At 40.2% G+C, this 144,179-nt stretch overlaps 1 protein-coding gene across 6 annotated transcripts; it reads right to left on the bottom strand.

Annotated features, from left to right (window-relative positions):
• Window positions 1-58,958: 58,958 nt before the first annotated feature.
• CYSLTR2 (cysteinyl leukotriene receptor 2) lies at window positions 58,959-124,206 on the bottom strand. Of its 6 annotated transcripts, none has more exons than XM_063650869.1 (5): window positions 124,029-124,182; window positions 89,898-90,095; window positions 84,789-84,878; window positions 73,548-73,648; window positions 58,959-63,373 (listed from the first exon to the last, which is right to left on the bottom strand). In XM_063650869.1, exon 5 carries the CDS (start codon window positions 63,370-63,372, stop codon window positions 62,329-62,331), a length of 1,044 nt encoding a protein of 347 aa, XP_063506939.1. In that variant the 5' UTR covers window position 63,373; window positions 73,548-73,648; window positions 84,789-84,878; window positions 89,898-90,095; window positions 124,029-124,182; the 3' UTR covers window positions 58,959-62,328. The 6 variants fall into 6 exon arrangements, with proteins under 6 accessions (XP_063506939.1, XP_063506938.1, XP_054302864.1 ...); XM_063650868.1 differs by having other exon boundaries at window positions 84,812-84,878; XM_054446889.1 differs by lacking the exons at window positions 84,789-84,878; window positions 89,898-90,095 and having other exon boundaries at window positions 124,118-124,206.
• Between the last annotated feature and the right edge of the window lie 19,973 nt (window positions 124,207-144,179).

Genomic DNA, 144,179 nt, shown 5'->3' with positions numbered 1-144,179 from the left:
ACCAAATGCCTCTGCAAGAAAACCAAAAGTCAATTAAAAGGTTCTTATACTGATCATGAAGCCAACCACATTGAAGCCCAGTAGAAAAACCTGTGGCATTCTCCATTCTTTCTCACCAAAACATCCCTCCCACTCCAACATGTGATTGGGAGTAAACCCTCAATTCCTGTCTTCTCCTTGAGATGAGAAAGGAGTGGAAGGGGCATCAGACCTCCTGATTTTTAGAGATGCTGCCCAAGGGACTTTTGTATGCCTAACACTGCACTGACTGGAATAGGGCACCTAAGGATTGCCAAGAACAATGATCAACTATGCACCAGAGTCAGTAGTACCAAAGATAGACACTGGGTGGAGCTCCATTACCACTATTTACTACAGCACTAGCGCTGCTGCAGTATCACAGACAAACACTAGGGAGAGCTCCTGAATAGATGTTGGGAAACCTCTTCAAACAGATTATACCCACAAGCCGAGGAAAGACTTATACCCAGAAAATGTTTGAGAAGTTTCCAGAATTTCTAGCCTGGCTGACTGGAGAAATTCCTGTATGTATAAAACCAGATCATAGGAGAGTTGGCTGATTCTTAAAATGCTGAAACCCCAACAACAAAACAACAAAACATGCAAAGACAGAGAACCATGACACTTTTAAAGGAACAAGTGAAATCTCCAGAAACTGACTTTAAAGAAACAGAGATATGTAAATTGCCAGACAATTCAAAATTGCTATCTTCAGGATGCTCAATGAATAAAAAGAGAGCACAGACTGACAACAAACAAACTTAGAAAAGAAATGCATGAACAATGTGAAAATATCAATAAAGAGAATTTAAGAAGAAGAATAAAACAGAAATCCTGGAATACAATAATTGAATTGAAAAAGTTACTAGATGGTCTCAACAGCAGGTTTGACTAGGCAGAAGAAACAATCAACAAACTTGAAGATAGAAAACTTGTAAAAGGCAGAAGAACAACAACAACAACAACAAAAGAACAATGAAGAGAGTCTAAAAGATTTCTGAGACACCATCAGGTAGAATAACATGTGCATTATGGGAGTTCCAAAAGGATAAGAAAAAGAAACAGGGGTAGAGAATCTATTTGAAAAAATAGTGGCCCCCTGTTTTCCAAATCTATGAGAGAAATGAATGTGCAAATTCAAGAAGCTCAAAGAACTCCAAACAGAATAAATCTACACTGACATGCATCACAATCAAATTTTCAAAAGTCACAGATAAAGAGAGAATTTTGAAAGCATCAGGAGAAAAGTACTCATGATGTACAAGGGAGCACCAATATTATCAGCAGATTTCCCAGCAGAAATCTTGCAAACTAAAAGAGAGTGGGGTAATATATTCAATGTACCAAAAGAAAAAAACCCTGCCAACTAAAAATACTATGTCTGGCAAAGCTGTCCTTCAAAACTGAAGAAGAAATAAAGAACTTCTCAGATAAACAAAAGCTGAGGGAATCCGTAACCACTTGCCTTGCCCTATAAAAATGCAAAAGGAAGTCCTACAAATTGATAAAAAACAGTGATAAACAGCTGCAAAAAGCCCTGTGAAAATGTTAAATTCCCTGGTAATGGTAAATATATAGAATCCCATAGTATTATTATACAGTTGAGTAAATAACTTATAAATCTGCTGTGAAAGCAAACTAAATATAGCCTGAGAAGGACTCTGTACTTTTACATTTGAGTCCTTGTGGATGAACTATAACCTAGCTTAATAGACAGACACAATTGTAAACCTAAGTTAGTAGTATGCAGTTGTAACAATAGCTAAGTCTTGGCCAATCCCAGTGGCCATACTTCAGCCATTCATATACTACTGAGTGTTCAAACTGTGTTCAAATAAGGCATACGCTGAGCTGTAACAAATCCAGTCACTCTGTACCTCACTGCTGATTTCTGTACATCATTTCCTTTTTTTTTTTTTTGTCTATAAATCTTCTTCCACCACATGGCTGCACTGGAGTCTCTGTGAACCTGCTATGATTCTGAAAGCTGCCCAATTCATGAATTGTTCATTGCTCAATTAAACTCCTTCAAATTTAATTTCGCTGAAGTTTTTATCACTGGTATAGAATAATTTTTAGCAAGCAAAAATATAGTTATAAATACGTTAATGGATACATAATATAAAAAGGTATTTTGTATCATCCACAACATAAAAGGGGATAGAAATGTAATGCAGTAATGTTTCTTTACATGATCATATATGCAAATGAGTTTATCAATGTAAAATAGATTGTTATAACTTTAAGATGTTTTATGTAATTGCATTGGTAACCACAAAGAAAATATTTATAGAGTATACACAAAAGGTAATGAGAAGGGACTCAAACATGACACTACAATGTGAAAGGAAAATAAATCTTAAGACCCCAAAAATCACTAAGCCAAGGGAAAAGTCAAGCTAGGAATTATGTCAGGCAAACCTACCTCCTATTTTATTTCTAAATAAGATAGCTACAAAGATAAGAAGCTACATACCTCTCTCACAATTTGCCCATAAGGAAATTCCTTATGGACAAAGGACAGACAGAACTCAAAGTCATCCCTCCAAGGCTCACCTGAGGCAAATGCATATCTGATTGCTTCCTCTGCCCTATTGTTTACGTAAAAATGCAGATTCACTGAGCCAGACTAAATTGGATATTCAGTGGAAGGCTGATCAAGGACTCAAAAGAATGCAACCTTTTGTCTCTTACCTACATGTGACCTAGAAGCTCCCACTTCTAGTTGTCCTGCCCTAGTGGAATGAACCAATGTACATCTTATACATATTGATTGATGTCTCATGTCTCCCTGAAATGTATAAAAGCAAGTTTTACCCTGAACGCCTTGGGCACATGTCATTAGGACCTCCTGAGGCTGTGTCACAGGCACATCCTTAACCTTGGCAACATAAACTTTCTAAATTGACTGAGACCTGTCTCAGATATTTTGGGTTAACAACAACAACAAATCAACAGAATGCAAAGGAAATAAGCAAGAGATGAAAAGAAGCACAAAAAAGCTATAAGACAGACAGAAAATGATTTAACAAAATGGTAATAGTATATCCTTCCCTATCAGTAATTACTTTAAATGTAAGCAGATTAAATGCACTGATTAAAAGACATAGACAGGCTTAATGGATAAAAAACAAGATCCCACCATATGCTGTCTACAAGAGACTCACTTTAGATCTAAGAACACACATAGGCTAAAAGAGTGGGAAAAGATATTCCATATACTGAGAACCTAGAGAGAGTAGAGGTGGCCATACTTACACTAGACAAAATAGACTTTAAGAAAAAACTCACAAGAGATGAGGAAGGACGTTATATAAAGAGTAAAGGGCCGATTCACCAGGAAGATATAACAATTATTCATGTATATCCACCTAGCAGTGGAGAACCCATATGAAGCAAACATCCACAGAAATAAAGACATAAAATTATACAAAGTATTTTTCTCTTACCACAATGAAATAAAATTAATCAATAGCAGAAGGAAAACAGAAAAATCTATAAATGTGGAAATTTGGCAATACACTCTCAAACAACCAATAGATCAAAGAAGAAATCAGAAGAGAATTTAGAAAATATCTGGAGCAAAATAAAAATGAAAATACAACATGCCAAAACTTATAGGATGCAGCAAAAGCTCTACTAAGAAGGGAGTTTATAGTGATAAATGTTTACATTAAAAAAAAGAGTTCAAGTTAATAACCTAAACTTCCACCTCATGAAACTAGAAAAAGAACAAACTAAACCTAAGTTAGAAGAAAGGAGATAATAAGATTAAAGTAGAGATAAATGAGATAGAGAATAGCAAAACAATAGAAAAACCAATGAAACTGAGTTTTTTTAAGATCAACAAAATTGACAAATGATTAGTTGACTAAGAAAAAAGAAAAGACTCAAATAGATACAACTAGAAATGAAAGAGAAGGCATTGCAATGGATATCACAAAAGTTAAAAGGATTACAAAAGACTACTATGAACAATTACACCCAGTAAGTTGTATAACCTAGCAGAAATGGATAAATTGCTAGACACAACCTACCAAGACTGAATCCTGAAGAAATAAAATACCTGGACAGGCTTATAATTAGTAAGGAGATTGAAGCACTAGTCAAAAACCTCCAAACCTCCAAACAAACAAACAAACCCAGGACCAATGGCTTCACTGAAGAATTCTACTATACATTCTTTAAAACTTATCAATCCTTCTCAAACTCTTCTAAAGAATTGAAGAGGAGGTAACACTTCCAAACTCATTATATTAGGCTAGTATTACTCTGACACCGTGGACAAAGATATTAAAAACAAGAAAAGAAAATTACAGACTAACATTCTTGATGAATATCAGTGCAAAAATCCTCAACAAAATACCGGTAAACTGAATTCAACAGCACATTAAAAGGCTCATGCACCATGACTAAGTGGCACTTATACCTGGAATGCAACGATGGTTCACCATATAAAAATCAATCAATGAAATACACCACATTAACAAATTGAAGGACAAAATCACATTATCATCTCAATCAGTTCAGAAAAAGCATTTGACAAAATTCAATGCCCTTTTATGATAATAACACTGAACAAACTAGGAAGAGAAGAAAACTACCTTCAACATATATAATAAACAATATAATAAAATCCATATATGAAAAGCCCACAGCTAACATCATACTCCCATCCAAGTACTAAACAGGCCCATCCCTTCTTAGCTTCTGAGATCAGACGAGATCGGGCGCGTTCAGGGTGGTATGGCCGTAGACCATCATACTCAATAGGAAAAGACTGAAGGCTTTTCATCTAAGATAAAGAATAAGACAAGGATACCCACTCTCACCATTATTATTCAACATAATACTGGGAGTTCTAGTCAGAGCAATTAGACAAAAATTAAATTAAACTGAAGGCATTCAAATTGGAAAGGAAGAAGTCACATGATCTCTGTTCACAGATGATATAATTTTATCTTTTATCCCAAAAGATTCCACCAAAAAACTGCTAGGGGTAACAAATGATTTCAAGAAAGTGGCAGGATACAAAGCTGTTGCACAAAAATCAGTTGCATTTCTAGATACATTTTTAAATAACTTAAATGAATTATGAAAACAATTCACTTATAATAGCGCCAAATAGATGCTTCTTTCATGGAGCTGTCTTTCAACAGGTTAGATAGAGGAGTAGCACCCTGGGGAGGATAACAGAAATGACAGAGTTCATAAAAGTTCAAGATCTTTTGCATGACTTCTTTCTCTTGTGTGCTTATACCATTGCAGTTTCAGATTACAGTTGACTTCATAGAGGAAGAAGTTATATAAAAATTCACGTGATTCACAATTCTATCATTTCCCTTTAACCTGATTTTATTTGGAAATATGGCCAAAGTATTTATTGCCTGAATTATTATTGTGTGTATTGAGAGCTCAGCATGCAGCCCAACCCTTTTCTATCATAGCAAGGGGAGGGTAGAAAGCTAAAACTGACATTTCTAGACTTCCTTGTAGTCAGGTTTCTGGATATGGGTTAGAGTCTGCCAATCAGATATGATCATGGTAGAATGAGATTTGAAACTGAACCAGGAGGAAGACAGGGAGAAAAGGAGGAAGTAAGCATTCATTTTGCATTACAAATAAGGCTCAAATTCCCTTTGTCCACTCCCTGCAATGCTGGTCCATTTCCCACCCCAACAATGAAGGTAACCACTGCTATTAGATTGGTCTGTATCCTTCCATTCTCTTTCCATCAATTTTGCGAATATACATACATGCATATATGCTAATGTTTTAAGATGTGGATTTTGTGTAGTATTTTATTGTATCATACTACCATCTGCTACCTCTACAGCAACATTATGTCTTTGAGAACTTGACAGGTATGCACTATTCCATAGCATGGATACAGTATCACTTTTTAAAGTGATTTTCATTTGGAAGGACATAAACCTAAAAATTGTTTCCAGTTTTCTGCTATCACAAACAATTTTGTACACATGTGCAAGAATTTTTCTTGGTCTAATACTAAGAAGTAGAATTTTTGAGTTGTATGGTGTGCACATTTCAATTATCATAGATGCTGACAATGTCTTTTAAAAGGGCTGTCACAGTTAACACCCCCACTATTTTTACTGTCTTTGGGTGTTAGTAGAGAAGCTTAAATTTTGGAGTCAGTCTAAGACTGCAAGAGTCATTTACAAGCAGTGGGCCTAAGAGAAGTCATTTAACCTCCCTAAACCCCTGCTTCTTTATACTCAAAATGAGGATAAGTGTCTATGTCATGGAGTTCTTACAGGGAATCAAGCTGAGGCCAGTAATACTTAGCACAGTCCCTGGCACATAGTAAGTGCTGATGAAAGGTGACTCCTACTCCTTCTCACCTTCCTTCTCTAAGATCTAAGCTTATGTATAAATGGGGCTATTCTAATATAATCTTTGCTAGGTTGAGACCACTTTGTTATTATTACTGTAGGATGTTTCTCCTTTTGAGAGGTGCTGACACATTCTGGGCTGCATTTCTAAACTGGTCCTCTGAAAGAAACTTACCGTGACATGGATTCCTATCTAATGAAACCACTTAATACTTTTAATGTAATGATGACACTGAATATGTGCATGGGCCATACTCAAATTTTTCCTGAAAGAACCACTTCCCTGTGCACTTAAGGATACTTACACTCTTCAAAAGTTTTGCATATGAGAGACTAAAATTAAGTTAATATCTTCAGAATGGCAATTTCCAAATGAAGTGATTTGTGCTCATTAGCATGTTCTATTTAAGGCAAATGAATATATTGTTCTCTTTTACAGGAAGCTTTTAAGGTAACTCAGCTTATCGTGGAGTGGAGAGAGAATGTGATTGGGAGTCAAAGAGATCCAGGTTTGACTTTCAGCCCTGTCTCTTATTACCTAAGGATCTTATTAAGATCCTTACTACTTCTGAGTCCCAATACTCATATTTATATTTACCTTGGAAGGTTGTTGAGAAGATTTAATGACATAATATGTGCAAGTGCTGGGCACATGGGGCATCCTTAAGAAATGCTGATTCCTGTCTATCCCCCCCAGTGTTATTTACATAGGCTTCTGAATTCAGCATCTATTGATTGAGTACAAGCTATGTACCATCAGGAACTTCTATAGGTTGTGAGAGAGGGACAGATAAGAGAGACAGTCTCACCCTAAGGGGTTTTTAGTCTAGTGAGAAAGCTAGGCCATGGCTAAGTGACCTCAAGAGAACAATAAACACAATAACATTATGTCCAGGGCTCACATCTCCCGATATGAGAAGTCAGAGGAACCTTCACAGAAGTATCTCTTGAGCTGGACCTTGAAGGATGAGGATGAATTCACCAGGCAGGGAAGAAGAGCAGGTGGAAAAGCAAAGATAGAAAGAGCAGGGAGTGTTCTAACACCGATGAGCATTTCTCTTTCATCTCTAAAATGTTTGGCCCGACGTGCTCACAGTCTCTCCTGTGGCTGACATCTCCTGCGGTTCAAATGGACACTGGACTCACTAAAGAAATCAAGAATTATTAATGTTCATTGCAGACTGGAACTTGGAACACTGTAAATAAGCCCAGCTCTACAAATCTGTCTGGAAAATGCTTAGTTCATGTTTGCTCTTTGTTACTTTTTCAAGGGAGGACTGAGGAAATCACAATGGTGGTTTCTGGCTGGAAATAGGTCCTATCTGTCACTATTGATCCTAAACGATTTGTCTCTCTGGAATCAGATTAAAATAGGTCCTATCTGTCACTATTGACCCTAAACGATTTGTCTCTCCGGAATCAGATTATTTAACCTCATTTCTAAAAGTTGTACGCAGGTGCTGGGTTAGGTAGATACTGCTAATAACAGCAGATGATCAATGATTCTTCCAGCAAACAGAGGAGTAAGTCACCTAGTGGGCAGAAAAGCCTGTTCCTCTGTGTCCATTTAATAAAAAAAATTATCCAGAGCACAAATCAATTTGTCATTAAAAGTGACCATTCTCAGATATAGTTCTTACATCTTTTGTACTATTTTATAAACTACAGGCATCTGCCAGCAGCTGCTGGAACAGGAAAGTTTATATCCAGGCAGAGGGAAAAAAACATGGTAGAAAATGAGCAGGCTGAAACCAATATGAAGAAATGCCAGAAGAAAAAATGCACAATCAACTTTTGTTGTGTATTTTAAAAGAAACTCTGCAGTCCAGTTGTAGCCGAGAATGACTCATCCCATCCACAGAAGCACCTAAGGGAATGGGGCAGGAAGGATGAACAGAAACAAGATTCTGTTTTACATAATTCTCATTTTCATGCAAAAAGGTATTCAAATAGCACATGAAATTGGCCAGCAATGTACCTCACTATTTACCTCACTATTTACAACGTCAGACAAAATGCAGGAGAGTTTGCTAGATAAGAATTATGACAGCTGGTCAATTAAAAGACTGTCATAGATCATATCCTACAATCCAGAACACCACAGTGTAAGGTTCTTGTATCGGTTTGAACTCCAAGAGCGCACCAAAAGATAACACGAGGTGGTGTGGAGTAACATGCTGTTTTAATGAGCGCCTGGGTGCAGGGGGGCTGACTAGGCCTCAGCCCCAAGTGAGGATGGGGCAAAGGCTTTAGAGTCTCCTGTAAACAGGAAGTGTCCTAGTCTGAAGTAACTGCTACGTTGTACCCGGATGGCCTCTTTTTCGATCTTCAGGGGTACGTGTCTTCCCGCCTGGGTAAGTGTCTTCCAGCGGCTCTTTTCCTGCTTCTGCTATCTTGCTGGGGCACACTACTGGCAAAAGTAGCCTTGCGGCTTGGGACTGGGCCTGAGAAGGGAGGAGTTATTTATCTCTTTAAGCTTTCAGGCTCCGGGGAAAATCTTACACACAGAAGTGTCAAAGTCCCTTTGGGAAGAGTGATGCATAAGGATCTACTAGTTACAACAGAGACCTGCTCAAATGACTTCCAAAAAGGGGGAAAGGACTATCAGTGATTTTCAAACTTGGTGACACATTGACCTCACCTGAGGAGTTTCTTAAAAAACTACTGAGATCCAGTTGTCACCCTAGAGATTCTGAATTAATCAGTCTGGAATGTGACTTGGAAATCAAGACTTTTGAAAACATTCTAATGCCCAGCAAAGTTTAGCCACTGACAGAGATATATAGCAATTGGAACTGGAACAGAAAGATGCCAGGAAGCAAGACGATCAGGGCTACTGCATTGCACTGCTTCAGGAGGTGCCAGTCACAGGTGTCCTATGTGAATGGCACCCCCCTGCAGCACAACTCCAGATGTGCAATCCTGTGGTGCTGTCGATGACTGCTATTTTCTCCAACTCCTTCCATTGGGGGAACTCACAGATTGTTACTTAAATTTTAAATGCTGCCTCGTACCCTTTGATTATAGCTACGTTCCTAACCATCCAAGTGTCTTGATTTCCCAAGTTCAAATTCTCGAGAGAAGAATTTAATAGATCTAGCTCATCTTTTTGAGAGATATGAAAAACATCATCTGTAGTTGATTATGAACGGGTATACCTGAGGTTGGTGGCCACTGGTGGGGGTACTGATGGTCTTGACCATGGAGGGATGAGAGCTCTCAGCATGGCATATCCCCTCAGGAAGTGTGTGTAGGAAGGTGATATGGTTTGGATTTGTGTCCCTGCCCAAATCTCATGTTGAATTTTAATCCCCAGTGTTGGGGGAAGGGCCTGGTAGAAGGTGATTGGATCATAGGGGCAGACATCCCCCTTGCTGTTCTCATGATAGTAAGTGAGTTCTCATAAGATGCGGTTGTATAAAAGTGTATGACCCCTCCCCCAACTCACTCTCTTTTCTTCCTGCTCTAGCCATGTAAGAAGTGCCTGCCTCCTCTTTGCCTTCTGCCATGATCGTAAGCTTCTGGAGTCCTCCCCAGCCATGCCTCCTGTACACCCTGCAAAACTGTCAGCCAATTAAACCTCTTTTCTTTAAAAATTATCCAGTCTCAGGTATTTCTTTATAGCAGTACAAGAACAAACTAATACAGAAGGTGATGACTGACATCTTAAACACAGTGAGTTTGGCAAGATGCTGACCAAATTCATTAACAGAAGTGACCATAGAATTAATTGTCCAAATCAGGACATTTATGATAGTGAGAAGTGGGCTATTAATAAGAGCATTAGGACAGTAGGTGCAAACTGGAACAGTCCCAGGCCAAGCGGCACATATGGCCACCCTGGTCCAGCTTGAATTTTGATAGAAAAAGAGAGAAAAGGGCCTAGGTGAATGTCAAAACCTGATGACATGAAAATTAATCACGTGTTATAGATATGGACAGAAGAACCATAGTGAAGGGGGCTTTGAAGAAATGCACTCAGGCAACTTCTCCTATGTAGGATAGAAGTCCACGGAGATGAGAGTCCCCTTGTCCTGGCAGTTCTACATATGCAAATTGCCAGCCTAAGACAAGTGTATTTGTTTCCTAGGGTTTCTATAAAAAATTACCATAAACTTAGTGGCTTAAAACAACAGAAATTTATTCTATCACAGTTCTGGAAGCTAGAAGTCCAAAAATCAAAGCGTCCTTCAGGCCACACTCTCTCCAGAGGCGCTGGTGGAGAAACTTTCCTTCCATCTCTTGCATCTTTTGGAGGCTGCAGACGTTCCTTGGGACATGGCTGCATAACTATAATATCTGCCTCCATTTTCATACAGAATTCCTCTCTTCTCATATGTGTCTTAACCTCTTCTGTCTCTTATAGGACATTCATCATTGGATTTAGGGTTCATCTGGTTAATTCCATATGATCTCATCTTAATTACTTAATTACCTCTGCAAAGACCCTTTTTTCCAAAGAAGGTCATATTCACAGGTTTTGGGTGGACGTATCTTTTGGTGAACACTATTCAACCCACTATAATAGGTAACGACCTTAGAGCCAGCTTCACTTAGAACAATATGACCTGAAGAAGAGGAGGTGCTCAAGAATCCACTTTCAGATCCTATGTGTTAGACTGTATGTTACAAATAACAGAAAACCTAAACTCTAAATAATAGAGGAAATGGATAGGTTCATAAGAAGTTAAGATACTGATCTAGCTTTAGGTAAGGCTTGAGCCATCAGCTCATGCATGTCACCAAGGATCAGATCCACTCCAGCCTCCACTGTGACCTCCGTAGAATTGTTTCACTTATGGTCCTACATTGGCAATCTGTGGGCTGCAAATATTCTTGATCATGACCTCCAGGGAAAGAGTCTACTTGCCAATGATGCAGACTGAACCAATGAAATCAAAACTATTGTCTCTCATTGGTCTGACTTGGCTATGGGGATGGGATACTATGGTGGGTTTAAGTCAATTGGGACTCATTCTCAGAGCTGGTGTGGAGTCAATCCAACCCAAACCACATGCCTAGGATTTAAGATACTATTAAGAAACAAAGTGATAAGTATGCTAGAGACACAACCAACATGAGAGAACCACTACAGCTATCATCATATAATGAAAATGAGAAACCAATACTAGAAGTAATATTAACAGAGAGTGTCCATTGTGCACCTTGTGCTATGCATGAATTATCTTACATGTTTGCAGCAGCTATAAGTGATACTGCGATTAGCCCATTTTACAGATCAGGAAACAGAGGTACAAGATGTTAAATAGTTTACCAAAGACACACAGCTAGTAAGTGGGATATCTGGGATTTAATTTAAACAATTTTTTTTGTACTCGTAAGACTATACTGATGTGTGTGTGTGTCTGATGGAGGGGGCAGCAGTGTTTGGGGAGAAGGAGTGAGGAAGGTAGAAACATGGTTCATGGAAATAGTGGATAGTTGAGTGTGATTAGAACAAAGAGGATGCTGAGAAACCAAGCTCAAGCCTGGAGGAAGGTGGGGGAAGGGGGGCGAGAAAGACAAATATATTAACAAATCACTGTATTATTCTAAGGGCAATGAGGACTCTCACAATCACATTTATTTTAGAAATTTCATTCTGGCAATACCATGGAGAAAGAATCAGAAGAGAACAGGAGTACTGCTGGGAGGCCAGTAATCCAGATGAGCACTGAAGAGGACCTGAGCCCAGGCATGGGCAGCAGGGACGGGGAGAAATAACAGGAGTAAGAAATATCAAGGAAGTAGAATCACTGTGCTTGGTGACTGCATATGGAAGGATAATACAGAAATCAATGATGAGCCCCAGATCTCCCACTTGAATGACTCAGCTCATTAACTGCCATTAACTAAAATTGCAATAATAGCTTGCCTTTGTATAGTACTTGCTTTCTACCAAGCACTTCACAGGGACATGGTCATTTAATCTGCACAATATCTTTATAATGCTACATAGGAAACAACTACAAAAATCTCAGTAGTACTCATCAACAAGGATTTATTTAGCTAGTGTACATGTGCAACTGGGAGGCAGAGGTCACCTGAGGAGGGCTGGCTCTGTCCCACACATCTCTCACACTCCTCTTGAAACCAGCAGAAAAAAGAGACCTGCCTTGCCAGATAACAACACTTCTTGCAAAGATGCATCTAATCTAAGAAAATGTGATATTGGCTGAGGGATAGATAAATAAATCAGTGGAATTTTTCCCCCAAAAGTGTTGGTGAGTGTATTAGTTCATTTTCATGCTGCTGAGAAGGACATACTCAAGACTGGATAATTTACAAGGAAAAAGAGGTTTAATGGACTCACAGTTCCACATGGCTGGGAAGTCATCACAATCATGGTGGAAGGTGAAAGGCACATCTCACATGGTGGCAAACAAGAGAAGAGAATGTGTGCAGGGAAACTCCCCTTTATAAAACCATTAGATCTCATGAGATTTATTCACTATCATGAGAACAGCATGGGAAAGACCTGCCCCCATGATTCAATTACCTCCCACTGGGTACCTCCCACAACACGTGGGAATTGTGGGAGTTACAATTCAAGTTGAGATTTGGGTGGGGACACAGCCAAACTATATCATTCTGCTCCTGGCCCCTCCCAAATCTCATGTCCTTACATTTCAAAACAAATCATGCCTTCTCAACAGTCCCCCAAAGTCTTGACTCATTTCAGCATTAACTCAAAAATCCACAATCCAAAGTCTCATCTTAGACAAGGCAAGTCCCTTCTGCCTATGAGCCTGTAAAATCAAAAGCAAGTTAGCTACTTCCTACATACAATGGGGGTACAGATATTGGGTAAATATAGCCATTCCAAATGGGAAAAATTGGCCAAAACAATGGGTTTACAGGTCCCAAGCAAGTCCAAAATACAGAAGGGCAGTCAAATCTTAAAGCCCCAAAATGATCTCCTTTGACTCCGTGTCTCACTTCCAGGTCACACTGATGCAAGAGGTGGGTTCCTATGGTCTTGGGCAGCTCCATTCCTGTGGGTTTGCAGGGTACAGCCTCCCTCCTGGCTGCTTTCATGGGCTGGCATTGAGTGTCTGCAGCTTTTCCAGGTGCATGGTGCAAGCTGTCGGTGGAGCTACAATTCTGGGGTCTGGAGGACAGTGGCCCTCTTCTCACAGCTCCACTAGGCAGTGCCCCAGTGGGGACTCTGTGTGGGGGCTTCAATCCCACATTTCCCTTCCACACTGCCTTAGCAGAGGCTCTCCATGAGCACCCCACCCCTGAAGCACACTTCTGCCTGAATGTCAAAGCATTTCCATAAATCCTCTGAAATCTACATGGAGGTTCCCAAACCTTAATTCTTGACTTCCATGCACCTGCAAGCTCAACACAATGTGGAAGCTGCCAAGGCTTGGGGCTTGCACCCTCTGAAGCCACAGCCTGAGCTGTGCCTTGGCCCCTTTTAGTCACAGCTGGAGCAACTGGGACACAGGGTACCAAGTCCCTAGACTGCACACAGCAGAGGGAACCTGAGTCTGGCCCACAAAACCATTTTTTCCTCCTAGGCCCCAGGATCTGTGATGGGAGGGGCTGCTGTGAAGACCTGACATGACCTGGGGACATTTTCCCCATTGTCTTGGGGATTAACATTTGGCTCTTCATTACTCATGCAAATTTCTGTAGCCGGCTTGAATTTCTCCTCAGAAAATGGGATTTTCCTTTCTATCCATTGTCAGGCTGCAAATTTTCTGAACTTTTATGCTCTGCTTCCCTTATAAAACTGAATGCCTTTAACAGCACCCAAGTCACCTCTTGAATCCTTTGCTGCTTAGAAATTTCTTCTGCTAGATATCCTAAATCATCTCTCTCAAGTTCAAAGTTTCACAAATCTCTAGAGCATGGGCAAAATGCCACCAGTCTCTTTGCTAAAACATAACAAGAGTCACCTTTGCTCCAGTTCCCAACAAGTTCCTCATTTCCATCTGAGACCACCTCAGCCTGGATTTTATTGTCCATACCATTATCAGCATTTTGGTCAAAGCCATTCAACAAGTCTCTAGGGAGTTCCAAACTTTCCCACATTTTCCTGTCTCCTTCTGAGCCCTCCAAACTGTTCCAACCTGTGCCTGTTACCCAGTTCTAAAGTCACTTCTGCATTTTCAGATATCTTTTCAGCAGCGCCCCACTCTACTGGTACCAATTTACTGTATTAGTCCATTTTCATGCTGCTGATAAAGACATACCCAAGACTGGATAATTTATAAGGAAAAAGAGGTTTAATGGACTCACAGTTCCACATGGCTAGGGAGGCCTCACAAACATGGTGGAAGGTGAAAGGCACATCTTACATGGTGACAGACAAGAGAAGAAAACTTGTGCAGGGAAACTCCCCTTTATAAACCATCAGATCTCGTGAGACTTATTCATTATCATGAGAATAGCATGGGAAAGACCCGCCCCCATGATTAAATTATCTCCCACTGGGTCCCTCCCACAACACATGGGAATTGGGGGAGCTACAAATCAAGGTGAGATTTGGGTGGGGACACAGCCAAACCATATCAGTGAAGGTATGAAGAAATAGAAACTTTGTTGTTGTTATTGGCAGTATAAATAAATACGAACACTTTTGAGAGCAATTTGGCAATATTTAGTAAAGTTAAAGATGTCTATAAGCTATGACCCACCAATTCCACTCTTGAGTCAAATCAGCAGAATGCTAGAATAAATATAGAAACTCAATATATGACAGAGATGGCATTATGAATCAGTGGGGAAAGAACAAACTCTTGGATAAATGGCACTAGGATATTACATATGGAAAAAACTTAACTAGATCCCTATCACACACTATCACAAAAATAGATTTCAAGTATATTCAAGATTTAAATTATATTTATCTTTATGAGAATATCTTATGACCTTAGGGTGGAGAAGGATTTCTTACAAAGATTACAAATTATTAAGGGAAAATTAGATATATTTGAATATCAAATTAAACACCTCTGCTGCATAGCCAAACATTATAGCTAAAATTGCCTTTAACTGGCAATTGTTTAGTATCCAGAATATATCTAGAACTTTTATATACCTATAAAAATTGTAAACAATATAATAATAAAGCAGGCAAAAGATATTAAAGAGAAAATTTTTAAGAAGGAAATTTTAATTGCCAATATGCATATGAAAAACATCTCAACTTCACTAGTAATCAAAGGAAAACAAATTAAAGCCACGATGAGATGTTATTTCATCCTGATCAATTTGGCAAAGATTAAAATGTCTGACATTATCAAGAGTTGGCAAGGATAACAAATGTCAATGTTATGAAACATTCTTTTAAAAGACTGGGGAATTTTCTAGATTAAAGAAGATTAAAGGAGACTAAAGATACATGACAATTAAATGCAATACAGTATTTGATCCCTGATTGAATTCTGGACTGGGGAAAAGTCTATAAAAGGCATTATTAGGTCAGTGGAAAAATTTGAAACTGGCCTGCATAATAGTAGAATTGTATCAATGTTCAATTTCTGAGTGTGATGACTGCATTACTTTATGTAGGAGAATGTCCTTGTTTTAGGATATATATTTAATTATATATTTTATTATATGTATACATGTTGAAATATGGGATACCAAAGGCCAAGAAAATGTTGGAGAGAATAAAAAAGCAAATGTAGCAAAATGTTAATAACATTGAATCTAGATGAAGTATATACATGTGTTCATTGTACCTTTCTGGCAACTTTTCTGTAAATTTGAAATGTTTCTCATAAAGAGGAGGCAAGAGCATGGAAAAATTAAAACTTTACCATCGTTACTGATGGTATAAATGGATACAACCATGTTAGAGAACAATTTGACAGCATCTAGTAAATTTCAAAGGTGTCTAATCCTGTAACCCACCAGGTCTACTCTTGAGACAGTTCTCAAAAGTGCACAAGTGGACATGTATAATTCTCTGTGGCATTGTTTCTACAGAGAAAAAATGGAGAATAACTAAATGTCTACCAACTACAAAATAGATAAAGAAAGCATTTACTACCATAAAGTGAATGAACTAGATCTATGTGTATCAATATTTAAAAATCTCAACAATAATACTGTCGAGTGAGGAAAAACAATTAAGGGAAGGATCAGTATAGTAGGATATCATCTCTATACTATTAAAATAGTTCAAAGCAATACCATATCTGTTGAGGAATGTATACATATGTAGTGAGTATTTTAAAATATTGGGGATGATAGGCTGGGCACGGTGGCTCACACCTGTAATCCCAGCACTTTGGGAGGCTGAGGCAGGCGGATTACCTGAGGTCAGGATTTCGAGATCAACCTGGCAAACATGGTGAAACCCCATCTCTACTAAAAATACAAAAATTAGCCGGGCGTGGTGGCACACACTGTAGTCCCAGCTACTCGGGAGGCTGAAGCAGGAGAATTGCTTGAGCCCGGGAGACGGAGGTTGCAGTGAGCTGAGATCATGCCACTGCACTCCAGCCTGGCTGACAGAGCAAGACTCTGTCTCAAACAAACAAACAAACAAAAAAAATTGGGTATGGTAAACATCAAAATTCAATAGAGTGAAGAGAGAGAGAGAGAGAAATGTGATTGTGGGCCCCTCCCTACCCCCAACTGCAGGCATCAACTGTGCCTATGATTTACCCCTTTAAAAAAGAATCTGGGAACAATATAGCAAAATTTTCACATGTGACAAATCTGGGTGGAGAAGAACAGATGTTTGTGATATTATTCTCTCTGCTTCACTGTAAGCATAAAATACTGACTATATATTTGAAATTTTTGGCAAGACAAGACCTGGAAATATGCATTTCACTTTAGTTTTACAGGAAGCATGCTCTAAAGTCAGGGGCTGCAGCTCTTAGCGGAGGCTGACTGCGGAAGGTATTTCTTGCAAAACAGCAAGAGCACTGCTGTGGTTTTGTGCCCAGGGAGGGCACTAAATTGACACTATGAACATTGAGTTGACACAAAAATGCTACAGCTCTATAGTTTGAAAAATGTGTGCACCTATATCTGCAAGGGACTTAGGACAGTGAATGCAAGCTCTAGCCTTGTAGCTGCACAGCTAAAGGAAAACAGCCCAAAAGTTCATTGTGAAAAAAAATCAAATCTGCTGTGGCCTGGTGTCCTCTTGGGAAGAACCCCTTGCTATTAGGTTGCTGCAAAAGTACTTGTGGGTTTTGCCGTTAAAAGTAATGGCAAATTTTTTGAATTAAAAGTAATGGCAAAACCCACAATTACTTAGAACCAGAGGAAGCACAAAGGCAGGGGCTGGAGGGACTGCTCCCCTGGCTCCTTGCTGTAAACAGGGATCTTCAGTTGGGCACCCACAGGCTCTTGAGGAAGCCTCATGGGTGATGTTTGAAGACTTCCTTTTATTTTCTATTTATTAATTTTTTAAGAGACAGGGTCTCACTCTATTATCCAGGCTGGAGTGCAGTGCTGCAATCATGGCTCACTACAACCCCAAACTCCTGGGCTCAAGTGATCCTCCTGCCTTGGCCTCTCGAGCAGCTAGAACTACAGGCCTGCCTAATTAAAAAAAATTTTCAGAGACCGTGTCTTGCTTTGTTGCCTAGGCTGGTCTCAAACTCTTGGACTCAAGCGATCCTCCTGCCTCAGCCTCCCAAAGCACTGGGATCACGGGCAAGAGTCACCACGCTGGGCCAGGGCCACAGACTTCCTTTTAATAGCCCAGTAGTAGTGTGTCCCAGACTCTTGTCTAGCCTTGGAACATAGCAACTCAGGTTCTGGCTCTAACTGGGAGTGCATAGAGCCTGCTCCTGCTTTTAAGTAGGAACTCATTTTATGGCCTAAGGTGTTGCACTGCATAACCTGAGAGCAGACAGGGTATTTCAGAATCCATTCATTTGGTAAACATGAAATGGACCTCTCTTTCGTTCCAGGCACTGGGCTGGACTGAGCAGCTAAAGGTGAACGAGAGTGAGTCTGGCCCTCAGGGAGCTCATAGTCTAGTGCTGAAGTCTGACAAATAGGTGAACGACAGTAAGAGGAGTGCTCCGTGCTGGCTTTTACAGAGTCCTCTGAGGGTGAAGAGAGCACATGGAACTCTGAGTGTGGCCGGTGTGGTTCTGCAAAGGAAGCAATGTCTGAGCTAAGTTTAAAAGGCACATCTGCCATGATAACACTGCCAAGAAGGCATGTGCCAGGCCTCAGAGTAAGAGAGAGTGTGGGGAATGCAGGGCCCTGCACTTGAAAGAAGAAAGCTGGAGAAGAGAGATTCCCAAAGCTTTCAAGGCAAGCAGGACTGCATTTTATTAATAATAACCATGGGCTGAAGCCTGTTTAGGCTGGGAATTTCTAAATCTGGGGAGGCTTCTATCTTGGAATAGTGAAAGTCTTGGCTGGTACTCAGCCATGGAGGGCCCAGGGATGAATGCCTGTTTGATGGTGCTGTTTATCCTTTGGTCTCTTCTTGGTTCAGTAGAACCTCTCAGCTTCAGGAATGCTCAGCTCAACCCAGAAAGCTGCTTTTCTGCAGCTCTTTAGCTCACCAAGAGTCTAGTTGGGAGGAGTGAAGGCAAAAAGGAAGGAACATACCAGAGCACTCAGGAGTCCTGCCAAGCTCCTCGGATGTCCTTGTGATTGCTCCAATGTCACACTGCTGAGGTCTGAATCCTGTCTCTGGATTCTAACTATGTGCCTTTAGACAAATCATTTAATATCTCTGAGCCTCAGTTTCCCTAGTTGTCAAGTGGGAATATTAATAATTCCTACCTCATGGGCTGATTGTAAGGACTAAATGAGGTAAAGCCTGTAAGGTAGATAACACAGTGCATATCAGGTACTTAATACATGTTAATTAACATTATTGTTATTATTACGCCCATGTTTCTGATGCCTTTTTGAAAATCCATGTCCTTTCTATGCCTTTTCACTCTATCATCTGCATATTAGCACCAGATAGAGTCCATCAAGCTTTACTCTCTGCAGTTTGTATTATGAAAATAGGAGGTACATTGAATGTTTCTTTTTTTATGCTCCCCTGGAGAGTCTGACACCAGTCTTACCCCCTGTGCAACCCACCCACACGCAGTGATTGAGAAACCCGGTGGGGCCAGTGAAGGCTTTTAAGCGGGAGAGACACATGACTAGATGAGGCTGCTCGCAATATCACTTAATTATCTTGGGATCAAATTTATTACAAGCACCTAAAATGGTTTAGAAGCTTTTGTCTTCATTTGTCAACAGCCCTAATTCTTTTATTTCTGGGGAGATTACTCTTGGACTTACTGGGTCTATTGTACTCCTCTGGGCATGAGGATGTGATATTTTACACGTTGTTGAATTAAGCCCTTGTCATTTTCTGGGCTAACACTCCCCAGATGAGTCAGATGTTCGCTTCTCAGCGGTGTGGCCTCTGGTAGCAGCTCTGCCTTCAAAGGTCAGTTCGCTCTTTTCTCTGAGGGCCCCCGGCTCGGCTGCCACCTAATGGTGAGTTTTGCGATGAGTAAGAAATGACTCTTAAGAAACAGTTCGAATGCGCCCTTGAACATGAGACCCTCTGCTGCTGTGAGTCATACTGGATGACAGAGTGAGAGATATTACTCATTGTTGTGAAAGATGATTGTCTTAAGTGCTTCTGCTGGATGGGAATCTGCCTTTGAAAAACAATTCCATTTTATTTTCATCAAATCTAATAATTTTTTCTCTTCAAAATGGACTCTAGCAGAAGAACCTGGCATCGGGGGAGGAGATGTGTATTGCTAATATTCGCCCAGCCTTTGGAATGTGCTAAGGTCTATTTTAAGCTCTTAGAATATCTCACTTAATCCTTATTTCAATCCTGAGGTAGGTATTGCAATCATAACAAAATTAATAAGTATTATCATTGTTGCAGTTGTTATTTTACGAATGAGAGAATTCAGCTTTAGGCTGGTCTAACAACACTTAGCTACTAAGTGGCAGAACTAGAATTGTAGCCCAGGCCTGTCTGACATCAGTAACTGTTCTTGAGCACACTGCTCCTAAATGATGCACAAGTCTGCACACCCGCTAGGTTCCAGCGTGAGCTCATCCCACAAGGCATTTGTTGAGGCCCAGATTTGGGCACTGGTTATCAGCCATGATCTAGACACAGTCCCTTTCCTCCGGAGTGTACAGTCTAGTAGGAGAGAAAATAAAAGTAAACAAGCAATTGCAATAGAGCTTGATAAATCCTATGGTGAAGTGAACAGGAGGTGCTGAGGGACCGCATATGTATAAATGGCCTATCCTGTAACCTTGAGGCAGGCAGACAGACTTCCCAAAGAAGGTCACCAAGGTAATTCCTATGGGATGAATGGGAATCAGGCAGGTCCAAGCAAGGAGGGGGTTAGAGCAGAGAGCAGGACATGTCCCACAGAACAAGCAGCAGGTGTGAGGGGCCAGAGGTCCCAGGTGGGTGCTGAGTTCTGGGAAAACACTCTCATGACTGAATGGTGTCGTGAAGGGACCATGGAGTTGACTCATTCGGCTGCTGACTTTTGCCCTGTATCCCTGGCAGGGCGCTGGCTATCCCATTTTGAAAAAAACACTGCTTTGCAGAGAAAAGGCTCTGAGAGGGAGGAGAGAAGACAGATTTTTTTTTCATCCTTTCTGTGGCCTGAAATGGGCATATGACAGCTGTCCTGGGCCCTGGGGGGAAGCCTGGGAATGCAATCTGTTTTAGCTCCAGGCTCAGCCCTGCCTGGCCTGGTGAACTGGCCAGGGTGGCATGGTCAGGACATCGCAGCACCGCATGTTAGATCCTGGTGCAATCTCAAAGCTAAAATTTCAGAGGATACATCGCATTTTCCTATTAAACGTAACAGCAGAGAAGAAGGAAACCACTGTAATGGAACAGACTGAGGAGAAGGCTACCAGTTGTGTGCTTGCTAGTACCTTCCACAGGTGGTATGAAGGAATTAGGGGTTCTTCTCTAACCTCTATGACCTTGGGAGGGCCTCCTTTCCCTTTGCTTCTCTGAGACATTGCCCCTCTAGTGGTCTTCAGTACAACTCTGTTAGTTGGGTGCTTAATGGGCAAAGCCATTTTACCAAAGGAGTAAACCATGAAGAAGGTAACTCACAGGTATGCAGCATATTTTTGTTAACTGGACTTGGCTTCATACCATGATTGGTCTATGGCCTGATCATTTTTGTTTCTTCTGTTCATTACCAGCCTAACAGGGTCACTTCACCTGGGCCCTTGGAGACACTTTGGACATTCTTGTTAGACTTTTCAGACCTAACCTTTTGGTTCAGGTTGAAATGATTGTTCCAGAGCTTTCTGAATCTCAGCCTCTTGTTTCTTCAGTATTTTGTTGTGCTCCTTAATCAAGTCTCCACTCCCAGGCTCTTTCTCTCCTCAGAAAAATTCTCCCTCAGTGATTGCATGCCTTTCTTTAGGTCTTTGTGACAAGTTAATACCACAGGAGTCTTCTAGTCTTGCTGGCAGTGATGAGGACCATCTTGCAAGTCTAATACATGGGACATTGTTGTGGCACTTGCTATGGAAAGTGGAAGGACTTAGCACCAATTTTTCTATTCCCTGCCTGATGTGTAGCATTCTATTAAACTTCTTTCATAGTGTGGTAGTTACCACCTGTAATCCCAGCACCTTGGGAGGCCAAGGCAGGTGGATAACAAAGTCAGGAGTTCCAAACCAGCCTGACCAACATGGTGAAACCCCATCTCTACTAAAAATACAAAAATTAGCTGGGCGTGGTGGCACGTGCCTCTAATCCCAGCTACTCAGGAGGCTGAGGCAGGAGAATTGCTTGAACCCAGGAGGCGGACCTTGCAGTGAGACGAGATTGCACCACTGCACTCCAGCCTGGCGACAGAGCTAGACTCCATCTCAAAAAAAAAAAAAAAAAAAAAAAGGTAAGAACCTGGACTCCAGTCCTACCACTGGCTAATCTGAATAATATTAGATAATTTATCTAACCTCCTTGTTCTTCATTTTCTTCATGTATAAAACGGCATAATGATAATAATTATCATGATGTCCTCAGGGATTGTCCTCAGGGTTAATGAGTTGGCACCTGTACAGCACTGAGACCTGTGACTGGCCCAGAGCAAGTACTGTTGAGCATTTGCTTTCTTTGGTCAGCGGCTGTTCTCTTTGCAGACCACTTCCTGTGGTCCCCCCAACCATGATCAAATCACCGTTCATTTCTCCCATGTCTTATTTAGATAAGATTTGCTTGAGAAATTAATTGCCAAGACATTCACAATGTTCATTTGGGAAGTGGCATTTCTTCACAATGACTTCCCCAAGACTTGAGAAAGCCCATATGGAGTAGGAAAGACTCTGGATACATCAGATCCCAGCTCATTTCTTTTACTGAACAAAATCACAGCTTTTTCCTACTGCCTCATTCCAAAAGCCCAACTGTGGACTGTTCTGGCTGCTGTGCCCATTTCTTCCTCTAGTAACAGTTCTGCATCCTCTCAAGTAGTCTCAAGTAATAGGTACAGTAAATTTATTTTCAATAACTTTCCATTAAAATTTGTAGTGTATGCTTATGGAGACCAATGTTCTATTGTGTGCTATCTTATACTTTTTAGTCTTGGAGTCTGCTCCATCTATTTGAATGAGGTTTGGATAGATGTTTGCCTTGGTGTTTCTCAATATATTCCTTAAGCCTGAACAAAAGCCTGACATGACAATGCCCACTCATCATTTTCTTCTCTTCAGGAATTGTTTTGTGCAATAATAAAATGCTATTGCTTCTTAGTGATTTGTTTGTGGCAAAAGAGCCAAAAATTATATCTGCTGGATCTTGTTTGCCTTAAAAACAAAATTCTGTTTCTTTCAGGTATAATATAATTTGATTTGTCTTATTCTTCATGTGTATTACATTTTCGTCTTTGTTTTTCTGAATTCTGACATAGTTGTCTCTGTTGCATCATGGGAAAGGTGAGAACTTAAAACAAAAATTCTTACTATTTGAGTTCAGTTTTATCTTCGCAAACATTACAAGACATAAAATGACCTTTGCTGATACTAGCTCCTATGGCTCAATGCCCCATGGAAGGGACCACAATATATTTAACTGGGAGACATGCCCTACTGACTTTGCAGTTGGAAAAAATGGTAAATAATCAAATTCTCTCTTTCTCTTTGTTCACCATCATGATTTTCTGGCAGCAAGGAGAAGTACTCTGAGATGGTTAAGAAGAATATATTAACACAGTGGGTGTGATAGCTGAACAGATTAGGATGAGCACACTTTCTATGATTGAATTTCTTTCTAGTTGTTGGATAATTTTAAATTTATGTGCATCACCTTTCCATAGTTGAGTGGGAAACTGGGATCTCATATAGGGTCTTCTTGGTTAAAGGATTTGTGAGTTTCCTGCTTAGGAGATCACAAGCCTCTATTCCTCCCCTGAGCTGTTACTGGCCCTGGGTGTTCCTTGGCAATACTATGAAGTAGGAGAAAACCATCTGGGATATCCCCCCTACATCCCTTTCATGGACCCTTCACCCCCTTCTGGGCTCCCTTCTCTGTGGAGTATCTGGCTGCCCAGAGCCCTATGCTGTCAAACCTGACTCTTGGCAGCTCTCACTTCTTTCCCTTCTTGTTGCCCTGGGCAGGGGGAAAGATAAATTGTGCAGCATTTGCTTTCAGTACCTAGATCCATTTCAAATCATTTGTTTTTTGTACCTGGTTCCATTTAAAAACTTACAGATATGTCTCTATACTTATCACCTACATCAATGACTTAAAATTACTTTATTCGATTTTTCAAGTAAAACATGTACAAGATTTGTATACTGAAAACTGCAAAATGCTGATGAAAGAATCAAAGAAGCTCTAAATAAGTGGAAAGACTTACCATATTCACAGATTGGAAGACTCAACATAATAAAGATGTCAGTTTTCCCCATACTGATTTATAGATTTAATGCAGTTTCTATCAAAATCCCAGTGAGAATTTTTTTATAGTTGTAGACTAGTTTATTCTAAAATTTGAATGGAAAGGCAAATGAATTAGCATAGCTAAAACAATTTTGAGAAAGAATTAATTGGAAGGAATCACTCTACTTTAAGACCATGTATACTACAGTAAACTTGACAGTGTGGTGTAGGTGAAGGAATAGAAACAAACATAGACCAATGGAACAGAATAAAGCTTCAAGAAATAAACTCACATAAATATGCTCAACTTATTTTTTATTGTTCTAAGTAAAATACATATAACATAAAATTTATTATATTAACCATTTTTTAATGTACAGTTTAGCAGTATTAAATACATTCATAATGTTGTGAAAATATCACCATCATTCATCTCCATAACTATTTTCATAGTATAAAACTGGAACCCTATATCATTAAATAATTAATAATTATTTAATAATAATTAGTTATTAAGCAATAACTCCCTCCCCTCAGCCCATAGCAACCACCCTTTTACTTTCTGTCTCTATGATTTTGACTACTCTAATTCCTTTATATAAGTTGAATCATATAGTACTTGTATTTTTGTGACTGACTTATTTCACTGAACATAAGGTTCATCCATGTTGTAGCATATTGCAGAATTTCTTTCCTTTTAAAGGGCAATATTCCATTGGATAGTGTTTTAGTCCAATTTATGCTACTATCACAAAATATCACAGACTAGGTAAATTATAATGAACTGAACTGTATTTGACTTACAGTTATGGAGGCTGGGAAGTCCCAGAACATGGCACTGGCATTTGGTGAAGGCCTTTGTGTTGTGTCATTCCATCACAGAAGGAGAAGAACAAGAGAGGGTGAGAGTGAGGGAAAGAGGGCTCATACTTTACCTGGGAACCCTAATTGGATGATCATGCAATTACTCAATTGGTTATTGGATAATCCTGCAATACGCCAATCCTTATTATAACAGCATAAATCTATTTACGATGGCAGAGTCTTCATGACCTAATCATCTCTTTAAAAGTCCCACCTTTCAACACTGTTGCATTGGGGATTAAATTCCCAACACATGAACTTTGGAGGACACAGTCAAACCATAGCATATGGGTATACCACATTTTGCTTTTCCATTCATTCCTTGATGTACATTTGGGTTACTTCAACATTTTAGCTATTGTAAATAATGCTGCTATGAGCATGGGTGTACAAATACCTCTTTGAGACCCTGCTTTCAGTTCTTTTTGGTATATACCAAGAAGTGGAATTGCTGGATCATACGGCAATCCTATTTTTCACTTTTTGAGGAAATACTATACTGTTTTTCACAGCAGCTGTGCCATTTTATATTGCCACAAACAGTCCACAAGCGTTCCTATTTTTCCACATCCTCACCAATCCTTGCTATTTTTGATATTTTTGATAGGAGTCATCCTAATGTGTGTGAGGTGGTATCTTATTGTAGTTTGATTTGCATCTCATATTGACCCTTTGTACATGTACTTTGGTGAAATGTCTATTCAAGTCCTTTGCCCAATTTTGAATCAGTCTGTGTTATTGTTGCTGAGTTTTAGGAGTTCTCTATATATTCTGGATTTTTATCTCTTGTAAGCTATGTGATTTCCAAATGCTTTCTCCCATTCCGTGGTGTATTAAGCCATTCTTGTATTGCTATAAAGAAATACCTGAGGCTGTGTAATTTATAAGGTAAAGAGGTTTAATTGGCTCATAGTTCTGCAGGCTGTACAGGAAGCATGACATTGGCAACTGGTCAGCTTCTGGGGAGGTCTCAGGAAGCTTACAATCATGGCAGAAGGTGACGGGGGAGCAGACAGTCACATGGTGAGAGTAGAAGCAAGAGGTGGGGAGGGGGGAGGTGCCATACACTTAAACAACCAGATCTTATAATTACTTGGTATCTTGACGACACCTCCAAACCATAAAGGATCTGTCCCCATGACCCAAACAACCATCCCCGTTTCCAACAGGGGATTATAATTAGACATGAGATTTAGAGGGGACAACATCAAAACTGTATCATGTAGGCTGCCTATTTATTCTGTTAGTAGTGTCTTTTGATGCACAAATTAACTGATTTTTGACAGATGCAAAAGCAATTCAATAGAGGAAGAATAATCTTTTCAGCAAATGGTACTGAAGTAGTTGACACCCATAGGCCAATAAAAAGAACTTTAAACCTCACATTTTTAAATGAAAAATAACTCAGAATGGATTATATACTTAAATATAAAATACAAAATTATAAAAAATTCAAAAGAAAACATAGGAGAAAATCTTCAGGACCTAGGGTTAATGAAAAGTTCTTAAATGTGATATGAAAAAACATGATTTATGGAAGAAAATCAATAAGTTGGACGTCATCAAAATGAAAAACTTTTGCTCTACAATGAACTTTATTAAAAAGATGAAAAGACAATATCTGGACTGGAAGAAAGTATTTTAACAAACCAAATATCTGACAAAAGGGTTATATCTAAAATATATATAGGACTCACAAAGCTCAACAATAAAAAATATCGAAGATCAAATTAGAAAATGGGCAAAAGATATAAACAGACATCTCATCAAAGGGTATACAGATGGCAAAAAAAGAACATGAAAATTTGTTCAACATCATTAGCCATCAGGGAAATGCAAATTAAATATCACTATACACCTATTAAAATAGCTACCATTTAAAAAATAGGAATAATATCAAATGTTGACGAGAACTGAGGAATTGGCACATCCATACATTGCTGATAGGAATGTAAAATGGTACTGTCTTCCTGGAAAATAGTCCGGCAGTTTCTTAAAAAAATTAAACATACACTTACCTTAAAAGCCAGCAGTTGAACTCCTGGACATTTATACCAGAGAAATGAAAGGCTATGTCTACACAAAAATGTGTACACAAATGTTCACAGCAGCTTTACTTCTAATGGCCCAGAATTGGAAACAACCCACATGTCCTTCAATGGGTAAATGGTTAAATAAACAGTGCTACCTCTGTGCCATGAAATACTGCTCAGCAATAAAAAGAAATGAACTATTGATACATGCAAGAACTTGAATGGATTTCAAGGAAATTATGCTAAATGAAAAGAAAGCCAATTTCAAGAGGTTACATACTATATACTTTCATTTATGTAACATTCTTGAAATACAAAATTCTAGAAATGAAGAACAGATTACTGGTTGCCAGGGAACAGGAAGTAGGAGTGGGGACGGGTGTGACTATAAAGGAGTAGCATGAGGGATCTTTGTGGTGATAGAACCATTGTGTATCCTGATAGTGGTGGAGGTTACATAAATCTACACATGTGGTAGTTTTGCATTCAACTATATACGCACACAAGCACACACACGAGTGGATATAAAACAAGTGAGATCTGAACAATGTATATGAATTATACCAATGTTAATTTCCTAGCTTTTATCATCATGTAAGATGTTACCACTGGGGAAAGTGGATGCATGGAACACAGGATTCTCTGTACTATTTTTGCAACTTCTGATGAATCTATACTTATTCCTAACTAAAAAGTATAAAAGAAAAATACAGGCTCATAGTAACCACTTATACAATACAAAAGTCTCTCTTTAAAAATGTGGTAATTATCTACCCTGTTTTAATTCCTGTGCCTGAAGAAGCCAAAGTCTGGTGTGGAGCCCTTCTTGTCTTATCTTTCATATCAACACATAAGAAAATTCATAGGATTCTTTTTCCTTTTTTTTTGTTTCACAAATATATGTATCATCTACATTATCCTGAAACTTGCTTCTGCCCTTTCCCAGTATGACACAGATATCCTCTGATGTTAACTCAACTTACATGCATAGATCTTGCTGATTATGTTTGCCAGCTGCACTGTTCACAGCAGCCATGCTGTGGTTTACTCACATGTTCCTTTACGGATGGACTGTTGCCAATAACAATGCCTCTGCTTTTATTTCCGGTGGGCCAAATCTGCCATTCATTTTCAAACTTTACTTTAGTAGTGGAACCCTTTCTTCAGACTCAATCCTATCACATCACAAAGTTCAATAAGTAAAAAACCTGTTAGGTTGAATGGGAGTGAGGGAGCTTGGAGCTCCTCTGCCCCTTCAGCAACCCCAGATGCATCTTGGCGAACCATTGGGGTTTAGAGAACAACAACAAAACCATTGCCCTCCACCTTCTGATGCCTCCTCTTCTCCCGGCCTGAACTCTGATCCTGTCTGCTCCCTCTAGTTCTTTATGGGATCCTGTTTTAGATGGACAGACCCTCAGAAGCCAAGATCCTTGAAGTCCAGCCTTCTGACTACATGAGTTCTGCCCCAGCCCACCTGCTTAGACACCTCCATGTCAGTATGAATCTGAACCAGTCTTACATTTGCCACAACTCTAGGAGGCCAGCCTTAAGCCAAAATAGGTACCTAGCCTGTCCTTTCCTGGCTTACTGCCCTTTCTCTCTCACCCCCACCCCATGCTGCTACCAAGAGCCCAGTGTACCTTGTTACAGAGCCCTCCTTTCCAAGATTAAAACCCCAGCCTATTCTCTTCATCCCATTGCTCCTGGCTTTTAAACCTTGCTCTTTCCATTCTCCTTAATCTCTCTTAAGAGTGCAGTATCTCCTGCAGTCTTCCCTTTGTTTTAAATCTCACACAGGCACACACAACTGGAGAAAAGCCATCACAACTGCAGCTATCCTTTCCAATCAAATCATGCCCAGATCACGTTTGCAGCTTGGAATTCAGTCCAGTGCTCTGCCTCAAATCTCAAGGAATTTACCAGCCATTTTGACCTTTCACTTGCTGACTGTCTCCACAGACCTCAGATTTGACTTGTTTAAGCAGACAATACATTGTCCTGCCAACAAGCTCCTGATTTTCTGCCTTTGACCTATGATGTCGTTGCTTCTCCTGTCATTCCTTCAAGTTCATATCTGCTTGTTCTCCAATTTGTGTTGAACCCATCCCTTATTTCCCTTTTCCTCTATTGTCATCCTAGTTAGAGTCCTAATGATTTCATATCAGTTCTTTGCAAGCCCTCTAACGATTCTCACTACCTGAAGTCTCTTCTTTTACTCCTTAATGTCACCCCCTCCAAATACCACTGCTGATAAAATTTTTCTGAAACACCACTTTCAGTGTGCCATTTGCCTTCTCAAAAACTTTCAGTGACTTCACTACCTAAAGGAGTAAGACCAAGCTCTTTAGCTTAGAAGTCGACCTCTCCAGTTGTCTTTACAAACTTGACTCCTACTATTATCCTAAAATAAACAGACCAAGTAGGCTGATAGCCTTTCAGTGCCTTAAAGATGCCAGGCCAATTTCCACCTCTGTCTTTGCTTGAGCTGTTTCTTTTGCCAAGAATGCTTCCCCATGTTACCCTGATTTCTTAATCCCTATAGATTCTTGAACACCCCTCACTTCATTCTCAGCTCTGAGAAACCTTCCACAGACTGCACACATGCTGACTGATCTCTCATTTGCCACATTGCAAACACTGACCAGGTTTACTGTCTCCATTTCAGGGCGTTATGTCATTGTGTGTGGCACTCCTGCAGGCAGGGTGCATGCCATATATACACTGCATGTATTTGCTACCTTACTTAGCCTGGGCTTCTGCATGTAGCCAGAACTCAGGATTTGGCTTGGGCTCACTTATGTGCTTGAACGATAGACATTATCTAGGGGCCAATTGCTTTATCACGTTTCCTTCTTTCTCTAACTTTAGGTCCACAGAGACTGTAACAACACCACAGAAAGTTGGAGATAAAGTGATGAACACTCATGCTGATGAGCTGGTGCTTTCAGGGAATTATTTAAACAGGAAGTGCTGTGGTTTGGCCAAATAGGGCCTATACCCATCCAGACTGAGAAGGCAGCAACCCATGTTCCCAGAACATTGGCAGGAGAAGAAAAGCTTTTGGCAGAAATCAATTTGATAATGATGCAGGACTTAAAAGCTGCACTTTCAGCAATTGCATAAGAAAAGACTAAGAAGTCAGCATTCTCAGCTCTGAAACAGGGAGTGGACATTCCAGAAGAAGCAATGAGGGAAAATCGAACATAAGATGTAAAAGGGCCTGGAGGACTTGGCAGACATTATGGTGTGGGCCTCTATATAGCTTCTGCCACACCAGGGCAACCCCTGGTCCTCAGTGAGGAGAGACAGGAGTTTGATACCAGAATCTTGCAGGGGTCACCAGACAGAAGTGTCTGAACGTTGTTCTCTTTTATGCACGCAGGTTCAGCCATTTTTATCAAGTCGCTTTGTCGTCTTCATCAGTTCCTGAGCTGAAGAACACGTGCGGGTGAGATTTCGGAACTGGGCGGACCCAGGGGACTCTTCCAAAGCAGGCAGAGCCCCTTGTTCTTGACAGTCTTTTTGACAGAATGCACCTCTGCCTGCGTGTCTGTTACAAATGAACATCTCTAAATGTGGGCCTGAGGGAGAGAGGGCAGAAGAGAAACAGGAGAACTAGCACTCACTGAATCTCCACTTTAGACCAGGTCCTTCGTTAGGCATTTCATTAACATTATCTGCAATATTTACAGGAGCCCTGAAATATGGACATTGGTAACTGCATTATACAAATAAGGACATGGAGGCTTAGAGAGGTGAGGCCAACCTGGCCAATATCACAGCGAGGAAAGTATGAAGCTGGACTCCATCCACAACAGGTAGTCCCCTGTAAATCCTACACAAGGAGCCCCAGAATCTGCAGTGACATGCTGACTTCTTTCCACTGGTGCCATCAGGGCCTGTAGAGCAGGAGCTATTTCTGTGATTAGCAAAGTTGTTTCTTAACACAAACAATGGCCTTTTCATTTAAGGCAGCTTATCCATGAAGAGCCTTGGAAGCGCCTGCAGGAAATGACAGGTGCATCTCTCTTGCAGCAAAAGGCCTTCAGAACAGCAGGGCAGCACGGCAAAGCTGCTTGCTGTGTGCGTGCCCCGGCAGTCATTACTGTGTTCCTCGGAGCTATGGGGCTGAGAAGGGGGAAGCAGGGGAGCCTTGACTCCCTGGAAGAGAACACAAAAGTGTACCTTCTTTTTCCTGGCCTTGCAGTCCACACACACATTATCTCATTTAATCCCTATTTTTCAAGGAAGATAGCAGAGTCCCTAAGAGGGTCAGGAAGTTGTCAAGGTCACACAGCTCCTAAAGAGCAGGGCTCCTCAGACTCAGGTGTTCTGCCTCCAGAACTCATGGTTTCCCTGCTGTGTTGCTAATGCAGCACTCTCACGATGAACCTATTCAGTTCCCCAGAGGGTTGAAGTTGTGCTACCAGCAGCTCTATAGGCTGATTTTCAGAGACACTAAGGGGGCTACCCATTGCTCTCTAGACTCTCTCTCCTACTTATTTCTTGATGCTTGGAACTATTTTAAGACCAGGGAACAAGTCCTTTTATTCTATAATTAGAGATGTAGTAAAATGCAAATACTATACAAAAGGTAGCAGCATTGACTTAAATTTTCACTAAAGTGAAAATGACTTATAGGTAGCCTAGCCAAATGAAAAGAACATGTGTTTAGGATTCAGAAAGAGCTGAGTCCAAAACTGGCTTCACCAGATGTGAGGCTTTGTGGCCTGGGCTTTTTTCACCTTGCTGAGCCTCAGACTCCTCATCTATAAAATGAGAATTAAGCTACTTACCTCTAAGAGTAAGCATAAAGATTACACAGAAGTGCACATAAGAGCTCCAAACAGTGTTTGGCATAAGGTATATGCTGAAAAAATGATAATTATTATTTTCATAACTATTTCGATTTCTCCATAGTTTTGAGCTACCAAGAGATGTAATCATACAAAAGAAATAGCAAATGTGGGGTTTTTCAACTATTATTTTAAGTTCCGGGGTACATGTGCAGGATGTGCAGGTTCGTTACATAGGTAAATGTGTGCCATGGTGGTTTGCTGCACAGATCAACCCATCACCTTGTTATTAAGCCCAGCATCCATTAGCTATTCTTCCTGATGCTCTCTCTCCCCCAACAGGCCCCAGTGTGTGTTGTACCCCCTGCCAAGTGTCCATGTAGTTCTCATCATTTAGCTCCCACTTGTAAGTGAGAACATGCAGTGTTTGGTTTTCTGTTCCTGTGTTAGTTTGCTAAGGATAACAGCTTCCAGCTCCATCCATGTCCCCACAAAGGACAAGACCTTGTTATTTTTTATGGCTGCATAGTATTCCATGGTGTATATGCACCACATTTTCTTTATCCAGTCTATCATTGATGGGTATTTAGGTAGATTCCATGTCTTTGCTATTACAAATAGTGCTGCAATGAACATACACATGCATGTATCTTTATAATAGAATGATTTATGTTCCTTTGGATATATACCCAGTAATGGGATTGCTGGCTCAAATGGTATTTCTGCCTCTAGATCTTTGAGGAATCACCACACTGTCTTCCACAATGGTTGAACTAATTTACACTCCCACCAACACTGTAAAAGCATTCTTTTTACGCTGCAACCTTGCCAGCATCTGTTTATTAAAAAATTTTTAATAATCACCATTCTGACTGCCGTGAGGTGGTATCTCATTGTGGTTTTGATTTGCAAGAAATAGCAAATGTCAATTGGGAAGATCTGGCTGATGCCAGCTCCACCCAGTTGGGAACTCCCTAATCTTGGACACATTACACTCTTAGCCTTAGACTTTTCACTTTAAAACCAGGCTGTTGCGAGGATCAAGTGAAATAATGCATGTGAAAGTGCTGTGTAACCTGTGAAGGTATATATCAATATCCAGTTATGGTGGATGTTGAAAAATATACGGTGAATACAAAGGTATTAGTCTCCAATTATAACCTTATTGGTCAGACTACTGATTACAGGTCATAAAGTGTTGACAGTACAATCTTGCTGGAGCTGTAAAGAAATTGCATCTTACTGCTATGTCTCTATGGGTGTATATATATGTAGACATATAAATTTTATAGACACTTATGATCATATGTTGTATGATAGATATCACTCTAATTATGTATCACATAAACCCAACAATAGGCTTGTCCTTTTATTTTGAAGCACTTTCTAGAACAACCTTGGGCCAATCTGGGCATACATGCTGCTGTCCATGTCAATGCATAAAAATAAAATGTCAGACCCCCAAACACCCTGATGGGGGTCTAAGGAAGTTAACCCTGAAGACAGCATTCAGGAGATCTGAAATGGTCAGGGTTGGCGCAAAAGCATCCTCAGACATGGGCTTCCTCTAGGGCAATGGGGAAAGAAATATGGAAAGCTATGTGCAAGGTTCCCCACACAAATAAGGCCAGACATAGGCTCTGCAGAGTGAAAGGCACCTTTAAAGTTGTTTGAGGGCAGATGCTGTGTGCAACTGTTTCTGCTCTGAGGTCTGGCAGCCCAGAACGCTTTTCAGGATCTTAAGGGAAAGGCGCTGTCTCCTTCAAAGATGCCTTCTCCCTTCCATTCTCTCCCATCAGCTAAAACAACGTTCTGAGTGTGCATCTGTTTGCCATTAATTCTTGAGCTGTGCTTTACTAGTGGGTTCTCTTCTCTCCAGCGAATTTGCCAATACGACCTGGCACACAGAGCAGTTTTCCTCTAGAGAAGTAAATGTAGCCTTTTAGGATGCAAATAAATGCAAGAGGGAAAAACACAGATTGTTTCACAGAACTATTGGCCAAGTGTATATAGTTTGCAGCTATGAAGCTCTTGAATTATGAAAATTAATTAAATTCAATTTGATGAATAAGAATAATCACTTCAAATAGGATAATGTGATAAATAGCCCCTTCCATAAGGAAAACAATAATTTCAATGCCACAGGTGCTTCATTTTGAGGACTGCTAAAATGCAAAATTCCAAGTTTATGAAGCAAACAGTGCTAATGATAATGAAAAGCTGGCTTCTGGCTCTGATGCACTCTTGTGAGGGACAGGGGGCAAGATCTTCAGTTTGTCTTGGCACCTCTGCCCAAAATTACTGGATCTAAAAATGGATGAGAAGGTGAAGCCTGGGGTTCCCACACAGCTCCCTGTACTGTTGGCTTCTGGCACCTCATCCCAGCCTCAGCCCTTTAGGAGCAATGGCTTCTGATTCTCTTTGTGACCCTCAGAGACCCTGCAGTCCCACCCCTTCCCAGCCATCTAACTGCACCCTCTTACCCCCAAAACACACAGAGATTTTCCCACCCCAACGGCCAGGACTTCAGTATGGCCTCTTGCTGGGGCTGCTTCCCGCCTACCACAGATAAAAACAGCAGCAAGCACAGACTGAATGCCTCCCCTGTCCTCGGATTACTCCAGGCCATTTCTATCCCCAACCCTGTCTGCTCAGCCCTACTCTAAGTAGTACCCATTGGGAGCTCCCTGTGAACCAGGTACTGTGCAAAGAGCTTTAGATACTATGCAATTTGACTCTTATAGCAACCCCACTCAGATAATAAAACACAATCTTCATCATACAGATGAATAAACTGAAGTATAGAGAGATTAAATATGTAGCTTCATGTCATAGAGCTTATAAGAGGCTGAGCCAGGATTCAAATACAGAGTAGTTATCCTCCCAAACCCTCACTTTAACTACCACTCTACTTCTTCTAAAGAGAAATATTATTTTCCCGATAGGACACATGAGAAACAAAGGCTTACAGGGGTTAAGTTACCAGGCTGAGAGTACAGAGTAGTAGGACTGGATCTGAACACAAGTCTTGCTCTCATCAAACCTCAGGTTCTTTCTACAACAGTTGATTTTAAAAAAATGGGGGAAGAGGAGGCGTTGAGCAGACAGAAGTTAAGATCTTTTATTTGCTAGTTTTTGCTCTTGGTCAAAATTAACCATGGAAACTCTCAGTGTCTTCACCAGTAAGACTGGAATAATAATAGTGTCTACCTCTTAGAATCATTGGGAAGATTCTATGGGACAGGGCGGGCACTGCTAGCACAGCTCGCAGCACACAGAGGATGCTCAGCAAATGTCAGCCACCATTCCTATCAGTACCCTGTGTGGCCTCCATTGCATGCCTTTGGTAATGGCCTGCCTTCTCCTGAATCTTCACCCTGACCCTCTCTGTCACCTCTGAGAACTCCAGGGTCTCAGAACAGCCAAAGCCATTCCTCTGGCTTTATCGCCACATCGCTGCAGCATTCATTGCACCATTCCTCATCTGGGAGTCTTTGTGTGGCCCAAAGTTGCTGACAGCGTGGTTCCTCACTTGTGGTCATCACAGCTAATCAAACTGGCAGTAGCCATGAGTCACCTCACAGCCCAAGTGACCATGCTAAGGCTCCCAACGACCCTCACAGAGCTCAGCCAATGTCTGCTGCTGCTGCCCTGAAAGCCCCAGCTTCTCTCTTCTGGGTTTGCTCTCACATTCCAGCCAACCGGGAATGCTGTGAGCTCCACAGGTGCATGCCTCTCTGAGCCTGTATTAGCTTCTTATTGCTGCTATAACAAATCACCACCAATCAGTAGCTTAAAATAAAGCAAATTCATTCTGTTACATTTCTGGAGGGCAGAAGTCCAACCTGTATCTCACTGGGCTAAAATCAACATGCTAGCCGGACTGTGTTCCTTTGGGAGGCTCTCAAGGGGAATCCAATTTCTCTGCCTTTCCCAGCTCCTACAGGCCACCTGCATTCCTGGCTCATGGTCCCCTTCTCCATCTTTAAAGCCAGCAACCTGACAGATTCAGATTAGTCTTTGACTCTGACCCTTGCTTCTCTCATCATAGACCCTTCTCAGACTCGTCTGTATCCTAATGTCACTTGTAAGGACTCTGGTGATGACATTGCCTGCCCCCCCACCTGGATAATCCAAGATAATCTCTGCATCTCAAACTCCTTAACTTCATCACTTCTGCGAAGTTTCTCTTGCCATGTAAGGTTCTGGAGATTAGGACATGGACGTCCTTTTTGGAGGCTGGATTATTTTGCTTATGGCAGAGTCTCTTCTATGAAAGAGCTCCATGTAACCCACTTCTTGTACTAGAAATACATGTGGCTGAGAAGCGGGAGCCACCATAAGGCCCACCAAAAGCAGGTTTTCTGCCAGGGAGTCCCTGGGATGAATCACCGCCCAGATGGCGCCATCAGGCTGAAGTGAGATTACCCACCCCCCATCCCCACGGGCATTTATCTGGGCCAGACTAGTGGGTGAACCTCCAAGGAAAGACATACAATTTAGCATGTTCAATAGTCTTTTAATGGTGGACACATGTCATACATTTGTCCAAACCCATAGAATGAACAACACCAAGACTGAGCCTGAATGTAAACTATGGACTCTGGATGATAAGGAGGTGTCTTGGGGTCAATATCCCTGGTCTGCTTGGGGATGTTGAGAGTGGCTGTGTGGAGGGAGGGGGTAAATGGGAAATTTCTGTACAACCTCTGTACTTTCCATTCAATCTTGCTGTGAACCTAAAACTGCTCTCTAAAAACAGTATTGTTTAAAAAGTCTTTTAAGGGAAGAATGATCTGAGAAATGTTCTAGCAAAGTTTGGATTACCACCATGTTAAACTGTAAGCCCCTTGAGAGAAAAGACCATAACATCCTTTAACATTATGTCCTGAGAGTCTCACAAGCGCCTGCCCTGTAGCGGGAGCTGAATGGCTGACGACCTGAAGGAAACCAGGCTTGAGGTGAGAATTCGTGCAGCTTAAGTGGCCCTCAGTGACAGTGACTCCATTTGAAGTGGAACGACTGTTCCTCCCGTAGCCCACAGCAGACATGGGAAACTGGAAACCAATACCGTTCATTCCTGTGCCAAGTGCTTTAGGCGCCCAATAACCCTACAAGGGAAATACTAGCATTTCCATTCTAAAACTGAGAAGAGTGGGGATCAGAAAGGTTAAGTCATTTGCAGGGCAGAGGGCCTGGATTCAAATCTAGGTTTGTGTAAGTCTGAAGCTCACACCAGGCTTCCTTCTCAATGACAAGAGTGGAGAGGGCGGTTCTCTGTGTGTGTTCTGAGTTCTGGATGTGAAAAATAACTCAGAAAAGATGGAGCTGCAAACTAGGGGTGGCCCCCAGGGAGGGTTAGCTGTTGAGGGCAACCTTGTATATTTGCATAAAAGCCCGGTTGCCCCCAGAGGAATGCCCAAGCCCTAGTAAGATGCTGTGGTCCCTAGAGACGCTCACCAGAAAGCATCTGAAGGGAGCATCTAAGGTGGCCAGGCTAGACCAAGAGCCGGCTGGAGCAGAGAGGGGCCAGAAGAGGGCGCTGTGCAGACGTGGCGCGCCCAGACCCAGCGACGCCTGGAACCCCGGCACCCAGGGCTGAGCCGCGGACAGAGATCTCTTTTTGAACTAAATTAGTCTCCTTCCCTGGAGATCCAGGGGCACAGAGAATATTTTTCAGCAAGTATTGGAGAGTGAAGCTTGCCTCTTGCAAAATCTCTAATGGTTGCGGCTTGCTTTCTCTTCCATAAAACTTCCTTTTGCCACAATGGATGCTAAGAGACAGTGCAGCAAAATGGGTAGAGCAGAAAAAGTGATGTCCAATCCCAGCTTTATCCCTTATTAGAGGTGCGGCTTTACTCTGAGCCTCCTTTATGCTTTCCGTACGCTGGAAATCTAGGCTCTTACAGGTCTGCTCTGAAGGCTAAAGAGAATGAACAGAAAAGGTGAGTACGTCATCTTGCCCAAAGGAGGTCAGCAGATTGCGATCATTTTGGTCTTAAGACGTCTTTGCACTCTTAAAAATGATTGAGGACTCATAGAGCTTCTGTTCATGTAGTTCTGTCTAACAATAGTTACCACACTTGAAACTAAAATTCATTTTTCAGTTAAATTTCTAATTGAAATACGTGGTTAGTAAAAAAATCAATATGTCATGCTAACACACACAAAAAGTTCTTAAGAAAGATAACTATATTTTCAAACTAAAAAATGTTTAGTTAGAGTGACAGTGACAGTGTTTTCCATTTTTGCAAATGTCTTTAATGTCTGGCTTAAGAAAAGACAGTTGGGTTTGTGTGTCTGTCTCTGCATTCAGCCTTTTGTGATATCACACATCATGTAGCCTCTAGAAAACTCTGCTGTACACCGTAAAAGAATGGGAGTGAAAAATACCAATAACATCTTAGTATATTATCTAAATATTTTCATGTAGGCACTCCATAAGCTGTAGTGATTATGTTGTTTCCTGTGGACTTATAAGTGGGAAGTTGGGGCCAGGCTATAGCAGCATCTCATTCCAGATTTCTGGGTGGCAAGTCCAGCCCGGAAGCCAGGACACTCTAAGAGTTACCCTGGTCTTTGGAGAAAGTGTCTCACATGAGGATATGAGAGGTTTTACTCAGCTTTCAAATAACCTGATGACAAATTGCATAAATGATGAAGTGAATCAGACGTGAAGTGAATCACAGCTGGAACAAGCCTAAGATCACAGGCCCCCTAATGTACGTCAGGGTGATGTCTCTCTCCAAATACCAAATCAAGAAGTCTTCAGAGAGCAGTTGGTTAAGCAAACATTTTATTTCAAATTAACATAAAACCTGCCTTTCAATGACTTCCAAAATGTTTCATTTCCTTCCTGTTTTTGATGATGAGATGTATTGACTGTGTTTCCATCTCCTCCCCAGCAGGTGCCCGAGCCTGATGAATTCCCGTGCTAACAAACTGCTGCCTCCTGTGGAGACCTGTGTGTCTCCCACAGGGCTGAATTGCCCTGTGTCTGCCCAGCACAGCTTTGGGCACCCAGGCGGCTCCTCCCTGGGCCTCAGCAGCAGCACAAGATGGGTTGTATCCCTGCGTCTCTGTTAAGGGTCTGCATTATGTCGGTTGCTAGATTCTTCTTCTTCCTCTTCCTATACTGCCCATCCTTGATTCTTTACAAAGCTCCTCTCCTTGATTCTTTGAACTCTCTCAGACCTCTTTTTAATCCTTTTTTTTCTCCACTAGTTTCCTCTGTCCACTCACCCTGCATCCTCCTCTCCACTGACTCAGTGCTTAATCCCGGTCTAAACCCACCTCTCCACTTAGGTCCTTCTTTTTTCCGTCTTTCTCATCCATATGGTTTGCCATGTGTCAGGGCCATGATGCTAAATTGGTATATAATTAAGATATAATCTATAAAGTAAGTACCATTACACCCATTTTTCAGGTGAGAAAAATAAGGCACAAAAGAGTTAAGTTACTTGCCCAGGTTCCCCTAGCCAGTGATAGATGCAACCAAGGTGTGACCCCATTGTTGCCTGAATTTCCACCTCATCCCTGATGTCTCTTTTAAGTAACCTTAAGCACCCTCTTTACTTGTCACTGTCCCAGTTCACTTGCTTTCCAGTGTGCCTCCTTTGCTGGTCTCAACCCCACATCCCCCTACAATGTGCCTCCCCATAGCCTGAGCACCTGCCCTGGGTGCTGGGCGAGAGCAGTGAGCAAGCCTTACTTCATGGGGCTTTCCATCTTGTCCTTTCTGCATTGATATTTGGGCTGGTTTGGGCTCTGCTGCTTTGTCTGTAGGCATCTGCCTTTTTCCCAGAAACAGTTTCATCTTGGGCAGATATGGCCTGGACAGAGTTTCACTTAGTGTTTTGTCTTTGGCAACCCCTTCCTACCCTGTTCCCCTTCAAGGCCACGTTGCCTGCCATTCCCCATTGTGTTCTGAGCCTTTAAGAAGTGAGCTGGCCATGAGCCACTCTGTTTTTCCTCATCTATACTCTCCATGCTATTACATGAGGAAGCCACATCTCTTTAGAGAAGCTGACCTCTCTGGCATTGCTCACATACCCACACAGCCTCGCCCCTCACTATCTGCTGAACGCAGAGAACTGGCAAGGGTGTGCAAATAGCAGGGTGGTGGCACCTCGGGGCTCTGCCTGAGATGCCAGGGCCCAGTGAGGCCAAGAACAGACCAGGGGCCCCTGAGGGATGGACTTGAGCAAGGGAGAGCCAAGTTACAGAAGGGGAAACTGAGGCCAAGTGCCCCATTCATTTGTAGTCATTCCTTCAGTTCATTCAAAATATTTATTGAGTGCTTTCTTTGCTTCAGGGACTATTCGCATGGGATGCAGCAATGAATGAAACTAATAAACCTGCCCTAATGAAGCCTGCAATATATTGGGAAAGACAAACTATAAACAAATAAATATATAAATGGTCCCCAAGTTAAGATAGTTCGGCTTATGACTTTTTCACTTTACAATGGTGTGAAAGCAATTAGCATTCAGTAGAAACTATACTTCAAGTACCCATACAGCCATTCTGCTTTTCACTTTCAGTAAAGTGTTGAACAAATATATATGAGATATTCAACATGTTACTGTAGAATAGGCTTTGTGTTAGATGACTGTGATTGTGCCCAACTATACGGTAAGTTTCTGATCACATTTAAGATAGGCCAGGCTGAGCTGTGAGGTTCAGGGGGTTAACTGTATTCAATGTATTTTTGACTTAAATATTTTCAACTTACAATAGGTTTATTGGGATGTAACCCCATCATAAATTGAGAAGCATCTGTATGCAGTAATGTCAGATAGTGATAAATACTGTAAAGAAAAATAAAGTACTGTCTGGGATATTGAGATGTCTGATGGAGGTGGAGGGTGAGCACTGTTGTAGATAGCATGGTCAGAGAAGAACTTTCTAGAGGGGTGGCATTTAATTAAAATATTAAATGCAATAAGGAAGTAGTCCTAGTGGATATTTAAAGGAAAGCATTCCGGGCAGAGGTAATAGCCTTTGCCAAGTCCCTGGGATGGGAGCATGCTTGCTGGTTTCGAGTAGAGGCAGGAAGCCAGCATTGCTGGAGGGAGTAAGGGACATCATGGGGTTGGGGAACAGAGTCCCAGTCACATGGGAATGTATGAGCCATGGAAAACAGTTAGGATTTGAATCCAGGACTTCTGAGGCCACGTATAGTGCTCTTTTCATTGCACTATGATGTCTCTTCAAAAGGTTATCATACAAGAGAGTCCAGTTTTGAAGGTGGGCAAAAACGGTGGCTTGGACTCTTGATGTTTATGTTCACTTCCGTTTACTTGCAACCAACAAGCAGAGCCAAAATTATTCCTAAGATCAAGAATAGAGACAAAGCCAAGTTTGAGTCAGTGTAACCCATGGGGAATGAGGGATCTGCCCTCAAGAGGAGCCCCCAACCATGAGGCAGAGGAGGGCCCTGTTGCCCCCCGGGGCTCAGCCTCTCAGGTATTGGTGCACTCTCTTTTGGGCTGAGTTGTGTTCCCCCAATTCACGTTGAAACCCTAATTCCCAGTGTGACTGTATTTGGAGATAGAGCCTTTAGGGAGGTAATTAAGGGGAAATGAAGTCACAGGGGTAAGACTCTAAAGTGATAGGACTGATGTCCTTATAAGAAGAGGAAGAGATACCAGAGAATGCTCTCTGTTGCCAAGTGTGCCCACAGAGAAAAGGTCATGCAAGGATATAGTGAGAAGCTGCCATCTAAGAGTCAGGCTGAGGCCTCACTGGAAACCAACTCTGTCAGCACCTTGATCTTGGACTTCTAGCCACCAAAACTGTGAGAAAATAAATGTCTGCTATTTAAGCCACCTAGTTGTGTTATGATGTAGCAACCTGACGAGAGTGACATATGCTCCAGTGAGTCCCTTCTGAGGTCCATTTCTTATTGCACCCTCGGGCCCCTAGCAAGCCTGGCCTTGGCCTACCTCACCATCAAATTGGGGAGGGGGTTCCCTCTGACTTCTAAGAGGGGTAGTCTTTTCTGCAGCAGTACTGGGTGGGGGTTGGTTTGGAATCCAAGATGCCTTAAATTGTTTATGCCTGAGCTTTTCATCTGCAATACAGGAAAGATAATATCGGTGCTTTTGAAGAAAGTTCTAAATATACAATTATATTCAATAAATAATTGCTGACATCATCTATGCACAAAATATTGTACTGGGAAGGATGCAATACACTTTATCCCTCAAGATAAGTTTTTCTCAGTAATAATGTATGTGTGTAAAATAGTTGTGAAAGCATTTAGGAATGTGCCATTTTAAAATGAGGAGTTTTAAAAATAATATTACCTGCTTCCCAGAACCCTTAGCCTTACATACTTTATGTAAGCCATAGACTTGTCCTCACAATTCTGTGGCTTTCTCTTTCCTGCATCTTTGTGGCAAAATGGAAACAAACCAACATGAAATAAAATTCCAAACCTTTCATTTAAGGTAAGTGGATTTCAACCATCCTTAAAAACTGGGAGGTCAGGACAGAATTCAATCAAGTTTGAGTTACTCATTATTTCTAGCACACAGTTTTGATAGTCTAATCATTCTCTTTTGAGATTATGGCATTATTCCCATATGTCTAAAAGTGACATATTTATGGAAGAAGTTGTTTATAAATGTCGGCATTGTTTATAAATGTCTACATATAAATGTCAAAGCAACTTTGGGTCTCCTTAACCTGCTTTGAGTCATAACGAGTTTGGTTTCCATGACATCACTTTTTACACAGAGAGGATTAAAGTCATTTGTTGCATGAGCCCCAAGGGGCCATCTGGAGGAGTTTCAGGAGGCCCGCTTCTCCCTCATCACAAGGGCAGGTCTGACTTCTGAGCTTCCTTCTGTCCAGGGCTGCATTATGCTCAGCATAATTAGTGCAAATCTTTTAAATAGGAACATGAGTGTGCCCTATTTTCAGAACACTCAAAATAGCAAAATTCAAACACAAAGAACAGACAAATTAGAGAACTACCTTAAACACAAAATAATAATTTGCTTAAAATAATGATTCACTGATTACTTCATTTGTGTGGCAAACTCTCCAAGGGCATTTAAAATATAGTTTGAATAATAAAAATCTTATTTGTATAACATGTCAAGTAGAATATGATAGTTTGCATTTGTGTAGAGTTTTGTTGATGTGTTTCATAATTTATTTTATCCTCATGACACTTTGCAAGATGGGGCCTGTAGTGTTATTCCCATGTGACATGGTTGAGAGACTAAGACAAGTCCTTTGCCCAAGGTCACACAGCTGGAAAGCGTCAGAGGCAAGGCTAGACTTCAGTCCCTTGACTCTTTGTCAAATCACACTTTCCTCTAGATGCATACTTCTTTTTCAAATGTATGTTTTGGCTTGAAACAGAAGTCAGATATTTAAAAACTATTTTGGAGTATATTCAAATTTGAAATGAAAAACTGTGTATAAAAATAATTTGACTTCCAAAGAGAGTAGTTGGAGATCTATAATGTTCTAAGAAGAGGATATAAAAATAGACTTCATCAGAATCACCAGTGAAGTCTTTTGTATTAGTCAGGATTCTCTAGAAAAGCAGAATCAATAGGATATATATCTGTTTCAGTATTTATATCTATATTTATCTATGCATATAAAGAGATTTATTATGAGGAATTGGTTCATGCAATTATGGGGGCTGAGAAGTCCCACAGTACACTGTTTGCAAGCTAGAGATCCAGAAAAGCTGGTAGGATAGTTTTAGTGAGTCTGATGGCCTGAGAACCAGGAGAAATGATGGTATAAGTTTCAGTCTGAGGGCAGGAGAAGACCAGTGTTCTAGCTCAAGTAGTCAGATAAAGAGAGAGGGAATTCTCCCTTCCTCTGTCTTTTGGTTCTGTTCAGGCTGCCAACAGATTGGATGAAGGCCAATTACTTTGAAGTGGACCATGGGTTTTACTAAGTCCATTGATACAAATATTAGTCTCTTTCAGAAACAACCTCATAGATACACTCAGAAATAATATTTAACCAGCTATCTGGGCATCATGTGGCCCAGGGCCCAGTCAAGTTGACACACACAAAATCAACCATAACACTTAAGAAAAACAAAACAAAACAAAACAAAAAAACCCAAAACAGATGGCCAAGCCAGACTACAAATATATTCAATAAGAATTTCCAGGTGTAGCTTTTGTTGTTTGCTTTAAAAAAATTTTTTTTAATTTTTTATTTTTCCATAAGTTATTGGGGTACAGGTGGTATTTAGTTACATGAGTAAGTTCTTTAGTGGTAATTTGTGAGATTTTGGTGCACCCATCACCTGGGCAGTATACATTGCACCCTATTTGTAGCCTTTTATCCCTTGCTCCCCCACCCTTACCCTCAAGTCTTCAAAGTTCATTGTATCAGTCTTATGCCTTTGCATCCTCATAGCTTAGCTCCCACATATCAGTGAGAACATATGGTGTTTGATTTTCCATTCCTGTGTTACTTCACTTAGAATAATAGTCTCCAATCTCATCCAGGTTACTGCAAATGCTATTAATTCATTCCTTTTTATGACTGAGTGTATTCCATGTATATATATACCATAGTTTCTTTATCCACTTGTTGATTGATGGGCATTTGGGTTGGTTCCATAATTTTGTGTTGCTTGCTTTTTTCAAAACTAGCGAGTTGACAGCCCAAACTAAAAAGCATGAGGCCAAATGTGGCCAGACTAAGGCATGTTGACAGAGTCATAGATTTTCAAAGTGAATGTCTTCTGTGCTCAAAGATGTTCCATTTCCTTGCAGGCAAACCTTATAAAATTAATGTGTGCTTATCTCCTCTAACAGAGAAGAAAGAATGAATTATATGCAATTGAAGATAATCAAGAATAAATTCTGTTTAACTTCAGGGCATGGTTGTATATTTTTACTGAAAATATGGTCCATATGTTCCTTCCAGAGTCATGTTCCTTATACACAACTTTAGTCATTATACTATTCCCCTAGGAAGTCTCCCATGGCTCCCCATTGCCCCCTGAATTACAGTGTGTTCCTTAGCATGGCATTCACATCCTCCATGACCCCACCCAACCTACTCTTACAGCATCTTTGTGCTGTGACTCTCCTTCTAGGGTCCTGCATGTCTTCCAGTCCACATCAGTGTGCTTACAACTTCCAAAAAGTACTAGATTTTATTTGTGTCTTTATGTATGTCCCTCAACTGAAATACCTTTCTCTCTTTTTTTTCCTCATTCCTCAATCTCTATCTGCTGACTTCTACCTGATTTTCAGGGGTTAAGCCAAATAGTCCATTTTTTCACAAAGCCATCACTTGAATGAGAATTCTTCCTTTTCTGTGCTCTGCTGGTACTTCGTCTTCACTTCCTGAGTTACATCTTGGTGTTTTATGTACATACTTTAAGTCTTTCACTAGGCCATATGTTAGCCATCCTTATACTCCTAAGGTGGCCAGCACAGTGCCTGACACATAAATGGCAGGTACACAGTAAAATAACTTGTGGAATTGAATTGAATGGTAGTTCTTGTATTTTGGAAGTTCATTTCAAATAAAATTATGAAGGCTTTCCCTAGAAGTATGACTTGGGAGAAGACAAAATTCTTTTCAATTTCTCTATTTTGTAGTCAAAAGAAGGCTGTGTCTAAACAGGCAAATGTGAAAAGTAGACTACTGTGGGTGATTTGGGAAACTGACTCAGCTGCTAAGGTTGGCAAAGAAAGAGGCAGCAGGGGAGACACAATCTTTGTTGTAACTACAGATCGGTTGATACCTAGATATTCAAATTTGCAGAGAGGACAAACCAGTGGTGGTGAAATTCTAAGAAAATATGTTCCTATCACTAGGATCCTTGGTTACTTGATGAGTGAAATTAGGGAGAATTGAGCTGCCAAAATGGGAGTTAGCAAAAAGTAAGCAAGGTATGGGATCTCAAAGAATAGACTCCAAACCAGCCTATGGTCCTCACTGATAAATGGGCTGAAAACACACACACACACACACACACACACACACACACACACACACACACACACAGATGTATACGTCAGAGACTGTTTGAAGGAGTAGATGAGGATATAGGAGAAAAACCAAGAGATTGTTGTGTCACAAAGCCCAAGAAAAGAAAGTGTTATAAGAATAATTAGTGGTCAACTGTGTCTAATGCAATACAGATTGTGTAAATTGAGACTAGGGAAAAAACCATTAGATTTGACAACATGGTGATCATTGATGACTTTAGCAAGGCCAGTTTGAGCGCAGTGTTAGAAACAAAAATCTGGATTAGAGGGGATTGAAGAGTGAATGGAGCTAGGCATTCTCACTAGGAAAGCATGCCACAGATTCATACCAAATTTATAATAAAATCCAAGATAACTCAGAACCTTACTTCCTTTTCTACAAAGAAGCTAAAAAGCTTTAATTTATGATCATATGGAGGACAATATTCTCTAAAATTCTGACCTTATAAAAGATATGTAATCTTAATTTTTAAGTGCACTACAGAGTACAAAATAAAGGAAAAAATATAGAGAGGTGGAAAAACAAAGTAAAAGTTTGAACCCTAAGAAATAGTGGAGCGCCAACAAATGCTTTCAGTATGAAATTACTTTCTAAACCCTAGTGAATTTATGTGTTGTTATTTTTGATGACCTCATAGGATGAGGGAAACTGGAGATAAAGTTTAGATCCCACCCCAAATGGAAAGGCTAACAGAAAAGCTCTTGTTGTGTAACAAACCACCCCAATACTTAGTAACTTAAATCAACAATGTGTTATTACATTCTATTGGTTCACTATGCTCAGCTGGTAAGTTCTCACTTGGGGAGTATCATGGGGTTACAACCAGTGGAGCCTGAGGTAAGAGTCATCTGAAGACTTGACTGTCTACCCAGGAGGGCTCATTTACAGTTGAGCAGTTGATGGTGGCTGTTGGCTGGGAGCTCAGCAGGGGCTGCCAACCTAATCATCTTCACATTACTTATCTAGATAGCTTGATCTTCTTCAGAATGATTGTTGAATTTCAAGAAGAAACATCTCAAGAGTTACTTTGAAGAGGCCTGGGCAGAAACCACAAGGCTCAATATGACCTAGCGCTAGAAGTCCGAGAATGTCACTTCTGCTGTATCCCACTGGCTAAACATACCATTAAGCCCAGCCCACATTCAAGAGGAGGGAAATTAGATTCCACTTCTTGATGTGATAAATAGCATGCACTTACAGGTAGAGGGGGAATCAATGGTAGCCATTTTTGGGCAAGATCTACTATACCCCCTAAGTAAAGCTAGAATACTATAGGCTTCACTCTTAGTATAAGGGCATATGAGAAACAAATCTATTATACAGAAGAAAGCAACAATGCACCTTGCCTGTCTGGACCCCTTCATTAGGTAAGGGGAGAAAAATATCTATCTTGAAAATCTTGAATCACAATCTGATTATTGGAGAAGTTATGGCCAGAATTTACAGTGCCTATGTGATATTAAAAAATCAAGTGGTGAATTTAATTTAATGTAGCCCCAGGATTTTAATGTATCCCAAAACTTGGCAGAAATAAATGCAAAACCTCTCTGGAGGAAAGTCAAGATAAGCCTTAAAAATTCCACTGATAGAGTTCCAAAGAACAGGGATTCATAGTTTAAAATGGCAAAATATACTAAGTCCGCAAGGGCGACAGACAGCAAAAATGATATACAGCAGGATCAGATTGACAGAGACTTTAAGATGAAATTATTAGACATGATCATAAAGTAAGCATATTTCAATAAATGAAGATGAGGCATGAAAAGATTAACAAGTACAAGAAAATGATGAATTACAACTATGCCATTTGGAAAAAAATTTATTTCTAGAATGAAAAGTAAAATTATTGAAATTTAAAATGCAAAACATGGGTTTAACATTGGATTAGACACAGCTAAATCTAACTCAGGTTAATGGAAAAGAAATATATACCTCCACACATCACAGAAATCTTTTAGAACACAAATGACAAAGAGAAAATCTTAAGACCAATCAGAACAAGAAGCATCTCATCTATGAGGCAGCGTCGCACTAAAGTTTAGTGTAGTAGATAAGAGGAAAAGGGAGTTTAATGTTAGGTGTGGTTGGTGAGAATATGAGCTCTGGAACTGTACTGACTGGGTTTCCATACTGGTTCTATTATTTACAAGTACATCTTGGCAAGTTGCTTCACCTCTATATGACTCAGTTTCCTCATATGCAAAATATGATTATATTTTCAATTTCTCTTAATTAAAAATGCACACATATTTTTGGAAGAGTGTCTAGCATTAATAAATGCTAGCTACTGTTATGGAAGTAATGGTACTTGAATAGCTGACATCTTATCAGCAACAACAAAAAGCAGAAGATGGTTAATCTAGCTATCAACCCGAATCCTACATTTACACACATATTTATGCATATCTTTGTTCACTGTTTCTTCTTGCATTTCAGATTGTTAATCTATTAACATTTTTCTTTTGCCAAAAATACAACCTTTGTTATTTTCTTTTGTGAGGGTTTATTTGTGTTTAATTCCCTACATTTTATTTATATAAAGACCACAGTGAAAGTCACTTGAAACCTGCCAGGTTTCAACAAGCTAAATGTCTGGCGATCTCAAATGTTTCCAAAAAGGTAGATCCTTAGGATTTTACATACATTGCTGGCAGAAGTATGAATTGGTGAAACCAATTTGAGAAAGACCTAGAAATGTTGATCGTGAACACATTCCTAACTGTATAATATGGAAAAGCTTTTACATGTGAGCATTAAGAGACATGTGTGAAAATATTCATAGCAGCATTGTTCCTAATAGCAAAAAGGGAAAATAACCTAAGTCATCATGAACAGACGTATGGATAATTAAACTGTTACCATCATACAGGCTGCAGTATCATGATGAAATCTCAAAAAGATAAAGCTGAATAGAAATAGTTATATTATTCCATTTATGGAAAGTGCAAAAGCAGGCAAAGCTGAATAATATTTTGCTTGCAAATACATTTATGCAGCAAAATTATAAATAAAAACAAAAGAATAATTAACATAAAATTCAGAATAATACCTGTCTCTAAGATCAAGAACACATAAATGATTGTGGCATGTGAGACAAAGTAACAAGCACAAGAAGCCATGTTTGCTCATTTCTGCTTGACAGCAGAATTTCACGAAGCCCCTGACTCTGTGATGACATGCAGCTCCCCAGAGGGATCTTTTGAAGACAAAATAGGATACAGCACATGCCCCCCCACATGTCTCTTGCCTTAGTCACTATATTCCTTAAAGGATAAATGACCCTAATCCTTGCCTTTTCCTACACATCAGATAACATCTGACAGGGTTAGTGATTATGACTGTAATCTATAACTAGATGTACTCTTACACTCAAACTTAGATGAGATTCTGCTTTAATGTAACATCTGGGCAAGTTGATGTGATTTTGCATGCACTAAACCTCCACAATCCATATGTAAACTGTGAGCTAAAACACTGTTCTGGAGCACTCTGTCAGAACCTTTCTGAAAGACTTCTTCCAGGCTGTAATTCTCAGGCTATAGTTCTCAGCACTGAGAATGAATGAAACAAATTTCTGAATGAAATTTGAATGAATGAAACAAACTTTAATTCCTTAAAAGCTTGATTTTTTTTCTGATGAAAACAAACTTTCTGAATGAAACAAACTTTAATTCCTTAAAAGCTTGATTTTTTTAAAGTCAACTATCATGGCAACCATGAAGGGACTCAGAGAGTAGACTTTCCAGGGTCCATTGAAAGGACCTGGCACCTCAGTACTGGCATGAACCCTCTGAGCCCCTTCAGCTCCTCCATGTTTGCAAACAACTGAGTGAGCCTCTCCTGAGTCTCAGAACTTCGATTTGATTGGTGGTTCTAAGTTTTATTCAGCAAGTTGCTTTTACCCCTTGAGGAAGGGGCAAATTCTTCCTTGAGACTTTTTATTTCTCAAGAAAGGGAATTCTTTCAGTTAAAAAATACTAGGAAGAAATGGATATGTGAGGCTGTCTGATTGGCTAGGTTAAGCCAGTGTTTTCCCTTTCAATTTGATTCTATAAACAAAGCTCAGCAGGGAAGAAACTACTAAAAATCTTGAAGGTTTGACCTGAGTTAACTCCAAAGACAAGGAACACTTGCTTCTTCTTGCCGGGTTCTGATTTGGCATCTCTGGGTGACTGGAGATCTCTTGGAAATGTCAGAGTACAGTCTTCATGACATGCAGTGGTCCCATAGGAAATTCTTCATCACAAGTAATTAAAAATTGGCTCATTCAGGGACACAGACATAAGAGTCTGTCACCCAGTGCTCCTAGCCCCCACAATTGCTTTAGGCAACCAGGAGAAACAACCAAGACACGTAAGACAAGTAACAGCATTGGCAATGCTTGAAGCAGCACATTTGACTCATTACACTTATCACTAGTGTTTCTGCTTTGCTGAGCTCTCACAATGGGAGATAAATAAACCCAGACTGAAAGAACAGGGGAACTAAGCACCCAAGATCCAGCAGGCTTCATGTCTAATACATACAGAGCCTATATTTGCAAGCATCTCCCTAGATGGGAGGCTTTACTAAAGGGAACTTAACATTGAAATGGCAAAAAATGAGACTTTCACACACAAAGGTATAGTATAGTAGGCTTTCTGGGACTCCAGTTAGCTACATATTATGGCCCATTCTTATGCACATTTTAAATGGGTGGGCAAATTACATCAAGAAAAATTCAGAACTCAAATGTTAATTATCCCTGCAACTATAGAGTTAACATGTAAAGCCTTCTAAATTCTCTATCTCTCTATTTTTTTCCTGCCTACTTTGAATCTGCTGACTTTTCTACTGATGTTGAGATAAAACACACTGTTTATGGTATTACTAATTCAAAGTTACTTGGAGATTTTTTCTTATACAATTCAGCCATGTAAATGTTGAAAATTTAACCATAAACTCATTTGACACTGAAAAAAAAAAAGACGCGAAGAGTTTTTAAAAATCAAACTACCATGAAAACTGCTTTACCCAAAATTTTGTCCACAGCCCTCATCAGATTACCCATTGGGGCAAATAAAGTTTAGCCATATGAAAAGGTCCCAGATATAATTTGGACCCAACCATCTTTTATAATCCAGTGAGTTTGCATTACTACCTCATGGCTCAAATTCTAAAACTAAAGCAATGATCTTTATTGTGTGTGCATGTTTAGATGTGTTTATGTATGCAGACATGTATTATCTTATAGGTTGTGTCTACATGGTACCAAATTGATTTGTAAATAATTTGTAAATAATTTGTAAATAAATTAGTAAGCCCAAATATTTTCAAAGTTCATTGATTTAAGTAAAACCTTAATAAATAAGCTGGTTTTAAAAATATTGAGAAAAGTAAAATAGAAATGTCTTCAAAATTGTCAGCATACTTTTTTGCCTGGGTATCCTGATCAGACAATTTCATGTTTGTTCTTCTATATATTTTAAAGTGCCACGGTTTGGCATGAAGTTTATAAACCCAGCCAAAACCAGAATGACATTTGTTTGTGTAATTTTTTATAAATAAGAAACTAACATAATATTGTTGGTTTTGTGGAATCAAAAACAAGTTCGAATAGCTGAAGCAACCCTAAGCAAAAGGACAAAGTTGGAGGCATCGTATTACTTGATTTCAAATTATAAGGCTACAATAATCAAAACAGCATGGTACTGGTATAAAATAGACACATAGATCAATGGAACAGAAAAGGGAACCCAGAAATAAAGCCACATATTTGCAGCCAATGGGTCTTCGACAAAGCCAGCAAGAACATACATTGGGAAAAGAACACCTTTTTCAATAAATGGTTCTGGGATAATTGGATTGTCATATACAGAAGAATTAAACTGGATTCATATCTCTCATCATTTACAAAAATAAACTCAAGATGGAGTAGAGACTTAAACATAAAACGCCAAACTATACAAATACCAGAAAAAAAACTAGGGAAAACTCTTCTGCACATTGGTCTAGGCAAAAGACCTCAAAAATATGATTAAGACCTCAAAAATACAGGCAAGAAAAACAAAAATAGACAAATGAGACTTAATTAAACTAAAAAGCTTCTGTACAGCAAAAGAAATAATCAGCAGAGTGAACAGACAACCTGTAGAATGGGAGAAAATATTTGCAAACTATGCATCCAACAGGGGACTAATATCCAAACTGTACAAGAATTCAACTCAACAACAACAAAAGATCAAATAATTTTACTAAAAAGTGGTAAAAGATCATGAATAGACATTTTTCCAAAGAAGACATAGAAATAGCCAAGTATATGAAAAAATACTCAATATCACTAATCTTCATCAAATGCAAATTAAAACCACAATTAGGTCAGGTGTGGAGGCTGACACCTGTAATCCCAGCACTTTGGTAGGCTGATGGATAAAGATTGCTTGGGCGCAGGAGTTCAAGACCAGCTTGGGCAACACAGCAATACCTCATGGCCACAAAAAAGAAAAATAGAAATTTGAGCTTCCCTCATTACTACCTGCCCCTTAAAAAAAAGCACACACAACAAAGATATCATCTTATCCCAGTCAGAATTGCTATTATTAAAAAAGCAAAAAATAACAAATGTTGGCGAGGATGTGGAGAAAAGAAAACTCTTACACACTGTTGGTGGGAATTTAAATTAGTACAACGTCTATGGAAAACAGTATGAAGGTTCTGCAAAGAACTAAAATAGGATTATCATTCAATCTAATAATCCCACCACTGGGTATCTACCAAAAGGAAAATAAATCAGTATATAAAAAACATATCCACATTCATATGTTTATCACAGTGCTATTTACAATAGCAAAAATATGGAATCAACCTGTGTCCACTAATGGTTGATTAGATAAAGAAGATGTGGTATATGTATACAATGGAATACTACTCAGTCATAAAAAGAATGAAATCATGTCTTTTGCAGCAACATGGATGGAACTAGATTTCACTATCTTAAGTGAAACAAGGTAGACACAGAAAGTCAAATATTGCATGTTCTCAGTCATAAGTAGGTGCTAAAAATGTGTATACATGGACAGAAGAGAGTGGAGACAGACAATGGAGACTCAGAAGGGTGAGAGGGTGGAGGGGGATGGATGATTAGAAATTACTTAATAAGTACAATGCATGTTATTTGGGTGATGGATAACCTAAAAGCCCTGACTTGACCACTATGCAATCTATGTATGTAACAAAATTGCACATGTACCCCATAAATATATATAAATTAATAATAATAATAATATTGGCTTAGTGAAAACAGCCAAATCTTCTGAGTTACCAGGAAAATACCCATATATTTCACTTTAAGGTTCTTACTTAGGTAAACACCTGATATTCACAGACTATAAAATGATTAACAGGGGAATATCTTGTAATGATGACTAGCTTTGTCTAATATTTCAGTTTTTATAAGTAATGTAGGTAAACTATTAAAAACTAAGTAAATTAAATAAATGGAAAAGAGATAAGCGCTTATAATGACCTTTTCATGTGGTTTAAAATCTTAATGTTATGTTAAATTAAATAATAGATACTCATTAAATGTTTGGATCATTTCCAATTAAGAAAAACTTATAAGGAAAGGTGTTTTTAAGAAATTATAAAATGTTTCTCATCTATAAAATACTGAAGTGCCAGACAATTCAAGATTGCTTGGTTTCTAGTTTTATACTAAACTTTAAGTTTACTAAGAATAAAAATTCTAATTAATAGATATAATTGTATGCATAAAATGTACCCCCAATATATGATGTGTTTTTAAGAAGAAAAATTATAAGAAAGGCATAAAAATGTGCTCTTTATTGAGAAAAATAAAAATTTTCTCTAATTTGTAGATTATTTATGAAACAAGATAAAAAGGAAGCAGTCACTAGGGGAGAGATATGGGAAGAAAGTTATGGATATGAAGATGTAATTTTGGTAAGGAAGGTAGAAAATAAGAGAATAATATTTTACAAGAAAGGATCTTGTATGGTAAATTTTTGTTCTTAAACAAAATGACTGGTTATTTAAGAAAGAGAAAGGATTGGACAAAGCAGAAAGTCCAAGCATGTTATACATGGTTTGTGTAAGTCAAAATAAAGTTTGTGAAAAGAGAATTTATAAAATGAATTTTGTATGTGATTAAGTTGGCTATAATTTAAAAATAACAGTTTTTCTAAATATTGAGCTTTAATATTAAAAATACATTAATACAAAACTAAAAATTTAATCTTGTATGTTAGAACAAGGTTTTCTTAAAGTATTGATTTGCTCTTTGTAAAATTACAAGAGATTTTGGTTTTTAATCCTGAAATTTGTTTCTTTTTGAAACTTCTCAAACTTGTACCTCAGAAGTTTTAACTTTTATTGTACCTCACTGCACATGATTTGCAGGTAATATATAATTGCCTTCTATTTTTGTCCCCCCTTGAGAAGGTATGTCTTTTTGCTTGGCTGGAATAATAACCCTCTCTTTTAACCTTCTCATCAACTCCTGTAACACTTTTTTCTCCCATTCTACCTTTGCTGCTGTGGCCTGATGCTGAAATGTTTATCTTAAAGGTCTAGAAAAACAAGATTTTCCTCCAGTATAACTTGATTTTGGGCTTTTGACTTTTTTTGATATGTCTAAATTGTTCCATGTAACCGGGGAACTTTCCATGCTGTTACTAAGAGCATGTATTCCCTTTCTCAAGGTACTAGTTTACTTGTTTACATTCTTCTAAAATATAGTGTTTACTCATGACCCTGGATACACTCTTCCTGTGTCTGATTAAATTCAAACACTCTTTTCATCAGATTCGACTTCCAGGTTTTCTAAATGGGCTTCCCATAAGGGGAAGCAATCACCCTGCAGGAGGTTTTTCTTTACCTTTTTGGGAACTGGCCTAAAAAGCAAAGATTTTATATTCTATCAAGATAATTCCTACATTGTTTTTATTAGGTGTTTGGTTACATAAGAAAACACAGCTGTAAAAGGATTAAGGTTTTTCCATCTATGAAACTTTATGTATTACTTTTGAAGCCTTTTGGTTATTACTCTGGTTAAAAGAATAACTTATTTTACAATGCCTCATGATTCTGTTTTGATTAAATGTTTTAAATCTTTTGACATCTGAGTCAGGTTCCCCAGGATTAAAATAATAAATTAAGTCTTTTTTTGGATGAAAGGATAAGAATTATTTGGTAAATTGTATGAGAGGCATTATCAAATGATGATACTAGATTTTCTTTCAGTTACATTTATGAGTGTGTTATTGAAGTAAATGCTCCAACAATTATATAAATTCATAAAAGTCTGTTTTCAGTCATAAGTTTGGTTATCTTGTTAAATCTTTTCTAAAGTTATATTTGTATGAATATATTATTAATGTGATAAACTCTAGTCCAAAATTGTTTTTGTGAAGAAAAGGCTTTAATAAATATGGGTACAAAAAGAGAGAAAATAGTACAATTAATTTAAAGAATTCAAATATATGTTGCAGTTTTGTTAAATGGTTATCATATTTTTTTCTGTCTGTAACTCACTTTAATGCTATTAAGTATACACTGCTATGCATAATCTGTAGTATTCTTGTAATGGTCCTACTGAGGTGTTTTGTTAGGCACAGGAAAGGCAATGCCAGAAAAAAAAAGGATCATACTCATTAGAAAAATAGATGCAACCCAAAGTGTTTTCCAATAAATAGGCAAGTATGCATGTTGGGCCTGATGCTCATTCCTTACAACTGCAACTGAGAGATTAGTGACCTTCTCAGGAAAGAGGCTTTCTAGCTATGTGGGACAATTGATGTTGGTCCTGTAAATGTAACCAGACAGTTGATTTATGAACAAAAGCAGAAACTTGTGGGATCAAGTAGCAAATGTAAGAAGCCATGTTTGCTCATTTCTGCTTGCTAGCATAATTTCATAAAGTCCATGGCTCTGTGACAACATGCAGGTCTCTGGATGGGTGCTTTGAAGACAAAACAGCTTAGAGGACACAACCTCCCATGTCTCCTGCCTGAGTCACTACATTCCTTAAAAGACAAATGACCCTAGTCCTTGCCTTTTCCTACACATAAGATAATGTCTAACAAGGTAATATGATTTGGCTGTGTCCTCACCAAAATCTCATCTTGATTTGAAACTCACACAATTACCACATGTTGTGGGAGGAATCTGGTGGGAAGTAATTGAATCATGGGGTGGGTCTTTCCAGTGCTGTTCTCATGATAGTGAATAAGTCTCAGGAGATCTAATGGTTTTAAAAATGGAAGTTTCCCTGCACAAGCTCTCTTCTCTTGTCTGCTGCCATGTGAGACGTGCCTTTCACCTTTCACCGTGATTGTGAGGCCTCCCCAGTCATGTGGGACTGTAAGTCTCATAAACCTTTTTCTTTTGTAAATTGCCCAGTCTTGGGTATGTCTTTATTAGCAGCATGAAAATGGACTGGCCAGGCATGGTGGCTCATGCCTGTAATCCCAGCACTTTGGAAGCCCGAGCTGCGTAGATCACCTAAGGTCAGGAGTTTAAGACTAGCCTGGCCAATGTGGTGAAACCCTGTCTCTACTAAAAATACAAAAACTAGTATGCACATATGCCTGGGCATAGTGGCAGGCACCTGAATCCCAGCTACTCGGGAGGCTGAGGCAGGAGAATCACTTGAACCTGTGAGGTGGAGGTTGCAGTGAGCCGAGATCATGCCATTGCACTCCAGCCTGGGTGACAACAGCAAAACTCCGTCTCAAAAAATAAAAAAATAGATAAAAGAAAATGGACTAATACACAGGTTTAATAATTATGACTCTGTAATCTATAACCAGGTGCTCTTACACCTAAACATTCATGTGATTCTGCTTCGATATAACTTCTGAGCAAGTTTGATGTGATCTTCTACATACTAAATCTCCATACTCCATATATAAACTGTGAGCTGGAACACTGTGCTGGAGCAGTCAGACAGAATCTCTCTGAAAAATTTCTCCAGGGTCATAGGCCCAGAATAAATAGAAACTTCTCACCCAGATGGCTCCAAGGCATCATACTTAATATTAAGAACATTAGTTTACATTAATTTATATCAAACTTTAAGCACCTGTCCCATTAAGCTAATGGGAAATTCAGTCTTGGTTGTTACAATGGCTAATTTGAGAGTAACATGATGGTTTGTTTTCCCCTAATTTGAAGGTTATGCAAAGATCCCGAGGCCATACATGAGCCAGCTCATTAGGGAGACTCCTCTGATAGTCAACCACCGGTCCACACTGGTCCACTGACCTAAGTGGCAGGTTCTCCCTGCTGTCACCCCACACTTGGGATGTAGGGGTCTTCAGGGATTGGGGATGGAGGTTCTTGGGTTTAGAATTTAGCCTCCTCAGCACATCATGCAGCTACCCCTTCTGAGGCTTTTCAAACTCCCCAGATAAATTAGCATCTGTGTCCAAGCTATTTATTTAATCTCTCTGTGGATTCTTATTAGAAGAAACTTATTAAGGAAACTTATTAGAGCTTTAAAATATATATTAACATTCTAACAAGTTTTTTCTCATTATATTTCTCTTGGTGGCTTTTATTAGCCCCAAGCAGCTGCCTTCATCTGCTTGGGGATGAGATGTCTTCAGAGTAAGGATCTTCCATCACCACATCCCTAGAGTTACCCCTGTGCCCACTCCCCACTCTCATTTTCCCTGATTGGGTCTCTGTTTTCAAATTCTTTTCCAAACAGAAAAATAAATTCTCTACAGAAAGCCATGTCCTTTCCTAACCCATCTTTGGCCAGTTTGACATAATCTCTACTTCAGAATAAACTGAAAGTCAGCTTAATCAAATCCAAAATAAAGAATTTAACACAGTTGCAAAATATAATGGCATTTGCTCCTTAGGTCCCCAATGAGAAATCACAGTTCCAGTCTCATAATTCCACCAAAGTTTACACAACAAAAATCCTTTCTCCAAGTTGAACAATGTATGTATTTGCTTGAGGAAATACCCACTCTCTCAAACAAAAAGAGCTGTGTCCAAAACCCCAGGACACTTTTGGCTTTTGCTATGGTAAATAAAGACTTCCTTTTTGTTTCCTCTCCAAGGACATATTTCAACAAATAGGAGGCTTCACTCTGGCTGGAAAAAGGAAAAGTAAGCCATTACATCTCTGTCTGTCTCTCACACACACACACCATAGACACTAATAATTCACAACCCCTCCCTTATTGCTCATCCTAAGGACCTTGGTTGCTCTGTTACTCCCAGCTTTATTTGGGCCATTTTGCCCTTGGAAAGTTGTTAAGGTTTCTCATTGACAATTGAAAATCCATATGACTTCACAACTAAAATTCAAAATTTAACTTTTGCCCTTCCTCCTAGAGCCTGCATTTCCCCCCACCCTCCAAAGCTGCCCAGCTGCCTGCTCAGGTACAGGCCACACCCAGCATGGATGCCTGGCTGGTTGGCAGCTCTCTCTCCACCTCATTTGCAGTACATATGTGGCCTCTGCCAGCCCCATTTCACCCCTTTCCCAGAAGAGATTTCAGCGGGTTTCATCTCAACTACTTTAGGTGCATACTGTCATCATCCTCATTCAGAGTAATCCATTCTTCATTAGTTTGCCTTAGAAACAAATAAGGAAGTATGTTGTCTCAGGCTGCTTGCAGTCAGCTTGTTTCCATGAGAGGATTCACTCATGTGGCAGAGCCAACATCTGGGGAGGAAGGCCCACAGATGCCCTGGCTGAACAAGGCCTGAAGTCCAACTTCCCTTGGTACATTTTAGTTATATGAGATAATCAAACCCCTTTATTATATAAGCCACTTGGGGTTGGGTTTTCTGTTACTTGCAACTAAAAATATCCCAAGTAACATATCAAATCTCTCTAACCCCAGAAAGTGACTTTCCTCACCCCAAGAGAGGACTTGCCTCCCATGGCAGGACTAGATGGGCTTCTCTCAAGAACCCAAATCCAGCTCTGGTCCTTTCCTGCTTTCCTTTCTTCTGTCAATGTTCAGTTTCCATTTCTGATGGGCTTTCTTGTCTTTTTTTGTTTTTGTTTTAAAAAACAACTCAGAATTAGTTTGAATTTTAAAATTTAATTTTAACTTAATTTTTATTTTACTTCAGAAATACATATTCACAAGTTAGGTAATTACACAGTTTTTAAAATGGGAAGTCCCCACCCTATCCTCCCACCCCAGCTTCTCCATAGAGGTAACCCCTGCCCATTCTTTCTTCTGCTTCTACCTGTATTTACCTCCTATTGCTAAATAATATGGTTGTACAGCTATTCATCATTTTCCAGATTTAGTTATTATGCATTTTGTGTGATGGAATATGGCAACATAGGTCTCTTATACCTCTCCCACACACGTGCACATCTTCTCCCTTCATTTCCTGGAAAAAAGGTTGTATCACAGTATTTCACTCCAGCAGCACCCCCTTATCTGTGGGAGTTGCATTCCAAGACCCTGAATACGAATAGCACCAAACCCGAATAGTACCAAACCTGATTGCTGTCAATTGGAACACATTTCTGTTCATGTCTTCCACCCATAAATTTTATACCTTTTCATCTTAACTAAGTGTTTATCACACACTGTGGGGTGTAATAAATAATTTTTGCAGCTTGAGGTGCAACAGCAAAACTAGCACAAATTTCTTTTGCCTTCTTCACAATTTTACAGATGGATTTGTTCTTACTGTAGATCTTAGCAACTTCAGCATGTGTTTTTTTTCTTTCCTTATTAAGTCAAGAACTTTCACCTTTTCTGTTAGAGGAAGCACTTTACAGCTTCTCTTTGGCGTATCTTATTTGCCAGCATCACTACTCTTATGCTTTGGGGACATTAGTAAGTAAAATAAGAGTGACTTTAACACAAGCACTGTTATACCACAACAGTTGGTCTGAGCAACCGGATAATGACTAAGTGACTCATGGGTGGGTAGCATATACATTGTGGATCCACTGGAGAAATCTCACACCATCCCACTTTGCCCTGCCCAGAACATGGGTGGAGGGGGATAGCGTGAGATTTCAACATGCTACTCAAAACAGCACGTTTTAAAACTTAAGAATTATTTCTGGAATTTTCCATTTAATATTTTCAGACTGGTTGGCTGTGACTGAACTGCAGAAAGCAAAACCACAGATAATGGGAGACTATTATATTCACATTATCCTCTATGTAAATATTATTCACAGCTGAGCCATGTAGTGCACTGTGGTTATATTTCCTTTCTAATACAAAAGTTTCTTTTCCTCTAGCACTTAAAAACTGTATTGTGTTTTTACTTGCTTATTTTTCTATGTATTTATGACTAGTTTATCTCAATCTCTGCAAGAGAAATCTAAATCCCTCTCAATGTGTATGAATCAATTAATTTCTTCTTTTTCTGGAAGACATCTCTCCTAGAGTCCTTTAAGAGTCCTGCTCCAACATGAATGAGTTGCTTTCTAAGCCTGCTACACACCAACATCCTGGGAATTCTCTTCACTTTCTCCTGTGTTGGATTCCTTGTTTCCCAGCTACTGTGTTTTCCTCTATCTTGGTTTAATCTCTTATTTTGGAGGAACTTTTATACTCAGAAGGTCTCTATCTACTCTCACATTTATTTGTTGGTGCCTTTCATGTTACGGCCTTTCCCTCAAATGTATTGTGTTCATTGACTATTGTTCACAATTAAAAATGAGGCTCTGACAGGTTGACCAAATGCTGTGAGTGGAAGGGATTTGTTGCATTGTGGGCTTCGTCGTCAGGTGAGTAATAGGGCAGACACTCAGCTTTTGTGTTGAAGGATCCTCAACTATTTGTATCTGTCAGCCTTTTTTTCAGATTATATAGTTTCCCCATAGAAGGATCCTCCAGGGTCCTGTCTTGACAGGGTTTGAGTCTGTCTGTCATCATTCTGGTAGCTAAATAAGGAAAGGGTACTGGGATTTGTGTTTAGTATGACGACTGACTTAGTCCCTCCCTACTTTCAGAATGCCATATCACCTCCACCCTTTACTGTAGTACGAGTCAACAACTCTAAAGAGAAACTCTTGGTTTTCTTGTGAGAGTGAGGAGGGGGAGGAAATTGGTAGGAAAGGACAGCTTTTATTCAGACTTTCAACCAATCTTCCTGGAAGTTTACGAGGGTAGTGGTGGGGAGAGCACCCAGCCAACACTTCTGCGCAGAGATTTTTAAAACTCTTACTAGCTGTGTAAACTTAAACAAGCTTCTTAATTTCTCTAAGCTTCAATTTCTTCAGCTGTAAAATGGAACTCAGAGCTTTGGTGTGAATGTCAAATGGGATCAATGAATGTAAAGTACCTGGCATAATCTGCCCTGCAGGGAGACTGCATTCAATTGTTGTCAGTACAATGGTCGTGGTGGGAGTAGTTGGTAGTATCCTTAGCCTTGTTTCAGTGGACAGAAAGGAACCTCTCACACTATCTAGTGTTTTTCGACACTATCTCAAAAGGGAAGGCAGCATCTCCCTACTCATCTTCTGCCGAAATGTTAATAGAATTTCAGGAGTGCAACAACCTTTGCAATTTGCCCTCTACTCCATCTTTCCCTTGAGTGCCCAACCCTAATCCTCAGAGGCACCTCTTTTATTTTTGGCTTCCATCCCAATGAATTAATGGGAACGAGAACTGCAGCAAGGTCAACTAACCTGCATCTCAAATAAAATTTGAGATACATGTCCTTGATGATCCCCCTTTCATTCTATACACAATTCTTTCATTTCCTAGGGCAATGCCGCAGATCCTCCTCCTACTTTTCCTGTCCTTCCTAATACCCTGGCAAGAGAGAAACAGTAGAAATAGTGTTGCCTTCAGTGTGTTAGAACCTCTCTCCCAATGCAAAATGAAATTCTTCCTTCCCCTACTTATCGCCAGTTCTCTTTTGCTCCAATCCTTCTCCCCTCTTTTCTCTCACTGTCCTTACTTGGGACTTGATGCTGCTTTGTTATAGGACAGCCTTCCTCTTCACAGTTAGTCTTTCCCTGAATCTTAACATGTGCTTCTTTTCTGCTCTGGGGCTTCCAGTAGCATCGTTAGTTGACTATATCTCAGGGGATTGAAGAGGACAGGAGAGCTGGAGAAGCTGGGGAAGTTGTGGCTGTTTTGAAGAATTTAGAAAGCCTGATGGGCCAGAGATCTGGTTCAATATCTGAAGAAAAGTAGAATCCAATATGCTTTGCATTTTTTCCCAGTCTGATATTTCAGCCCACAGGACTCTAGTAGGGATTTTTCCTCCTGTATCCCTCATTAAGACTCAACAACTGAAAATACACTGAATAAAATTTTTGAAGTAGGTCTTATTAACAAAAGTAATGGTCAACTAAATATTAAGAATCAACATTTGTTGGGAATGATGTAAATACAAAGTCATTTGGAGACTATGAGTGAATGAAGATGGACACAAGGATGCAAGAAGAGGTCTCATCTAAGAACTCCTTATACTCTTGTTTCCTTTCTCAACCACACACTAACAGGGAAAGCACACTTTGTCTTTGCCTTCTGTGGATGGCCTTTTCTGAGTGCAGACCTTAGTCTGTCCTTAAAATTCTCCCCAGCAAAGTAATAGAGCAGAGGATTGAAGCAGGTATTGGCTGCCGCCAAGGCCAGTGTGATAACCACAGCTTTATGCAGCCTGTCTTTGCATATACCCACTTTCCATGTCGCCAAGTGGAGGGTCCTCAGTGTGTGATAGGGCAGGAAACACAAGAAGAAGATGATCAAGGTGATGATGATGGTGGTCAGTGCCTTCTTGTGAGAAACCCGCAGCCCCGATTCTGGGATCTCCACTTTTAACAGAACCCGAATGATCAGCAGATAACAGATGCTGAGTGTGAAAAATGGCAGCAGGAAGCCCACCACCAAGGCAATATAGTTCATGGTCTGCAGCTTAGCAATTTTATAGAGATTCAGCTCTAAGCATGATGTGACACTGCCCTTCTGCTCAGAGCCACTGTCCAGGAGCATTATTGAGGAAGCCATGATAAGGATCCATATGATCCCACAGAGGATCCAGGCAGTCCTGATGCTGGTGACATGCAGAAGCCGAAAGGGGTGAACCGTTGCCAGGAAACGCACAACACTCAGCACGGTCAGGAAATAAATACTGCTGTACATGTTGACATAGAAAGAATAAGACATAATCCTGCAGGCCAGGTCTCCAAATATCCAATTGGAGCCTCTAAGGTAATAGTAAGCCCTGAAGGGAAGCGTGCTTATGAACAGGAGATCTGAAATGGCCAGATTTAGCATGAAAATGTTCACAGATGTGGACTTCTTATAAGGCTGCAGGAAAACATATATGGACAAACCATTTCCCAATACTCCCCAGACAAATATTATCAGATATACAATTGGGAAAAATTCTGTCTTGAAGTTTTTGATTGTGCAGTTCCTGCTATTGTTGTTATTGCTGAAGGTGCCATTTGGTTCCATTTCTGATATGGAGATGGATGGATTCAAGGACATAAATTTTCTCTCCATGCTGGGTTAAAAAGAAACAGACACAAAAAGTTACTTTGTGAATTTCCCTTTTTCCTTCTTGCTTACTGATTACATCTCTCTAGGTTTTAATGAAACAGGGAGCAATATTATCTTTTCTTTGAAAGTTGAGTTTTAAAACACTGGTTAAGTCTTTACTATATGCTGCATTACATTTCGTAATAAATTTAAATTTCCTGATTTTTGAATGTAGAATAGTCATTAATTTGTTTGGTTGAAGCTGACACTTCAAACTTAGGGAATTTGTGACCTAGTGCCCCTGTTGACATGAATACCTTACTACGATATTGCAGCCTAAAACTACTGAATAGCAGATTTCTCATCAGAAACTATGGAGGACAGAAGGAAATGGCACATTTCTCAAATGCTGAAAGAAAAGACCTGCCAACCTAGTATTCTATGTCCAGCAAAAATATCCTTCAAGTACAAAGAGAAAATCAAGACTTTTTCAGACAGAAAACTAAGACTTTGTTGCCAGCAGACCTATCTTAAAAGAATGACAAGGCTGGACGCGGTGACTCACGCCTGTAATCCCAGCAGTTTGGGAAGCTGAGGCTGGTGGATCACATGAGGTCAGGAGTTCAAGACCAGTCTGGCCAACATGGTGAAACTCCGTCTCTACTAAAAATACAAAAATTAGCTGGGCCCAGTGGCAGGCACCTGTAATCTCAGCTACCCAGGAGGCTGAGGCAGGAGAACCACCTGAACCTGGAGGCAGAAGTTGCAATGAGCCGAGATCATGCCATTGCACTCCAGCTTGGGCAACAAGAGTGAAACTCCATCTCAAAAAAAAAACAACAACAAAACAAAACAAAAAACAAACAAACAACAAAGAATGACTAAAGGAAGTTCTCTAAACAGAAAGGAATTCATAAAAGAAGGAAGCTTAGAATATTAGAAAATAAGAAAGAACATGGTAAGCCAAAATCTATGTAAATACAATAGGCTGTCCTTCTCTTTTAGAGTTTAAGTTACATTTAATGTTTTGAAACAAAAACATTAATGCTGCCTGATGTGGTTTTAAATGTATGCAGAGGAATTATTAAGATAATTATATTATAAATGAGGGAAGGCAAAGAGACATAAGAGGAAATAAGTTTTCTATACTTCACTTGAACTGGTAGAATGATGATGCTAATAGACTATCATAAGATATATATATATCTTTATATACATATATATATATTATATATAGAGAGAAATACCTAGAGCATCCACTAAAATGATATACAAAGGGATACACTCAAAAACATTACAGATAAATAAAAATGGAATTCTAAAAAGTGTTCAGATAACCAACAACAAGGCAGGAAAAAGAAAACAGATAATAAAAACAGAAAACAAAAAATAAAATGGCAGACATCCCTGATTCATCAATAATTACATTAAATATAAGTAGTCTAAATATACCAATTAAAAGATAGAGGAATGGAATATATTTTTTAAATGACTCAATTATGTACTGCCTATAACAAACACTTCAAATAGCAGTATTGGCTGGTTGAAAGTAAAAGGATAGAAAAAATGCATGTTATTCAAATCAAAGGAAATAAGGAATGGCTCTTTTAGTATCAACTAAAATGGACTTCAAAGCAAATGACATTGCCAGAGACAGTGAGGGACACTATATAATAATAACAGGGTTTAACCACTAAGAAGACATACCAATTCTAAATGGGTTTGCACCAAACAACAGAGTTGCAAAACTGATAAAACTGAAAGGAAAGATATTTGGTGACTTCAAGGACCTCTCTCAGCAATTGATGAAGCAAATAGACAAAAACTCGGCAAAGGTATAGACAAACTAAAAACACCATCAACCAACAGGATCAAATTGACATGTATAAAACACTTCACCCAACAAAAGCAGAATACTTATGCTTTTAAGTGTTCACAAAACTTATACCAAGATAAACCACATCCTGGGACATAAAACAAACCTCGATAGATTTCAAATAATTGAAATAATATAGAATGTGTTCTCTAACAACAAAGGAATCAAACTAGAAATCAACAGCAGCAAGATAAGAGGAAACCCTCAAAACACTTGAAAACCAAACAACACACTTCTGAATAATCCATGGGTCAAAAAGGAAATCTCAAGGGAAACAAAAAAATATATTAAACTGAATAAAAGTGAAAATATAAATTTGTGAGATGTAGCAAATGCAGTATTAGGACAAAACTGTATAACACTAAATTCATACATTACAAAAAGGAAAAGTCACGAAATAAGAATATAAGCTCCATCCTCAAGAAAAAGAAAAGCAAGCAAAAGGAAGGAGATAGTAAAGAGCAGAAATCAAGAAATTGAAAACAGAAAAAAATAGAGAAAAAAATGAAATGAAAAACTGGTTATTTGAAAAAAGTCAATACAATCGATTACAGGTGCATGCCACCATGCCCAGCTATTTTTTCTTTTTTGTAGAGATGCTGTGTCTCCATGTTGCGCAGGCTGGTCTTGAATTCCTGAGCTCAAGTGATCCTCCCACCTTGGCCTTCAAACCGTTAGATTATAGGCGTGGGCCACCATGCCTGGCCAGGTAACTTTCTTATAGTAGCAGAACAGACAAAGACAATAATGAATTAAAATTTGCATATATTAAATAAAATGTTACATCTCCTGATACAATTGACAAATCTCTAGCAAGAGGTACAAAAAAAAGTAGAACAGACATACATTTCCATTGTCAGGAATAAAACAGGAGATAACACTATCGATAGATACTTGAGGCATCAAAAGGATAATGAGAAAATACTTTGAATAAACCCTACAAACATAAATTTCACAACTTAGAGGAACTAGACTAATTCCTCATAAAATGAAAAATATCTCAACTCACCCAACATTAAATATATAATTTGAATATCCCCATAATTATTAAGGAAATTAAATTCTTAATTGAAAAACTCTCAAAAAAGAAATCTCCAGATCCAGATGGCTTCACTGGAGAATTCTACCAACTATTTAAATAAGAATTAACACTAATTCCATACAGTGTCTTCCAGAAAATAGAAGACAAAGGTATTTCCCAATTTATTTTATTGAAGCTAGGTATTACCCTGATACCAAAACGAGGCAAAGTTAATACAGAACAAAACAAAAGACTATGGATGAATATCCCCTGTGAATGTAGGTGCAAAATACCCTTAGCAAAATACCATCAAATAAAATTTAGCAATATATGAAAAGAATTATGCACCATGACCAAGTAATCATATCAATTAATATTTTAAAAAGTGCATGACAAAATTCAATATCAATTCACAATCAAAACTCTCAGAAATACAGGAGTAAAGAGGAACTTCCTGAACTTGATAAAGAGCACGTACAAAAAACCTACAGATAACATTATACTTCATAGTAAAAGACTGAGTGTCTCCCCCATAAGATCAGGAACAACGCAAGGATGCCCATTCTCACTGTCTTATTCAACATAGTGCTATAAGTTCTAACCAGCGAAATAAGGCAAAAACACAAAAAGGAAATAAATATCATATAGATTAGAAAGGAAGAAATAAAATGCTTCCTATCTGTAGACCTACAAGAGAAACCCCAAGAAAACCCCAAGAGACCTACAAACATACACATACGTGCACACACACAAAGAAAACAAAAATCTCATAGAGCTAATAAGTGAATTTAGCAAAGTGGCAGAATACAAAATAAACATAGAAAATATATTATATTTTATAAACTAGTAATACACATATGAGCACACTGAAGTTAAAAATGCAATACTATTTATATTCAATCAAAATTAAAATGAAAGACAGGTGTAAATCTCACAAGACATGTACAGGACTTGCATGCTGAAAACTACAAATTATTGGTGAAAGAAATTAAAGTTTTAAAGAAATGGAGAAACATGCCATGTCATAGATTAGAAGACAGTGGAATAAAGATGTCAATTCTCCCCAGATTTATATACAAAATTATGAAATTCCCAGTAAAATCCTTGTAAGTTTTTTTGTAGATATAGATAGGATTATTCTAAATCTTAAATGAAAAGGCAGAGGAACTAGAATAGCTAAAACATTTTGAAAAAGAAGATTGAAGTGGGAAGAATCAATCCATCTAATTTCAAGACTTATTTTATAGCTAAAGTAATTAGGAATGTATGGTATTGGCTGAAGGACAAACAGATAGATCAACAGAAAAGAATAGAAACCCAGAAACAGACCCACATAACTATGCCCAACTTAACTGTTTACAGAAGTGCAAAAACAATACAGTGGAGGAAAGATAGGCTTTTCAGAGGCGCTGGAGCAATCGGATAGCCATAGGCAAAAAAACAAACCTTGAACTAAATCTCACACCTTATACAAAAATTAACTAAAATGCAGCATGGATTTCATGTAGAATGTAAAATTTTTATTGTTATTATTATACTTTAAGTTCTAGGGTACATGTGCACAACGTGCAGTTTTGTTACATATGTATACATGTGCCATGTTGGTGTGCTGCACCCATTAACTCCTCATTTACATTAGGTATATCTCCTAATGCTATCCCTCCCCCTCCCCCAACCCCATGACAGGCCCTGGTATGTGATGTTCCCCACCCTGTGTCCAAGTGTTCTCATTGTTCAATTCCCACCTATGAATGAGAACATGCAGTGTTTGGTTTTCTGTCCTTGCGATAGTTTGCTCAGAATGATGGTTTCCAGGTCATTCATGTCCATACAAAGGACATGAACTCATCCTTTTTTATGGCTGCATAGTATTCCATGGTGTATATGTGCCACATTTTCTTAATCCAGTCTATCATTGATGGACATTTGGGTTGGTTCCAAGTCTTTGCTATTGTGACTAGTGCCACAGTAAACATATGTGTGCATTTGTCTTTATAGTAGCATGATTTATAATCCTTTGAGTGTATGCCCAGTAATGGTATGGCTGGCTCAAATGGTATTTCTAGTTCTAGATCTTTGAGAAATCGCCACACTGTCTTCCACAATGGTTGAACTAGTTTACACTCCCACCAACAGTGTAAAAGTGTTCCTGTTTCTCCACAACCTCTCCAGCACCTGTTGTTTCCTGACTTTTTAATGATTGCCATTCTAACTGGTGTGAGATGGTATCTCATTGTGGTTTTGATTTGCATTTCTCTGATGGCCAGTGATGATGAGCATTTTTTCATGTGTCTGTTGGTTGCATAAATGTCTTCTTTTGAGAAGTGTCTGTTGATATCCTTTGCCCACTTTTTGATGGGGTTGTTTGATTTTTTCTTGTAAATTTGTTTAAGTTCTTTGTAGATTCTGGATATTAGCCAGATTTTAGGTTTTACATTTAAGTCTTTAATCTATCTTGAATTAATTTTTGTATAAGGTGTAAGGAAGAGATCCAGTTTCAGCTTTCTACATATGGCTAGCCAGTTTTCCCAGCACCATTTATTAAATAGGGAATCCTTTCCCCATTTCTTGTTTTTGTCAGGTTTGTCAAAGGTCAGGTGGTTGTAGATGTGTGGTATTACTTCCAGAGGCTCTATTCTGTTCCATTGGTCTATATCTCTGTTTTGGTACCAGTACCATGATGTTTTGGTTACTGTAGCCTTGTAGTATAGTTTGAATTCAGGTAGCATGATGCCTCCAGCTTTGCTCTTTTGGCTTAGGATTGTCTTGGCAATGCGGGCTCTTTTTTGGTTCCATTTGAACTTTAAAGTAGTTTTTTCCAATTCTGTGAAGAAAGTCACTGGTAGCTTGATGGGGATGGCATTGAGTTTATAAATTACCTAGGGCAGTATGGCCATTTTCACAATATTGAATGTTCTTCCATTTGTTTGTGTCCTCTTTTATTTCATTGAGCAGTGGTTTGTAGTTCTCCTTGAAGAGGCCCTTCACATCCCTTGTAAGTTGGATTCCTAGGTATTTTATTCTCTTTGAAGCAATTGTGAATGGAAGTTCACTCATGATTTAGCTCTTTGTTTGTCTGTTATTAGCATATAGGAATGCTTGTGATTTTTGCACTTGATTTTGTGTCCTGAGACTTTGCTGAAGTTGCTTATCAGCTTAAGGAGATTTTGTGCTGAGACGATGGGGTTTTCTAAATATACAATCATGTCATCTGCAAACAGTGACAATTTGACTTCCTGTTTTCCTAATTGAATACCCATTATTTCCTTCTCCTGCCTAATTACCCTGGCCAGAACTTCCAACACTATGTTGAATAGGAGTGGTGAGAGAGGGCATCCCTGTCTTGTGCCTGTTTTCAAAGGGAATGCTTCCAGTTTTTGCCCATTCAGTATGATATTGGCTGTGGGTTTGTCATAAATAGCTCTTATTATTTTGAGATACGTCCAAATACCTAGTTTATTGAGAGTTTTTAGCATGAAGGGTTGTTGAATTTTGTTGAAGGCCTTTTCTGCATCTATTGAGATAATCATGTGGTTTTTGTCTTTGGTTCTGTTTACATGATGGATTACGTTTATTGATTTGCATATGTTGAACCAGCCTTGCATCCCAGGGATGAAGCCAACTTGATTGTGGTGGATAAGCTTTTTGATGTGCTGCTGGATTCGGTTTGCCAATATTTTATTGAGGATTTTTGCATCAATGTTCATCAGGGACATCAGTCTAAAATTCTCTTTTTTTGTTGTGTCTCTGCCAGGCTTTGGTATCAGGATGATGTTGGCCTCATAAAATGAATTAGGGAGGATTCCCTTTTTCTATTGATTGGAATAGTTTCAGAAGGAATGGTACCAGCTCCTCTTTGTACCTCTGGTAGAATTCGGCTGTGAATCCGTCTGGTCCCGGACTTTTTTTGGTTGGTAGGATATTAATTAGTCCCTCAATTTCAGAACCTGTTATTGGTCTATTCAGGGATTCAACTTCTTCCTGATTTAGTCTTGGGAGGGTGTACGTGTCCAGGAATTTATCCATTTCTTCTAGATTTTCTAGTTTATTTGCTTAGAGGTGTGTATAGTATTCTCTGACGGTAGTTTGTATTTCTGTGGGATCAGTGGTGATATCCCCTTTATCATTTTTTATTGCATCTATTTGATTCTTCTCTCCTTTCTTCTTTATTAGTCTTGCTAGCAGTCTATCAATTTTGTTGATCTTTTCAAAAAACCAGCTCCTGGATTCATTGATTTTTTGAAGGGTTTTTGTGTCTCTATTTCCTTCAGTTTTGCTTTGATCTTAGTTATTTCTTGACTTCTGCTAGCTTTTGAATGTGTTTGCTCTCACATCTCTAGTTCTTTTAATTGTGATGTTAGGGGGTAAATTTTAGATCTTTCCTGCTTTCTCCTGTGGGCATTTAGTGCTATGAATTTCCCTCTACACACTGCTTTAAATTGTCCCAGAGATTCTGGTATGTTGTGTCTTTGCTCTCATTGGTTTCAAAGAATATCTTTATTTCTGCCTTCATTTTGTTATGTACTCAGTAGTCATTCAGGAACAGATTGTTCAGTTTCCATGTAGTTGAGAAGTTTTGCGTGAGTTTCTTAACCCTGAATTCTAGTTTGATTGCACTGTGGTCTGAGAGACAGTTTGTTATAATTTCTCTTCTTTTGCATTTGCTGAGGAGTGCTTTACTTCCAACTATGTGGTCAGCTTTGGAATAAGTGTGATGTGGTGCTGAGAAGAATGTATATTCTGTTGACTTGGGGTGGAGAGTTCTGTAGATGTCTATTAGGTCCACTTTGCACAGAGCTGAGTTCAATTCCTGGATATCCTGGTTAACTTTCTGTCTCATTGATCTGTCTAATGTTGACAGTGGGGTGTTAAAGTCTCCCATTATTATTGTGTGGGAGTCTAAGTCTCTTTGTAGGTCTCTAAGGACTTGCTTTATGAATCTGGGTGCTCCTGTATTGGGTGCATATATATTTAAGATAGTTAGCTCTTCTTGTTGAATTGATCCCTTTACCATTATGTAACAGCCTTCTTTGTCTCTTTTGATCTTTGTTGGTTTAAAGTCTGTTTTATCAGAGACTAGGATTGCAACTCCTGCTTTTTTTTTGTTTTCCATTCGCTTGGTAGATCTTCCTCCATCCTTTTATTTTGAGCCTATGTGTGTCTCTGCATGTGAGATGGGTCTCCTGAATACAGCACACTGATGGGTCTTGACTCTTTATCTGATTTGCCAGTCTGTGTCTTTTAATTAGAGCACTTAGCCCATTTACATTTAAGGTTAATATTGTTATGTGTGAATTTGATCTTGTTATTATGATGTTAGCTGGTTATTTTGCTCGTTAGTTGATGCAGTTTCTTCCTAGCATTGATGGTCTTTACAATTTGGCATGTTTTTGCAGTGGCTGATACTAGTTGCTCCTTTCCATGTTTAGTGCTTCCTTCAGGAGCTCTTTTAGGGCAGGCCTGGTGGTGACAAAATCTCTCAGCATTTGCTTGTCTGTAACGGATTTTATTTCTCCTTCACTTATGAAGCTTAGTTTGGCTGGATATGAAATTCTGGGTTGAAAACTCTTTTCCTTAAGAATGTTGAATATTGGCCCCCACTCTCTTCTGGCTTGTAGAGTTTCTGCCAAGAGATCCGCTGTTAGTCTGATGGGCTTCCCTTTGTGGGTAACCCTACCTTTCTCTCTGGGTGCCTTTAACATTTTTTCCTTCATTTCAACTTTGGTGAATCTGACAATTATGTGTCTTGGAGTTGCTCTTCTCGATGAGTATCTTTGTGGCATTCTCTGTATTTCCTGAATTTGAATGTTGGCCTGCCTCGCTAGGTTGGGGAAGTTCTCCTGGATAATATCCTGAAGAGTGTTTTGCAACTTGGTTCCATTCTCCCCGTCACTTGCAGGTACACCAATCAGACATAGTTTTGGTCTTTTCACATAGTCCCATATTTCTTGGAGGCTTTGTTCATTTCTTTTTACTTTTTTCTCTCTAAACTTCTCTTCTCGCTTCATTTCATTCATTTGATCTTAAATCACTGATAACCTTTCTTCCACTAGATCAAATCAGCTACTGAAGCTTGTGCATGCGTCACATAGTTCTTGTGCCATGGTTTTCAGCTCCATCAGGTCATTTAAGGACTTCTCTACACTGTTTATTCTAGTTAGCCATTTGTCTAATCTTTTTTCAAGGTTTTTAGCTTCTTCACGATGGGTTAGAACATCCTCCTTTAGCTCGGAGAAGTTTGTTATTACCGATGGTCTGAAGCCTTCTTCTCTCAACTCTTCAAAGTCATTCTCCGTCCAGCTTTGTTCCATTGCTGGCAAGGAGCTGCATTCCTTTGGAGGAGAAGAGGCACTCTGATTTTTAGAATTTTCAGCTTTTCTGCTCTGGTTTCTCCCCATCTTTGTGGTTTTATCTACCTTTGGTCTTTGATGATGGTGACATACAGATGGGGTATTGGTGTGGATGTCCTTTCTGTGTGTTAGTTTTCCTTCTAACAGTCAGGACCCTCAGCTGCAGGTCTGTTGGAATTTGCTGGAGATCCACTCCAGACCCTGTTTGCCTGAGTATCACCAGTGGAGGCTGCAGAACAGCAAATATAGAAGAATGGCAAATGTTGCTGCCTGATCCTTCCTCTGGAAGCTTCATCTCAAAGGGGCACCCAGCTGTATGAGGTGTCAGTTGGCCCCTACTGGGAGATTTCTCCCAGTTAGGCTACTCGGGGGTCAGGGACCCACTTGAGGAGGCAGTCTGTCCATTCTCAGATCTCAAACTCCATGCTGGGAGAAGCACTACTCTCTTCAAAGCTGTCAGACAGGGACGTTTAAGTCTGCAGAAGTTTCTGCTGCCTTTTGTTCAGCTATGCCCTGCCCCCAGAGGTGGAGTCTACAAAGGCAGACAGGCCTCCTTGAGCTGCGGTGGGCTCCACCCAGTCTGAGCTTCCCGACTGCTTTGTTTACCTACTCAAGCCTCATCAATGGTGGATGCCCCTCCACCAGCCTGGCTGCCACCTTGCAGTTCGATCTCAGACTGTTGTGCTAGCAGTGAGCGAGGTTCCGTGGGCGTGGGACCTTCCGAGCCAGGCGCGGGATATAATCTCCTGGTGTGCCGTTTGCTAAGGCCGTTGGAAAAGCACAGTATTAGGGCGGGAGTGTCCCAATTTTCCAGGTACCATCTGTCACGGCTTCCTTTTGCTAGGAAAGGGAATTCCCTGACCGCTTGCGCTTCCCGGGTGAGGCAATGCTCTGCCCTGCTCCATGGACTGCACCCACTGTCTGACAAGCCCCAGTGAGATGAACCCAGTACCTCAGTTGGAAATGCAGAAATCACCCGTCTTCTGCATTCCTCACACTGGAATCTGCAGACTGGAGCTCTTCCTATTCGGCCATCTTGGAACTTAGTTTTCCCTAGAATGTAAAATTATAAAATTTTTAGGAAAAAAATTTTAGGGATCTAGGACTGGCAAAGAGTTCTTAGACTTGACACCAAAAACATGATCCATAAAAGAAAAATTGACAAATTGGAGCTCATCAAGATGATAAATTTTTGCTCCACAAAATACTCTGCTAAGAGGATGAAAATACAAGTTACAGACTGGGAGAGAATATTTGCAAATCACTTATCAAAACAGGATTATTTAGAATATATAAAGAACTCTTGAATATCAACAGTAAAACAAGCAAACAAATAAAAAACTCCAATTAGAAAATGTGCAAAAGATAGAAACAAACATTTTAGGAGATATACAGATAGCATATACGCACATAAAAAATTGTTCAACATTATTGGCCATTAGGGAAATGCAAATTAAAACCACAGTGAGGTATTACTACATACTTATTAGAATGGCTAAATAAAAAATAGTGACTACATCAAATACAGAGAAACTGGATCACTCAGACATTGCTGGTGAGAGTGTAAAATGATACGGTCATTCTGGAAAACAATTTGGCTGTTTCCTAAAAAACTAAACATGCAACTACCATGCATTCCAGTAATTATACTCCTGGGCATTTATCCCAGGGAAATGAAAACTTATGGTTACATAAAAACCTATAAGTCAGTGATTACTGCAGTTTTATTTGTAATAGCCCCAAACTGGAAATAACTCAGATAGTCTTCAATAGTTAAACAGTGTTACATGCATACCATGGAATTCTGCTCAGCAATGAAAGGAGTGAACCATTAATACATTTGGTAACTTGAATAAATCTCTAGGGAGCTATGCTATGTGAAAATAAAAACTAATCATACAGTGTGATCCCATTTATATAACATCCTTGAACTGACAAAATTATAGAAATGGAGAACACAGATTTGTAATTGCCAGGGATTAAGAAGGTGGTGGGGGTGGGAGGGAAGTAGAGGTAGCTAAAAAGTGGAGTTTGAGGCATCCTTGTGGTGACAGAAATGTTCTACATCATAACTGTATTAATGTCAATATTTGGGCTGTGCAGAAGTTTGAGATGAGTCTAGGCAACATAGTGAGACCTGAGACCCTATCTCTATGAGAGAGAGAGAGAGAAAAGAAAGAAAGAAAGAAGAAAGAAAGAAAGAAAAGGAAAGGATAAGGAAAGAGAAAGAAAGGGAAAGAAAGAGAAAAAAGAGAAAGAAAAGAAAAAGAGAAAGAGAGAAAGAAAGAAAGAAAGAAGAAAGAGAAGAAGGAAAGAAGGAAAGAAAGAAAAGAAAAGAAAATGAAAAAGATTAGCTGGGTGTGGTGGCACATGCCTGTAGTCCCAGCTCCTCAGGAGGCTGAGATGAGAGGATCACTTGAACCCAGGAGATCAAGGCTGAAGTGAACTGTGATCACACAGTTGCACTCCGGCCTGGGTGATGGAGTGAGACTCTGACAAGAAAAAAAAAAAAAAAAGCCAGGTTCTGATATACCATCGTCTTGCAAGGTGTTACCATTGGGGGAAAGGGTACAAGAGATTTTTCTTTTTTTTTTTTACATCTGCATAGGAATTTTTAATTATCTCAAAATGGAGGGAAAAAAAGGTGTGGCTTGAACAGAATACCCTGCAATTTTGATTGCAAAATTCCATCTACAAACTGCTCAATGGTGCTTGTGTTTAGGAAAACATTTAGGTTTTCACTTAGGGAAGCTCCCCTTCCTCTCCATTCCCCCACAACCTACCTATGCTGTCTCTGTACACCTGGAGAGGTGATCCCCAGGAAGATGAGAGAAGGCTTTCAAAAAGCCTTGTTGCAATTAGTAATAAAGCCAACTTGTTCCATTACAAGAGTGTTTCTGGTGGTCTTGGGCTCTGAAGGATTGACAAAAATGGAGTTTCACAAGATTCTTCAAAAGTCCTTGCTGCCTTAAGCAAGTACCCTTGACTCAGTAATGATGCATACATGTGGGACCCTGTTCATGGCTAGGCTCTGATATTTTGTTCAGAACTGTCAGCAATGTGTTTATTTTGTTTTCCTAGGAATAGATCCTTGGAGTCTTTCTAGTCTGTAAAACTTGTTGCAAATCTAGTCAGTTGGAAATATTGTTTTCTAGCCTCTAACATCTGTTCTATGATCTGTCTATTGTCCTGAGTGTTGTTTGTCTATACAAGGAAAAGTCCATAAGGAAAGGACAAGCCAAGTCCCCATAAGTCTGTCCTCTGGCTCCAAGGACTGAGAATTCAGGACTGACATGCTATAGACAAACTTGGCCTTTGGATAAACTTTGTGTCAGGTCACCATTTCAATACTTGTAAGGACTTCCTCTGTCTTATCTTTGTGAGCTTGAAAACTATTTTTTTCGTTTCTCAGCCCTCATTGTAGACAACTGACCTTTGCCCAAATTCTGGAGACTCAAGATCGGAGAATCAAGGTCAGACAAGTGCCACCCTTACAGACCATTGCATCTCTGATGGGCTCCACTCAACCTAAAACTGCACTTCTTCCAGGCCAGATACCTGTTTCTTTGAGATTTCCGCAATGTAACACAAACGTGCATGTTTATCTCTACAGCGGGCACAGTTCCACCAAGGACAATCTGGAATTGCAATGGCCACCTTGAGGAACTTTTAATATAAACACGATGGTTTACTTTAGAGGCACTTTATAAAAGTGAAGAAACCTTCAAGGGGAGATTGTTCTGTTTGTCTAACAGTGATTCTTTTGTTTAAAGTTGGTGATAGCCCCTCCTTTTATTTCCATACTTTAGGAATTAGTAAGTGCTAGTTAATTGATAAAATCGCCAGGGGCTTAAACCAATTTTAATGTCACTCTTTTTATATTTCAAAATCTATTCTTTTACATATAAACCTTCCTCCCTCTCTTTTCAGAGGGAACATAGTTAGCCTTTTTTTTTTTTGGTGTTGATTTCTTATTCATCGGCAGCAGGCTCCCTTTTCTTTCTTTTTTTCCCTCTATTCCCCTTCCTCTCTTTCTCTCTTTTCCCCTCTCTTCGGAAATTAATCGTTACCTTATCAAATGACCCATTCACTTTTTGTGTGCACATTCAAGGGATATCTAGTTCAGACAAATAGTCAAAATGTCTGAAAAAAAAGGGGAAAAAATGTTATTAAACTGTGTTTCTTTCTGTGGGCACAAACAGTATATTTACACAGTAGCCTTTATTATAATTAAGAGAAAAGAAGAAAAGGCATTATATATAAGTTAAAAGATTACATGTTTGGCATAATTCAGAGTCTTCAAAAAATTACTTTAATACAAAAACTAGTGTCAGCCCAATATTTTGGTTTCTACAAGGCCAGAGTTAAATTTCTTTTATTAAACTGAATTTTCTACATTAGTTATATGAGTTCAACAAGATTTCACTAGTTCTATAACTTGTCTAAATTTAGAATTTTATTTTAATATATATAAAATTGTATTAAACTAAAGCGAATGATAATAATAAACACCTTTATAATTTTTATAAAATTCTTACAGTGCTACAAATCATAAGTTTCATTTGTTAACTAAAATTGTAATTTCCTGATCCTTAACAAACTTTAAGGACTTAGACAAATGGTTAATTGACAATAATCCTTTGGATGCCTACACAATTTCTAAATAAACATAAAAACACTGGTCATTAAATACAATTGTGTTTATTTCTTAAAGTGACAATAGATTAAAAAACATGCAAATTCCTTTGAATGACATCATATATTTATATATTGAAACTGTTTAAATTGTATGAAATAAATGCTAGTAGACCAAAAAATATCTAAGTAAATTATGTTTTCTCTCCTTTTTCTTTCGTGCCTAAAGAAAAGGAAGGTTGATTACTTTGGTTAAAGATGATAATTAATATAAATGTTTAATACAGAGAAACACAAATATGTATACAGAATAAATATCCTGTTGATTATCTGTTTATTAGGAAAATTGAAACCATTTATTCAGAGGGTAAATGTTATTTTGACATACATATTATTTTATCCAATAGATTTAATTTTAAAGCTATAGTTAAAATGTAAAATTTAAAATGTATTATCTATTTGTATATTTACATATCTGTGTATGCCTAAATGCATACAGGTAAAGCCATATTAATAAATTCTCTACTGTAGAATGTTACATGAATGATGTACAAAAAGAGTAAAATTAGAATTGGAGTCTTTTTAATATACAAAAATTAAGTTATGCTATGCCCATATTAGTGAATATTTCTTTTTGTCAATAAAATATTCTGTTAACTTTCAGTGCTTTTGACATTTTTAAATCATTTTTTAAAAGACTCCTTGCTTTAATAAAATGTTGTTTCTAGTGACTATTGTTAATTGCTAACACATAGCAATTTTTTTACAATGTCATCTATAATTATTTCTGGACCCTAGATACTTATGACTTACATCTTGTCTCCTGGAACAACTATTCTTGATTCTTTCCAAAATTCAGGCCCCAAATTCAGAATAATCAAGCTATTAATATGTCTTTTGTGCCTAAACTATCTTTGGGTTTACTGTAATGGCTGTTAGGTAACACAAGACTTGTTTTGTCATCCATGAAAGGAAAGACAATGGGAATAATTAGATTTTCAAATATTCTTTGAATTTAAATTAATTTAAAATTATTATGAGAGCTCTTTTATTTACCAAACTTACTAATAAAAAGCAGATAAAAATATTTTTATTTTTTCTGTTAATTTTTTTTTCTTTTTTTATTATTATTATTATTATTATACTTTAGGTTTTATGGTACATGTGCGCAATGTGCAGGTAAGTTACATATGTATACATGTGCCATGCTGGTGCGCTGCACCCACCAACTCGTCATCTAGCATTAGGTATATCTCCCAATGCTATCCTTCCCCCCTCCCCCCACCCCACAACAGTCCCCGAAGTGTGATGTTCCCCTTCCTGTGTCCATGTGTTCTCATTGTTCAATTCCCACCTATGAGTGAGAATATGCGGTGTTTGGTTTTTTGTTCTTGCGATAGTTTACTGAGAATGATGATTTCCAATTTCATCCATGTCCCTACAAAGGACATGAACTCATCATTTTTTATGGCTGCATAGTATTCCATGGTGTATATGTGCCACATTTTCTTAATCCAGTCTATCATTGTTGGACATTTGGGTTGGTTCCGAGTCTTTGCTATTGTGAATAATGCGGCAATAAACATACGTGTGCATGTGTCTTTATAGCAGCATGATTTATAGTCCTTTGGGTATATACCCAGTAATGGGATGGCTGGGTCAAATGGAATTTCTAGTTCTAGATCCCTGAGGAATCGCCACACTGACTTCCACAAGGGTTGAACTAGTTTAGAGTCCCACCAACAGTGTAAAAGTGTTCCTATTTCTCCACATCCTCTCCAGCACCTGTTGTTCCCTGACTTTTTAATGATTGCCATTCTAACTGGTGTGAGATGGTATCTCATTGTGGTTTTGATTTGCATTTCTCTGATGGCCAGTGATGGTGAGCATTTTTTCATGTGTTTTTTGGCTGCATAAATGTCTTCTTTTGAGAAGTGTCTCTTCATGTCCTTCGCCCACTTTTTGATGGGGTTGTTTGTTTTTTTCTTGTAAATTTGTTGGAGTTCATTGTAGATTCTGGATATTAGCCCTTTGTCAGATGAGTAGGTTGCGAAAATGTTCTCCCATTTTGTAGGTTGCCTGTTCACTCTGATGGTAGTTTCCTTTGCTGTGCAGAAGCTCTTTAGTTTAATTAGATCCCATTTGTCAATTTTGGCTTTTGTTGCCATTGCTTTTGGTGTTTTAGACATGAAGTCCTTGCCCATGCCTATGTCCTGAATGGTAATGCCTAGGTTTTCTTCTAGGGTTTTTATGGTTTTAGGTCTAACATTTAAGTCTTTAATCCATCTTGAATTGATTTTTGTATAAGGTGTAAGGAAGGGATCCAGTTTCAGCTTTCTACATATGGCTAGCCAGTTTTCCCAGCACCATTTATTAAATAGGGAATCCTTTCCCCATTTCTTGTTTTTCTCAGGTTTGTCAAAGATCAGATAGTTGTAGATATGTGGCATTATTTCTGACGGCTCTGTTCTGTTCCATTGATCTATATCTCTGTTTTGGTACCAGTACCATGCTGTTTTGGTTACTGTAGTCTTGTAGTATAGTTTGAAGTCAGGTAGTGTGATGCCTCCAGCTTTGTTCTTTTGGCTTAGGATTGACTTGGCGATGCGGGCTCTTTTTTGGTTCCATGTAAACTTTAAAGTAGTTTTTTCCAATTCTGTGAAGAAAGTCATTGGTAGCTTGATGGGGATGGCATTGAATCTGTAAATTACCTTGGGAAGGATGGCCATTTTCATGATATTGATTCTTCCTACCCATGAGCATGGAATGTTCTTCCATTTGTTTGTATCCTCTTTTATTTCCTTGAGCAGTGGTTTGTAGTTCTCCTTGAAGAGGTCTTTCACATCCCTTGTAAGTTGGATTCCTAGGTATTTTATTCTCTTTGAAGCAATTGTGAATGGGAGTTCACTCATGATTTGGCTCTCTGTTTGTCTGTTATTGATGTATAAGAATGCTTGTGATTTTTGCACATTGATTTTGTATCCTGAGACTTTGCTGAAGTTGCTTATCAGCTTAAGGAGATTTTGGGCTGAGACAATGGGGTTTTCTAGATATACTATCATGTCATCTGCAAACAGGGACAATTTGACTTCCTCTTTTCCTAATTGAATACCCTTGATTTCCTTCTCCTGCCTAATTGCCCTGGCCAGAACTTCCAACACTATGTTGAATAGAAGTGGTGAGAGAGGGCATCCCTGTCTTGTGCCAGTTTTCAAAGGGAATGCTTCCAGTTTTTGCCCATTCAGTATGATATTGGCTGTGGGTTTGTCATAAATAGCTCTTATTATTTTGAGATACGTCCCATCAATTCCTAATTTATTGAGAGTTTTTAGCATGAAGGGTTGTTGAATTTTGTCAAAGGCCTTTTCTGCATCTATTGAGATAATCATGTGGTTTTTGTCTTTGGTTCTGTTTATATGCTGGATTACATTTATTGATTTGCGTATATTGAACCAGCCTTGCATCCCAGGGATGAAGCCCACTTGATCATGGTGGATAAGCTTTTTGATGTGCTGCTGGATTCTGTTTGCCAGTATTTTATTGAGGATTTTTGCATCAATGTTCATCAAGGATATTGGTCTAAAATTCTCTTTTTTTGTTGTGTCTCTGCCAGGCTTTGGTATCAGGATGATGCTGGCCTCATAAAATGAGTTAGGGAGGATTCCCTCTTTTTCTATTGATTGGAATAGTTTCAGAAGGAATGGTACCAGCTCCTCCTTGTACCTCTGGTAGAATTCGGCTGTGAACCCATCTGGTCCTGGACTTTTTTTGGTTGGTAAGCTATTGATTATTGCCACAATTTCAGCTCCTGTTATTGGTCTATTCAGAGATTCAACTTCTTCCTGGTTTAGTCTTGGGAGGGTGTATGTGTTGAGGAATTTATCCATTTCTTCTAGATTTTCTAGTTTATTTGCATAGAGGTGTTTATAGTATTCTCTGATGGTAGTTTGTATTTCTGTGGGATCGGTGGTGATATCCCCTTTATCATTTTTTATTGCATCTATTTGATTCTTCTCTCTTTTTTTCTTTATTAATCTTGCTAGCGGTCTATCAATTTTGTTGATCCTTTCAAAAAACCAGCTCCTGGATTCATTTATTTTTTGAAGGGGTTTTTGTGTCTCTATTTCCTTCAGTTCTGCTCTGATTTTAGTTATTTCTTGCCTTCTGCTAGCTTTTGAATGTGTTTGCTCTTGCTTTTCTAGTTCTTTTAATTGTGATGTTAGGGTGTCAATTTTGGATCTTTCCTGCTTTCTCTTGTGGGCATTTAGTGCTATAAATTTCCCTCTACATACTGCTTTGAATGCATCCCAGAGATTCTGGTATGTTGTGTCTTGGTTCTCGTTGGTTTCAAAGAACATCTTTATTTCTGCCTTCATTTCGTTATGTACCCAGTAGTCATTCAGGAGCAGGTTGTTCAGTTTCCATGTAGTTGAGCGGTTTTGAGTGAGATTCTTAATCCTGAGTTCCAGCTTGATTGCACTGTGATCTGAGAGACAGTTTGTTATAATTTCTTTCTTTTACATTTATTGAGGAGAGCTTTACTTCCAAGTATGTGGTCAATTTTGGAATAGGTGTGGTGTGGTGCTGAAAAAAATGTATATTCTGTTGATTTGGGGTGGAGAGTTCTGTAGATGTCTATTAGGTCCGCTTGGTGCAGAGCTGAGTTCAATTCCTGGGTATCCTTGTTGACTTTCTGTCTCGTTGATCTGTCTAATGTTGACAGTGGGGTGTTAAAGTCTCCCATTATTAATGTGTGGGAGTCTAAGTCTCTTTGTAGGTCACTCAGGACTTGCTTTATGAATCTGGGTGCTCCTGTATTGGGTGCATATATATTTAGGATAGTTAGCTCTTCTTGTTGAATTAATCCCTTTACCATTATGTAGTGGCCTTCTTTGTCTCTTTTGATCTTTGTTGGTTTAAGGTCTGTTTTATCAGAGACTAGGATTGCAACCCCTGCCTTTTTTTGTTTTCCATTTGCTTGGTAGATCTTCCTCCATCCTTTTATTTTGAGCCTATGTGTGTCTCTGCACGTGAGATGGGTTTCCTGAATACAGCACACTGATGGGTCTTGAGTCTTTATCCAGTTTGCCAGTCTGTGTCTTTTAATTGGAGCATTTAGTCCATTTACATTTAAAGTTAATATTGTTATGTGTGAATTTGATCCTGTCATTATGATGTTAGCTGGATATTTTGCTCGTTAGTTGATGCAGTCTCTTCCTAGTCTCAATGGTCTTTACATTTCGGTATGATTTTGCAGTGGCTGGTACCGGTTGTGCCTTTCCATGTTTAGCGCTTCCTTCAGGAGCTCTTTTAGGGCAGGCCTGGTGGTGACAAAATCTCTCAGCATTTGCTTGTCTGTAAAGTATTTTATTTCTCCTTCACTTATGAAGCTTAGTTTGGCAGGATATGAAATTCTGGGTTGAAAATTCTTTTCTTTAAGAATGTTGAATATTGGCCCCCACTCTCTTCTGGCATGTAGGGTTTCTGCCGAGAGATCCGCTGTTAGTCTGATGGGCTTCCCTTTGATGGTAACCCGACCTTTCTCTCTGGCTGCCCTTAACATTTTTTTCATTTCAACTTTGGTGAATCTGACAATTATGTGTCTTGGAGTTGCTCTTCTCGAGGAGTATCTTTGTGGCGTTCTCTGTATTTCCTGAATCTGAATGTTGGCCTGCCTTGCTAGATTGGGGAAGTTCTCCTGGATAATATCCTGCAGAGTGTTTTCCAACTTGTTTCCATTTTCCCCGTCACTTTCAGGTACACCAATCAGACGTAGATTTGGTCTTTTCACATAGTCCCACATTTCTTGGAGGCTTTGCTCATTTCTTTTTATTCTTTTTTCTCTAAACTTCCCTTCTCGCTTCATTTCATTCATTTCATCTTCCAGGGCTGATACCCTTTCTTCCATTTGATCGCATCGGCTCCTGAGGCTTCTGCATTCTTCACGTAGTTCTCGAGCCTTGGTTTTCAGCTCCATCAGCTCCTTTAAGCACTTCTCTGTATTGGTTATTCTAGTTATACATTCTTCTAAATTTTTTTTCAAAGTTTTCAACTTCTTTGCCTTTGGTTTGAATATCCTCCCGTAGCTCAGAGTAATTTGATCGTCTGAAGCCTTCTTCTCTCAGCTCGTCAAAGTCATTCTCCGTCCAGCTTTGTTCCGTTGCTGGTGAGGAACTGCGTTCCTTTGGAGGAGGAGAGGTACTCTGGTTTTTAGAGTTTCCAGTTTTTCTGCTCTGTTTTTTCCCCATCTTTGTGGTTTTATCCACTTTTGGTCTTTGATGATGGTGATGTACAGATGGGTTTTTGGTGTGGATGTCCTTTCTGTTAGTTTTCCTTCTAACAGACAGAACCCTCAGGTGCAGGTCTGTTGGAGTACCTGGCCGGCCGTGTGAGGTGTCAGTCTGCCCCTGCTGGGGGGTGCCTCCCAGTTAGGCTGCTCGGGGGTCAGGGGTCAGGGACCCACTTGAGGCAGTCAGCCCATTCTCAGATCTCCAGCTGCGTGCTGGGAGAACCACTGCTCTCCTCACAGCTGTCAGACAGGGACATTTAAGTCTGCAGAGGTTACTGCTGTCTTTTTGTCTGTGCCCTGCCCCCAGAGGTGGAGCCTACAGAGGCAGGCAGGCCTCCTTGAGCTGTGGTGGGCTCCACCCAGTTCAAGCTTCCAGGCTGCTTTGTTTACCTAAGCGAGCCTGGGCAATGGCGGGCGCCCCTCCCCCAGCCTCGCTGCCGACTTGCTGTTTGATCTCAGACTGCTGTGCTAGCAATCAGCGAGACTCCGTGGGCGTAGGACCCTCTGAGCCAGGTGCGGGCTATACTCTCCTGGGGCACCGTTTCCCAAGCCCATCGGAAAAGCACAGAATTCGGTTGGGAGTGGCCCGATTTTCCAGGTGCCGTCTGTCACCCCTGGAAGGGGAACTCCCTGACCCCTTGCGCTTCCCGAGTGAGGCAATGCCTCGCCCCTGCTTCGGCTGGCGCACGGTGCGCTCACCCACTGACCTGCGCCCATTTTTCTGTTAATTATATTTAAGTAAAATATGCTAATATAAATATATTTCAAGGATTAAACCTTTTTTTGAGTTAAAAAAAGAATGCTCATGTTTAAGCACAAAGATTACTATAATAACTGTGTATCAAAATATCTTTTTCCAAGATTCTCGATTAGCAACCCCACTTTTCTTTTTTGTCATGAGAAGTCTGAACAAACACTAGGGGCTTTGACTCAATGACATGGGACTCATCAAAAATCTATTGTTTATTTCCGTCTTTCATTAGCTCCAGTAGTCACAGCACAGTTGTCTTGTCTAAGAGTTCTAGCAGCTGCAGCAAAGCTTGTGGAAGCTGGAGTGACTGTCAAACTAGTTCTAGGGTCTACACTAAACCTAATAATTCCCCTGATGTTTTATTGATAGACATAACTCAAAATTTTTCAGTTAGTCACTTAGTCTCCTAGGAAATATTGTTGGTTTCCCTTCAAATATCACCATTCATCACTGTAACACTCTAAACCCAGTGACCCTCTTTCCTTCATCTGTAGAAAAAGAAGCTGATGATTGATTACCTCTGTTGAGGAACTCTCCATACCTTGCATGGACCTTCTATAGACTCCCTTGGATATCCATAATTTAACTTTGCTTGCTGTTGGTTCAGACTGAAAAAACAAACAAAGGAACAAAAAGTAAAATTTGCCTAGTAGGATATACTATCACTGACTTTGTGATAGCAAGTCTAGGTAAAGCTTGTATTTCAAAAGTAATATAAATTTTACCTAGACATAAAATAAGTTCAGATGGCAAAATAAATTGCCCTCATCCAGACCTGCAAGCTGACAAAAGAAAAAAGAATACTTATACACTGATATAGGCATTTGATTTGGGATTAGTCCTGAATTCCAAATGCATTGAAAAAGAGGAGGTCTCCAATAACAAGTTCTGAAATTGAGGCAGTAATTAATAGCCTACCAACCAAAAAAAGCCCAGGAGCAGATGGATTCACAGCTGATTTCTACCAGAGGTACGAAGAGGAGCTGGTACCATTCCTTCTGAAACTATTCCAAACAATAGAAAAAGAGAGATTCCTCCCTAACTCATTTTATGAGGCCAGTATCATCCTGATACCAAAACCTGACAGAGACACAACAAAAAAAGAAAATTTCAGGCCAATTTCCCTGATGAACATCAGTGTAAAAATCCTCAATAAAATACTGGCAAACTGAATCCAGCAGCACATCAAAAAGCTTATACATTACGATCCAGTTGGCTTCAGCCCTGGCATGCAAGGCTGGTTCAACATATGCAAATCAATAAACGTAATCCATCACAGAGACAGAACCAATGACAAAAACCGCAAGAATATCTTAATAGACGCAGAAAAGGCCTTTATGCTAAAAACACCCCTTTATGCTAAAAACTCTCAATAAACTAGGTATTGATGAAACATAATCTCAAAATAATAAGAGCTATTTATGACAAACCCACAGCCAATATCATACTGAATGGGCAAAAGCTGGAAGAACTCCCTTTGAAAATACACATAAGACAAGGATGCCCTCTCTCACCACTCCTATTCAACATAGTATTGGATGTTCTCTGGCCAGGGCAATCAGGCAAGAGAAAGAAATAAAGCGTATTCAAATAGGAGGAGAAGAAGTCAAATTGTCTCTGTTTGCAGATGACATGACTGTATATTTACAAAACCCCATCATCTCAGCCCAAAAACTCCTTCAGCAAAGCAACTTCAGCAAAGTATCAGGATACAAAATCAATGTGCAAAAATTACAAGCATTCCTATACACCAATAATAAACAAGCAGAGAGCTAAATCATGAGTGAACTCCCATTCACAATTGCTACAAAGAGAATAAAACACCTAGGAATACAACTTATAAGGGATGTGAAGGAACTCCTCAAGGAGAACTACAAACCACTGCTCAAGGAAATAAGAGAGGACACAAACAAATGGAAAAACATTCCATGCTCATGGTTAGGAAGAATCAATATCATGAAAATGGCCATACTGCCCAAAGTAATTTACACATTCAGTGCTATCCCCATCAAGCTACTATTGAGTTTCTTCACAGAATTAGAAAAAAAACTACTTTAAATTTCATATGGAACCAAAAAAGAGCCCGTATAGCCTAGACAATCCTAAGCAAAAAGAACAAAGCTGGAGGCATCATGCTACCTAACTTCAAACTATACTACAAGGCTACAGTAACTAAAACAGTGTGGTACTGGCACAAGAACAGATATATAGACCAATGGAACAGAACAGAGGCCTCAGAAATAACACCACACATCTACAACCATCTGATCTTTGACAACTTGACAAAAGCAAGCAATGGGGAAAGGATTCCCTATTTAATAAATGGTGTTGGAAAAACTGGCTAGCCATATACAGAAAACTGAACCTGGATTCCTTCCTTACACATTATACAAAAGTTAACTCAAGATAGATTAAAGACTTAAATGTAAAACCTAAAATCATAAAAACCCTAGAAGAAAACCTAGGCAATACATTGAGGACACAGGCACGGACAAAGACTTCATGACTGAAACACCAAAGCAAGAGAAACAAAAGCCAAAATTGACAAATGGGATCTAAACTAAAGAGCTTCTGCACAGCAAAAGAAACCACCATCAGAGTGAACAGGCAACCTACAGAATGGGAGAAAATGTTTGCAATTTATCCATCTGACAAAGGGCTAATATCCAGAATCTACAAGGAGCTTAAACAAATTTATGAGAATAAACAAACAACCCCATCAAAAGTGGGCAAAGCATGTGAACAGACGCTTCTCAAAAGAAGACATTTATGCGGCCAACAAACATATGAAGAAAAGCTCATCATCGCTGGTCATTAGAAAAATGCAAATCAAAACCACAATGAGGTACCATCTCATGCCAGTTAGAATGGCGATCATTAAAAAGTCAGGAAACAACAGATGCTGGAGAGGATGTGGAGAAATAGGAATGGTTTTACACTGTTGGTGGGAGTGTAAATTAGTTTAGCCATTGTGGAAGGCAGTGTGGTGATTCCTCAAGGATTTAGAACCAGAAATACCTTTTGACCCAGCAATCCCATTACTGGGTATATACCCACATATAAAGACACATTCACAAGTATGTTTACTGCAGCACTACTCAAAATAGCAAAGACTTGAAACCAATCCAAATGTCCATCAATGATACACTGGATAAAGAAAATGTGGCACATATACACCATGGAATACTATGCAGCCATAAGAAAGGATGAGTTCATGACTTTTGCAGGGATGTGGATGAAGCTGGAAACCATCATTGTCAGCAAACTAACACAGGAACAGAAAAGCAAACACCACATCTTCTCACTTAAAAGTGGGAGTTGAACAATGAGAACACATGGACACAGGGAGGGGAACCTCACACACCAGGGCCTATTGGCCAGTGGGTGGCTAGAAGACGGATAGCCTTAGGAGAAATACCTAATGTAGATGACAGGTTGATGGGTGCAGCAAACCACCATGGCCTTTGCATACCTATGTAACAAACCTGCACATGTATCCCATAACTTAAAGTATAATTAAAATAAAAGAAGAAGAGGTCTCTTGACACTACAAGAACCCCTATAAAAAAGACAAAATCTCAGATACTTGGGAAGCTGAGGCAGGAGGATTGCTTGAACTCAGGAAGTTGAGGCTACTGTGAGCCATGACTGCACCACTGCACTCCAGAAAAATATGTCTGCTGAGGTCCTCACAAGCCTATCAGCAAACTCTAATCCTTGAGGAGTGAGAACAAAGATTGGGCCTATCCTGGGTAAGAACAGTTACTTCAGAGACACTCCAGCCTGCTTAGCAGGACTTGTTTGACTTCACTGAAGGGATTTTCCCACCTCTAGTGACACACCCCCACAACCACGACCAAATAAAGAAAAAGGCGAATTCCTGTTGTAATTAACAATTTTTAAATTGCCAATATTAATACAGTTTCTGCTTCATCAGGACAGTCCTTCTTATGTGGACATAAGGCTTATGGCCACCTGCCACACACTAACTTTACTGTGTATTCAGGAAAATTGTTAGAGAATTTCAGTTGTTTAAAACTACCACCCCTCCAGTGGATCATGTTTCCCTAAAAAGAATGCAGAGAAATCTCCAAAAAACTCAAGCACAGGCTACTTGAGAGAACTCTTCAGATGGAGGGCTGCATTCTTGTGTTGCATACTATGTGTTTTAGTTAGGGTTCTCCAGACAGACAGAACCAATAGGATATTATAGAATTATACATGATAGATAGATGATAGATACTTGATAGATGATAGATAATTGATAGATAATAGATGATTGATAGAGAGATAGATAGATGATAGATAGATTATAGATAATTGATAGATGATAGCTATTTGATAGATTATGGGTAATTGATAGATGATAATTGATAGATAATACATAGATGATTGATAGATGATAATCTACCAATTATCATCTATCAATCATCTACATAATAAGTAGATAGATGATAATAGATAGATGATAGATAGATAGATAGATAGATAGATAGATAGATAGATAGATGAGAGGAGATTTATTAGGGGAATTGGCTCACACAATTATGGAGGCTGAGAAATCCCACAACAGGCCATCTGCAAGATAGAGACCCTGGAATGCTAACAGTGTGGTTCAGTCCAAGTTTGAAGGCCTCAGAACCAGGTGTAATTCTCAGGCTGAGTTTGAAGGCCTGAGAACCCGGGGGCCCACTGGTGAAAGTCCTAGAGTCCTAAGGCCAGAGAGCCTGGAGTTCTAATGTCAAAGGGCAGAAGAAGAATGTCCCAGCTCCAGGAGCAAGAGAGCAAATCCCTTTTTCTTATTTTTTGTTCTATTCTGGCTCCAAGCCAATTAGACAGTGCCCATCCATTGAGAGCAGAGGTTCCCCACACAATCCACTGATTTACACAATAATCTCCTCTGGAAACACCCTCACAGACATGTGCAGAAGTCATGCTTTACAAGTTCTCCAGGTATTCCCTAATCAAGTCAAGATGACACTTAAAAATGACACTATGCAAGCAATGACTACTACAGCTGGAAAGTATCATTTAAAACTTGTCTCTGAGCCTGAAAAAAGTCAAAAATTATACTACTTCTGTTCTGGAAGCCTAGGTTTACACTTAAATTTGTAAGGCAAAGTTGTCACGGATAATCACATAGCCTTAAATCTCTTCTTAGCCAGCCAAAGAGAAATTTGTGCTAACCACTTCTTGCTGCACCTGTATAAATAGTACGGAGCAGCCCATGACTGTGGGAGGAAAGCCCATTGGACATCTAGGAAAGAACACACAGATTTTGGGGGACATATTTTCATTGCTTGGGTATGATAATCTGGGTCCCTGTTTTCAGAGTCTATTAGAAGAACTAAAAACCACCTTTGCTTCTGCAAAGTCCTACTTCCTGGAATCTTATCCTCAAATTACCTAACATGAGCACAGATCTTATAATATATATAATTCCTGACTAACACTCTTTCCTGAGACACTGCAATTTCCAATGGTGTGCAAGAAGTCCATGAACCCAATTTTGTTAACTACAGCCATGTCCCTAATGGCCTTTGACTGGAAGACCTTGACCCTGAGAATCCATATAATGATCTAAAGAATAAAGGAGGTATGATAAAGCAGTGGTTAATTTAACCTACCCCAAAAGGTGGTTTGTCAACATATTTCTGATGCAGCAAGAATATTTTTCAATTCTTCTTTAGACATCTATGTGAAGATAATACTCAAAAAACATGGTTGGCATGGAAATGATGTCAAAAAAAAAGAAAAGAGTTATTAATCCTTCAAGTTAGCACTTCCCACAGTATCTTCCACTAAACACGAATCCATGAGATGCTCTGTAAAAGAAAAGATTTTCTTGGTCAAATTAACCTGAGAAACATGACAAGCTCTAATATGTCCCTCTTGGAGAGTCACAGGACATTTTGAAGTTTCCATGAGGTCTTACAGAAAACAAACAAACAGCCTGATTGACACAGAATTTCTCTCTCTCTTTTTTTAACCTTGAAAACTTTTTTTGCATGCTAACACCGTCTAACATCTCATAGAACTAATGTTCTGCACAATCAGACTTGGGGGAATGATGATGTTGTTATGTAATTTATCTCGAAGATGTCATTTATCTAGTATATGATATTAACAGAAGAGAAAGGGAACTATCACCTAATAGGCTAGATCAACCAGCAAGGGAGTAAAGGAGCATGAGTTCAAGAGTTTGCAGTTCAGGGAGCTCTAAGAAATTGCAATTGGGTAAATCAGCATTTCCAAGCATACCTTACTTCATTTGGAAAATGGAGGTTGTACTAGTTTCCTAGGGCTATCTTAACAAAGTATCACAAACAGGGTAGCTTAAAACAACAGAAATTTATTCTCTCACAGTTCTGGAGGCCAGAAGTCTGTAATCAAGGTGTCAGCAGGGGATATGGTTTGGATCTGTGTTCACCCAAATCTTATGTTCAATTGTAATCTCCAGTGTTGGAGGTGGGGCCTGGTGGGAGGTGATTGAATCATGGGAACAATTTCACATGACTGGTTCAGCACTATTCCCTCGGTGCTGTTCTCATGATAGTGAGTGAGTTCTCGTGAGTGAGTTCTCATGAGTGTTTAAAAGTGGATAGCACCTCCCCCTTCTCTCTTCCTCCTGCTCCTGCCATGTAAGACAACTGCTCCTGCTTCACCTTCCGCCATGAGTAAAAGCTCCCCGAGGCCTTCCCAGAAGCAGATGCCACCATGCTTCCTGTACAGCCTATGGAACCATGAGCCAATTAAACCTCTTTTCTTTATAAATTACCCAGTCTCAGGTATTTCTTTATAGCAGTGTGAGAATGGACTAATACAGCAGGGCTGTGCTTCCTTCGAAGGCTCTGGGGAAGAATCCCTCCTTGTCTCTTCTAGCTTCGGGTATTTACCAGCAATCCTTGGCATTTCTTGCCTTACAGAATGTGACTCCAATCTCTTGACTCCGTCATTATTGGCATTTTCCTTCTGTCTCTTCACATCGTCTTTTCTCTGTGTTTCTGTGTCTTCTCCTTTTCTTATAAGGACGCCAGTCATATTGGGCTTAGGGTCCACCATATTCAATATGACTTCATCTTAACATTACATCTGCAAAGAACTTATTTCCAAATAAGGCCACTTTCACAGGTACCTAGGGTTAGGACTTGGACATATTGTTTGGGGGTACATAACTCAACCACAACAAGGATACGTAACATCTATTTCATAGAGTTGTTGTATTATATGAGAGGTTGAGACAGTGTGTGTGCTTCACAGGGTACTTGGCACTAAGTGCTCCCTCATTGTTCCACCTTTGTGAATGAATGTAGGGATGATCTAACTTCAACACCTGTCATCCCATTAGCTACCAAGGATGAGCTGATGACATAAACTCTCACATTCACATAAGGTATAAAAAGTAAACTCCTCTTGATGCTTGCTAGAAAGACATTAAGAGGAGTTTACTTTTTATACCTTATGTGAATGTGAGAGTTGATGCCATCTCTCTATAGAAACACGGATTACTCTGATTATTCTGACATGTTCATAATGAGAATCTCTCAAGATTACCCCACTCCTTTACTCAAAGCCTATTTCTTCCATGGAACCCCTGATAACTCATCCACTCAGTGAAGTTTCTCTGGAAGAGGGACTATGGACCTGTCATCCCAGCGTTTTGGGAGGCCAAGGTGGGAGGATCACTTGGGGCTCAGAGTTCAAGATCAGCCTGGCCAACATAGTGAGACCCGCCCCCATCTCTACAAAAAATAATTTAAAAAATTAGCCAGGTATGGTGGTGTGCACCTGTAGTCCTTGCTACTCAGGAGGCTGAGGCAAGAGGATTGCTTGAGCCCAGGAGTTTGAGGTTGCAATGAGGTATGCTCATGTCACTATACTTCAGTCTGGATGACAGAGTGAGACTGTCTGTAAAATAATTTTTTTTAAAAAGTGACTATGGATTATGAACTGGAAGAATGCAATAAAAGGAAAGTTGAATACCCATTATAATCCTCATTCTAAATTTACAAAACAGAATTCTGGGTTAAAAATTAGTTCCCTGTCTGGCAAAGATTTCATGATGAAAATGCCAAAAGCAATTGCAACAAAAGCAAAAATTGATAAATAGGATGTAATTAAACTTAAAAGCTTCTGCACAGCAAAAGAAACTATCAACAGAGTAAACAGACAACCTACAGAATAGGAGAAAATTTTTGCAAGCTATGCATCTGACAAAGGTCTAATATCCAGCATCTATAAAGAACTTAAACCAACTTATAAGAAAAAAAATTCCATTAAAAAGTAGACAAAGGACACAAACAGAAACTTTTCAAAAGAAGACATATTATTCATGTGGCCAATAAGCATACGAAAAAAAACTCAATATCACTGATCATGAGATAAATGCAAATCAAAAACACAATGAGATAACATTTCACACCAGTCAGAATGGCTATTATTAAAAAGTCAAAGAAAAACAGATGCTGGCGAGGTTGTAGAGAAAAGAAAATGCTTATACACTATTTGTGAGAGTGTAAATTAGTTCAGACATTGTGGAAAGCTGTCTGAGGATTCTTCAAAGAGCTAAAAACAGAACTACCATTTGACCCAGCAGTTCCACTACTGGATATATACCCAAAGGAATATAAATCATTTTATCATAAAGGCACATGCACGTATATGTTCATTGCAGCACTATTCACAATAGCAAAGACATGGAATCAACCTAAATGCCCATCAATGGTAGACTGGATAAAGAAAATGTGGTACATATACACCATGGAATACTATGTAACCATAAAAAAGAATGAGATCATGTCCTTTGCAGGAACACGGATGGAGCTGGGGGCCATTATCCTTAGCAAACTTACATAGGAAGAGAAAACCAAATACCACAAGTTCTCACTTATAAGTAGGAGCTAAATTATGAGAACAGATGGACACAAAGAGAAGAACAACAGACACTGGGATCTACTTGAGGGTGGATGGTGGGAGAAGGGAGAGAATCAGAAAAAATAGTTATTGGGTACTAAGCTTAGTACTTGAGTGACAAAATAATCTATACAAGAAATCCCTGTGACATGAATTTACCTATATAACAAACCTGCACATGTACCCCTGAATCTACAATAAAAGGTAAAAAAATTAGTTCACTATTAGTTCTGTGGATGTAGTTCCCTATGAGTTCTACGGGTGTAAGTTGATTTCTTGAGAACCGATATGATGAAATTTCTCATGTGCAGAGCTAAGCATCCAATCCTATTTCTGAGTTGACTGCTGGGGTCTTAGTTCTGATTACATGGATAATGGCTCTCTCGTTTTGATGGATCTCAACAGCAAATCTGAGGTTCCTAGCTTAGATCGTAAGGTGAATTGTGAGGCCATTAGCTGGAATGGGGAGCACATACTTTAGAGCTAAGGAGACAGGTCAGGGTGGCAGATATAAGTCAGGGAAATAGTCACATAGAGCCTGGAACTCTGAGCCTGACTCAGGAAAGCGAATACAACAAAACTAGAAGCTTGGAGATAGTGTCTTAACTCAATCTTACAGTGAATTATACTTTCTGTCAGTTGGCAGGGCCAGGACAGCAGGACTAAATGCACAATCAGAAGGTACTCTGATGGAATACTAGAGGTGGTACAGGCAGCTTGCACAAGCCAGGTCAATGAAGCAAATGTGGAGAGGGATTAATGTCAAATTATGTGTCAGCTCTGGATGGGCAGGGCACTAGAACCAGAGTTAACACACAGAGCCTAGGGGACAAGGAGACAAGGCATGAGAACTAAGACTGATATGGAATCAGTCGGAGGAATTTTTACATAAAGGTTTCATTACAAATGGCCTTTTATTGAAAAGGACAGTCTTGTCCTTTTCACATGGCCATACAGAACCTACTTTAGTCTTAAAGAACCTAACTTTAGAGCCAAGATTCTGTTAGAATCTTAGGGAAAGCTTACAGTTTAAGAAGTTAGAGAAGGGGCTGAAAAAGTAGAAATAGATTTGAAAGCAATCAAGTCCTTAACTCTTTGACCATGAAGACCACCGCTTGTTCCATCTCAAGATCAATACGGCTGTGAATTGCAGGGAAAGGGCAGCTCGAGACAGGCAGGACCAAGCCCTGGACTCCTCCCTTGCTGGGATGTAGCAGGCCCTCAGGGACACTGTCAGCTACAGATGCTGGGGTAAGTTCCTTGTCAAAGGCAGGGCATGAAATCCAGCAGGCATGACCACAGACAAGAGATCACCAAAAACAATAGTAATAGGTGGTCCACCATGGATTTGAGGGGAGCAGGTAGACCAAAAACAGACCCCAGCAATAAGGACTTCTTAAGCAACTGGGGAGGAAGGCAGACCTCATTGGGGAAGTCCGTCTGTAAGAAGCAAGGCACTTACTACCAGGCCACAGTGCAAGGAGAGAACTTTAGACTTAGGAGGAGGCATGACTAGTGCAGGTGGGCTGTCAGTCCTGAATTCTGAATTAGACAAAGCCTTGAGTGCAGAGACTCAGACCAAGAATGCCAAGACAAGGGTCCATTTCCCCTAATGAACTGGGAACAACATCTCAGGAACAAAAGAGAAGTTTAATGTTAGAATTGAGGCACAAGATCAAGATCAGAGCAACACCAAGGGCAACACTGAGTTCTAGAATTGTTCCAGTTCCTCTGCTTGAGGTTGGGGTTGGTTTTAGTCCCCACAGGGGGCTAGATGGGAATGGGAAATGGGAGTGATAGATGGTTGTCAAGCAGCCGCAGTTGTAGGGAGCGTATAATCACAGAAGCCGGGGGGCGTTGATACTAAGAGCATCTTATTCCCCAGAAAGCTAAAGGAAAAAAAAGATGCACAAACATCCTTCCTAGAAACCTCGTATAGCTAAAGGCTACCAGCAAAAGCAGGGCCAGCCCACGTTCAAAATTCCATTTAGTTCAACACTTTCTCTTGAGAAACCTTTAAAATATTTTGATTGTGCTTTCCTGCCAATATAAAATACATTTGACTACACCACACTGCAACATTTCACTAGACTGCAAAAAAAAAAGAAAAGAAAAGAAAAAAAAAGAAAGAAAAGAAAATCATCTGCTAGATGTGACTGTAAAAATTAGCCAGACTAATGAAGTATGCAACAGGAAGCTGAGAAATATATAAAGAGGCAAATTCAAGGGAAACTGGGAAATTATTTGGCAGCATAATTTCCACGGCCTTAATGGGAGACGAGTGAGCATGTGCACAGCTTACTGTACTGAAAGGGGATTCAGAACAAAGACAGAATGAAGACTTCATCTCCTGCAGCTTTGCTGGTAATTAAACAACAAAGAAGGGACAGGGAGCAGCAGCAGCAGATGGAGATTCCATATTTGAGTTAGGAAGAAAACCAAACATGCTGCGTGACCAGTTGAAGTCTGATGAGGGTGAATAGCTTACGTCGATGCTTAGAATGTTGTCACAGTGATAGCAAAGCTGCAACCGTTCCTGATTTCGCAGATGCTATTTTTATTTATACTTAGAAAAATACATCTTTTGATAGATTCTCATGGGATCATTAGACATTGGCACAGACTCCTCCCCCACTAACCCCTCTCCGTCAACACTGACTATGGGCAGATGGGTTTGCCCATCTTTGGTTCCCAGATTTGAATCTGTGTCCTGCCCGCAGAGTCTGAAGATGCATTGACTCAAACAAACCCAGAATAGCCGCAAGCAGTGTGCAATTAGACAATGAGCTGCTCTGACCTTGCGGAAAATTGCTACAGTGCAAATAACCTGGAGAACAGAGGTTGGTGCACTTTGCATTATCTTTACAAGGAAATAATGATAGGTTTCTGTGTAGAGCAGCCCTGAGACAGAGGGGGAAAACTGGTAGACCTGCCATGCGGAAGCCTCCCTAGTTGCTACTCAGTGACCTTCTGAGTATACTGTTTGCCCACTGTCTCTGCCACCTGTAACTCCCACATTGGAAACTCTTCTGGTAAATTGACATCAGGGTTCCTGACTTTCGGATTGCTACCCTCATGGCTCCTCACTTCAAGCCATCTGTCTTGGCCAAATCTGCCCAAGGGCTCTGGGGAAAGGCATTTCCTTTATCAGCTCCCCCCACCTCAAGCCACAGATGCTCCTTCATCCAACAAGGAGCAGCAACAGTGAGTTGTACTGCAGTTACTCTGTGCCGGGCACCCTGCCATGCTCTTTATGCTATTAACTCAATTAGTCCTCAAACAATCCTTGCTACTCTTACTTGATAACAGCTCTAGGTACTCTGATTTGATCATTTTGTAGATGAGAAGACCAAAGTGCACAGGCATGGAATAGCTTGTGTGCCCGAATTCCCTTGCAAGTTACTGGTAGGATGTGGCTTGAACCCAGTTGTCTGCTCAATCAAAACACTGTCCTGCTTCTCTGCGCCACATGTACTCAGCCCTGTGTATATGACAGTGAAGAAAACATAATCTCAGACCAAAAGGAACCTCTGGGGTGATGAATGGGTCAAACCTGTCAACAGGACAAAGCTCTATGCGGAAGAAGGGCCCACAGACAGAAACCTCAAGCGTGCTATGAGAATGCAGGGGACGGGCCACACCAGCCTTTGGAAATGAGGGGAGTTTTTTTTTAAGGTTCTGGGGGAGACAAATTGACTAAGGAGAGAGGAACAGGGACTCTGGGCAGTGGAAAACGATGTACAAAGGCCCCAAGTTGAGAGCACATGGCGAGTTTGGAGAAGCGTAAGTAATATAGTAGAGCCTAGGTGAAGCACGCAAGGAGGATGGGTGGGCAGAGAGTGGTTCCAGAGGGACCTTTCTCCATACCAAGGAATTGGGGTTTCATCCTGAGGGCAGTGAGAGCCTCTGAAAGGTGGAGAGCAGATCTGCATTTTAGAGAGGTGACACTGGCAGCAGATGAGGACAGTTTGGTGGAGGCAAGCCCAAGTACAGAGAGGTGAGTAGGGGTGCTCTTGTGATTGTGCAGAACAGAGAGGCTGCACAGACCTGGATGGGACTGAGAGCTATAAAGGAGTGAGAACTGACCAGACTGTGGATGGACTAAATATAGAGGGTCAGGGAAAAGGGAAGTCAAGGTTCCTCTCAGGTATTAGGGGAAGGAAGTCGTGCCTTTCATTAATAAAAGGAACCTATGAAGAAGATGCTGATTGGGCTGAAGAAATGGGGAGTTTAATTTGGGGCATTTTGGATTTGAGGCGTTCAAGAAATTGGCAAATAGAGCTGTCCTGTTGCTCTATATAGCTGGGGAGGAGGAACTAGGTGAACCTGATAAATGTAAGGCTGTCAGCACTTGATGGTAACTGAAGCCAGAGAAGTGGAGAGGCTCGCACAGCGGGGGTGTGAGAACAAAGGAGGATAGAACCCTGGGGAACACCAACAATTAAGGGACAGGCAGAGAGAAGAGGCTGGAATGATGATTGAGAAAGACTGGCCAAATGATATGAGGAGAGTAAAGAACACAATGCCAAGACTTGCTTTAAGGAGAAAAAGATTGCTTTAAGGAGAAGTGAGTGTTCAATGGGAATAAAAAGTAACAGGTGGACCCAGTCCGGTGGCTCATGCCTGTAATCCCAGCACTTTGGGAGGCTGAGATGGGCAGATCACTTGAGGCCAGGAGTTCGAGACCAGCCTTGCCAACATGGTGAAACCTCATCTCTACTAAAAATACAAAAATTAGCCTCTCTGTACTTGGGCTTGCCTCCACCAAACTGTCCTCATCTACTGCCAGTGTCACCTCTCTAAAATGCAGATCTCCTCTCCACATTTCAGAGGCTCTCACTGCCCTCAGGATGAAACCCCAATTCCTTGGTATGGAGAAATGTGGTGGTGCTTGCTTGTAATCCCAGATACTCAGGAGGCTGAGGCACAAGAATAGCTTGAACCCTGAAGGCGGAGGTTGCAGCAGTGAGCCAAGATTGCGCCACTGCCCTCCAGCCTGGGTGATGGAGTGAGACTCTGTCTCAAAAAAAAAAAAAAAAAAATAGTACCAGGCGATTCAGTAACAGGAAGGTTATCAGTGATCAGAGGGGTGGTGTAGAAAGCTGAAGGCAGGAAGCTAATTAAAAAAAAAAAAAAAAGCAGCAGTTGAGACAGTGACCTCAGGAAGGAGAGAGGATGCTTTTGAGTTCTGCAGCTACTGCAAAAGGTTTGTTGCTGGAGAAAGAATTTGAGTCAGGGAGGGAGGATGTGTACTTCTCTCTGGGTCACCTTGACTCTTACTCTCAGTGCATCTTTCTCATGTAACTTTAGCTTCTTCCTCTGTTCATCTCTCCTCCTCTCTGAACGTCATACACTTGAGCCGTAGTATGGTAGAATGTACAGTCTACCAGAAATCCAGGAGACCAGGCTTGACTCTCAACCTTCCCACTCTGTAGCTGTGTAACCTTTGCTCTCTGAGCATCAAATGCTAGTGATTCCTCCTAACAAACTCTGTGACCAACTGAAATTCTGTACCATTTCTTCTTGTTCTTTTGCACCTAGACACCCTGAACCAGAGGACTCTGGTGTCGTTTCTCTGTCATTATCTTCTTCCTAATCTACAGCAATATGCCTTCCCTGCCCCATGCCCTCCACCTCAGAGGAGGCCCTCCTTAGAATTTTACATGACTAAGATTAAGATCATTCATTCCTGCTCAGCAGCCTGTTCTACTGTTCTCTTCTCATACTTCCTTTTCAGTCACTCTGTAGACTTCAATTCTCACGTCTTTGAAACCTCCACTCATCTGACTTCTGTAGCCCTGAGGCCTCATGGCTTTCCATTTCCTGACTGTTCACCCTTCTGAACTCCAGTCACTTCATCTTTACCCTATTGTGGACACCCACTGGAGCCCCATCTTTGTCCTCGGCTCACCTCTGCCTATATTTCCTCAAAGGATTTACCCACCATGGAAACTTTGCACTGTTTCTTTGCCTCTGCCTCCCAGATATGCCTTTTGACAGCCCATATTTTCGTCTTATAGTTTGCAAAGAATTTTCTTTTCAGATATCTCATTTGCTCCACTGGTTATCCTTGAGACAGGCTAAATTGGCATTGTTATCTCTATTTTACAAATAAAGAAACAAATCTGGGACTAGGAGAGCTCAAATGGCTCTTCCTAAATTCTAACCTGTGCTATAGTTCCAACATTTTTAGTTGCCTACAGGATAGTCTTATTTGGAGATTCTGCCTCTACCTCAAACTCTGTCTGAATTTATCCATCTCCTCAAACTGATGTCACTCAGTTGGTAACCACTATTGGGATGTTTTCTTTAATTCTTTTCTCTTCTATACTTCACATTCAATCAATTGGCTGAGTTATCTCCATTGTTTTTATATCATATTTCTTATACTTTGTCCCTACTCTATATGTACAATATCACTATCCTAACCCCAGACTTTGTTAGCTGATGCCTGGAAACCATAGCATCATCTGTTTTTAGAGATTTAACCAGTAAAATCTATACACCATTGCTAGATGTAACCAATTAAAATGCAATTTTCATTTCACTTGGAGAGTGTAATTGCCTATCAGACCAAATGGAAATTCCTCAACCACAGATATGACTTTCCACCACTTGGTCCCAATCGTATCTGTATTCTCATATAAGAGTCAGCACCAACTAGTGGAGCTGTACAATCAGGGAACAGATGGCAGAAAGAGCACCGAGGTCTGGGTTCTGGTCTGTCTTTTCTAACTAGGGGACCTTGGATAGACAAATTACTTAGCTCTTTGAGGGAAGCTTATCTATAAAATGAGGATAGGGTGACTGGCAAGATGGCTGAACAGGAACAGCTCCGGTCTGCAGCTCCCAGTAAGACCAATGCAGAAAGTGGGTGATTTCTGCATTTCCAACTGAGGTACCCAGCTCATCTCTTTGGGACCGGTTAGACAGTGGGCACAGCCCATGGAGGGTGAGCAGAAGCAGAGTGGGGTATCGCCTCACCTGGGAAGTGCAAGGGGTCGGGGAACTCCCTCCCCTAGCCAAGGGAAGCCTTGAGGGACTGTGCCATGGGGGATGATGCTATCTGGCCCAGATACTATGCTTTCTCCATGGTTTTTGCAACCTGCAGACTAGGAGAATCCCTCAGGTGCCTATACCACCAGGGTCCTGGGTTTCAAGCACAAAACTTGGCTGCTGTTTGGGCAGACACTGAGCTAGCTGCAGGAGTTTTTTCCATACCTCAGTGGAGCCTGGAATGCCAGCAAGACAGAACCATTCACTCTTCTGGAAAGGGGGCTGAAGCCAGGGAGCCAAGTGATCTTACAGATCACTTGCAGATGCACCCCCACAGAGCCCAGCAAGCTAAGATCCACTGGCTTGAAATTCTTGCTGCCAGCACAGCAGCAGTCTGAAGTCAACCTGAGGTGTGTGAGCTTGGTGGGGGAGGGGTGTCCACCATTACTGAGGCTTGGGTAGGTGGTTTTCCCCTCACGGTGTAAACAAAGCTGCCAGGAAGTTCGAACTGGGCAGAGCCCACCATAGCATAGCAAAGTTGCTATAGCCAGACTGACTGTCTAGATTCCTCATCTCTGGGCAGGGCATCTCTGAAAGAAAGGCAGAAGCCCCAGTTAGGGGCTTATAGATAAAGCTCCCATCTCCCTGGGACAGAGCACCTGGGGGAAGGGGTGGCTGTGGGCACAACTTCAGCAGACTTAAATGTTCCTGCCTGACAGCTCTGAAGAGAGCAGCAGATCTTTCAGCACAGCACTTGACCTCTGCTAAGGGACAGACTGCCTCCTCAAGTGGATCCCTGAACCCCGTGGGTCCTTAAACCCCATGCCCCCTGACTGGGAGACACCTCCCAGCAGGGGTCAACAGACACCTCATACAGGAGAGCTCTGGCTGGCGTCTGGCAGGTGTCCCTCCGGGACAAAGCTTCCAGAGGAAGGAGCAGGCAGCAATCTTTGCTGTTCTGCAGCCTCTGCTGGTGATACCCAGGAAAACAGGGTATGGAGTAGACCTCCAGCAAACTCCAGCACACCTGCAGAAGACAGGCCTGACTGTTAGAAGGAAAACTAACAAACAGAAAGTAATAACATCGACATTAACAAAAAGGATGCCCATGCAAAAATCCCATCCAAAGGTCACCAGCATCAAAGATCAAAGGCACATAAATCCACGAAGATGAGGAAAAACCAGTGCAAAAATGCCCCAAATTCCAAAAACCAGAATGACTCTTCACCTCCAAAGGATCACAGCTCCTCATCAGCAAGGGAACAAAACTGAATGGTGAATGGGTTTGACGAATTGACAGAAGTGGCTTCAGAAGGTGGGTAACAACAAACTCCTCCTAGCTAAAGGATCATGTTGTAGCCCAATGCAAGAAAGCTAAGAACATTGATAACAGGTTAAAGAAACTGCTAACTAGAATAACCAGTTTACAGAAGAACACAAAAGACCTGATGGAGCTGAAGAACACAGCATGAGAACTTTATGAAGCATACACAAGTATCAATAGCAGAATCGATCAAATGGAAGAAAGCATATCAGAGATTGAAGATCTACTTAATGAAATAAAGCACGAAGACAAGATTAAAGATAAAAGAATGAAAAGGAACAAACAAAGCCTCCAAATATGGGACTATATGAAAAGACCAAACGTACGTCTGATTGGTGTACCTGAAAGTGATGAGGAGAATGGATCTAAGTTGGAAAACACACTTCCAGATATTATCCAAGAGAACTTCCCTACCCTAGCAAGACAGGCCAACATTCAAATTCAGGAAATACAGAGAACACCACTAAGATACTCCTCAATAAGAGCAACCCCAAGACACATAGTCATCAGATTCACCAGGATTGAAATGAAGGAAAAAATGTTAAGGGCAGTCAGAGAGAAAGGCCGGATTACCCACAAAGGGAAGCCCATCAGACTAACAGCAGATCTCTCTGCAGAAACTCTACAAGCCAGAAAAGAGTGGGGGCCAATATTCAACATTCTTAAAGAAAAGAATTTTCAACCCTGAATTTCATATCCTGCTAAAATAAGCTTCATAGGTGAAGGAGAAATAAAATCCTTTACAGACAAGCAAATGGTGAGGGATTTTGTCACCACCAGGCCTGCCTTACAAGAGCTCCAAAGGAAGCACTAAATATGGAAAAGAAAAACTGGTATCAGCTACTGCAAAAACATACCAAAATGTAAAGACCATCGACACTATAAAGAAACTGCATCAACTAATGTGCAAAATAACCAGCTGGCATCATAATAACAGGATCAAATTCACACATAACAATATTAACCTTAAATGTAAATGGGCTAAATGCCCCAATTAAAAGACAAAGACTGGCAAATTGGATAAAGAGTCAAGACCCATCGGGGTGGTGCTGTATTCAGGAAACCAATCCCACATGCAAAGACACACATAGGCTCAAACTAAAGGGATGAAGGAATATTTACCAAGCAAATGGAAAGCAAAAAAAAAAAAAAAAAAAGCAGGGGTTGCAATCCTAGTCTCTGATAAGACAGACTTTAAACCAACAAAGATCAAAAAAGACAAAGAAGGGAATCATATAATGATAAAGCAATCAATGCAACAAGAATAGCTAACTATCCTAAATATATATGCACCCAATATAGGAACACCCGGATTCATAAAGCAAGCTCTTAGAGACCTACAAAGAGACTTAGACTCCCACACAATAATAGTGGGAGACTTTAACACCCCACTGTCAATATTAGAAACATAAATGAGACAGAAAATTAACAAGGATATTCAGGACTGGAACTCAGCTCTGGATCAAGTGGACCTAATAGACATCTACAGAGCTCTCCACTCCAAATCAACAGAATAGACATTCTTCTCAGCACCACATTGCACTTATTCTAAAATTGACCACATAATTGGAAGTAAAACACTCCTCAGCAAATGCAAAAGAACAGAAATCATAACAAACTGTCTCTCAGACCACAGTGCAATCTACTAGAACTCAGGATTGAGAAACACTCCAGGCCAGGTACAGTGGCTCATGCCTGTAATCCCAGCACTTTGGGAGGCCAAGGCAGGCAGATCACAAGGTCAGGAGATCAAGACCATCCTGGCTAACACAGTGAAACCCCACCTCTACTAAAAATACAAAAAATTAGCCAGGCGTGGTGGCAGGCATCTGTAGTCCCAACTACTTAGGAGGCTGAGGCAGGAGAATGACATGAACCCAGGAGGCGGAGGTTGCAGTGAGCTGAAATTGTGCCACTGCACTCCAACCTGAGTGACAGAGCAAGAGTCTGTCTCAAAAAAAAAAAAAAAAAAAAAAAAAAGAAAGAAAGAAAAGAAGTTCACTCAAAACCACACAACCACATGGAAACTGAACAACCTGCTCCTGAATGGCTACTGGGTAAATGATGAAATTAAGGCAGAAATAAATAAATTCTTTGAAACCAATGAGAACAAAGACACAATATACCAGAATCTCTGGGACACAGTTAAAACAGTGTTTAGAAGGAAATTTATAGCACTAAATGCCCACAGGAGAAAGCAGGAAAGGTCTAAAATAGAAATCCTAACATCACAATTATGAGAACTAGAGAAGCAAGAGAAAACAAATTCAAAAGCTAGCAGAAGACAAGAAATAACTAAGATCAGAGCAGAACTGAAAGAGATAGAGACACAAAAAACCCTTCAAAGAATGAATTCAAAAGCTGTTGTTTTTGAAAAGATTAACAAAATAGATAGACTGCTAGCCAGACAAATAAAGAAGAAAAGAGAGAAGAATCAAATAGACACAATAAAAAATGATAAAGAGGATATCACCACTGATCCCACAGAAATACAAACTACCGTCAGAGAATACTATAAACACCTCTATGCAAATAAACTAGAAAATCTACAAGAAATGGATAAATTCCTGGACACATACACCTTCCCAAGACTAAACCAGGAAGAAGTGGAATCCCTGAATAGACCAATAACAGGTTCTGAAATTGAGTCAGTATAATTAATAGCGTACAAACCAAAAAAAACCCAGGACCAGATGGATTCACAGCTGAATTCTACCAGAGGTACAAAGAGGAGCTGGTACCATTCCTTCTGAAACTATTCCAAAAAATAGAAAAAGAAGGACTCTCCCTAACTCATTTTATGAGTCCAGGATCATCCTGATGCTAAAACCTGGCAGAGACACAACAAAAAAAGAAAATTTCAGGCCAATATCCCTGGTGAACATTGATGTGAAAATCCTCAATAAAACACTGGCAAACCAAATTCGGCAGCATATTAAAAAGCTTATCCACCACGATCAAGTTGGCTTCATCCCTGGAATGCAAGGCTGGTTTAACATACACAAATCAATAAACATAATTCATCACATAAACAGAACCAATGACAAAAACCACATGAATATCTCAATAGATGCGGAAAAGGCCTTTGATAAAATTCAACACCCTTTCATGCTAAAAGCACTCAATAAACTAGATGTTGAAGGAACATATCTCAAAATACTAAGAGCTATTTATGACAAACCCACAGCCAATACCATACTGAATGGGCAAAAGCTGGAAGCATTCCCTTTGAAAATACACATAAGACAAGGATGCCCTCTTTCACCACTCCTATTCAACATAGTATTGGAAATTCTGGTCAGGGCAATCAGGCAAGAGAAAGAAACAAAGTGTATTCAAATAGGAAGAGAGGAAGTCAAATTGTTTCTGTTTGCAGATGACATGATTGCATATTTACAAAACCCTGTAATCTCAGCCAAAAACTCTTTAAGCTGATAAGCAACTTCAGCAAAGTCTCAGGAAACAAATCAATGTGCAAAAATCACAAGCATTCCTATACACCAATAATAGACAAACAGAGAGCCAAATCATGAGTGAACTCCCAGTCACAATTGCTACAAAGAGAATAAGATACCTAGGAATACAACTTACAAGAGATGTGAAAGACCTCTTCAAGGAGAACTACAAACCACTGCTCAAGGAAATAAGAGAAGACATAAACAAATGGAAGAACATTCCATGCTGATGGATAGGAAGAATCAATATCATGAAAATGGCGATACTGCCCAAAGTAATTTATACATTAAATCCTATTCCCATCAAGCTACCATTGACTTTTTTCAAATAATTAGAAAAAACTACTTTAAATTTCAGATGGAGCCATAAAAGAGCCTATGTAGCCAAGAGAATCCTAAGCAAAAAGAAGAAAGCTGGAGGCATAACACTATCTGACTTCAAACTGTACTACAAGGCTACAATAACCAAAACAGCATGGTACTGGTACCAAGACAGATGTATAGACCAATGGAACAGAACATAGGCCTTAGAAATAACACCACACATCTGCAAGCATCTGATCTTTGACAAACCTGACAAAAACAAGCAATGGGGAAAGGATTTCCTATTTAATAAATGGTGTTGAGAAAACTGGTTAGCCATATGCAGAAAACTGAAACTGAACCCCTCCCTTACACCTTATACAAAAATTAACTCAAGATAGATTAAAAACTTAAACATAAGACCTAAAACCATAAAAACCCTAAAAGAAAACCTAGGCAATATCATTCAGGACATAGGCATGGGCAAAGACTTCATGACTAAAACACCAAAAGCAATGGCAACAAAAGCCAAAATTGACAAATGGGATCTAATTAAACTAAAGAGCTTCTGCACAGCAAGAGAAACTACCATCAGAGTGAACAGGCAACCTACAGAATGGGAGAAAATGTTTGCAATTTATCCATCTGACAAAGGGCTAATATCCAGAATCTACAAGGAACTTAAACAAGTTTACAAGAAAAAACAAACAACCCCATCAAAAAGTGGGCAAAGCATATGAACAGACACTTCTTAAAAGAAGACATTTATGCGGCCAACAAACATATGAAGAAAAGCTCATCATCACTGGTCATTAGAGAAATGCAAATCGAAACCACAATGAGATACTATCTTACGCCAGTTAGAATGGCAATCATTAAAGTCAGGAAACAACAGATGCTGGAGAAGATGTGGAGAAATAGGAATGCTTTTCCACTGTTGGTGGGAGTGTAAATTAGTTCAACCATTGTGGAAGACAGTGTGGCAATTACTCAAGGATCTAGAACCAGAAATACCATTCAATCCATCAATCCCGTTACTGGGTATATACCCAAAGGATTATACATCATTGTACTATAAAGACACATACACACGTATGTTTGTTGCAGCTTATTCACAATAGCAAAGACTTGGAACCAACCCAAATGCCCGTCAATGATAGACTGGATAAAGAAAATGTGGTACATATACACCATGGAATAGTATGCAGCCATAAAAAAGAATGAGTTCATGTCCTTTGCAGGGACATGGATGAAGCTGGAAACCATCATTCTCAGCAGACTAACACAGGAACAGAAAACCGAACACCATATGTTCTCACTCATAAGTGGGAGTTGAACAATGAGAACACATGGACACAGGGAGAGGAACATCACACACTGGGGCCTTTCAGGGGGTGGGAGGCTAGGGGAGGGATAGTATTAGGAGAAATACCTAATGTAAAGGATGGGTTGATGAGTGCAGCAAACAACCATGGCATGTGTATGCCTTTGTAAAAAATCTGCACGTTCTGCACATGTATCCCTGAACTTAAATTAAAAAAAAAAAAAGTCAGGAAACAACAGATGCTGGAGAGGATGTGAAGAAATAGGAATGCTCTTACACTGTTGGTGGGAGTGTAAATTAGTTTAACCATTATGGAAGACAGTGTGGCGATTCCTCAAGTATATAGAACCAGAAATACAATTTGACCCAGTAATCCCATTACAGGGTATATAGCCAAGGGATTATAAATTATTCTACTATAAAGACACATTCACACACACATTTATTGCAGCATTATTCACAATAGGAAAGACTTGGAACAAACCCAAATGCGCATCAATGATAGACTGGATAAAGAAAATGTGACACATATACACCATGGAATACTATGCAGCCATAAAAAAGAATGAGTTCACGTCCTTTGCAGGGAGATAGATGAAGCTGGAAACTATCATTCTCAGCAAACTAATACAGGAACAGAAAACCAAACACTGCATGTTCTCACTCAGAAGTGGGAGTCGAACAATGGGAACACACGGACACAGGGGAGTGGGAACATCACACATCAGGGCCTGTCAGGGGGTGGGGGACAAGGGGAGGAATAGCATTAGGAGAAATTCCTAATGTAGATGACAGGTTGATGGGTGCAGCAAACCACCATGACACATATATACCTATGTATCAAACCTGTACATTCTGCACATGTATCCCAGAACTTAAAGTATAATAAAAAAATAAGTAAATAAAAATAAAATAAAATGAGGATAATGATGCCCCCCAACCCCATATCTGATGAGGGCTCCAAGAGAAGCAAATATAATAATGCATGTAAAGACACTTTGAAACTATGAAACTGGTATTATTGTTATTATTTTACTGTTCTTCAAGACCAGGCAGCCAAGACCTGGGCTTGCACTTCTTCATGCCTGTTCCTGTGCCTTTCATGCCACTCTCTCTGGTCTCTAACCTGCCGCTCTTCCTAATCCCCCCTCTTCCTCAACCTGCAATGTGCCTAACTCTTGACAATCCAAATAATCTTCTTCAACATCTACATTGCCTTCTGCAGATCACCTTAGCAACTGACATTTCCCATGGGTCTCTGTATTTTTTTTTTATCCCTATGGCACTTGTATAAAAACTACTGCAGCCTAAGATTAGTTCTCCTTGCTCTTTAGCGGATATATGTCAGGCAGACACATCATGTCTGCCTCTCCAGATAATCAGATTTTCATGGGGAATGGACAGTCTTCTACTGATTTTGCATACCCTATTCTGACAAGCACATATTTGAGGGAACTTGGTAAACATCATCACTAGGCAAACAAGTGTTACTGCAATGTGCTCTTAAAGCACAAGTATTAGACATGGAACCATAGGATTTGATGGTCTAGGCAAATTTGCAGCCACATTAGGCTTCCTCTTCTCTTCACTTTCATCTAACCACTCTGTTGCGGTTTTTAATTCTCCGCACTAAGAGGCTCCTACTTTAATACCCCACCCTGCAATCTGCAGCTCTTCCCACAATAGTACTGTATGTTTATCTAATAACTTCAGAGATTGTCTTGAATGTTAGCTCCAAGAGCTAGCACATACCGTGCAAGGGCAAATAGGACACTTTTTATAGATCATAGAAATGTTCACAGGAAACATGCTCCCAGGCCAAGTGAGCAGCTGTGCAGTTGAGCCTTGGCCCTGAGAAATATCCCCATAGGTCATGCCCAGCAAACAAGTCTTAGGCTAGCTTTGCAATTGTGCACCCATATAATAGTCCTGAAAAACAGCCCTGTGGGGCACCCCTGGAGGGCATGTCCCCAGGCAAGCCAAGCAGACTTGTGTCCACATTCTGAGCCAGAGAAACAGCCTAATGGGTTGCCCCAGCAGATGTTCCCTCAGGCCATCCAAGCAGCTATGTACCTGCATCCTGAGACTGACAAATATCCCTGCAAGCCACTCCTGGCAGGCATGCCCTCCACCCCCCCAGGCTGACTGAGCAACCGCATTCACATACTCCCAGCCAGGGTAACAGCCCCATGGCCTTAACCCTAGCAAACTTAACCCATAGTTTGTTGACCCATCATGTGTACACACATGCCCTTTACCTGAGAAACAGCCCAGGAAGCCCACATCTGGCTATCACTACAAATTCTTACAGCCTAGGCCACTGAGAGACTTGCAAATGCCATTAATGTGGATTACAGCCAAAGAAACCACATGAAGACTACACTAAAATGTCTACATAGAACCAAAGTCTACTCACCTCACTGAACTGATACTCCAGGACACATTTATATGAATAAGCTTTGCCCTGTGAAACCTACTCCATAAAATTGAAAGAGACAACTTTTCCACCAGATGTGTAGAAATCAGCATAGGAACACATCAAATATTTAAAAGCATGGAAACATGACACCCCATAAGGAAAATAATAATTCTGGTAACAGACCCAAATCATTGGGAAATACATGAAATGCAAATAAAGGAATTCAAAATAATAATCTGAAAGTGACTCAGTGAGATATAAGAGAATACAGATAGACAATTCAATGAAATCAGGAAAATGATTCATAATTTGAATGAGAAATTCAACAAAAAAGATAGTTATCATAAAAAAGAACCAAAAAGAAATCCTAGAGATGAAGAATTCGATGAATGAAATAAAAATACAATAGAGAGCTTCAACAACAGACTTGCCAAGAAGAAAGAATTTCTAAGCATGAAGACAGGTCTTTTGAAATAACACAGGCAGACAAACAAAAAAGGCATAAAAGAGAATGAAAAAAGCTTACAGGATTTATGGGACACAATTCAGGAAAGAAATGCTCATATTATGGGTGTTTCAGAGGGCAAAGAGAGGAGAAAAGGATAGGAAAACATATTTAATAAAATGATAGCAGAGAACTTCCCAAGTCTTGAGAGAGAGATGGGCATCCAGGTCCAAGAAGCTAAAAAAAATTCCAAATAGATTCAATGCAAAAAGATCCTCCCCAAGTCACATTACACTTACACTGTCAAAAGTCAAAGACAAAGAAAAAATTTTAAAAGCAGCAAGAGAAGAGCATCAAGCCACATATAAGGGAATCTTCACTGGCCTAAGGGTGGATTTCCCAGCAGAAACCTTAGAGGTCAAGAGAGAATTGGGATGATAAATTTAACATACCAAAAGAAAAAAACCTGTCCATGAAGAATATTATACCAAGCAAAGCTATCCTTCAGAAATGAAGAGGAGATAAAATCTTTCCCAGACAAGCAAAAATTAAGAGAATGTATCACCACTAGACCAGTCTTAAAAGAAATGCTCAAAGGAGTCATATCTGGAAGTGAAAAGATGATAACCATTTTCATGAAAACATGCGAAACTATAAAACTTACTAGTAGAGCTGATACACAAAGGAGAATCAGAAAGGAATCAAGTCTTATCACCACAGGAAACCATTCAATTGCAAATATAAACAATAAGAGAAGAAGTAAGGAGCAAAAGATACACAAAACAAGCAGAAAAGAATCAATACAATGATAGAAGTAAGTCCTCACCTCCCAAGAAATAATAACCTTGAATGTAAATGGATTAAATTCCCCATTTAAAAGATATAGACTAGCCTAATAGATTTTAAAAATACAAGACCCAACTATATGCTGCCTGTAAGAAAATCACCTAACCTGTAAAGACATACATAGACTAAATGTGAAGGGACGAAAAAAGATATTCCATGCAAATGGAAATCAAAAGTAAGCAGGAATAGCTATGCTTATATCAGACAAAACAGACTTCGGGTTAAGCTGTAAAAAGAGAAAAGAAGGACATTATATAACAATAAAAAGATGAATTCACCAAAAAATAACAGTTGTAAGTATATATGCACCCAACACTAGACCACCCAAATATATAAAGCAAATATTAAATCTAAAGGAAGAGATAGACCCCAATACAACAATATCTGGGGACTCAGCAGCCAATTCTTGGCACTGGACAGATCATCTAATCAGGAAATCAACAAAGAAACATCAGATTTAAATGGCCCCATACACCAGATGGACCTAACAGACATTTACAGAACATTTCACCCAACAGCTGCAGAATACATATTTATTTTTCATCAGCATGTGAAACATTCTCCATGATTTACAATATATTAGGACACAAAACGAGTCTCAAAAAAATTTTTTAAGAATCAAAATCATACCAAGTAACTTATTTGACCACAAGGGAACAAAAATCGATAGCAATAACAAGGGGAACATTCAAAACTATACAAATACATGGAAATTAAGCAACATGCTTCTGAATAACCAATGAGTAAAGAAAGAAATTAAGAATATAATTTTAAAATTCCTTGAAACAAACTAAAATAGAAACACAATACACCAAAAACTATGGGACACAGCAAAAGCAGTGTTAAGAGGCAAGTTTATAGCAATAAATGCCTACATTAGAAATTAAAAACATTTCAAATAAGCAACCTAAAAATGTCCCTCAAGGAACTAGAAAAGCAAGAGCAAACTAAGCTCAAAATTAGTAGAAGTAATAAAGAGCAGAATAGAAATATAAAATTGATACTTAAAAAAATACAAAAGGTGAAGAGCTGGTTTTTTGAAAAGGTAAACAAAATGGACAAACCACTAGCTAAACTAAGAAAAAAAGAGAGAAGAACCAAATAAATAAAATTGGAAATGAAAAAAGAAACATCACATCAGATCCCACAGAAATACAAAGGATCATTAGAGACTACCATATTACCATGAACAATTATATGCCAATATATTTGAAACCTACAGGAAATGGTTAAATTCCTAGACACATACAACCTACCAAGATTGAATCATGAAGAAAATAGAACCCGGATAAACCAAAAACATATAATAAGATTGAATCAGTAATAAAGAGTCTCCCAAAAAGAAACATCAGATGGCTTCACTGATGAATTTTACTGAATCTTTAAAGAAGAATTCATATCGGTTCATCTCAAACTATTCCAAAAAATTGAAGCAGAAGGAATTAATTCTTCCTAATTCATTCTATGAAGCCAGCATAACCCTGATACCAAAACTGAACAGGGACATAACAAAAAAAAAAAAACTACAGGCTAATATCCCTGATACATATACAAGCAAAAATGCCAAACAAAATACTAGCAAACCAAATCAAACAACATATCGAAAACACAATACACCATGATCAAGTGGGATTTACCTCAGGATGCAAGGATTGTTCAACATATGCAAATAAATAAACATCATACGTCACATCAACAGAGTGAAAGACAAAAGCCATATGATCCTCAATAGATGCAGAAAAATCTTTTGATAAAATTCAACCTCCCTTCATGATAGAAACTTCTTACAATTAGGTATAGAAGGAAGGTACTTCAATATAACAAAGGCCATATGTGACAAACTCACAGCAAACATCTTACTAAATTAGAAAAAGTTGGAAGTTTTTCTTCTAAGAACTGGGACAGACAATGATGCTTACTCTCACCACTCTTATTCAATATAGCACTGGAAATCCTAGTCAGAGTCATTAGGCAAGAGAAATAAATAAATGGCATTCATATTCAAGAGAAAGAAGTCAAATTGTTCCTGTTTACAGATGATAATCTTATATATAGAAAGACTCCACCAAAAACTCTTAGAACTAATAAATCATTCAATAAAGTTGCAGGAAACAAAATTAATATACAAACATCAGTAGTGTTTTCTACACAAACAATGAACTAGCTGGAAAAAAAAAAATCAAGAGGGCAATCCCATTACAACAGCTACAAACAAAAAAATAACCTTAGGAAGAAATGTAACCAAGGAGGTGAAAGACCTCTACAAGGAAAACTACAAGACACTGATGAAATAAATGGAAGAGGATACAAACAAATGGAAAGACAACCCATGCTCATGGAGGAGAACTAATATTGTCAAAATGACAACACTACTCAAAGCAACCTACAGATTCAATGCAATTCCTATCAAAATACCCACGACATTCTTCACAGAAATAGAAAAAAGTTCTAAACTTTGTATGGAGCCACAAAAGAACCCAAATAACTAAAGCAAACCTGAGCAAAAAGAACAAAGCTGGAAGTATCACACTACCAAACCTCAAAATATACTACAGAGTTATAGTAACCAAAATAGCATGTTACTAACAAAAGCAGACACATAGACCAATGGAACAGAATAGAGAATCCAGAAATTAATCCAAATATCTGCAGTAAACTGATTTTTGACAAAGGTGCCAAGAATACTCATTGGGGAAAAGATAATCTCCTCAATAAATGGTTCTGGGAAAACTGGATGTCTATAGAAGAATGAAACTAGGCCCAAACCTCTCACTCTACAAAATTTAACTCAAAATGGATCAAAGACTTAAATATAAGACCCAAAATGATAAAAACTACTAGAAGAAAACATGGGACACACATTTCAGAACACTGGTCTGGGAAATGATTTCATGAATAAAACCTCAAAAGCACAGGCAACAAAAGCAAAAATAAACAAATGGGATTATCAAACTAGAAAGTTTCTGCACAGCAAAGGAAGCAATCAACAGAGTGAAAAGACAACCTACAGAATTTGAGAAAATATTTGCAAACCACTAATCTGACAGATGACTAATATTCAGAATATACAAGGTACTCAAACATCTCAACAGCAAAAAAAATTCAATTTTAAAATGGGCAAATGATTTAAACAGACATTTCACAAAGAAGACATTCAAATGCTCAACAGGTATATGAAAAAATGTTCAACATCACTAATCATCAGTGATGATTTTGCAACTCAAAACCACGATGAGGTATCATCTCACCCCAGTTAGGATGGCTATTATCAAAAAGATGAAAAAACAAATGTTGGCAAGGATGTGGAGTAAAGAGAACTCATGTGTTGTTGGTGGGACTGTAAACTAGTATAGCCACCATGGAGAACTATATGGAGGTTCCTCAAGAAACTAAAAATAGAATTACCATATGATCCATCAGTCTCACTTCTGGGTACTTGCCCAAAAGCTTTGAAACCAGTTTGCCTAAGAGATGTCTGCACTCACATGTTTACTGCAGCACTATTCACAATAGCCAAGTTATGGAATCAACCTAAGTGTTCAACAACAGATGAATGGATAAAGAAAATGTGGTATATATACATAATGGAATACTATTCAGCCATAAAACGGAATGAAATCTTGTCATCTGTGGCAACAAGGGTGGAACTGGAGGACATTATGTTAAGTCCATTATATTTCCTAAACCAGAAACAGAAAGTCAAACACCGTATGTTCTCACTCATATGTGGAATAGCAAAAAAAGTTGATCTCATAGAAGTAAAAAGTAGAACAGAGGAAACCAGAGGCCTGGAAGAGTGGGGAAAAGGGAGAGATTTGGTAAAGGATACAAAATTACCACTAGATGAGAGGAATAAGTTCTAATGTTCTATACCACTGTAAGATGGCTCTAATTAACAATAATGTATTACGTAGTTTCAACTAGTTCAAAGGAGGATACTGAACGATCCCAACAAAAGGAAATGATAAATATTTGAGATGATGGATATGCTAATTACCCTGATCTGATCAATATACATTATATGTATAGAAACATCAATATATACCCCATGAATATTCAGTTATTATTTGTCAATTTGACAAATAAATTAAAATAAATAGAAGTGTTCACAGGAGACAGTTGGTGTAAGGTAGCAGGCCACAACTGCCACTTACTGGCTGTGAGATCTTGCAGAAGTGACCTATCTTCTCTGAGCCTCAGTTATGCCGTCTATAAATGGCATAACAAATGTGAGTTGTCTCATACAGGATGAGCACTCAGTGATGTTAACTATTATTATTAAACCTCAGAATTGGGACCTAGAACAAGCATTAAGGAGGCAAAATTTTCCCAGGGCACTAGTAAATATATAAAAGCAAGGCTGAGAAATGATTTAATGATAAAAAATGGTGAGAAGCATGACAGGTGTTGCTCTCAGTTGCAGGGAAGCAGTAGCAGAGCAGCAACCTCAGGATTTAAATCCTGATTTGTTCATGGACTACCTCTATGACCACGAGAAATGACTTTATCTCCCTGGGCGTCAGCTCCTTATCAGTAAAAGGGGATAATGTGGCCAGGCAAAGTGGCTCATGCCTGTAATCCTAGCACTTTGGGAGGCTGAGGCAGGAAGATCGCTTGAGCCCAGGAGTTCAAGAGCAGCCTGGGCAATAGAGCAAGACACTGTCTCAATAAAAAACAAAAATAAAAAAAAGATTAATTTAATTGAATAAATAAAAGAAAGGGGTAATGCTAATAATAGTTCTTACTTCATAGGGTTGTAAGGATGAAGTGAGAGAATACATGAATGGCACTTAGGTCAGGGCCTGGACAAGAGAAAGTTTCATATTAAGTGTTAGCTGTTGTTATTGCAAAGGCTGACAGAATAAGCTCTCTGAAGTTGTGCAGACAGGATTCTACAACACATTTGTTCCTCAAAATCCCAGAGGCCTCAGAGTGCTGAATTAACACAGCCCTCCAAAACAGGAAAGTATCACTGAGAGTCTACTCTTGAGACCCAAGCTGACAACTCAGAATTTATTTGTAACAGGCTCCAAATGTCATGTCAGAAATGCCAAGCTTTCTAGACCTTTCTGGCCTTCCAAGAACGGTCTTGTGTTTTCAGAATTTTTTTTTCAAAAAGTCAAGGTGAATTAAGTTCTTGGAGATCAAAACAGAAATACAGATAAAAGGAACTGAAATTGTGACATATTTTGAATGTGAAACGGAGCTGGTCTCTGAGCTTCCAGAGGAAGTGGGATAGAGGGGAACAAATCTCACAGGTCCTTGTTTTCATGGACTCAGTGCCTTGGAGAATTTTGCTGCACTGATTTTTCCTCTACCCTGTCACCCACAAAGTGCCTCAAGGAGCCCCCAAAGTATGAGTGACTTCATTGGCCACCAGGCTAGTGACCCTTTGCTTTCTGAATGCCATTTATTTCCACATGCCACTTAACCATGAAGTCAGCACTTTGGGCCATGGGTGAAGAGTTTGCTGGCAGATCTACTGTAAACTGCTACAGTTAATAAGGATTTATGGCTCTGGAAGTCCCCTGGGGAGGAAATTCTCCAATTCACTTTCTCTGTATTGCAGAGGTTCTCTTCAACAGCTCTGGGACAGGGAAGGACTTTTCAGCCAGAGTCCAGGGGCCTAATAATTCACCCTGCAGGGAGACTAAAGTTTCCCCTCTGGGGCCTGTGCAGCTTTACTTGTCTCATTTTTACCCTCCTCTTAGCAGTTCCTTTAGTTAAGATGCCACATTTGGAAGTCTCAAAGCTCACAGGGTCTTCTCCCCTTGGATCCCAACTAAACAGAGCCTGACTTGCCCTGAAGCTCAGCAGACAGAAAATTTGGTGAGTTGGTCATAGGATTCTACAGATTCCTAAGAGCAGCTTGAAGCCCCTGAGGAGCAGTCTCTGAAACTGCTCCGCTCTCCATTGTGGGTAGATCTGGGTCAACTCTTGTGGCAAGAGTGGGTTGGCTTTAATACGCAATTGCCACAACAGGGAAGGGTCCCCTTGGGGAAGCAAATGCATTCAGCAGTTTCTCTCTTGTAGTCGCCTTATCAAATTGGCTTCTTATATAAGCAAATGTTCCAGCCTCCCTTCTCCATCTCTCCTCAGATTCTCAGGAATCCACCAGGATTTGTATGTGGGTGAGGAGGATATCAGGGATGTTGGGAATGTTGGCTATTGGTTCATCTCTCCAACCTACCTTCTGACTAAATCCCAGAACGCACAGAGAAAGTTTAGAAACCCCTCAAATAACTTCTGAATTTTAAAATCTTGGTTTCTTATTTTAATTCTAAAGTTCAGATACGCCATCTTGTATGATATTTAGTTTTCTAATTAGAACATTTCTTTTGAAATCATGTTAGTTGGGTTGCCAACTTTTCAGTAATTCCTCCCAGCTACTGATCCACCCTTCAGCTTGTGTCTACCTTTTACTCTTTTTAGAATGTTCTTTGGCTCTTGAGCTCTTATAAGAGCCACCTTCCTTGCCTGAACTGTCCCTGGGGCTGCTGGTCTTGTTGAAGCACTGACTCTTGGGCCTTGCTTGGAGTGGGTGGACGTGCAGTGTGAACTGACTGTGGCCTTCTTCCACTGAAAGGAGAACTTTGCCCAGACCACCAAATGTGTGGTAATAATATCCTCTGCCACAAATGCACAGACAGGTGAAGGAAGAGACACCTCAAAAAGATGTGTACTGTCAGAGCGCCATTAGGACAAAGATTTGCATGGCTGAAAAATGACAACTTGGAAAGTGTCTGTGTGACCAAAATGTCAGATCTTGTAAGCATCAGCATTGTCTTGACAGTTTAGAAATAGATGCTTTTTTCTCTATCTTTTGCTGACAAGTTTTTTCCCTCTGTCATTTTGATTGGTCAATTTGTACATTATCCAATGAAGCTTGCTTGCTTGCTTTTTCTTTCTTTCTTTCTTTTTCTTTCTTTCTTTCTTTTTCTTTCTTTCTTTCTCTTTCTTTCTTTTTTCTTTCTTTCTTTCTCTCTCTTTCTCTCTTTCTTTATTTTTTTCTTTCTTTCTTTTTATTTTTTTGACAGGATCTCACTCTTATCACCCGGCTAGAGTGCAATGGTGCAGTCATGGCTCACTGCAGCCTCGACCTCCCAGGCTTAAGGGTTCCTCCCATCTCAGCCTCCCAAGTAGCTGGGACTACACGTGCATGCCACCATGCCCAGCTAACTTTTTGTACTTTTTAGTAGAGACAGGGCTTTGCCATGTTGCCCAGGCTGGTCTCAAACTCCTGGGCTCCAGCCACCCGGCTGCCTGGGCCTCCCAAAGTGCTGATATTACAGGTATGAACCACCATACCCAGCCTCACTGAAGTTTCTTTCTTGAGAATTTCCCTGTGCAGAAAAGCTGCCTATTGATTATGAACACATTTGCAGACAATTACTCCCTTAAAATGGGAGTTCTTGTAAAATTTCATTCTTTCTTGTTTTATTTTGAAGAGATAATGCTCCGAGAGAACAACTTATCCCCAGGGATGTAGCAGGGATTGAAACCTAGCAGAAGTTTGGCATCCAAGCATGCCAGGGGACACCTCTGTCCTCAAGAACAAGATGTACGGCATTACCTCAGACCTCCTTCTTCCCACCTCTGTCTTTATTAATTCTCCTTGTTTCCTTCTTTAATAGACTCCAAAAGCTAGCTTCTCTTGCACATTCATCCTACCGCTAACATTCAGCCACCAAATAAACAAACAAAAATTCAACTCAACAAAAACATCATATATGAAGAGCTCTGAGCTCCTTAGAGATATGGCTTCATTTTGTTTAAAAACATTATTTTGACTAAATGTTGCCCTCTCTCTGGCTCTCAAAACTTTCCTCAGCTCTCCTTGGTTAATATAACACATGAGTCTATGATGCTGATTATGAATTTAATTTTGTGTAAAAATCTCAACAATATGTTTTTCATTTTCTAATGCACTTCATCCTTGTATTTAGAAAAGTTGGTCGTATCTGTTATTCACCAAATGTCTGATCTAAGGAAGACCACAGAATCACAGAATTGTTTTCTATCTGAGTCTCTGATTTCCAAGACAGAAGAACAGCAAGTGTTATCATAGAGACATTGTCCTGTTTATTCCAATAAATCCCTATGGATTGATCAATGTTAGGGTCCTCCCTGTCCATAATCAAGGTAACTAAATGACATGACTCAGGGGCTCCTCACAAGCCCATTTATTCAAATTAAAACTCCCTCTCATTCTCATTTCTCCTAGACAGCATTTCATATTCCAATATTAAATTCACTTCTTATAGAGAAAAGAAATTATTTACAAAGGTAGTTTGTTAAACATCATGTGTATTTCCTAAAATGACATAGAGACATGGTGATATCATGGAAAACCTCCGGAATAAATCCCAACTGAACCCAAATCCTAGCTTTTCCTTGTGCAAACTGTGTGACAATCAGCAAGTACTCAACCTCTCAGAGTTATTGAGAGGACCCCAGGAGGCAGCACAGGTGACAGCCAGGGACACAGCTGCACTTTGCCTGGCACCATACATTGTCATTCCTGTTGCCACCCCACCTGCTGCCAGTGGCATGGGGGCAGTGGGTATCTGAAACCTAAAGAAGAGAGGGCTAGGAGCAAAAGTAAACCATGGGCTCTTATCCTCTCCTGCTTGTCCTGCTGCCCAGTGTCTCCTCTGTGGCAGACCTGGCCTGTTTACTCAGCAGGCTCCATCAACTCCCTCCTTTCATCTCAGGGGTCAGCTCAAGACCGGCCTAGTACAGGCTGTCATCTTTCACCTGGACAGTGGGCACAGCCTCCTCAATGGCTCCCTATCTCCACTCTGGCTGTTCTCAATTCATTTTTCACACAGTGGCCAGAATGACCTTTCCAAAATGCATATCTGACCACATTACTCTTCCACTTAAAACCCATTATTATCTCAGAGTCAAGTTCATCTCCAGGCTTTTCATAGTATCTATCTTGTTATCCAGCACATTCTCTCCCCACCATCCCCTCAGTAAAGGACACTCAGTCTCATGAAGCTTATTTCAAGGACCCCAACACTGCAGGCTCTCTCTTGCCCATTTCTTCTGAGCTCCAGCTCATTTCCTGGCTATTGCTTACCCAGTCTCAGGTTTCTTTCTAAACATCACTTTCTTCAGAAAAAGCCTTCTCTGATCCCTCCACGTCTTGGCTGTTTGCAGACCCTTGGGTTTCCCGTCCAGCATTTACTCCAGGGGCAGCAGTTGTCTCCTGTCTATCCCTACCCACCAGACTGTTTGCCCATGGAAGGCAAGCACGTGTCTACTGCTGTACCCCAGGCCCCAGCACAGCGTGAAGCACATGAATGTGCTCAGATCAATAAATGAGCTAATGAAGCTGTTATCCAATGCCCTCACATTTTATGCCTTACAATTAATATCTTCTAGGGGGACGGGAAAGAACTCACATGGTTTTTACAGTGAAATGATGTTAAGGTGTTTTTCCTTGAAAATTTTCTTTTCCTGAAATTCAAATCTAAAGTCTGGGAAGAGGAATATAGGGTCAATGGTCAATGGCATGGCATGGGAGCAGAAGGCAGCCACAGAGGGTACCCAAATGGTGCTCTGTTCTAAACACTGTAGGAAGCAGCACCCTTTATATCTTGGAGGATAGCAAACTGTTTCTCTGACTCTGTGCCAACAAGTTCCCAATAGGGATTTGTGCCTCTTACAACTAACAAAGGGAGTCATCTTCATATCTCTCAGTGAATTTACAAGAGAAAAGTGAATTTACAAGAGATTTACATATCTCTCAGCGAATTTACCTTATTTTTAAGGTAAGACTCAAAATAAAAAGAAACCAACTTACTTAAAAGAATCTGGGATACAATGTTATTCAGGTGACAGTTACCCTAAAAGCCTTGACTTGACCACTACACAATTTATGCAATCTATACCTGTAATAAAATTGCATGTGTAATCCATAAATTTATACAAATTTAAAATACTTTAAAAATAATAATTTGACAAAAGAGAAAAAAGAATCTAGGATGCCTTCAAATACTCTTTAGATGATTGTTTTTCTGTACTAGAGGTACAAACAAGGTACGATGCTGTTTCTACAGCCGCATGGGAGGAGACTTATATGGGAAATTATATTTTTTATAATAAATTCTTATTTATATAATGTACAATATAGGTAATAACGGTGGACTAAATTATTTTAATTTCTCCCAGCTTAATTATATTTAAACTTCCATAGTAAACCGGCTCCCTTCCCCTCTTTTCCTCTCTCCTTTTCCATCTCTTTCCCTCCTCTCCCCTCTCCTCTACTCCCCTCCTTTCTCTCCTTTCTTCTGTTCTTTCTGTGGTCTGCTTCCTGTACTTTTTTGAAACCTCTCCCTTAAGGACTTTACACTAAAGAGGCAAAAAAAACTCTGCCTCTGGTCCCAGCTCTTCGTAAGGACCCTTCCGACTTTGGAATTTCTTGACTCCAACTCACTGCTTAGACCCTTATCCTGGGCTTCTCGAATAATAACTAGATTTCTTTGTCAAAAGACTGACTGTACTGCCACAAAGTCATCAATCCATTGGAAGAGGTTTTCCTTTAAATTCTGTCAAGATTATATTTTCTCCATGGGTCAATTAATATAAAGAGGTTAATAAAGTTCAACAGAGATAAACATTAGCTGTAACTAAAGTCTGCATTCATTGGGTGAATTGATTTACTTACACAATGCCTTTATTCTCAATGGAGTTTATGTGCTAGGTTCTATGCAATGACTCCAATGTCAGAGTCTTGGTCCAATAGAACACACTGTACATAAGTAACTGCAGTACAAAGGAGGCAGTGGCCAATACCCTGAGAAATAAAGAAATACAGTGCCAGGGGTTTCTGACATGGATTTCAAAAAGCTCTCTAGCAACGCTGTGCCCCCACAGCAAAATGCTTGCCTTTCTTTGTATTATCCAGTTTGGCTGCCGCATTGGCCAGAGTTCATTGGGTAATTGCACAATTACCCAATGTGCAATTGGGTAATTGTGAGGCTTTTATCTTAAAGGCTTACCCTTGGGGAACTAGAGTGCCTCAGATATCTGGTGCACAGAGCAAACTATGGAAAAGCAGAAAAGATCTTTGATTCTGGAGTACAGAATCAAAACGCTAACGAAGCGCAAGGTAACCATCATGTACTTATATACACAGCAATGAGTACACCGAAAAAATATATCATCTTTCCTCCAAAATGGAGGCTGCTCATGTGATCCCAGGTGGACAGGAGGCAGAATGATATAATGAATGAAAGCATGTGCTTTTGAGTTAAAAGGGTCCTGGGTTTAAGTTTCAACTCTGCCTTTTAGTCTCTTTTATTACTGCAGCCCTCTGAGCTTCAAACTCTCATCTGCCAAAGGAGCACTGGAGTGAGTGTTGATGAAAAAAAATGGATGTTAAGTGATTAACTTGGTGCCCAACACATGTGAAGAGTTCAGTCAGTATGAGCTAACAATCACAATAAGATTTGTGACAATAATGTACAAAACTCAGATAATTAAATAGGAGCCTTCTTTATGGTCAAGTGAAAGAAGATGGGGCCATTTCATCTGGAGGAACCAATCAGAAACACATGAACAATTCTGTTTACTTTCCTTTATTTTTATTACACAAGTAGTACACGTTCATGGTAAAAAAATTACAATGTAATACAAGCTGAAATAAACTTAAATAATGAACTTTACCACCAACCAGACATAGCTAAAATTTTGCATATATGGTTTTTTATCTTTCTTGAAATATATACAAATATTTTTAAAGAAAAATGAGCACACTTATAATGCTGTTTTGTATCTTGCTTTTTTCTTATTTCGTGTCATGATCACCTTTCTTTGCCAACTAACAACATCAATGTCATCATTTAACTGGATACAGAATAGCCAATTACATAAACATTATGAAATTTGTTTAACCAATTTCCCACAATAGCTATTATTTAAGTTGTAAGAAAGGACCATGTGCCCTGGGCTCAACCAGATTGGACCAGATCTGGTTCCACCTGGGAAAGATCCTATGTTCTCTTGGTCTCATCTTTACCATCTTTAAAATAAGAATTGCATCCTCCAGTTCTTAAAGCTAGTATGTGGATCAAATGAACTGATGCCTGTAAACGTGTTTTGTAAATAGTAAAGTACTATGTGAATGTTTACATTCATTAAAGAAGGTACTAAACAGGTGTTCTCCACTGAGTCAAAACAAGAAGAAATTTGATTAACATGCTGTTGGTCTCATTGGGATGATTCCTGGCCTGCAGCAGGCTGAGTGCAACAGCAAATGCTTCAGTGTGGTTTAGGGGCTCTGGCTCTGTTTTCAGTCCCTGATGGGAGAAACCAGAACGCAGCCCTGGCATAAACTCTGTCCACTTTCCTCCTGAGGATATGAGGTCCAGAGAAGGTAAGTGCCATGTCTATGGGGCTCCTGAAAGCCAGAGTGAGCCACCTTCTGCCTCCAAATCCAATCCATCGATCTTCGCTGTGCCCACAGTGTGTTAGTGAACTGGCCAGCTATTAAATGCCCACCTTGTGTTTAATCTTGAAGAGTTTGCAAAAGAAAGGAAGGCTGGCTGCCTTGGTAGATTCTAGCAGATATGGGCGTGATTCAGATACATCTTGATTTAGAACATGATTTAGAACATACTTGATGTTCTAAACATCAAGTGATTTAGACATGTGATTTAAAACATACTTGAGCCTCAACTTCTCTAACTTTTAACCACCAAAGCACTGGAAAGAAATCCATCTCTTTAAAACATTAGTAAATCGAAACACAAGTAGATTCTCATCTCAAGAGTTTATGTGGCTGAGTAGATGATAGAAATTTCTAGAAGTCTTATGTTTCCCACAAATTATTTTATAATTTGCATTATTTATGTAGTGTTGAAAGGGAGATTTGGTTGGCTTGCCTGAAATTATACCTCCCTTTCTCTTAATAGATATTACTCTCAGGTATATTTCAGAGACAGAAAAATATTTTGAATGACCTAGGTCATCTGTTTTTATGCTGACCACCCATTAGAACCACCTGAGAAGCTTCTGGAAAACAAGACAAAATACTGCAGATGACTCACTGACCTCCAAAAGTTAAGCTTCAGTTATTCTAGGGGTAATTTTCTAATCTCCTCAGAGTCGGGTGATTCTGGCTAGATGTGCAGCCAGAGTTGAGAAACACTGATTAGGGTCCCAGTGGGGTAAGGAACAGATTATATGCTCATGATTTCACATACTCTTTCACTCTCATTGTGCCTCTGAGCAAAACCATTGAAATATATGTGCTCAGATTTAACTTCTTCTACCCCTAAAACAAGACACTGAATGGAAAAAATATATCTTATATAATAAAAGGACCCAAACTATGAAAAATAGGATAACAGCCAAAAATGGAGGAAGTATAGTAAAGTTTCTCAATGCAATAATATGCAGCAGCTTTAATTTATGATCACAAAGAATTCACAGCAACATGGAAAAACCATAGACTGAAATGGAGGAAATGAATATAAACTTGTCCATAGTGCAGAGACGCAACTATGAAAACTGAAGTTATACGTGCATACACACACACACTCACACACACACACACACACACACACACACACACACAAAGGGAAGATCCCCAAAATATCAATAGAGGCTATTTTGGTGGAGAATTTGGCTTCCTTCAACATTTTTGTACTTCCACAGTATTTTTTAAACTACCATGTACATGATAGGAAAATAACATTTATAGTAGAACAAAACAAATTTACCTTTAAAAAATTACTCCTCTGACTATTATGTGATCATCAAGTCATGATTCTCAACACCGAATTAACAAAACAAAGATTAAAATGCCCACCTGAAGGTCTCTGTCTTTCAGCTGCCCTGGCTTCTGCTGCCTCTATCTCTCCTGCCTTCCTCCTCCGAGTAATTCAGGTTGCTCATTTCAAAGAAAAGTGAAACAGCAAATTATATTTATGAACAGTGCCAACCAATAGCAAGCAAGTCAGGAAGTGTAGCAGGTCATCTGTGCTTTTTAGAAGACAGTGTAGATGTTAGTGCAAGCTCCCTTCTCAAGAAGGGGGAAAATTTCCTAGGGGCTATGTCTAAAAAGAAGAAACCTAAAATTGCCCTGCCCCTCTAATGACTGGTTTTTTGTCATTATCTTTCTCAAGAGATCAAGCGGATATGATGGGTTAGAGTCAGGAATTTTAAGTGGCTTTTAGTTCTCCTAAATGGTTTCTGTTTCCATGGCAACAGAAATAGCAACACTGCCTTACACACATAGCACTTTAGACTTGTTTAAAGCACTTCCCTCACTCACTTGCGTTTTCAGCTCACTTGCACTCAGGCAGAGACCTTATCCACTCTGCTGAAAATGTTCTGTCAGAGGTCACCAAAAACCTCCTTGTTGCTCACATAAAAAATCCTTTCTCAGTCCTCACCTTCCTTCCCCTCTTGTTTGCATAGTTGACCATTGCCACTTTCCTGAAACTTTTCCCTTGTTTCTCTGACTTTCCTGGTTCTTTTTCTACCCCTCAGATTGCTCCTTTGCCTCTCTTTCTGATGCCTCTTCTTCCATCCCTTTTCTACGTGTGAGCTTTCCCCAGAGGTCTGTGTTCTGACTTCTTCCCTCCTTCTCTTGCTTTTATCTATCTGATCCACAATCATAGCCAAATTTAATGTGGCCCAGATGGAGCTTTTGTCTTCCCCTCTTAGTCCTGCATCCCCCCATCTACCCTGTCTAAGCAAATGGCACCACAATAGTTTAGCCAGTTAATCCATCCATAAACCTGGAGGTCACTTTTAACTTCCCTCTTTCTTCCACCACCCACTTCTGAGCCAACAAGTTCCATTTGTTCTGCCTATAAAATATGTTCCAAAGCCAACCATTACTCACCTCTCCATCACTGTTCAAATCCTCATTTCCTGGATAGAAAGCTGCAGTAACATTAAGCAAGAAAAATAAGTAAAAGGGATCCAAATTGGAAATAAATAAGTAAAATTATGTCTGTTTGCAAATGATAAAATCTTATATGTAGAAAAACCTGAAGATACCATGCACACACACACACATAAAACCCCAATAGAACTAATAAGCAAGCAAATTGAGCAACGTTGCAGGATAGGAAATCAATACACAAAAATCAGTTGCATTTATATATACTAACAATAAACTATCCAAAAACAGAAACTAAGGAAACTATTCCACTTACAATAGCATCAAAATGAATAAAATACTTTGGATATATACTCAGTAGCAAGGTTACTGAATCTTGTAGAGATCTCTGCACTCTCATGTTTACTGTAGCACTATTCACAATAGCCAAAATATGGATCACCCGAAATGTTAATCAACAGAAAGATGGATGAAAAATGTGGTCTATATTCACAATTGAATACTATTTATTGATTTAAAAAGAACAAAATTTGTCATTTGTGGCAACATGGATGAGCTTGGAAGACATTATGTTAAGTGAAGTAAACCAGGCATAGAAAGATAAATACTGCATGTTCTCACTCATATGTGGAAGCTAAAAAAGTTGATCTTATAGAAGTGGAGAGTAGAATAGTGGTTACTAGAGGCTGGGAAGGGGAGGAGGCAGGGAGAGATAGACAGAGGTTGATTAATGGACACAAAAGTTGATCAATGCACATCTAGATAAGAGGAATGTGTTCTAGTGTTCTACAACACTGTAGGATGACTGAAATAAACAACAATTTATTGTATGTTTTCAAATAGCTAGAAGAGCAAATTGTGAATGTTTTCAGAAATAAATGCCAAATGTTTAAGGTGGTGAATATGCTAATTACCCTAATTATACAGAAGAGCTGGCAAAGCCCGCAGCTGCCCTTGTCCTCTTCCCACTCCCAGCTCCCTCCCACATATGAAGAGCTCCACACTTCGGCATGGGGAATTCTAGCCCTCACGTCCATGTCCCCTCTCCCCTTGGCCACCTGTAGGACGTAGGGCCACACAAACTGTATGCTCTGATGCAATTAGGGAAAAGGCCATAACCTTTGAGGACACTTGGCTGGGGAATTCTCAAGTATCCAGAGCGCAATACAGACAAGGAAATGTCCCTCAGCCCCAAAGACTCCCAGCCCCCTTGGGACAAGAAAGGGCTTGGATGAGGATCAGGGAGGACTTTAACCTGTCTCTGGTCCTCATTCAGCCCTTTCCTGTCCCAAGGGGTTGGGACTCCTCTGTTCCTCTCTGGTCTAAAGAATGGCACCAGGACAGTGTGTTCTTACGCCCAAGTCTAGGAGTACTTCGTCCTTCATGGTCCAACCCCAGATCCCCTTTCAGGTTCTGTTCCTCTTGGTTGCCCTCCTGCTTTCTTCCCATGCTCCAGTTGAACTATTTGCTTATCCCTAAAAATAAAAATCACTATTTTGGGGCCTGAGAGGAGCACAAAATGGTAAACAAGGAGATTGGCTGCATTGGAAAGAGATTAGCAAATGCTTTCTTGAAAATAAACAAGGCAGCTTTGTTTGTTTTGCTTGTTTGCAGTTTATTCACTGGAACTGGAACAGACTTTAACAATCATGGAGTCCAATCCCTTCATGACACCCATGAAGAAACAGAGGCGCAGACTTGTTGAGCAGCTTGGTCATGGCACACGGCTAGTCAGTGTCACACCAGGCCTGGAACCCAGAGCAGGGCCTAGAGAGCTCCCTAACCATCTCCAACACTGCCCTACCTACTCTATTCTCCTTGTGCCGTCTGCTGTCTCATGGCCATGGGAAAGACAAGCCCTGGCTCTTGCTATCCCCTCACCCAAGGCCTCCTTCAACCCTGGAAACCACTGGTTCTAGTGCATTTCCCCATCCCTTCCAAGCCCCGATGCTAGCCTGGTGCCAAGAGCCAAACCTCACACTATCTATAGCTCCCACAAGTGCCCAAAGTCTTGAAACTTGGGGGAAATGAAAAGTAGGTCTTCCTAGAAAGCTCTGAACTGCTGCTGCTGTGACAATGAAGAGGAAGAGGCCCTGGAGCCATTTCCTGCATGTCCCAGACCTCTCCAGCAATGACCATCACTAAGACAATGTAGATCTTACCTTCACATTCCAGAACTGGGGGTGAGGGTGAGTGGTTTTCTGTGCAGCTTCTTCATGCAGCAGTGGAGAAGGGGCTGGGACCAAGGTTGCTCCTCTGAAGACAAGGTTCTTCCTGGGTCTGGGATTCTATTTCTAATATTTTATTTATCCCAATTAGAACTCACAGTATACAAATGTTATATTACCGTTCTCATCTTTAGGGGGCAAAAAGCTTGAAACAACATTAATTCTACAAGCAGTCACTGTAGATATTCATTCTCCTCCAATAAAAGCCCAATTGGCCAGGCGCAGTGGCTCACGCCTGTAATCCCAGCACTTTGGGAGGCCAAAGTGGGCGGATCATGAGGTCGGGAGTTGGAGACCAGCCTAGCCAATATGGTGAAACCCTGTCTCTACTAAAAATACAAAAATTAGCCAGGCATGGTGGCACGCGCCAGTAGTCCCAGCTACTTGGGAGGCTGAGGCAGGAAAATCATTTGAACCTGGAAGGTGGAGGTTGCAGTGAGCCAAAAAGCCCAATTAATTGCCTAATATTCATCTCATTAAAATAAATAAAGTGGGTTGGATGGAGTGGCTCACCCCTATAACCCTAGCACTTTGGGAGGCTGAGGCAGGAAGATCTCTTGAGTCCAGAACAGACTGAAAGCAGTCTGAGTGACACAGCGAGACCCCATCTCTAAAAAAAAAATACAAAAATTAGCTGGGCATGGTGGCATGTGCCTATAGTCTCAGCTACTCAGGAAGCTGAAGTGGAAGGATTGCTTGAGCTGGGGATGTTGTGGCTGCAGTGAGCTGGGAGCACACCACTGCACTCCAGCCTGGGTGACAGAGCAAGACTGCCTCAGAAAAAAAAAAAAAAAAAAGGCTCATGCCTAATCCCAGCACTTTGGTGGGCTGAGGCGGGTGGATCACGAGGTCAGGAGTTCAAGACCAGCCTGGCCAAGGTGGTGAAACCCTGTCTCTACTAAAAATACAAAAATTAGCCTGGCATGGTGAAAGGCACCTGTAATCCCAGCTACTTGGGAGGCTAAGGCAGGGAATTGCTTGAACCCGGGAGGCAGAGGTTGCAGTGAACTGAGATCATGCCACTGCATTCCAGCCTGGGTGACAGAGTGAGACTCCGTTTCCAAAAAATAAAAAAATTAAAAACTTTAAAATAAAATAAACAGTGAAAAAAAATCGATCCTACACTCTGAGAGCTAACTTTTGAATATTAGGTTTTCAAGGAGCAGAATATGTTTCAAGAGTATTAGAAAGATAATGAGAGAAATGCTTTCTCCCTACTCCCTGCTTCTGAATCTGTAAACCTCAGAGAAAGGAGAAACCTATTCAAGACTTTCTTTTATTTTTAGGACAGCCTGGAATCTCTAAGCACTCCATAGGCAGTAAATTTGCTGGAGAGTGCCCATTAGACACTCTTTCTTTGTACAATTTGGACAGATGATAATAAAGAGATGCAATGTCATTTAACCAGATTTGTCAGGATGGAGCATGAAATCATTCATTTAGAGTAGATAGGAAAAGGGTCGATGACTTTAAAAGGAAGATAATCCTAGGGAGCAGAGAAAGGAATAAACACATTATCCCATGTGCTGCTCTTGATGATTTAAAGGAAAACATGAAAGTGTGTTTAATGTATATATAGCACACAGAGAACTTCTCCGGAACTTTCAAAGGCCTGCAGAAGTAATCAAGAGATGAGAATCAACTCCAGTTTTGTAGGAGACTTCCAAGTTTGTTCTCAGTTGAACAAAGTGAGTTTAAGAGAATCAGGGCCAGTTTCTTGCTGATTACAGTAATGTACCAGCCACAAGGCCTTTAGTTAGACTTTTAGAGACATAAGCTTGAGTCTAGAGGATATGTTCTTATAAACACAAACCTGTGATTTTCAAAAGATCAGAAGCACTATTAAGTTACTGAGGCATCAGAGACAGTAGTTTGTTTTCATAGCGCAAGGTTAAATACAAAGGAAGAAGTCAGCGTGAATCATGTTTCTATTTAGGTCATTAAGAAAGTGGAAGAACAGGCTGGGCGCGGTGGCTCACGCCTGTAATCCCAGCACTTTGGGAGGCCAAAGTGGGCAGATGACAAGGTCAGGAGTTCAAGACCAGCCTGGCCAACATGGTGAAACCCTATCTCTACTAAAAAATACAAAAATTAGCTGGGCATGGTGGCAGGTGCCTGTAATCCCAGCTACTTGGGATGCTGAGGCAGGAGAATCGTTTGAACCTGGGAGGTGGAAGTTGCAGTGAGCCGAGATTGCACCATTGAGCTCCTCAGCCTGGGCAACAAGAGCGAAACTCCATCTCAAAAAAAAAAAAAGAAAGAAAGAAAGGGGAACAATGGAAACAAACTTGAAACTTCATGGAATTCAGAAAGCAACCAACTTTATGTGTAAGACAGCCTGTTCTGTGAAAAGACAGAGAAAAGAATTACCTAGTGTAGTGGGCTACACATTGGCACCAAAGACATGCCCATATTCAAATCCTGGATTCTGTAAATGTGACCTTATGTGGCACAAATGGTGGTTAATTAAGGATCTTGAGACAAGGAGTTTATTTTTCATTATCCAGGTGAGCCCAAAATACAATTGCATGTATCGTTGTAAGAGAGACGACAAAGGAGTGTCAACAAGCTCACGCAGGGGAGAAGGCTATGTAAAATGATTAGAGTGATGCAGCTATAAGCCAAGGAATACCTGGAGCCACTAGAATTGATAAATCAATGAAAGACTCCCCCTAGAGCCTTCAGAGGGAGTGCAGCCCTGCTGGCATCTTGATTTCTGACTTCTGCCCTCCAGAACTGTGAGAGAATGAATTTCTGTTGCTTTAATTTAAGCCATCAAGTTTGCAGTACTTTGTTATGGTAGTCCTAGGGAACACATCTACATTTACCTTCTCCAACCAAGGGAACCCAAAATTCAGGGAGAAAGTTATAAACTTGCCATAAGACACACAATAGACTTAACTAATTCATAGTGAGCTTGCATCCTTTTTAGTTTGTTTCGATTTTCAGTCTCTCCTATGTAATTCTCCCTTCAAAAAGAACAATTTAGCTTCCCAAGCAGTGTCAGCTCTCTGGAGAGGTGCTGAGGCTGGAGTGAGCATTAATGTCCGCTCCAGTCCAATCAGAGTTGGGAGAGGAAGTAGCCAGAGAACGGTGCAGTGCGTGGGTCACATGACACCCTCTCCCCACTCATCCCTGGCGTCCCTGGCATTGCTTGACTGGACCTTGAGGCTGGCTCCCTGGATTCTGTGGCTTCAGTCTGGGCAGGTGAGTCCTTCTTCACTCCCGCCTCTGTAGCCCTAGCTTCAGGCAGCAGGTGGCCACCAAGAACATGAGATGGAGATTTGAGAGATGATCTGGTCCTGTTTCAGCCAGGCTGGTGTAGGGTCTTGGAAACACACCGTGGGAACTTCCAAGGCTTCTTGCATATTGAGTGTATACAAGGCTCTGGGGATGAGGAAGGAAGAAAGATACAAACATAAATAAGACCTGTTCTAGAACTCAAAGGATCTCTGGAATACACTTAATTTCTTCACATGAAAATCATTCCTGGTACCATCTCCCAAAAGACAAGCTTTTGGTGCATTCTCTGCCAGACAGTTTTCTAAGCTGTTGCTTGCTCATTTGTTGCTTCATTTGACAAAAATTTGCATCCTGCATTTTTCCCATTTACACTGCAACACAACGTTTTACCACATCGGCATGAAAGTTTTAATTATTGAATTATATTCCTATATTCCACCAACAGGATGCGCCGTAGTGGGGAGAATAAACTACATTTCTTGTTATTTTTTCCCCTTATGCATGCAGCTTTTCCCTAATCTAGGATCTAGGTTAGTTTCACTAATAGAATATAAGAGGGAGTTTGCAAACAGTAAGTTTCACATGGCAGGTCAGGGAAGAAGGACTTCTTGAAAAAAATGGCAACTAAGCTATCAAAAAATCCTAAAGAAAGTTCTATTTTCCACCTACCCTGGGTTGAGACTGAGTTTGAAGCTAGAGCTTTAAGCAATAATGTAGGTGACTCAAGGGGAGGGTCCTCCCTGATAACATATGTGGTGGCCAGGCTCAGGGCCAGAGCACTGTGGCACAGCTACAGCACCTACCAGGGAGGTCTGCCGAGCACTGGGCAGAGCACCTGCAAGGCAGGAGCAGCATCATCACCTGGCTGCTCTCTGGGCGTGGCTCAGTGCAGGCACATGCTCGGACATCTAGCAGTGTGGGTGGTAGCTGCAGTGGGGCTGGTGTCTTTCCTCCTTTCCTACCTGTGGATAGGAGATGACCCAGATGGAGCAGAAGACTCAAGAGAATTTGGAAAATAGGCATGAGGAAGGTTGGGGACAAGGACAGGAGGAGAGGAGATACATTGGAAACAAAATATCACACCAGATGAAGACCCCCAAGCCAGATAATTTCATTTGGTACCTTTACTGCCCAGGCTTGCGGGCCCACTGGGTGGGCTCAGTTCCCTTCCTCACCTCTACCCTGCTCTACTCTCTATAGGGTGCGGTGAGGGCTCACCCCTAAATCTCAGACTCTCATATCAGCCCAGCTTCTGGCTGGATTTGGCACTGGTGGGAGGTGGGAAGGTGGAAAAAAGGGAGAAAAAAGCCAGAGCATTTCTCCCTGTATTAGTCCATTCTCACACTGCTATAAAGAACTTCCTGAGACTGGGTAATTTATAAAAGAAAGAGGCTTAACTAACTTATAGTTCCATATGGTTGGGGAAGTTTCAGGAAACTTACAGTCATGGTGGAAGGCGAAGGGTAAGCAGACACCTTCTTCACAAGGCTGCAGGAGAGAGAAGTGAGGGAAAGAGCCCCTTATAAAACCATCAGATCTCATGAAAACTCACTCACTATCATGAGAACAGCATGGGGGAACCATCCCCATGATTCAATTACCTCCGCCTGGTCTCTCCCTTGACATGTGGGGATTATGATGATTATAATTCAAGATGAGATTTGAGTGCGGACAAAAAGCCTAACGATATCACTCCCCATCTGTTCTGCACATGGCATTTCTGATGGCAACTGTGTGTTCTGTGTGGCCCCAGCTTCTGTTGTGTGACTCCCAGGCTTGGGGAAAGCTGTCTCCTCCCTGTATCTCTGCAGCCCAGGCATGGTGATGGCTTCTTGCTGTGTTAAACTCTGTGTTATCTCAGCTCCCTGCTTGTCTCTCAGCCCTTCCATCACCTGAGTAAACCTTCCCCACTTTAAATATTCAGAACAAATTCCCAGGTCCCTGTGACCTGAAGGGTGGGTTACTCTAGTGAGCTTCTAGCTCTATGAGGAGCGCATGTTCGCTATGTCCAAATACTCCAACAGCCAGGTCCTGGGATTCATCCAGGTGCCGGTTCTGTGCTAGGCACCTCACACAGATCTCATGTAGCCATTGCAATGACCCTTTGCATTTGTTATTGTCCCATTTTGAAAATACCTAAATGATGAGAAACTTGCATTTCCAAGATGCTAAATAACTATGCACCCTTTCTACCATTAGCCAATACTAGGGATACCAACAATAGATCCCTTTGACATTATAAATATATCTTCGTCATATTAGGGACTTTCTACTTACTAGCAGGAACTATGGGCTCCTCTTGGCATTAATGAGCATTTACATGATGCTCACGTTAATTTGGCGCCACTATTGCCTTAGTTTATCTGGCTTTTCTCCATTTAACAGAGCTGAAGATAGGGGCAGAAAGTGCCTCTTAAAGTGAGCATGTGCAATCAAACATGCACAAGCTCATGGCCCGAGAAAACAACATTGTGAAATGTACCATGCATTTAGTATCTAAGAGTGCTTTGAGTGGTTTTAATAGCTGGAGACTCCAGAATTCCACAGAGCCCAGGAAATTGTATTATTTCATCCAGGTCATTAGGAACCAAGGGTTATTAATCATTAATCCACTTAGGAACTGCCCAGACCAGACAATTCACTTTGCTTCTCGGAGATGCTCCTCTGGATGACAGTCCCAGGTGCAGTTAGCATTGCCCTCTGCTCTGGTGGGGAGGGGCAGAGGCTGTGGAAAAGAGCCCTGCCTGGAGGCCAGCCTGAGCTCCATGCTGGTGGGGTGCAATGGGTGCTTTGGAAAAACAAACAAATGGGAAACATGTGGCAGTGGAGAAGAAATTCTGAAATTTGGATTTCCCACTCTCCAGGGATGTCAGTGTTTTTCCATTTCTTCTCCTGGTGCACATACAAAGATTCTTCTGTTTTGAATGTGTTAAGTAATCAGGGGCCTAGAAGCATGAAACCCCAGGAAACCTAGTAGGGTATTTTAAAGAACCAGCTTGATACAAGACTGTTGCTTTCCTCTCTGTATAACACGGTAGGAAAATAATAAATCAGCTTCTCGTGTGCCAGAACCAGAACACCTTAAGTATCAGTAACCCCATTGTCTAAACTGTGACTGCCACATAGCAAGTGCTCAATAAATATTTGTTGTATGGATGAAGAAAGGAATTGAATCACCTTGCCCACTTTAAGAAATACACCTTAGAGGGAGGAGCCAAGATGGCCGAATAGGAACAGCTCCGGTCTACAGCTCCCAGCGCGAGCGACGCAGAAGACGGCTGATTTCTGCATTTCCATCTGAGGTACCGTGTTCATCTCACTAGGGAGTGCCAGACAGTGGGCGCAGGTCAGTGGGTGAGCGCACTGTGTGCCAGCCGAAGCAGGGGCGAGGCATTGCCTCACTCGGGAAGCGCAAGGGGTCAGGGAGTTCCCCTTCCAGGGGTGACAGACGGCACCTGGAAAATCGGGCCACTCCCACCCGAATACTGTGCTTTTCTGACGGGCTTAGGAAACGGTGCCCCAGGAGAGTATAGCCCGCACCTGGCTCAGAGGGTCCTACGCCCACGGAGTCTCGCTGATTGCTAGCACAGCAGTCAGAGACCAAACAGCAAGTCGGCAGCGAGGCTGGGGGAGGGGCGCCCGCCATTGCCCAGGCTCGCTTAGGTAAACAAAGCAGCCTGCAAGCTTGAACTGGGTGGAGCCCACCACAGCTCAAGGAGGCCTGCCTGCCTCTGTAGGCTCCACCTCTGGGGGCAGGACACAGACAAACAAAAAGACAGCAGTAACCTCTGCAGACTTAAATGTCCCTGTCTGACAGCTTTGAGGAGAGCAGTGGTTCTCCCAGCACGCAGCTGGAGATCTGAGAACGGGCTGACTGCCTCCTCAAGTGGGTCCCTGACCCCTGACCCCCGAGCAGCCTAACTGGGAGGCACCCCCCAGCAGGGGCAGACTGACACCTCACACGGCCGGACAGGTACTCCAACAGACCTGCAGCTGAGGGTTCTGTCTGTTAGAAGGAAAACTAACAGAAAGGACATCCACACCAAAAACCCATCTGTACATCACCACCATCAAAGACCAAAAGTAGATAAAACCACAAAGATGGGGAAAAAACAGAGCAGAAAAACTGGAAACTCTAAAAACCAGAGTACCTCTCCTCCTCCAAAGGAACGCAGTTCCTCACCAGCAACGGAACAAAGCTGGACGGAGAATGACTTTGACGAGCTGAGAGAAGAAGGCTTCAGACGATCAAATTACTCCGAGCTACGGGAGGATATTCAAACCAAAGGCAAAGAAGTTGAAAACTTTGAAAAAAATTTAGAAGAGTGTATAACTAGAATAACCAATACAGAGAAGTGCTTAAAGGAGCTGATGGAGCTGAAAACCAAGGCTCGAGAACTACGTGAAGAATGCAGAAGCCTCAGGAGCCGATGCGATCAAATGGAAGAAAGGGTATCAGCCCTGGAAGATGAAATGAATGAAATGAAGCGAGAAGGGAAGTTTAGAGAAAAAAGAATAAAAAGAAACGAGCAAAGCCCTCCAAGAAATGTGGGACTATGTGAAAAGACCAAATCTACGTCTGATTGGTGTACCTGAAAGTGACGGGGAGAATGGAACCAAGTTGGAAAACACTCTGCAGGATATTATCCAGGAGAACTTCCCCAATCTAGCAAGGCAGGCCAACATTCAGATTCAGGAAATACAGAGAACGCCACAAAGATACTCCTCGAGAAGAGCAACTCCAAGACACATAATTGTCAGATTCACCAAAGTTGAAATGAAGGAAAAAATGTTAAGGGCAGCCAGAGAGAAAGGTCGGGTTACCATCAAAGGGAAGCCCATCAGACTAACAGCGGATCTCTCGGCAGAAACCCTACAAGCCAGAAGAGAGTGGGGGCCAATATTCAACATTCTTAAAGAAAAGAATTTTCAACCCAGAATTTCATATCCTGCCAAACTAAGCTTCATAAGTGAAGGAGAAATAAAATACTTTACAGACAAGCAAATGCTGAGAGATTTTGTCACCACCAGGCCTGCCCTAAAAGAGCTCCTGAAGGAAGCGCTAAACATGGAAAGGCACAACCGGTACCAGCCACTGCAAAATCATACCGAAATGTAAAGAACATCGAGACTAGGAAGAGACTGCATCAACTAACGAGCAAAATATCCAGCTAACATCATAATGACAGGATCAAATTCACACATAACAATATTAACTTTAAATGTAAATGGACTAAATGCTCCAATTAAAAGACACAGACTGGCAAACTGGATAAAGACTCAAGACCCATCAGTGTGCTGTATTCAGGAAACCCATCTCACGTGCAGAGACACACATAGGCTCAAAATAAAAGGATGGAGGAAGATCTACCAAGCAAATGGAAAACAAAAAAAGGCAGGGGTTGCAATCCTAGTCTCTGATAAAACAGACTTTAAACCAACAAAGATCAAAAGAGACAAAGAAGGCCATTACATAATGGTAAAGGGATTAATTCAACAAGAAGAGCTAACTATCCTAAATATATATGCACCCAATACAGGAGCACCCAGATTCATAAAGCAAGTCCTGAGTGACCTACAAAGAGACTTAGACTCCCACACATTAATAATGGGAGACTTTAACACCCCACTATCAACATTAGACAGATCAACGAGACAGAAAGTCAACAAGGATACCCAGGAATTGAACTCAGCTCTGCACCAAGCAGACCTAATAGACATCTACAGAACTCTCCACCCCAAATCAACAGAATATACATTTTTTTCAGCACCACACCACACCTATTCCAAAATTGACCATATACTTGGAAGTAAAGCTCTCCTCAATAAATGTAAAAGAACAGAAATTGTAACAAACTGTCTCTCAGATCACAGTGCAATCAAGCTAGAACTCAGGATTAAGAATCTCACTCAAAACCGCTCAACTACGTGGAAACTGAACAACCTGCTCCTGAATGACTACTGGGTACATAACGAAATGAAGGCAGAAATAAAGATGTTCTTTGAAACCAACGAGAACCAAGACACAACATACCAGAATCTCTGGGATGCATTCAAAGCAGTGTGTAGAGGGAAATTTATAGCACTAAATGCCCACAAGAGAAAGCAGGAAACATCCAAAATTGACACCCTAACATCACAATTAAAAGAACTAGAAAAGCAAGAGCAAACACATTCAAAAGCTAGCAGAAGGCAAGAAATAACTAAAATCAGAGCAGAACTGAAGGAAATAGAGACACAAAAAACCCTTCAAAAAATAAATGAATCCAGGAGCTGGTTTTTTGAAAGGATCAACAAAATTGATAGACCGCTAGCAAGATTAATAAAGAAAAAAAGAGAGAAGAATCAAATAGATGCAATAAAAAATGATAAAGGGGATATCACCACCGATCCCACAGAAATACAAACTACCATCAGAGAATATTACAAACACCTCTATGCAAATAAACTAGAAAATCTAGAAGAAATGGATAAATTCCTCAACACATACACCCTCCCAAGACTAAACCAGGAAGAAGTTGAATCTCTGAATAGACCAATAACAGGAGCTGAAATTGTGGCAATAATCAATAGCTTACCAACCAAAAAAAGTCCAGGTCCAGATGGATTCACAGCCGAATTCTACCAGAGGTACAAGGAGGAGCTGATACCATTCCTTCTGAAACTATTCCAATCAATAGAAAAAGAGGGAATCCTCCCTAACTCATTTTATGAGGCCAGCATCATCCTGATACCAAAGCCTGGCAGAGACACAACAAAAAAAGAGAATTTTAGACCAATATCCTTGATGAACATTGATGCAAAAATCCTCAATAAAATACTGGCAAATCGAATCCAGCAGCACATCAAAAAGCTTATCCACCATGATCAAGTGGGCTTCATCCCTGGGATGCAAGGCTGGTTCAATATACGCAAATCAATAAATGTAATCCAGCATATAAACAGAACGAAAGACAAAAACCACATGATTATCTCAATAGATGCAGAAAAGGCCTTTGACAAAATTCAACAACCCTTCATGCTAAAAACTCTCAATAAATTAGGAATTGATGGGACGTATCTCAAAATAATAAGAGCTATTTATGACAAACCCACAGCCAATATCATACTGAATGGGCAAAAACTGGAAGCATTCCCTTTGAAAACTGGCACAAGACAGGGATGCCCTCTCTCACCACTTCTATTCAACATAGTGTTGGAAGTTCTGGCCAGGGCAATTAGGCAGGAGAAGGAAATCAAGGGTATTCAATTAGGAAAAGAGGAAGTCAAATTGTCCCTGTTTGCAGATGACATGATAGTATATCTAGAAAACCCCATTGTCTCAGCCCAAAATCTTCTTAAGCTGATAAGCAACTTCAGCAAAGTCTCAGGATACAAAATCAATGTGCAAAAATCACAAGCATTCTTATACATCAATAACAGACAAACAGAGAGCCAAATCATGAGTGAACTCCCATTCACAATTGCTTCAAAGAGAATAAAATACCTAGGAATCCAACTTACAAGGGATGTGAAAGACCTCTTCAAGGAGAACTACAAACCACTGCTCAAGGAAATAAAAGAGGATACAAACAAATGGAAGAACATTCCATGCTCATGGGTAGGAAGAATCAATATCATGAAAATGGCCATCCTTCCCAAGGTAATTTACAGATTCAATGCCATCCCCATCAAACTACCAATGACTTTCTTCACAGAACTGGAAAAAACTACTTTAAAGTTCATATGGAACCAAAAAAGAGCCCGCATCGCCAAGTCAATCCTAAGCCAAAAGAACAAAGCTGGAGGCATCACACTACCTGACTTCAAACTATACTACAAGGCTACAGTAACCAAAACAGCATGGTACTGGTACCAAAACAGAGATATAGATCAATGGAACAGAACAGAGCCGTCAGAAATAATGCCACATATCTACAAGTATCTGATCTTTGACAAACCTGACAAAAACAAGAAATGGGGAAAGGATTCCCTATTTAATAAATGGTGCTGGGAAAACTGGCTAGCCATATGTAGAAAGCTGAAACTGGATCCCTTCCTTACACCTTATACAAAAATCAATTCAAGATGGATTAAAGACTTAAATGTTAGACCTAAAACCATAAAAACCCTAGAAGAAAACCTAGGCATTACCATTCAGGACATAGGCATGGGCAAGGACTTCATGTCTAAAACACCAAAAGCAATGGCAACAAAAGCCAAAACTGACAAATGGGATCTAATTAAACTCAAGAGCTTCTGCACAGCAAAAGAAACTACCATCAGAGTGAACAGGCAACCTACAAAATGGGAGAAAATTTTCGCAACCTACTCATCTGACAAAGGGCTAATATCCAGAATCTACAATGAACTCCAACAAATTTACAAGAAAAAAACAAACAACCCCATCAAAAAGTGGGCAAAGGACATGAACAGACACTTCTCAAAAGAAGACATTGATGCAGCCAAAAAACACATGAAAAAATGCTCACCATCACTGGCTATCAGAGAAATGCAAATCAAAACCACAATGAGATACCATCTCACACCAGTTAGAATGGCAATCATTAAAAAGTCAGGAAACAACAGGTGCTGGAGAGGATGTGGAGAAATAGGAACACTTTTACACTGTTGGTGGGACTGTAAACTAGTTCAACCATTGTGGAAGTCAGTGTGGCGATTCCTCAGGGATCTAGAACTAGAAATTCCATTCGACCCAGCCATCCCATTACTGGGTATATACCCAAAGGACTATAAATCATGCTGCTATAAAGACACATGCACACGTATGTTTATTGCGGCATTATTCACAATAGCAAAGACTTGGAACCAACCCAAATGTCCAACAATGATAGACTGGATTAAGAAAATGTGGCACATATACACCATGGAATACTATGCAGCCATAAAAAATGATGAGTTCACGTCCTTTGTAGGGACATGGATGAAATTGGAAATCATCATTCTCAGTAAACTATCGCAAGAACAAAAAACCAAACACCGCATATTCTCACTCATAGGTGGGAATTGAACAATGAGAACACATGGACACAGGAAGGGGAACATCACACTCTGGGGACTGTTGTGGGGTGGGGGGAGGGGGGAGGGATAGCATTGGGAGATATACCTAATGCTAGATGACGAGTTGGTGGGTGCAGCGCACCAGCATGGCACATGTATACATATGTAACTTACCTGCACATTGTGCACATGTACCATAAAACCTAAAGTATAATAATAATAATAATAATAAAAGAAAAAAAAAAAAAAAAAAAAGAAATACACCTTATTTTCCCCTTTCCTTCATCCTTCCCTCTATCCATTTGCTAACAAACCCTAAGCAGAAGTGTGCCAGTCCCTGCCCTGGACAAGAAGTATGCAACGACACCTAAGACGTGGCTCCTGCACTTCAGAGGATCACTAGTGGTAGAGAGAGGCAGGAGCACTCAGGAAGTGCTCACCTTCCTGAGCACTTGTGCTGGCAGGGCATGGAGGAGGGAATGGCCAGTCCCAGGGCCCAGCTACCACCTACAAGTGCCTCTGTGTGAAGGCTGACCCTTCTGGGTGTTAGGATTACCATAAGGTTTTCCTTTCATTGTTAGCCATAGCCTGGGACAAAGACTCACCAGTTGTCAGGAACGGTAGCTGAATTTCCATCCCATCCCTTTCTTGGTCCAGAGCACAACTAGCACCGCTGTCTTGGCTTGCCCTGGTCAGATCTTCCCAAGGAAGAGCACACCAGAAAACACTTCTGCAGGGCAGTGGGGCAGGAACTGACTCTGGAAGAAAAGCAGGTGCCCCAGGTGAAGGGAGGGCCTTTGTGGCAGAGGGAACCATGGAAAAAATGCCAAGGCATTCTGCAGAGGGCCACATGGGCATGAGCCACAGGCCAACCTGGGCTGTAATCTATGTCATCATTTCCAGCTGTGTCCACAGGTACATGACTTACCCTCTCTGCTGTACACTGAATGTTTGTGTCCCCCAATAATTCATCTGTTGAAATCCTCACCCACAAGGTGATGGTATTAGGAGGTGGGGCTTTGGGAGGTGATCAGGTTATGAGAGCAGAGCACTCGTGAATGGGATTAGTGCTCTAATAAAAATGACCCCCGAGAACTCCCATAGGATTTCAGACTTCTAGCCTCTACATTTGTGAGAAATAAATTTCTGTTGTTTCTATTCCATCCAGTCTATGGTATTTTGTTACAGCAGCCCAAGTGGACTAAGAGATGCTCTGAGCCCCTTTGCTCCCCATGCAATGGTGGTGGAGTGCACAGCAGGGTTGTTCTGAAGGCTGAGTGAGTTCCTGCGCATGAAGTGCTTAGCACAGGACCTGCTAACACACAGCAAATTCTGCTGTTTTGGGGGAGGATCAAAAATGAATTATAAATAGAGCCTCTCCTTCCAACAATTCTATAATACTAAAAAATATATGTATGATTGTTCTCATTTTATATTTGAGGACACAGGGTTGGAACACTTAATAAACTGCTTAAAATTACTTTGATTTCAAGAATATCTGACTCCGGAGCCTGTGCTCTTATTTTTATCCTCATCCCCTTCTCATTTACTGGCACCTGCAGACTGGCGTAAGCCACTGCAATGGATATAAAGGCAATGTAAACTGCCTTAAAGAAATGGAGCCAACCAGAAAGGAGCCTAAAGTCTAGTACTTCAGAAAAGGCATGGACACAAAATTTGGACTCTAGATAGAATGAAAATTTCACAGAGGAAGCTGATGAGGTTAGACTTCTATAATGTTGATTATCTTATAGGCAGGTGTGATGGTTAATTGTATGTGTCACTTGGTCTAGGCCCAATTGTTTGGTCAGTCGCCAGTGTAGATGTTGCTATGAAGGTATTTTTAAGATGAGATTAATATTTAAAAACATTGAGTAAAGCAGATAGACTTCGTAATCCTTGATTAAGAGCAAAGACTGAGGTTCCCCAAAAGTAGAAAAAATTCTCAAGACTTCAACATGGAAACCATGCCTGAGTTTCAAATCTGTCGCGTGCAGAATTTGGACTCAAGACTACAACATCAACTTGTCAATCGAAGAAAATGAGGAGACAAATCTCAATCATTTTTGGAGATTTATTTGCCAAAGTTAAGGACATTGCCTGGGAGACAGGTCTATGCCTTTCTCTGAAGATGATTTTGAGGGCTCCAAATTTAAAGGGGAAAGGGCAAAAGATGGGGATATTGAGAAGCACACAGTTTTCACATAAACAAAAGGGGCAGAGGAAAAATGGGGGGAAATCTGCATTTTACATAAGATAACACAGACAAAATGGGGTAGGGGAGCAATCAGATATGTATCTGTGTCTGGCAGGCCAGGGTGACTACACCTGTAAGCTATCAATTTGCATTGCCATGGTGAAGTTTTAACAGCTCACTAGCAATTTCCTTGTGGGCAAAATATGGGGTAGGCAGGTAGCTCTTCATCTTGCAGACATCTTATTTGGGAACCAATAGGTGGAGGCAGGTTCGCATGACCCAGTTCCCAGCTTGACTTTTCCCTTTGGCTAAATGAGTTTGGGGTCCCCAAATTTAATTTCCTTTCACAAACTCTTCCTGGGATTTCCAGCTTACCAGCCTGCCCTATGGTTTTTTAACTTGCCAGCCCGCACCACATGAGCAATTTATTAAATTAAACAGATCAGCCCCATGTGCGTGTGTGTGTGTGTGTGTGCGTGCGCGTGTGCGTGTGTCCTTTTGGTTTGGTTTCTCCGGAAAACACTGATTAATACTGCATGGTTTGGGAAACATTTCAGGAAAACGTTGGCAGGGAGAGGGGCACAAATGATAATTACCAACTAAATATCCAACTCTCTCACTTTGCAAGTTTCTAATTTGTGGCCTCCTCAGTCTCAGTTCCACATTATATTAAAATAGGCCTTCCTGAGAGTCCACAATTTCAAACAAACCTCTCAAGGAATTCAATTCACTGACCCAGAGGAGGCAAAGCGAATTATTTACTATTTGGCTTGTAGCAGAAGCTACCTGACATTTTTATGCATGCTTTACGCCCTCTATCCAACTAGACTATAGCTTCCCTAGGGACTCTTAGCACCTAGCCTGACATCTAAACATAATGCTCAATAAATGGTCAAATTGAATTGAGTCAAATATGTCGTTCTCAGATTGCTCCATTACAGTATGTCAACCTCCACAAATGGGAGGCTTCTAGGCAGACCCAAGGGGATGGGAGATCATTTAGAGATAGCTCTTATCTCTTACTTCTCTTCTCCCTCCCCTCCACACACATTTCTAAATCTCATTTCTGCTCCCTGTTCTTCTCTCTGCGCCTGGCCTCATGCCCAAAATTTAGTCAGCAATTCTCAAGAACCAATTGGAGGTAGAGCCCTGCGCTTGATACCTGGTGGGGAAAAAAGGAACAGAACTGCAGCTTCTTCGTTTCTTGGCCTCCTAGGGTAGTGGTCACTTTCTCCACCCACTTCAGCCATCTGTCCCCATGGACACAGCCTGCCTGGACTGTCTTCACCAATAAACCACAGCATCTCTAAAGTCTCTATTTCAAACATCCTGCTTATTCTTTTTTTTTATTTTTTTTTTTGAGACAGCGTCTCCCTATGTTGCTCAGGCTGGTCTCGATCTCCTGAGCTCAAGCAATCCTCCTGCCTTGGTCCCCTAAAGTGCTGGGATTATAGGCGTGAGCCACTCTACCTAGCCAGTCCTTCTCATTCTTGGCCACCATCTCCTCACCTCCTGATTCACTCACTCAATTCCCCCACCCAGCTACACTGCAAACAGACTCACAATGTCCTCTACTCCCCTGTACACACACAGCACCATACAAACAGCTGCTCACTCAGTTCTCTCTTCCCTTGCTTAGAGCCTGTGGTCCTTTAGCCCCTTTCCTACAATCTGCCTCTTCTCTCCCTCTACTAGATTCACCTGGTAAAACTCCACCGCCCCCCCCCAACCCCCCCCCGGTTAAATGCAACTGTCTGCCTCCTTCACGCCAGCACTTCAGGGAAGGAAACCGGATGATGTCAATCAAACAATCTTACTGCTTGTTTTTCTCTTTGAATTCATGACAGTTCCTAATGGACGCTACATTTCCCTGGTAGATCCAGTCCCCTCTCTTTGAGGAGACTATTTGGCACCTTCTCCTCCCTTCTCAAACCCCTGAAAACCTTCTTTCTTTGCTTTTAGCTTGTGACCACATTTCACACTTCACTGAGAAAATACTTACAATCAGATGAGAACTACCTCATCCGACCACCAAACTCCAGAAACCTGTGTCCGGACCCACATATTTTGTCCTCTCACCTGATACAAAGGAAGAAAGACCCTGATCCTCTGCAAGGCCAGCCCCTGTCCTAGTGCTCTCCATCCAATGAGCTCTCGCTACACAAGATCTTGCTGCCACAGCATCAGTTTCTTCCTTGCTGCCTCATTCCAATCAACATACCTCTATGCCTTAATGTGACCTATTTAAATAAATTCCTTGACTCCATGCCCCTCTCTAGCTGTCTCTCAATTTCTCTGTTCTCCTCTAGAGCAGAAAAATCATCTGTCTTTCCCTTTCTACTCTCTCACTGTC

This window comes from Pongo pygmaeus, chromosome 14 (genome assembly GCF_028885625.2).
Source record: "Pongo pygmaeus isolate AG05252 chromosome 14, NHGRI_mPonPyg2-v2.0_pri, whole genome shotgun sequence".
Classification (NCBI taxonomy): Eukaryota; Metazoa; Chordata; class Mammalia; order Primates; family Hominidae; genus Pongo; species Pongo pygmaeus.
This window is presented reverse-complemented; position numbering and strand designations above follow the sequence as displayed.

Bases quoted from the DNA above. Each gene is read 5' to 3' on its own strand.
- CYSLTR2 (XM_054446886.2), bottom strand. From the start codon at position 89,920: ATGTTGACAAACCACCTTTTGGG. The intron at 63,374-89,897 runs GTAGGTTAAATT...TTTTTAACCCAG, and splicing joins TTGACAAACCACCTTTTGGG to CATGGAGAGAAAATTTATGT.